Source organism: Labrus bergylta, chromosome 5 (assembly GCF_963930695.1).
Source record: "Labrus bergylta chromosome 5, fLabBer1.1, whole genome shotgun sequence".
Taxonomy (NCBI): Eukaryota; Metazoa; Chordata; class Actinopteri; order Labriformes; family Labridae; genus Labrus; species Labrus bergylta.
In genome coordinates, this window is record NC_089199.1 from 27490511 (window position 1) to 27632281 (window position 141771).

The 141771-nt window shown below is 40.7% G+C and overlaps 2 protein-coding genes across 2 annotated transcripts; both read left to right on the top strand.

Moving 5' to 3' along the window:
• The first annotated feature begins 1579 nt into the window (after positions 1–1579).
• LOC109983150 (serine/threonine-protein kinase pim-2-like) lies at positions 1580–4444 on the top strand. The gene is made up of 6 exons (XM_065955333.1): positions 1580–1672; positions 1768–1815; positions 1995–2216; positions 3918–4089; positions 4240–4361; positions 4430–4444. The coding sequence occupies exons 1-6, from the start codon at positions 1580–1582 to the stop codon at positions 4442–4444; spliced, it is 672 nt and encodes a 223-aa protein (XP_065811405.1).
• A 27658-nt stretch (positions 4445–32102) lies between these two features.
• fbln2 (fibulin 2) lies at positions 32103–105046 on the top strand. The gene is made up of 17 exons (XM_020632746.3): positions 32103–32310; positions 34861–36796; positions 63556–63679; positions 64951–65080; positions 66063–66249; positions 71249–71458; positions 73612–73728; positions 76752–76853; positions 88377–88511; positions 91606–91743; positions 93602–93745; positions 95413–95541; positions 96975–97100; positions 98293–98409; positions 100418–100546; positions 100864–100987; positions 102847–105046. Exons 2-17 carry the CDS (start codon positions 34969–34971, stop codon positions 103205–103207), a joined length of 4101 nt encoding a protein of 1366 aa, XP_020488402.2. The 5' UTR covers positions 32103–32310; positions 34861–34968; the 3' UTR covers positions 103208–105046.
• Positions 105047–141771: the final 36725 nt, after the last annotated feature.

The following is a 141771-nucleotide window of genomic DNA, read 5'->3' on the forward strand; positions in this document are numbered from 1 at the left end:
CTTTCCATACCCTGTCCTATGAGACAATGATCCACTATGTCACCAGATAACGTGAGCATCAAAGGGACAGTATTAACTTTTCCAACTTACAATATATGTCAAGCACTTACTTTTAGACTCAAAACAGCAAATAAGGGGCACACTCCACCATCATGCAAGTTTTCAGGTGCACCGCAACAAGACTAAAGAGAAACAGAAAAGTCAGCACACTACATGTCTGACGTCTGATGTCAACGCTGATGAAGGCCTTGTGCTGAAACACGACCGTTGTTCATCTGATTGATACTTTATCAATATAAGCTCTTGGAAATGTTACTGTGTCGGATGACATTAAAAGAAAAGATCATCAAATTTTAAGATTTTTTTTTTCTAATGAACAGGAATGATGTTATTAAATAGTAATGTGTACATTTCTTAAAGCTCAAGACGATTACTGAGTACTAAAGTCCAAAATAAGCCTCTGTGATTTAGTGGATTAAAATGGGATTACTAATACATATAGATCCTTAAAAACGCATCATCTCCCCTAAACAAGAACAAGATTAAGCATAAATATATGGCATAGCAACCCTTTATAAACATTATAAATTATGTGCATATATATACATACATTCACTCAGCTTTGCTAACCCAGGCCTCCTGTCATGGTAAAGTCCCAAGGACCTTGACCACTTGTTATGTCGCTCTTTGCCAAAGTAAATTTGAATCTTCACTTTGAACAGAGGCTGGAAGTACTTGAAAACTGTACAAACTTTTTACACTCAGAAGTGATGAAAAGTGACATGTAATATGTGTCACACACATTAGATTAACACATGTCTCCATAACACCCCAAAATATTCTCTATGTTATATTTTCTACCTTCTACTTTGGTAGAAAGGTCAAACACTGCTTAATGGATGTAACATAATCACCTTATTTCTTCTGAAGAAATGTAATTACAAATGAACATTTTGAAAGTGAACAAATCCTGTGTGGATGAACTTTCAGAATGCTCATTTGAATAATCTTGATTCTGGAGTTTTAACCATTGTGATTTGTCAAAGTGTGTCCGCTCATTCTGGGAGCAACAGAGTCTTTGAGTTCAGGCTGAAGACACACTCAGTATCAGTACACATCGTATCAGACTCACATCATCGTTTCTGAAAGTTCAACAGCAGGATTGTTTCCTGGATTTTCTCAAGACTTCATGTCTCTGGCCTCTGGAGAAAACCAAAGTGTGAAGAGTCATGTTGTGTTGCTTTTTTTAATACTTATCTTCCATGGTAGGCTATCCTGTACTGTGATTATATTCATATAGATTTTTTAAATGTACTTTAAAAATAGAAGTGTTGCCTAAAATAAAAGTTCAAATACAGAAATACCTCTAAATTTTAACACACAGTTCCTTATTTTTTTTTTATTCATGTGTGGACAGTGATTCAAGAACAATGTATGACAGGTTGTTGTATTTTTCTTATTTTCAGTCCACAACATGGAGAGGAATCTCAATTGTTTTTATTCTTTAAATAATAAGCGTATGAAAAAATAGGAAAAGTACAAAAGTAATAAAGTATTTAGATATAAAAATTTTTTTGCAATGTTTGAGTTCAAATACAAAGAGGTGGCTCCAATCGGCACAGGAGGCTTCGGCTCAGTGTACAGTGGCATCCGTAAATCTGACCGTTTTCCAGTAAGTCATACAAACACATTCTCTAATATTCTCCAGTAACTTCTCACTGATCCTCAGAAAGTATAAACCAAATGACGTCGATCTCTGTCTTGCAGGTTGCCATCAAACACATTGATCAAAAGAACGTAAAGCGTCAGCAAGTGGTGAGTAATTTGATCTCTTAATGAATAGCAACATAAACCCAACTTTTCAATACTTATTACATTCCCTACCACTGTTCATATCAACTCTTATCTCATAGAGGATGGGTCATTTTCTTCCTTACCCTTCTCAAAGATTTTGGGACGGATTACATCTTCCTGTATGTATTTCTTTTCTTCAGATGTGCAATGGAAAGATGTATGACATCATTCTGGAGGTGGCCCTCATGCTTAAAGCTGCAGGTCTCCAAGGAGATGTTGGACGGTCCACTGCAGTGTCCCTTCTCGACTGGTACACTCTGGACAGCGAGTTGATACTGATGATGGAAAAACCTACGCCCTGCAAGGACCTCCTAAAGTATCTTCAAGCAAGCGGAGGATCCCTGGATGAGCATGAGGCCAAGGTATTAGCATATATCTGGGCGAAGGAGTTTGGGTCTGCTAGCTTATTTGGTCCATTTCAAACTACAGCTGGTAAGTTATATCTCACGCTTTAAGTTAGTTTGTCTACATTCACATGCATATTATAAAGCGTGGTCACAACAGGAAGAAGCACAAAGACATGAATTCACAGTAGTGCTGCTAGTTGACACCAGAAGTATTTCCAGGGCTGAATGAGCTAACAGCTAAGGCCACCTAGCATTTTTTCCGGGCAGAATAGCGCTGGCTGTACACTCGGGAGTGTTTTTGAGCTGAGAAGAAAAGTGCTCCACGTCTGTCCTGTCTCTATGACAACAGTCTGTTGACAATGGACGACATTTCCAAAAGACATTTCCGGTGACATCAACAGCGCCTTTCTGAAAGTTAGAATATTTTCAACTTAAGCACTACAACACTACAACACTACAACACTACTAGTGAGTGGCCGCACAAAAAAGGCGAACCAGGTGGCCTCTTTCTGCTGCGAACACTCTCTACGCATTGAAAACAATTGAAAAAAAACTAGCGCTCAGAAAAAACACTAAGTGGACACGGGGCCTAACATGCTAACCAGCAAAGAGCGTGTTAGTACTAGTAAGTCATAAGCATGCTTCTACTTCGGCTTTCTGCCCATCTCATAAGTTTGCATTTTCAAAATGGCTTGAATACACTTCACTATTTCCAGTGCAGAACTTCAACTTGATTCCAAAAAGTTAGCCTACATTACCTTCGCGTCCTTTAGTGATTCAACAAATGAAGGGAACCATTGAAGTTTAAATTTGTGTAAAAATAATTTAGAAGTAATAAATGGTGATTTCCCCAGACTTCATTTGAAAACGTATCTCTTTTAATTTCAGATTATCTTGAGGCAGCTGGTGGATGAAGCCATCGATATGCACTCGAAGAATATCTTTCACCGGGACCTTAAGCCACAAAATGTCCTGGTTCAGTCTCAGTTTGGTGAAACAAGAGTGCGCCTCATAGACTTGGGCTGTGGCAGCTTTTCCACGTCGACATTTTACCGTTTAAGTGGTATGATATCTTGCTTCTGTTCATTTCTCATTTTCAAACTTTTAAAGAGGACATATTATTCCCCTTTTCCAACTTTTCAAACAGTCCCCTGTGGTCTAAATGAAACTTCTGTGCTGTGCTTCAAAATATAACATGAATCCATCACCAGAGGAGGTTTGTGACCCTGTATAAACCAGCTCTCTCAGAACGCTCCGTTTTGGTGTGTGTGTCTCTTTAAATGTAATGACCCCCCCCTGAGTTTTCCCAGTAGACATCACTCCTCTGTAGTGAGAATAAAAATGGTGGACCCTGCGCAAAAGCTTTGCTCTAGGCTGGGGGTGGAGTCCATGGGTGGAGATATCAGGGGAGGGGAAGAATTTTTTTTTTTTACCAGAATCCCAATGTGACATCACAAGGACAGCAAATTTGAAACGGAGCATTTTCCTCTGTGTTGTAAGACTTATGCAGACCACAAACAAAGGACTGGATGGGTTTATTTCACATTTTGTGGGACGGTAATCACTCAGGTTACCCAAATATATGTTCAAAAACACTGTAAAAGTGATTTTTCTAAATATGGCCCCTTTAAATAATGACGTTTAGAATTTAGTTCACGCTTTTAGTGTTAACATATTTTTATTTTGCCTCCCTGTCTTTGTTTTTGTGTGCACTAGGTACCCATATACGCCCCCCCAGAGTGGTTGGACTACAGGAGGTATCAGGCCTGCCCCACCACTGTTTGGCAGCTGGGGGCACTGTTCTACTCTCTACTGCCCGGTCATGGGCGTTTCACCACCAGTGACTTCATCAACAACAAAATTAAAATCAACAAGAAGCTGTCCAGAGGTAAGACTCACATTCTAGAGCACCAGAAACACCTACATGTTTTATCCTACAAAGTTTCCTTAAGGAGAGTAAACAATTTACTCAAGTGTTTTTCATTGGATTTCTGCAACGACCCATTAACACCTTGCTGCTTTCACTCTTGATTTTCAGACTGCAGGATTTTGCTGCACATGTGCCTGACCAGAGACCCAATGGAGCGGGCCACTCTGGAGGTTAAATCCTCCGAGGAGAGTTCCTCCCTCCAGCACCTCAAAGTCATGACAGCATCACAAGTAAACTCTACAATGCAGAGGAGAGAAAACAAAGCTCCATTATGTCCTTCATCATGTCTCCTCTGAAGACACAAGAGGAGTAAGTCATGATGGATCCTGTTCACGTTGTTGTCTTGCTGCTGAGATAAAGTGAAGCTCGCCTCACCTCTGCCTGCTGTGTGACCTGCTGAGCTCCCGGTGTGCCTCGAACATTGGACGTTAAACTCCCAATGAAATCAAACGTGGGAGCTATTTTCTGCCAAATGTATTTAAATGAAACATTATGAATATTTATACATCAAAATATCTGTATTTTGTCCTTCTGTTAAACATTTCACATGTCTGATGACTCATCCTGCATAAGAGGGACTTTGAGTGACGTCAATGTTCGATGATTGGTCGAACACAAGAGCCAATCCAATACCACCAACCCCACTGTAACCATTAGCAAATAACAGTAAAAGTCAGTGAAAGCTCTAAAAATCAATAACAATGGGGGAAGACAAAAGGATCGACAATGCTTTGACACTCAGTTATATTCAGAAACCCAATCACACACAACAAACACACAGCTCCCACCACAGGGTCCTCAATATTTACAGTGCTGTCGCATTAGTAACGTTGCTCTAGCAACTGTCGGCCCGCTTACATCCCTTTAAGATTCATATCAACCAGCATCAAGGCTGTGCAAAATGCAGACAGAAAAGTCCCCATGGTGTGTAGTTCTCAGAGAACTCTCTGTAGTGGATAGTTCCTCCTCAAAAAGACCCCAAAACTGTTTGATGTGAAAACACCATAATCTGTAAACAGTACTAAACACTTTAACACGGTCTATTTTGAAATATACATGTTTTACTGTACTTTTGCGGTGAAATGACTCTAAAACAAACCATCGCTGTGAATATATATATATGTATATATATATCTACGCACATGTATTTATGTAAATACTGTAATTGACATCTTAATTGACCCATCTGTCACATAACTGCATTTGACTTATTATCATGTTACTTCAGCATCTTTTTGCACTATTCACCACTGCACTGTTTCATATTTAGTCATGTAAATATTAGTCTTTTCTTATTATGTTTATCACTGATATTTAATGTTGTACCTGTACATAAGAGAGCACAGTTCACCGAAGTTAAATTCCTTGTGTTTGTAGGCATACCTGGCCAATAAATCTGATTCTGATTCTGATTCTTTTGTCTGGTCCCGCTTTATTTCTCTCTTAAATTTTGAAATAATTTGTTTATTTTTGTGAGTTTTTTTCTTTTGTCTTTCATTGATAGTTAAGCCCCCCTTTGGCATTGTTTTCTACTGTGTTGTTGTGAAACATACTCAAAGAATGTGGTCATAAAGGAAATATTTAAGTCGACAGCTCCTCTTTATCAAAGCTGTTTGCAGGGCTGATTTGGCTCCCCCTGTTGGTGGGGGGAATATATGAGTGAAAGGTAAATACCAGTATTATGGAGCGCTTGTAGCCTAGTGGTTAGTGTGTGCAGCCCATGTGTGGAGGCTGTAGCCCTCCAAGTGGACGGCCCGGGTTCAAATCTGACCTGTGGCTCCTTTCCCGCATATCATTCCCCACTCTCTCTCTCTCTCTCTCTCTCTCTCTCTCTCTCTCTCTCTCTCTCTCTGGTTTCAGACTCTATCCACTGTCCTACTGTATCTCTAAAATATAGGCATAAAAAGCCCCAAAATAAACCAGTATTATAAATCAGATTGGCAGGATTAATTTGGTGGTCTTGTAAACCCCTCTTGGCAGAAATCAGAAATACAACATGATGTACCTCCATTCTCAGCAGTATGTATACAAACCTTATTCGGACCCTGACTGCGAGAGAAAAATTGGATGTTGAGTTAATGCTATTTGTTCTCAGTTTTGGCAGGCTAGTTTTATTGTTTCCCAGCTCTTATATAACATGTCTGACAGCAGATTCAACCTCAAATCTAGACAAATCTCCTTTTCTCAGAGTTCTCCCAGTCCCCTCCATGCTGTTAGTGTTGTGCCTTTCTCTTATCTATATGAAGTGGGAGATGTTTGTGTGGCAGACAGACCTCCTGGGATGACGAGCAAGGATTTCTTTCTCGCATTATTGTCCTACAATTCAGCGAATGCCTCACAGTGGAATTTTATTTACTACCTAATGTATCATAGATTATGCAATTTCTCCTCTGCAATGCGCTCAGAATATTAAGTCGTTTCGCTCACCTTGTCAGGTTCATATTGCGAGAAGGCTGCCTGCGCACACTCCTGGGTATCGTTTAGTACTTTACTCCCACTGGGTTTGAATTTAATCAGAAGGACTTAGCAGCCACCTTCGAAGACATTAAGTGGATAATGTCTTTGTATTAAAGCAGAGGGAGTCTATTGGTGGGTAGTGTAAACACAGACATATATCTCGAGCGCTAAGAGGCTGTTCCTCCCACCTCCAACATGCTGCCACCTGGGCTTACAGCTACAGAGAGACACTGTCTGTGTTCAGGAAGCTCTGCTCCAAGTTACTTTCCGGACTCCTTTACTTCTTTATTAAAACTCAACATGTTATTTGCAGGATTAAGTTGATTTGTTTGATTGGATTTGTTATTGTAAATGTGAAGGACATACTTTGGGTTGTTGATAAGATGACTTAACACACAAAATAGAAAAAAAACAATACAGAAAGAAGAAAAGAATCAGTGTTGTTATGAATTATTAAAGGGAGGCTTAAAGTATAACTCGTAACTTTACTACTTCATAAACTACCATCCTCCTCATAGAGCCATGCGACAACCCTGAGGCTGTAGTGTAGTTTTTACTAACCCTGTGTTACTAACCCTTTTGGAAAAGCCACAGTTCAGTATGGAGTGCTGACTTTTCAGTAGGGTGGTCGTGGTCATTCAGTGGGCATTATTTGGGTCCACCTCAGTAGATTGAACATTTCAGAATGGATACTAACTTCTGGGTTTTTGTGCAGTATGCTTCGGATGCATCCTTTCAGGAAACGAGTTGTATTTTATCACCCACAATGCTGTGCGAAAATTAAATGTAAAACTTCACTTCACGTGTGCCTCCTGATCACAACAAACGAGGATGGATGCGGCGGGTAACAGCAGCCTTTAAAAACATGTCAATAATATGAGACGGGCTAATGACGCCACTTCCACACACAATGAATCAGACAAAGTAGGAACAAATATCAGCTTACTGTGCAGCAACAGCATACAGCACGGATAGTAGGTACTGTCTACTGTCAGATTGTGTAGGCACTTTACAAGTCGGAAGCACCGTGTGTTTCAATGTGGCCTGCAGAATGTGAGTGGAGAAAGGGGTTGTTAGGATAATCGAGCACACCTGGCTCATTGGCTACTATGAAGCTAAGGAAGCTGCAGACCCAGAGCACGCTTTCTCTCATTCACAAGATGTGACTGCTGCCAGCGAGCACACCAGCTCCCTTTCCGATGCTTCTTCTATTTTCTTCATTTTTTTAAATGTTTTATTTAGATACAGGATAGTGGATAGAGTCAGAAATCAGGGACAGAGAAAAAGTGGGGAATGACATGCGGGACCCTGGGCTGCCCGCTTGGAGGACCCTGGCCTCCATTCATGGGGTGCATGCACTAACCACTAGGCTCCTGGCGCGCCCCAAGCTTCTTTTATTTGGACCTAATTTTGACACACAATGTCACACTCATCCATACACACATGACACGACTGAGCTTACATATTTAGATTTTTTTCTGAGATTTTTTTGAGTGAGTAAATGGTAGAAAAAAAACACTTAAAACAGGAACGTTTGCTTGAGCTACAGTGCAAAATTCATAAAAAGTGTTAGCTAAAGACACTTTACAAAGAGCAGGTAAAAGACCTTAGTCATTGCTATATTACAATGAACCAATGTTAATCCATTATGAGCCGCACTAAGCAACGTTTAGCCAAGTTACTGTGGCAAGAAAAAAACTTCCTTGGACAAAACTTGGCTCATGATGAACAGCCGTCTGCTGAAACTGTGCCAGGTTTGAAAAATGGGATAGAGGAAGATGCAGGAAGAAGGATAGGGACAAACAGGGGGAGGGGTCGACAGCCGCAGGCTGTCAACACAACATCCAGAGGAACCTATGAGACAAGAGAGCTTTCTTTGTTACAAATAGGAGCCAATTTGTTACAAGCCAAGACCTTAGTTGTGCCTGCAAAAACTCAGGCAGAGCGTCTAAAACACAGAGATTTAAGTCCACACATTTGTTGCCTGCATCTGTTTTTTTTATGATTCATGATGAGGAGCAGGAAAGTGAATCTGGCAGCGTCGTGTGATGCCTCGATGTTTTGAATGAAATGACTCACACTGTGTTGCTGTTTAGCTTGCTCTGAAGTTTCCCACCTTACAGATGTCCATGAATTATTCATATTTCAGAATTGTTATTCTGAACCCTAACCAGCAGGTGGACCAGTGCAATAGGTAAATGTTATATTTATAGCTTCAAACTTGGTGGGATGGAGAACACTTTCTCATTATGCCCCAAAAAATGTTTGCAGCAAAAGCCATTTGAGGCATTTCATTGTTCCGAAACTCTGAATCCACAGTCAAACAGGCGGGAGGTAAGATTGATATTCCCACAACAAAAACTCTAAGCTCTCCCACTTCTGTTACTGTTTACGACATGTTTTCCACAGTCATCATTAAATATGTTTTTTTCCTTAAAAAGATCCCATTGTCTCTGCAGTGCAATCACAGAACATATTTTTTATCCACTGACAACAATAACATGCAGCGGCTTTAAAGGGAGCCCAAAGAAAATCACTGTTGTCTTTGGCTCTTTGGATGATGTCCACCTGTCATGAACACTCCCCGTAGATGGATGTGCCATATGGCTGTGGATGGATTAAGACGGCGCTAAGCTTTCTTAGTGTGCTGAAAGGAAGTTGAAGTTAACCTGGAAGTCTTTTTAAATAAAGCAGACAATGAAGACATACCTGCAAGAGAAGAGATATGTAAAAACAGTGAAGCACAAGTGCAGGATTTTTTTATTTCAGTAGGTGACTGACAAGAAGCCCACTCACAAATACTTGCAGAGCTGCTTTTACATAAAAATTACATCTCTTATGTCAGTCAAACAACATGACATAAGCTTTAAGAACAGTGGCGTTAAAGAAAGGGGCTCTTTCAGCCCAGTCATCACTCATGCCAGGAGAGCACTTCTGAAGTGCTTCTGCTGGTTCAAAGTTTCATTTGAACATTTTGTTCTCGCTGCAGAGACTTGTCAAAAACCTTCCTGCAACAGCAGATAAAGGAAGACACAACAATAAGTCATAGCATACAAAATATCATAGGAAGCCGTCAGGAAAGTTCATGGTGCTCAGGAGACGAGGAGAAGGGGTTTCTTGGATAAAGTCCAGGAAGTTCTGATATGAATCTTGTTAACAACAGCCATGTCGGCATTACTGGGAAGCGAGGAATTACTGGTATGTCATGTCAGTTTTGCATAATCTGGATTGTAATTCAAAAATATTTGTCAAATTTGAAAATTTCCCCTAATGCTGGCATCAAAGAAAATGTTCGGACCCAGTCTAAAGATAAATGGACTTGAGCTTGTTTAGCACTTTTCTAGTGTTCTCAAAGCATTTATAAACTACAGGCCACACCTACCCAAAAACACCGCTTCATACACTCTAGCAGAGGTTACAGTAAGTGACCATCAGAAGTAACTAATTCCATTCATACACACTCATACGTCACAGACAAAGCAGCGGGGACAATTTGGGGTTATTTATGTTGCTCAAGGACACATCGGACATGTGGCTGCAGAGGCTGGAACCCCTGTCCTTCCGGTTGAGACGCTAGTCACAGCCACCTCAACCATAACCATATTTAACTCTTTTATCCAACCATATTTCATGGGGCAAAATAAGCAGCTTTTCTCTTAGGCTGGGCATACTCTGTACAGTTGCATGAATGTTGTGGAATGTCATCTCACACTGTACGATTGTATTGTTTACAACACACAACCACAGTGCATGACTTATGTGTTCACGCAGCACATGTTAAATTGGTACGGACCATTGACATTTGTCAATAAAGTTTAATTTGTAAACAGATGAAAGTTGAAGTCAGTTCTATGTGTATTTCAGTTGTCTGATACATGGTTCAAAATACCAATGTTGTCAAAAATGCTCTCACTCTCTCACACATGCAGTTAGAAACACCAACAAATTCAAGCTAACTAGCAAATAGTCTGCTAACTAAGCTAACTAGTCAGCAGCTATTTACTGGCAACATTTCTCTTGTTCAAATCTTTTGTGATATGAAGGGAAAGACGTCAAACAGACATGCTTGCAGTTGCCTTGGTGATTGCCTTTTTGCACAGGCACAGTCAGGTTAAAGCGTCCTAAAGTTTGGAAATTAGCTCCTAGATCCTCTGCTTCAACTTTGCAGTGTATGCAGTTGTCCAAAATTTCAAATAAGCCAGAAAATGATCTGCAACGCACAGTGTATGCCCTGCCTTACTTAGCCCACTGTTGAATGTACAGTAGATGTGAACTCACACGATCCCTAACCAAAAGGTGCCTGCGGCTCACACAACCCTCTGTTGTATGTGATCTGAGGATGTAGTCATTGATAAGATGTATTCCACTACACATCTTCTCCATTAAATCGTATGGGCAATGAAAGCCATAGCATTCACGTAAAAATACAGGTGCATTTGTGTGTGTCGTGTACAGGGGCTTCAACTAATAGAGCCAATGACCCCTTGTACTCAGATGATCACCCTGTTAAAATCTTACATCCAAACATTCCTTTATCCCCAACTGTTAATATTGGCGCTGGTGAACATTTCGTGGTCTGCTGTCCAAGGCTACAAAATTAAGTAGAAGGAATGTACAGTAACATAATTCTTTTGCTGTGTGCAACTTAATCCATTTCCAAAGGCTAGGCTTTCCCTTTGTACGAGGTAACTGTTCATGAAGTTATGCGTTCCCACCCTTATTTCCACAAAAATAATTAGTTTCAGGAACATTTTCGAAGGTTAGTTCTTGACAAGAGAAAGCTGCCAGAGTGGAGGCCTCTGGAGCTGAAGGACCACACAGGGCACCAGACTGAGCTTTCATCCTTCAATCTACCATCAGCCACAGAGACGTGGCCCTCTGCCTGGATACAAGTAGAGCAATAATCAATCAAGCTGTTGACTTATCACACCAAGACACTCTCTGTCTTTTCATGGAAATGAATGTTTCTTCTGAGAGAATCCCCTTATTCTGTCTGAGGGAATTCTTGCATTTCTTTCCTTAAAGTAGTTGCATGGGTATATTTCCAAACAGCAGTAAAAGTGTTTAAACAATCTGACCTTCAAACACCGCAGAAATCATGTGAAGTGATGCATGTGATGATTTTATACCAAAGTATAAAAAAAAACAATGTGCTGTCGAGTTAAGCTTTGTTTGGCAAGCGAACTGACTGCTGTTCAGGAAACAGTTTATATTGTTCGCCGAGGAATGTGCCAACATTTTGGATAATTTGTGGACTTTCTGAGAAGTAGAAGAGAAGCTCAATGTTAAATCGATTTATGTTGGCTTAATCGGATAGCCTTGATGCATTGACTAGCGAGCCAATGGACGTAAAACATGGGGAAACATGAAACTTGTATCAAAATGTAAAGCACAAAAGTGTGTTATGCCAATTAATACACACATTCATCTTCTCCCGTTTATATTATTGTTACTCTCTCAACACATGCCTCAGCCAATCATCACTAAACCGTTTACTGCTAGTTCAAAATGCAGCCGCCAGATTATTAACCCGAACCAACCGTCGTTCCCACATCTCCCCCGTTCTTGCCTCCTTTCATTGGCTTCCAGTAAAATTCAGAATCCACTCCAAAATCCTGTTACTTACATACTGTCATGATTTGGTCTATTTCAGTTTTGTTTTTCAGTGTTTAGTGTTTCTTTATGTTCTAGTGTGTTTTGTTCATTCTTGAGTTCTGTGTGTCTTCAGTGTTTCATGTATGTATTTTGTAGTTGTCCTCAGTGTTTCTTGTCTTGTGTTCATTCCTTCCTTTGTGTGTTTCCCTCCAGTGTGATTGCCCTCATTGTCTTCACCTGTGTCGTTAGTCTCACCTGTGTTTGATTAACCCTGTGTCTATTTAGTCTCAGTGTTTCTTCCCTTCTGTGTCACTTCATTGTATGTCGTTTGTCGGTTGTAGTATGTCAGTTTACTCGTGGCTCCTTGTTTTCTCCGGATTGGATTTCTGAAGTGAGTTTTTGTTTGCCTTTTTGTTTAATTAAATATTTTTTGGTAATTCTGGATCGGGGTCCTCCCCTTAGTTTTCTCGATCTGTGACACATACTAAGTATTGCATGACCTCGCCCCCAGCTATGTTTCTGACCTCCTGGTACCATATCCCACGCCGCGTCTACTCGTATCATCTAATATTGACCTACTTTCCATCCCTCGCTCTAATTATAAAACAGAAGGCGATCGTTCCTTCGCTGTTTAAGACCCAACTCTTTGGAATCAAACCTCACACACCTTCAGATCAGCAGAATCTTTCGACACTTTCAAGAAGCATCTGAAAAAAAACTCCTCCCCTTCGTAATATTTCCGTTCTTAATGTGCCTTGAGTACATTTAAAAAATTTAACTTCTGCGGTGGATTTCAAAGAGACCGTATGACAGCGTGCTAGTTCAGCTAACAGGCTGCTAACTAGCTAACAGGCTATTTGCTTCGATTCAAAATTAGCCTAGCTTCCATGGCTTCAGGTAAGCTTCTATCAGGTTTCTATTGCTCTGTAAAGACCTGTACTTACTTGCACTTGACACTAGGAGGCATCATCCATATATTTACGGCTCTATGGACACCAGTCACATACGGAAGTGGAAACAAGTTGTAAGGTAACAATGTCTTGTCCTCAATATGCATGCCTATGAAAAGATTCATGAATTAAGATTTTAGCTTTTTAGATCAATGAAATGGACTTGTTTAACCAACAAATTTAAATTAGAGTTAATATCTCAAATCAAGAAGAGCAATTTATATCAATCTTATAATTTTTTTGCCCTTTTCCCTGTTGCAGATTTTCTTGTATGTAGGTAATGTCAGAACATGGCATCCCTGATCCCAGCTTAGAGTTTACATGTGAAACATTATTGTGAGAGATTGGAGACAAATGTCATGAAACCCAATACCAGACATTTGATTTGTTATTTCAGAGGTCTGAAGATGCTTCTAATTTGGTGTTTACTACCTGTTGGATCTTTAACGTAAGCCATATAGCTCTTTGTTTTGATTTTAGTAGCGAAGCCTGAATAACTAGAGAAAATGAGAGAACTAAATCGAATGAAAGGCAGGTTGTTCATCTACAGGAGACAAGAAGGGAGGGTATCTGGGTCCAAGAGGTTGATTACCTGACCCATTAAAAGTGTTCCTCTGGGGGAACCGGCTGCTCGTGCTGTGTGGACTACAGAGAAGTCATGTTCCAGCCCTCATTTGATCGGCCTGCCGTTGGGACTAGGATGGGAGCCAGGCATTTTCATTCATCCACCTCAGACAAAAGCTGTCTGGGAAGTCTCTGAAACAGCCACGGACGTTTGGAGAAACCGCTGTCCACATCCAAGCTGCCACAGGCAATTAGAAGGAAAGGAAAGGGAAAACAAAAAGTCTTAACAAGGCATGGTTTGGTGAGTCTGTTGAGTTTCTGCGGGCTCCATATACTTTATTACTGTTCGACTGCATGAGGCTGTATGATCCTGCATGACAGAGTGCAGTTATCCTGTTCATAAATAAAGGTTGCAAGGATTTTTCTTAACTCACAAAGAAAGCACATCTGTTTCACAATATTCCTGCATGTAGAAGTAGATGAAGTTGGTTTAAAGTTCATACACAGTGTGGATTTTTATTCAGATTCTTGACCATACCGTCATTGCTTAAAGGTCACATATCAAGTCCTTTTCAACAGGTTTAAATAAGTCTCAGAGCTCCCCAAAACATGACTGTGAAGTTTCTTTCCAAAATCCACTGTGATCCTGTATTTGATCATGTCTATAAACCCCTCTATATTCAGCCCTGCTCTGAACAGGCTGTCTGTAGCTTTAAATGTAAATGAGCTGTGTCTGACCACTCCCCCTCTCTGGAAGGACTTTGGTGACTTGTGCTTTCTCGCACCATGCCTGATTGTTTACGGTGAGAAGGCAGACTCATAAGACAGAACACCTAGCTGCGGGAGTGCCACCCACCTAGGGGAGGGGCTACTGCACTTTGTGATGTCACAAAGGGAAAATCTACAAACGGCCTGTTTGAGCCATAGACTGTAAATAATTGTGGATGAAGCCTAAGTGATGTCACCCATCTGTTACTTCAAGGGGTTTTGTGGTTACATTGATGGCTGTAGCCATGCTGGAAATGCTGTCTCACCCCAACTTTCAGTGAACCTAACGACAAGCTGAGAGCTGGAGCTGAGGCGGGTTTTAAGCCTCTTGACAAACTGTTACATTGCGACCACCCGGCACTCAGGTCAGCTACGTGCCTGATTGTGAATAACGCTAATGCTTTATAAAATTAAAACTGATGAGTTATCAAAAGAATCACTCCCCCTACAATGTGTGCCAGTTGAGACATAAGTGATTCATATCTGTTTTTGTTTTTGAACCAGGCTGTAAACATGTTAATTTATGCTCTAAAAGGAGCTTTTTTTGAATGGGTGTGACTTCTCATGCTTCTGCAGCCGGTCTCAATTGGACACTTGACAAACTGCAGGGGTTTTGCACTTCTGCATTGGCTTCATTTTCAGTACCGGAGGTTGCCATTTGGTTTGAGAACACATTTTTCTGAAAAGTGTAGCAGACAAAAGACGGCCAGGATGGACTTCTCTTCATTATTTGGGGGTTTGTAGACGGACTAGGGACACATCAGTGTTCGAAAAAAAAACACAAAGTGTATTTTTGCATAACATTTGACCTTAAATGTCATATCTGTAACACACTTCGATGAATAATTGTTCCCAAGAAAGCATCCACCATGCAGCCAAAACTCATGAATTCCACTTTTATCTTTGCTTCCATTCAGCCTGTAGCTGAGCGTCTGCTCTAACTCTCCTCTTGCCGCATTTTGATTGATTTACATATTTGCATGCAAGGAGAAAAATCCTGTTTTGAATTTGGGATGTTTTTCTTTTATGGTTAATGTTTTACATGATGGCACATCAAGAAATGAGCCAAACACATCCAGATGGTGCCGCCTGCAGTGTCACTAAACTCCTGTTGCTGCTACCTCAAAACATCTGTGTCAAGATATTTGAAAAGACAAAAGAGAGAGATCTGGTAGAATTCAAGCAATATACGTCAGTACTTAGAAATGAGCTGTAGCAGGGCTCGGGGTTAAATGTTGTTTTATGTTCAGTTGAATAAATGCTAATATCAGGGGATTATTTCAATTTCTAAGGAATTTGAAACAAAAGTGAAAATACATTTGACTGGCTCAAAGTTGAAATGGGCAGACTAAATTTTGATGAATAACATCAAGAAACAAAGTACAGTGACTTTGTCTTTACTTTGAAAATTTAAATATTTATTATACAAACCATAAATAGGATCATATACAAGACAACAACAGCTGATGTGATATTTTGGGACTTTTATTTTTCCTGAAGTATTGAAAAAACACAAAATGAATTGAGTGACCTACCCACTGCATCAAGTATTCATAATATTAACCTTTCAAAAGCATGCATCACAAAGTAATTTACAAAGTAGATCAACACAGGTTAGGCACAAAAGAACAAGATACAGTACAAAAACCAAAGCAAAAACAATATGCATGACAGATTAAGAAGTAAAACTAATAAATGGGTCAACAGTGTCCAGAGGTTTTAAACCCAATGGGAAAGAGTTCCAACACATTGGAGCTCAGACCTCAAATGAACAGTCTCCTTTGGTCTTCAGCCTCGAGGGTGGGACGACCAACAAACTCTGATTAGAGGACCTCCAGAGACTGATTACCTCTCCTTTAACTAGCATGTCAGGTTGATGTGTATTATTTTTCCTGAAGTTGTTTGCAGAGAAGCTGAAGTTCTGCCTTAATTCCAAATCTTTGCCTGTGTCTAGACTGATCCAAAGTAAGGTGGAATAACATTTCTAACATGTTGACCAACAATCGTTTGGCTTCAGAACGCCTCATCAGAAATGAATGGGTGACATCATACAAAGATTGCGTCCAAGGTCAATAAAACAAGTCTTAAAAAGTTTTATTTTGTCTTATCAGTCCACAGTGCATTATCTGTGCATGTCTGAAAAATGCATTATTAGGCTGCATTCCTTATGAGAAGCCTTGAGAATCATTATAACATACCAAACTGAACTTAACTTAAGGTGTAGTTATCTTGAAAGTAGTCAATTATATATTAAGAAAATAGTATGGGGCACTGGTAGCTAAGTCAATTGTATGAGCTCCATGCACAGAGGCTGTCCAATCCTGACCCCACATTTCCTGTCTCTTTATAACATTTCCATCAAGTGGACTGATACTTAGTAGATAGTGAAGAGCATATGAGGCAATGTCTGGAAGCTAGTTCAGGCAGACAGCTCAAGCTGCGATGATTTCACACTTCACTTCGCATCATTCTCCACAATCACCTGACAACACCTCCTTCCAATTAGCCGTAAGATTTACAGTCTCTCCCTCTGCTCTTTCATTGCCTGCTCTGACCTGCACTAGTACTGCACTCTTGCTCAGCCCCATCGCCATCCCAGCATCCACCTGTAGGCTCTGACTGGGGGGGGTTAAGATATCAACCCACCACTCTTAAAATGTTTGTATGTAAAATAAAACTGCAAGGAGGGATGAGGTCTGAGTAGACGCCAAACACAAACCACGTTCTGCTGCTACAATATAAATTCAAACAAATACAAACATGACTGAAATGAAATAATAACAATCACTGCCAATACAGTTCCTGCAAGCTTCTCACTGTGCAGATATCTGATTTCTCTGCTCTGCTTCCTAACTTGTCACTTTATATTGATATCCTGTTAGCCTGGAAACTGAAGTGAGACTAAATGAAAGCTTGATTGGACCGCTGATTCAGGATACTGTTTATAAATAGAAGAAGGTCAGGGGGGCTTTCATTTCTAAGTGTTCTTGACTATGACAGAGGTGCCTAATTTAAAGTCATGATGTTATAATTGAAGAACAACAGTGACATTTCTAAGAAATTGAGTTTCCTTCTATTTCTACCCATATACCCCATATCATCTGTCTTTTTCTACCGCCCATAGAGGAATACAGAAGGGATTTAATATCAGAGCCGGCGTGGTCCTGACTCAGCTGTCTTACTGTCCCTGCAGTGAAACCATAAACCAGCGCATGCCCCCTGCTGTTTCTGCCGTCTTTGAAAAATCTCCCATATTGGCTAGAATAAAGGGACAGTCGGGGACTCTTACCAGGGTTATCAAAGTCAGTGCTGATGCATGAATACATTTAAGAAAGAGATCAAATGTGAAAGCATGTGCTTTTGTCCTGAAAATGAATGTCTCAAACACTTCTATGTCTTTGTAGAGTGCTCCCTTAGGTGTTTCAACTTCCCTTTGTGGCACATTTCCCTGATGCATCAAAACTTCTCATATATCACAGAGAGAGAGCGAGAGAGAGCGAGAGAGAGCGAGAGAGAGAGCGCAGGTTAAATGTCTCTAAAGTTTTAGTTGAAGAAAAAGTTGCAAATGGCCTGTGTGTTGTTATACTGAAGCAGTCTTTCAAGGGGGAGGGGGGGGGGGGGCATTTCTGTAGGGACAATAGCACCAGGAGAAAAACATCTACAGACTTGCTGCATGTCTCAGCTTTCAACTCGAAACCTGAAGAAAAGAAAGCGCTCAGTCTGCAGGGAGAGCAGGAAGTTGTGGGACACTGATTAGCTGCTGAGACAGATGGTGCTAGCTGTGTTTCCAGTGCAATCCTGCAGACTGCCCACAGCTTCAGCTCCCAGGAGCCTCAGAGGGGCTCTGGATCACATGAGATGTACAATGAAAACACACCACGAGGCAATTTCCTCACTTCCATTAAAAAAAAAAAAAAATCAGAAACAGTTCTGGAACCCACCTTTAGGGCCTGTACAACATTAAAAAAAAGACTTCAATAACTCTGATTTTCCACACTTCTGAAGCTAAGGTAACATATTTTCCTGATCAGAGGCCTCACCAGGCCTTAGGGCAGCACTGTACCATCTCAGGGGGGAAGGATTCATTCAACATATGCTTCAACACTGTTAACCAATAAGATTTGTGTAAAGAAAATCTCAGAGCCTTTACTGTTCTGGATCATCCTTTTACAGAGGGAGATATTCTAGATCAGGAACGACCCTGCATGAGGCCAGGTTTCATCGGATGGACGCTTCAGCTTTGGACGCTTCAGCAAAAAATAAATACATTGAAAATGTTTTTTAAAATAAATCACAGAATCAATCAATTAATCATTATTACTTATATAGCGCTAATTCATAACAAGTGTTAACTCGAGATGCTTTTTCCTTTGTGTTCCTCATGTTCCTGTTGTCTAGACTTACTTGCCGCTGAGGTGGAGGTCGGAGCAGGCCGACACAGTCCGATGGTGGTTGATGGGCGTCTGCCGGTGGTTGGGACGACACAGTCTGATGGTGGAGGCTGGGCTTTGTGTGCTGGTTGAGGGACAACAGTTGGACGGTGGAGAATGGGTGTCGGGCGGTGGTTGAGGGACGACACAGTCCGACACAATCTGATGGGCGTCGGTGGTGGTTTGGACGACACAGTCTGATGGTGGAGGTTGGGCGTTGTGTGCTGGTTGAGGGACGACACAGTCTGATGGTGGAGGCTGGGCGTTGTGTGCTGGTTGAGGGACGACACAGTCTGATGGTGGAGGCTGGGCGTTGTGTGCTGGTTGAGGGACGACACAGTCTGATGGTGGAGGCTGGGCGTTGTGTGCTGGTTGAGGGACGACACAGTCTGATGGTGGAGGCTGGGCGTCAGGGACGTCGGGTGGTAGAACACCACACCTCTGAATTAAATGGTCTTGTAAATGAAGGTATTAGACGACAACTGGACCCAAATTGTTTCAAATTGAATTCAAGTCAACTTGAAAAGCACATTTTAAAAACAAAAGGCTGACCAACTTTACAGAGTTAAAAGGTTTAAACATGTATCATGAATTCATTTCAAAATAATACAAACTATTGTGTTAAAACAAGATAAAAATCTTAAGTAGTTCTAAAACTCTCTCATTGTGAAGGGAAAGCCAAAAAGAAGAGAGAAGTCTTCAGCATTGATTAAAAACACTCGAGGGGAGAGTTCAGTGAGCTTCAAGCAAACTACTCTTTATTAGAACAAAATGTTGCCTCAACTGACAAAAGGTTTTGTACCTGACCTTCATCAATACTCTCCAGGCTCCTGGATGAAGATGTGATGAGTCATAAAATAGATTTACAGTGTTTTAGTCTCTGCTTAGATTCTCTCCAAAAGAAACAGTTGTCTCGTGTTTGCACCACTCATCAATGACTGTGTGAAGTGGGTGATTCTCGGATTGGGAAAGTTACAAAAAATTTGACCATTTCCCCTCTGTTATATTTTAATACTAAGGATTAGACTGATGTGCTGAAATAAGTTTTCTTCACTGAAAAAAACGGTAAGAATAAGGGTCTCTCAGTGTGTGTTGCTTAGTGTGAATCTATATTTGTTATTAAAGTTCAAATGTGTTACATCTATAGCTTGTGCAGTACAGTGGAACATTGCAGTTTTTTTCAAGTGGAAACCTCCAGCACTGAAAAATGAAGCCAATTCAGAAGAGCAAAAAAACTGCAGTTCCTTGAGTGTCCACTTCAGGCTGTCTGCAAAAGCAAATAAATCCCAATTGGTTCCCTCGTTTAAATGCTCATTTTGACAGAAATAAACATCCTAACAGCCTCCCGGTGTCTCTAGTTTAGTTCTTTATTGGTAAAAATGGGGGTAATTTATTATCTTTTTAAACAAAGTCTGTAAACTGAATGGGGCAAATGGAAAAACATACAATTGCAGCTGCAAGTTCAAACCTTGCTTGTGTGTTTGAATAACCTCGGTTACCCCTGTGCTGTCATCAGTCCTCTCCCAACAGAACAAGCAGTTTCAATAATACAGGAGTCCCTGGAAAAGCCTCCTCAATAATCTGGTGCTGAAACGCACACACACTACTGTTGAGACTGTGGGTTTCCTTTAGGCCAGCGTTCAGCCTTTAATGAGCCCAGACCTCGTTATTTGTGAATTTTATTGGGTGATTCTTTGTACAAATGTAGACTGCGATTTGTGAGCTTTTACAGCCAATCCATAATGCGTTTAAATCGTCCAAGATTCTCAAGTGTTGCCAAGCCGGCTCTGCCAACTATAGTGACATAATATGAGGGATGAATAAAACTCTCCTCGTAATCTAACCCACAGTTGGCACTTTGCTTCCAATTTAAAGGACGCTCATGGGCCATTTACAGTATACGAGGCCCAGAAGAAATACTGATGTCTTTGTACGTTTGTGAGTCACCCTGGTGCAAACAGTTATTGGTATTCATAATGTGTAATCATCTTAAATTGAATGAGAGAAATCTGTTTGGAATCCAAATCTGTTCAGATAAGTCTATTTAATCATTCTCTTTGGGTTATTGATTAAAACTGAAAGGGTCTAGTTAGTAGTTTGACCGGCTAGTTCAGCCGACTTACTGTTTGTGACATGCAGATCATAGGGAAAGACAAAAAGCATAGGTACATTTTTTTTGGGCCATTTTTTTCCTTTATTGGATAGAACAGCTGAAGAGGGACAAGACATGTTAGGAGGAGAGAATAGGGGATGAAATGCAGGAAGGGTCGAGGTCGGATTTTCACCCACGGCCGCTACAACGACGCCTCTGTACACAGGGCGCACGACATAACCACGAGGCTACACAGCGCCCCAAAAAATTAAACATAGGATTTCAGAAATAGAATGAAATAGATGAATATTAAAGAACATGAGAAACTTATTTGACTTTAAATTCAGTCACATCTGAAACAAAAATTCTAATCACAGTCTGTGTGGCACTTTTATCATTCTCTAATTCATCATTATCTCTGATGCAACTGGACATCAATTAACTTACACAAACTACTATACAAAATAGAGGCTCCTTCTCTTGAACTTTCCTGAGAATCATGACGTTTTAAAGTTTGTATACAATATAAAAGTCCTCCCATAATACCCATAGATAGACCCACAGAATCAGGGATTGCTGGCAGCAAGTTCAGCATATTTTTAATAGAACAAGTTTTATCCAAATGTTAACAAGCACAGGTTTTAGTTCAGTCAGGGACACTCTTGACATAAATTTCACCAATTGATTGGACAATGGGAATCAGATTTTCTTGGTGTTGAAGGCTCTGCTCAGAGGATGCTCCCTGGGTTAGCTGAGCAGCAGCCGGGGTGGTGGTGGAGGCAAAGCTTTGCCAGCAGCAGCAGTGTGAGCAGCATGGGTGTAGCAGAGATCAGTCAGACTGAAGTGGTGTTTAAATGGACCGCCTCGATGTGAGAATGAGCTGTGATTGGTGCATATGTGATCGAACCAATGATTCAATATGATGAATGTCAGCTGATTACAGCTGGGTCGTAGGACTATCGTGTCCTGCATGAACTAATGCAGGGCTTCATTTATAGCCAGCAGTGTCATTTACTGTATCTCCTTTTACAATGCACGTTGATATAGCATTTGTATAAGAAGGAGCATTCTGCAGCTTTAGTGTCAATGCAAATACATCACTTATCCAAAATCAAAAGAGAAAACAGAAAAGAAAGCTGCTGAAAATGAAAAAGTGATCAGCAGACAGCCGTCACAAAGTGCAACAGGAAAATGCTTCACATCCAGTCATCACGACAGACGTTTTCCTGGCCACTAGGGGGAGCACTAAGTGGAGCAACACACATTGACTTGGATGAGGTTCATTTATATCAGACCACAAATGAGACAAGTAAAACGGAAACACGGTATGTTGGTTTATTATTTCTGGAGGCTGGGTTTCACTTACATCACCATTAATGTATAACTTATACAAAAACACAACTTTTTTTATTAATATATTTATTTAGTCGTTTACAGATTTTCTTGAAACTTGATTAAGATTTTATGTTTTCTGATTTTCCTTTATCAGCTGCTCTGCTTCAACTCTCAGGCATTTACGGACTGCTTATGACAGATTACCAGAGTCATGGCTAACTGCTGTTTGCTCATTTGTTTGTGGGGGATCCTTCCTGTATTTAGATGCTGGCTCATCACCAAAATCAGAGTGGGGCAAGTGAGCAATGGAAACAGCCTCAACAGTCGTGTGTACACAGACATAAGGCCGAACACAGCTTTTGAGAATGATGCCACGGTGCCTTTAAATGTTGTAATAATTAGAAATGAATATGTCATATCCCCAATCATGTTTATAGAGGCTTTAACTCAGAGTGTATCATGCCTTTCAGATTTATTGGGCCGGTTATGTATTTGCTAATTCTCAAATCATTTTGTAAATAATGATCAGCCGAGCTACCTCACAGATACACAAAACAATCAGCCAAGTCTTTTTTTATTTCCTCTGCAGCAACAATGTTGCAGAAAAGCAGATGTTCGGCGTTTTATTACCTTATAGCTGAGGACCTCCAAGGATTGCATTATGTCATCATGAAGCTCTTTTGAAGCAAAGACCTCCCCCAACAACCCTTACATGGAATAAATACAATCAGATGGGTTTTTTTTTAGCAGACACCTCATCGCCATTGTTTGCAGTGATGCTTTTATTCAACTTAAAAGACAAAGGCCATGGAAACTTGTTACACTATAAAACTGAACACAGACCATGTTTAGACTTGTCAAATTTACTTAGGCTTGTGGAGCACTTTTCTAGTCTTCTGACGACTCAAAGCGCTTTCACGCTGCAGGTCACACCTACACATTCACACACTGATGGCGGAGGTTACTACTGTATGTACACTGTCCATCAGTAGTTACTAATCTAATCATACACATTAAAGCGTCTTTGAGTATTGAGAAAAGCGCTATTTAGAAAAGCGCTATATAAATCTAATTTAGAATTATTATTATTATTATTCATACGCTGCGCCGAAGCAGAGGGAGCAACTTGGGGTTAAGTGTCTTGCCCGAGTAACTTTGCTAAATGTTGCTCAGTGCTCAAGATGGAACAATGAGTAAGGTCTTGTACCTGCTCTTTTGTAAAGTGTCTTGAGGTAGCATTTGTTATGAATTGGCACAATACAAATAACATAAAGATCGATAGCTGGTGCAACAAGCCACTGATTTGACCTAGTGAGTTTCATTGTAAGACTCTAAAATGTTGCATCATGCATTGTAGGACAGTTTGGGGGAAAGGGACACGCAGAATGCCAAAGAAACTCTTGTGTGTTGCCATCTAGTGCTGTCTTATGTTGGAATGAAGTGAGGGCAACATGACCACTACAATCTAGTGTTATAACATGACTCTGGATGTGAACATCAGCTGCTTAATGTAATTGTTTCTGTCAACAGTTTCAACTGGTTTCCCCCTGCAGACAGAGGTGTCTGTGCTCGAGACTGGCTCGTGCGGATCTGCTGACCAGATGGGAAGAGATCCTTTGCCCTATTTTACACACAATCATTGCTTTCTCCACCGACCTTTAGGGCTACATTTAACAAAAGGCGCACTGTCGACACTCAGCGTGGCTGTTGATTAGGATGGCATTTGCGTAGTACAAAGGCTACTCATTTGAATAGCTGTTGTTATGCTTAAATATTGGGAGGGGGTATGCAAATATATTTTTTTTATCTGTAAAATATAGATTTAAACAATTGGTTGAGGATTTTGTAAACAAAATTTGGGATTTGTTTTTCAAGCAAGATCATATTGGTCATACGTAGCTTGACCAAAATTAATAACTTTTAGCAATCCATCTTTTAATTCAAAGTAAAGGTCAAACTATTATGACATGATGACCTGTTTCACATTGCAGCAAAGCACCTTGCTAAAAGAAGGAACAGATGACTACTCCGGGTGTTTTGGGTTTGTTTTGCATTTTGATTGGCTTTGTCCTTTGGCTTAGCGTTGGCTTCCATCACCACAAAGGAGATGACAACAGACGCAGTGGATGTTCACTTTACTCGGACGGCCATTCATTAGGTTTAAGACAGGAATGCATCTCTCTGTCATCACATGGGGGAGAATCAGCGTTGATACAGCAAGCCTTCAGATGAAGTTCAGACCCACTGGGGTTAAACTGAAGGAACATTTGAGGTAATTTGAAGCTCCATATTTCAGAGTTTTTTAAAGCCTGAAACTTTTCAGCTGTTATGCGTTGCTGTAGAAGGCTGAAGACACGGGGAGCCAATTTGGAGCGATGCATAATTTGGATGCCACCTCCGTATCGAGAAACATCCCCTGGAAACTGAAGCTCCCTGCCGAGCGCCTGCTGATCGCCCATGCATTTTTCATGAAATCAGACGCTGATTAACTGAATGGGTGAAAAATAGTTGCATTCAACAAAACAATCACTCTCTTAACAAGAAACATCTTTTTTTTTTTCAGTTAAAATCTTGGTAGAAATGAAAGTTTCAGTTAAGACAGGGACATAAACTCCATGACTTTATTAGACACACAAAACGACTGTTTTAAACATGACATGATAATTGAAACTACTCAAATAGCCTCTTTGCAATATATAGAAAGATTGGCTAAATATGACCTATATGAAACAAGTCAGTTATTTTTCTGTAAGAAGTGTAAGAAATGCATTGCAGCACTGATTGCAAATACATGACAAATTGCATTAAAAAAAAGTGCCTTGTTAAGTCACATCCAGTAGCAGCTGGTTAGTTGACTTCAGTGCTCCACCTTGAATATAAACATGGAGCATTTCACTCAGGAGGCGATAAGCCACATTTTGCACCAGCAGCAGGTGTTGAATAGCAGACTGGTCCAAACTCAAATCCCAAAGAATTACAATAGTCTGGACATTATGAATGCATGTATAACCCTCTCTAAATTACTTCAGATATCAGTCTTAGCTGACAGACGCTCCATTAAACAATGCAAGAGATCTGCATGTCAATTTTTGACATAGCCTAAGTGACCTCATCCATCTGCAGAGGGGCTTTGGGGTTATATTGATGGCGATCGCCATGCTGGAAATGCTGTCTCTACCTAACTTTCAGCCAACCTAACAACCAACTAAGAGCTGGAGCTAAGGCCCCATATGGTGTGCGGATCGAGACATGAGCTAATCAGACCCTTTTAGTTTTTTGAACCAGGCTGTAAACATGTTCATTTTGCTGTAAAACTGGCTTTTAGAAAGGGGTGTGAATGTGACTTCCCTTGCTTCTGCAGTCAGCCTCAAACAGAAACTCTTTGAACTGCAGGATTTTGCACTTCTTTATCTGCATCATTTGTCAACACCGGAGATTGCCGCCTGGTAAATACCTAAACATCTTTTTTGCTTTTTGGCCATTCTGTTTAAGTCTGTGCAGACACAAAAACTATCGGGGAGATTTAATGTTAACCTTAATTCTGAATGCCACTCTCACTTGTTTATTCCTCAGGAGTCAACAACACACCATTAAAGTCAATCAGTGCAGAGAGAATAAAAGACTTCAGCATCCTGTTGACTGGCGCAGGCAACAATCAGAGCACATGTCTGTCAATGCACCGCTCTCTGCTCCATCTGCTCCGTCCAAACATTCTGCCCTGCCAAACAAAGACATGTCAGCCAGTAACTAAGCAAGCAGGAACACTAAAATAACAAACAGGGCATTATGACAAGTTCTATTTTGCAAAAATACGTTTGGATTGGCTTTCTTTATTATACATGGAAAAGTTTCACTCAGGTTTTGTACAAAAAAAAGGCTCTAGGGCAAAAAATCGATTTAAGCCTTACTCATTCTGACTCATGGAAATCCACCTTTTTAAGTGTTTCGATTCATCTTGGGCCTTAAACCTTGTGTATGTGCAGCCCATTCTCAGATAGAGGTGAAAAGATGTGTGCAGAGGCAAATACAGATGGAACACAGCATGAGTCAGGTCTATATATGGTTCACCTGACCCTTTTAAATATTTGATTTCAGCACATATTATTCCTGTAAAACAGTCTACTGACAGTGCGCTTTGCGTTTGCCTTTAAAAGGGCCCTCGGTTACCTGACCCAGTGTTAAGAGACTCAGGGCAGGGTCGCTCCGTCCCCCACAGCGCCGGGGTAATGGAGATTCCAGAGCTCAACACCACCACCACCCACTTCCCCTTTCTCTGCAGAGTTCATTTTTGTCCTGCAAATCACTCTGTGCAGTGTATCCCACAGATAACCTGCAGACTGAGGCCCACGGGAAGGTCACTCCTCTTCAAGTCTGTGAAACAGAGCACTAGAGGGAGAGTATTTCCTTGTTTTGCAGAGGTATGTTTCAGTGCATTTGGCAAACAGGAATCTGTGAAGCTGTGTATTGATGCTTTGACCGTGTATTCATATCTCCTGTTTATCATAAACTACAGAGGATCTACTTCAAGTATACTTCAGTATCTGCAGGAAATAAGAATGTGCAGCTGAGCTAGTGCCAGAAGTTAATTGCAACATGCTGCACGTATGAGAGCAGTTCACAGACGGGAAGATATTTCCAAAGCTTTTTCATCTCCAGTCCTTCAATGATGGGAAAAAAAATGCTCCCCCAAATATTCTATTTATACTTTCAGTACACATTACCCTCTGAATATTGTTAGTCTGGAAGTAATTTACATTCATTTATGCACCGAAAGTTTTGAGCCAGCGACACACTGACTGAATAAAGAACACTCCAGAAATTAAATATCTCCATTGTGTTTAACTGTACTTTATTTTCCCCTCACATTAAATTTTCCATTCAAGGACAAAACAAAATTCATCACTTAATACTTCAGTGGAGTTTTGACACCACAGAACGCTGCATTTTAAAGAGTCCCATGTTTCTAAAAGCTCATGTTTTACCTTTTGATACACAAGAACAAAAAACAGGATGTGGAGATCATTTGAATGATAAACATTGTAGATGCAGCCAAACAGGATAATGGTGACCTATGTGTGAACTGCTCAGCTAATGGAAGGAGTGTTGTATGTCTTTTAGCTTATGTAATGTGGGGCCTGCAATCCTCGGCGTATTATGCGCTCCATCCTGCCGCTTATGTGTTAATAGCTAGTTAATTCTCTAATCAGAGGAGGCTCACTCTGCATGACATTACAGTGAGGTGTGAATATCAAGAGACTCCCGAGTATGCTTTGACCTAAGTCCCTTTGGAGACCTACTCTGGAATTGTTGGAGCATATGAGATTTGTAAATTATTAACGCAGGAAGAAACACCACATGCAAAATCTGAAAAGAAATTGGAACAACTCTGAGAAGTCCAACCTTAAAAAAACCTTAATTGTCACCTTTACATGTGGCTGACTCTGTTAGTCTTGAGTTAAGCACACATTTATGAAAAATCTCATTTCAGTTTGGTTACTTTTAATGTGTTTAAAGATGTCTTGAGTTGACACAGTTTCTCATAAGCACTGCCATTTGTAGGATAAGCATTAAAGAGAGTTGAGCAATTTTTGTGTGTTCACAAATTAAGTCATGTTTTAAGTGAACCCCAGGAACATGCTTAATTTTTTCAGGAAGCTCAAGAAATAAATAATTAGGTCTTTTTCACAAAAGGATTGCATGACTTTTGCAGCTGCTGAACCTGTGCAAATCAAAATTCACCTTTTTAAGTGCAAGTGTTCCCCAAACTGTGCTGCAGAGCAAGAAGCATCTCGTTGCTCTGTTGCTGTTTTTAGTATCTTTTAATGAGCCATATTGGAGCCATATTGCAGTCATATGGGGGTAAAATTGGAAATCAGGAATTTATGGAAATCAGCATTTTTTCATAAATGATGCGGCGCTAACAGCCATCTGCAGTTTGGGTGAAAAAATGACCGTCTGCTGAGAGTTGGTGCTAACTGCACCGCAGTACTTAAAAGAGATGTCATGTGCCAACTTTCATAATCATAACAGCAATTCCACCTCTGGATGCATTTACAATAAATTATCTTTAAATACAGTCTGAAAAAACTGCTTAGACATTTTTAATGTTCATATAATCAGAGGTTAAATCAGTCCGTGGCAGGCGCTGGCTGGTTCGGCATATATGGGTAGACGTTAGCCAAATGTGTGGACACGGTCTGGTGCCATTATACTAGGCAGGGCAACAGTGGCCTTTACTTGCTCCATCAAGTGAGGAATTTTTTTGTTTTAAGAGTAAAACTCAAATTTTTTGGGACTGGCTTCACAATAAATTGGGAAAAAAAAGTATTCCCTCCCTCCCCAGCTCATCCTCCATCCTCCATCCTCCATCAGCATGAGTGCAGCTCCACATTCAGTCTCACAACACTGAATAACCTTATGGGCCGAGACCCCCCGAAAATTTATGCACACTTTTTGGGATACATATACTTTTTGGTACAATACATTTTTCTGCATCCGCCCCACCCCCACCCCACCCCCCGATGGAATACAGACTAGCTTTCAGCTCAACAGCTCCCGGTGTTTTACTAAGGATCCATTTATTCATTGTTGAATTTGGCAAACAACTTTGCCAAAAACTCTGAAAGGTCATTCTCTTGTTTTACTTTAGTTCCAAACTTTGAATGCCTAAGGCAATAAAAAAAGACTTTTGAGGTCAGACTTCTGAGGTCAATGTTGTTTTTTCTATTGATCATGGCTATGATACAGCTTGTGAACTTGTTCAAAAGAACTTTTTAATGTGCCAGAAATCATTTATTCCAGCTGCTCAAATGATTTCAAGTGATTATCTTCCAGAACATCTATAACATGATCTCACCTTCCTCAAGCTCCAGCTGTTATAGAGAAGGCGTGATATTGATCTAAAAATCAAGCCCAACTTATTCACTTGTTTTTTTCAATTTAAGGTTAAAAATGTTTTTTTTTTAATGTATTAATGTGCTTAGTTTCTTTCTTGGTTCTTATACTGTATGTACAATATGTTTGGCTCAAATCTTTTGAACATTATTAAGTCATTAGTGGCAGCTAACCCCTAAGTGGCACAAGAAACATGATGTCAAATCCATTTGTGAAGCCCCTGCCAAGTCTTTCTTCCATAAATCATCACAAGTGGGACACCAGTGAGTCTTGAGCCAGATGCTCCATGGTGACCCCCACACATGAAGCCTGAGCCCCCCCCCCGTCCCCCCCGTCCCCCCGTACTGTTTCAAAGCCTTGACTGCGTCTGATGGCTCTTCGCGGAGATCACACTGGGATTCTACAAATCTCACCCATGCGTTGTCAAGTCTCTCTTAGTGTTTTACAGCCGAGCTGAGCCTGATCCTGTTATGCACATGCAAAATCCAAGTTTGTTCACTCCACCATGGCAATCCCCCCACCCACTATGATCTTGTTATACTACGCTGTGTATCATCCGTGCGACTTCAGACACAACTGCACTTAACTCCTGGGAGCAGCGCCGTCACGGCCAACTCTATTTTTATATGTAAAAAAAGAAATGGGTACAGTAGATTGAAAATAAAAGCAGTTCCTACAAGCATGTTCTAACACGTCCTTTCACTGACCCAGGGCCCTGAACACTCAGAATGTGAGTCCTCACATTGTTTCTACCTCATCTCTCATGTGTAGCTGAAAGCCGGCCCACTCCCCTGGCAGCAGTTCTTATCTGCAATCAGAGGCGATCTGTTTATCACAGCACCGACCACCACTTCACCCCAGGCTCCTGACAGCTTCTCATTAGGACCTTTATACGGGCTGCTGGGAGGGGTCCAAACTGCTGATCAGGTCACGGCGCTCTAACATGATGAGTGATTACATTCAGGCATCTAGCGAGCCAAATTTTTATTCCAAACAACACTCCAAACACTCTTTGAACTCCAAATTTTACGATGCCCTCCAAAAGGGGGGGGGGAGGGGGCTTTAACTAAAGGAAAGGATGTCTTTAAAAGTGAGAAGTGGTAAAGAAACGGAGCCTTCTGCCATTTGTTGCTGCAGGGTCATGCTCCCTTAAAAAGGAGTGAATGTATGAAAATGACCGAGGATGAATTATTTCTTCACCTTCATGTGAATTCAAAGACATTCTTACTTTAAAGACATGCATCTTTATCCTTCAGGCTACAGGGATCAAACAGGTCATGAAAACAGACAGATTTGGCACATAGCTTATGTCCCCGTGTGAGGCATGGGGTGCAATGTGGACGAGACAGACAGACACACACACACACACACACACACACATACACACCCACACACAGAGACAGACAGACACACACACACACACACACACACACACACACACACACACACACACAGAGAGACAAACAGACAGACAGACACACAGACACACACACACACACACACACAGACACACACACACACAGACACACAGACACACACACACACACACACACACACACACACACACACACACACACACACACAGAGACAAACAGACAGACAGACAGACAGACACACAGACACACAGACACACACACACACACACACACACAGAGACAGACAGACAGACAGACACACACACACACACACACACACACACAGACAAACAGACACACACACACACACACACACACACACAGACAAACAGACAGACACACAGACAAACAGACAGACAAACAGACAGACACACACACACACACAGACAAACAGACAGACACACACACACACACACACACAGACAAACAGACAGACAGACAGACAGACACACACACACACACACAGACAAACAGACAGACAGACAGACAGACAGACAGACACACACACACACAGACAAACAGACACACACACACACACACACACACACACACACAGACAAACAGACAGACAGACAGACAGACAGACAGACAGACAGACAGAAGCCTGGGGAATGATAAAGGTAAGGCTCTCGTTGTTTGAAGGTTACATCCTTCCTCTTTGGAGGTACATGCTAGTTCCTTCAAAACACAGCAGACAACAACAGCCAAAGTTTACCAAGGGGGCTGACAACATGGCTCAACAAGGAAATATAAAAGAGAGCAGCAGCAGAATTACTCAAGTCTTGCAGACCACATCAGTGTGGGCTGATGTTAAAACATGATCACAGCAGCAGACTATTGGTGCTTTAGGGATTTAAAGAAATAAAAAGTGTGGATTTTTGAGCATAAAAAGTATAGCTGTATACTCTCCTCAGGGGTGAAGGAATTTCAAGATGGAAAATGTGCTTAATAACTTTGTTGCTGCAACTTAAGTTCCATATCTTATGTCTGTGCATGATCAATCAATTGATCAATCAATCAATCACTCATCATTTGCATAAAAAGTGTTATCTTGAGACGCTTTACAAAAAAAAGAGCATATGGGATAATTTACAGGATGGATTACTAATTTGTATTTCTCGCGTTCCTGTTCAGACTCAATGATTATTTCTGTTGGTGCTGATGTTGCAGCGGTGTTTTGGAGTGATGCAGAGCAACAAATATGAGAAAATGATGTAATATGAGAAAAAAGGACTGATGTCAACTACAAAGGACTTTATAAAACATGTGTTAAAAAAAAGTTTTAATTAAGATCATGTTTTTTTTTCATCGCTTAGACTCAATCTAACCTGAAATAACAACAATTCTCAAACTTTTTTTTCTCTGAGTCTCAGTAGTCCACCTACCTGTTGTGGGCCGGCTCAGCCAGGAGTCGGGGAAACTTTTTCGTCCCTCCCCCTCCGCCTGCCTGCCTCCCTCCCTGCCTGCCTGCCTGCCTGGTCCCAGCAGATCCTCGACAGTCTAAAAGTTCTCACTTGCGGCGTTTGGAGGACCTGTTGCCAGCTGCTCTCAATAACACGAGATAAATAACCAACCCGGTGTCCATAAACTGCTTCAGTCGTTAAACCGTCCAAAGTTTCCGCAGCTTCTCATCGACTTTCTGTTCGCCTGCTGCACTGTCATCCACTGCTGATGTTGTGGTAAGAATCACCATGTCGCTCATACGGATAACTTTGGCTTTCATTGGCATATTCAACTTTTGTGCAATATTGCAATCAGTGGTTAAGCAGAGGATTCGTTAGTCATTTATCAGGCAGAGGAGGCGACAGGTTGTAACAGTGTTTTTTTTTTACTCAAAACTGACTGAAGAAGTCTCAATTGGTGTTATTTTTTTAATCTAGTCTAATCTTAAATGTTGCACTAAGAATAAAGATTGCATATTGCAATTCGTTGAGCTAAATCCAGGTTGCAATAACAGCATGAAAAGGTCAATGACTTTGGCTGTTTAAGTGAAAAACTCTTGTCAGTGCAGATTTCTTTAACACACAAAAAGTTGTATTATTCTAATAGTGTTAGACTATAGACACACATCTTGATCTGCAATGCAGTGCTGCAAAAAAATCTGAATCATTTTCAAGATATAGTTTTGTTACAGATGTTTCTAATTAAAAATGTGAAGATTGAAAGAATCCCCTCATTGTGGTCATGTTGGCAGAGCAGCATGACATCAGGGAATGTTTAAGGATCAGCTGAGTGTGTGTTTGTGTGTATTTGCATGTGTGTTCAGGGAAACACAGAGAACAAGGAGGAATTCCCCATCCCTCGCTGGACTCTGCATGGGAAACACCTTTAGTAGCCTTTTCTTAGTTTTTCTTTTACAGCCTTGCCAACTTCTAAGACGTGTGGTACAGTGACGGAGCATGTCACTTCCACTGACAGCTCTGCATTAATCATCACTTCTCAGGCCAGAAATGAGCTCAGTTCAGTGACAGTAGGGCTTTGAGTGTGGGCTTGGGCTGTTTTCCCTCCCTATGGGAAACTGTTGTAGGTAAAAACTGTAGCCCTCTTTTCTTTCCTTTGCCATATGCATTGTATTTTGTGGTTCAAACTGTTTGACATTGACTCTGTAAAATATTAAAACCAGCCTTAGGTTTAAAATCATCTGAGAAGCCAGAGGAAAAACAAAACAAAAAAAACCTCATGACAGAGCTAGTCGGCTGTTTTATGACTAAACACAATTATTTAGCATTTCCCTTTTTTGCCATTCCAAAAAAAGTTCAGTTTGAGGACCTAAGATGTGGCGAGTGTGTGAACTATATCCAAACCGTTGAAGTCATCCTCTGGCCCAGGTAGTTGATAACTCAGATCTGAGATGATGAAATGATGGTTAGGTCTTTATTCAGAGCAGATTTACAGACTTCTGACAGCACCATTTGTGACAAATCAGTGTTGAATTCAGCACTTCATAGATACTTCATGAACATCAGGCCAGGAATAGAGCAGGGGCAGTTTGATGTTGGGTGTGTGTGTGCTTACGTTCAAAGGTGACCTACAGAAGTCTTTGCCATGGGAAAATATGCTTTGTGTCTTTGATGATGTAATCGATGTGTCCACAAATATTTTGGCAAAGAGACAAACGTGCATCTTTTAGTGTTGTTCTCAAATCCACAGCAGAACAGTGTGTAGCTGAGGGAATTTGTGTTCAATTTTAGGCATTAATTCGATGAACATCCCGATTGATGATTTATGCAGCTCACTGAAATGAAAACAAACAAAACAAAATCAACCAATGATCTGGCTCCAGGATCCAGCAGTGTTTAAAACTAACCTTTTGTAACGGTGTTTTCACACATGCACAAAACTCCTGAAAAATCAACTTAATATTTCCAGGTGAGCTGCAAGGTTTAAGGCAAAGACTTCATTTTTTTTCTCACTGACCTTACCCACACTATTTTTTTTTGCCAGCCCAGCAACATTTCTGGGTGAAGTCCCACCAGTATGTTCTCTCCCACCCCGTTTGTTTGTAATCTGCCTATCCAAGTACATGTAGCTTTGATATTAAGGAAAGAAAATTAGACGGTCGTTCTCTGTCGCTTTGTCAGCCTTTTTATTTATTTATTTTTTTACTTCATGTCTTGACTCCCCCCGCCCTCATGTCCGACCGGGAAAACTTCACGCTTTGTGTGAAACATGCTAACTAATTAGCCACTCAGGAAGATTTCAGGGGCAGGCTGTACTGAGATTTTCCAGAAAAGTGCATGTGTGAAACAGCTTGTGTCTCAAACAGCAACTCTTATTTAACATCGTTTAGAAGTCAAAAATATAATTCTCACTTTGGTCTCTTCTTAACCGCTTAGGGGAATGTTCTGTCCTTTAATTGAATCAATCTTTAAATAAAACAAACTGCTTAAGTTATTTAAATTCTTAATGTCCAGCAGAAAGTCTTCAGGGTTGATTGCAGATTTTTTACGTCATTTTTTTTCTTCCATGTAGACAATCAGGAAAGTGGGGGGGGGGGAAACGTCTGGTGCAGATTCCAGATTTCACAATGACAGCCTGTTTAGTGATTAAAAATCTGCAGTGCAGCTGGTGTTAATGACGTGCATGTAGTCTTTATGTCAGGACAAATAAGAGGCTGTAAAAAGTGCACTCTCGTGAGCTCGACTGTAAAGCCAGATGTGTTTCTACTTTCATTCTGAGAAGTAAGCCCCCATCTGCCCGCCTGTCTCCCTTTCTCCTATTTCTTGCAGAGTAATGGTCTTTCACGAGAGCAGAATGCGCCAGATTCCTTGAAGACAAACTAAAGGCCTTGGATGATACCTGATCTTTATTGAATCTCGAGACGTACACCTGGGGCCATGGCTTTTATTGTAAGGGCAGAAGGAACTCTAGTAAGGATTACATTTCTCTTTCTTTACCTGAGTGTGGGCTCCTGCCAGCGTGACTGCACAGGCGTGGACTGTCCTCAGCTGGAGAACTGCATCGAGGAAGGGCTGGAGAGTGGCGCCTGTTGCGCTTCGTGCCTACAGAAGGGGTGCACATGTGAGGGGTACCAGTACTACGATTGCGTCAACGCTGGATTCAAGAACGGCAAGGTGCCAGACGGGGACTCTTACTTCGTCGACTACGGCAGCACGGAGTGTTCCTGCCCTGCCGGAGGAGGACGGATCAGCTGCAACTTCATCAGCTGTCCAGACCTGCCACCGAACTGCATCGAGGTTTCAGAGCCCATGGACAGCTGCATGCAGTGCGAACGCGTCGGATGCGTCCAGGGTGGCCAGAAATACGACGCGGGACACTCGTTCCACATTGACGCGTGCCAGGTCTGCCACTGCCCCACCGAAGGGGGGAATCTTATGTGCTACCCTGTGCCGGACTGTGACCCACAAAAGGTCAAAAACACGATGTTGGCTGCATCCAGAGAGGGGGCCACACCGGACAGGCACAACAGTTACTCCCTAAATTTAGAGCCACAAAAGCACATGGATAAAATCTCCACTCCTCATCAGCTTCCTATGAACGCGACTCTTCCTCTTTTTAAAGAGCTGCCTCTGTACAAAGAGGATCCAGAAGATTATGATTACGGTCCTATAGAATCTCCAGAGAACTACCATCAATCTCTGGTCTTCTCCACCCAGCCCCCCTCCTCCAACAAAGTCCCCTCTGTGTCCCGGGGCTCTGACAGACCTGACAGAACGGCGGCTCTTCAGGGCTTTGACAGACAGAACAAGCTGGAGCTGAGAGAGAGATACGGAGTTCACCATCCCGAGGACAGAGGGGAAGTGACAGAAAGTCCCCCGAGAGGAGAGCCGAGTACTGTCAGACCTCATATGCACACGGGCGCTACCACTTCATGGCAGCCATCACAGGGTCTAGACAGCGCGCAGAGTGAAACATTCAGTGATCTTAGTGCACAGACGGATGTGGAGAATCCACTGCACGGACTAAAAAGTTCAGACAGAATCATGTATCGACCACACCCAGATTTAAGAAGTGAAAAGCACCCAGAGGATCTACATAGGAGTTCAGAGAGAGCAGTTCAACAGAGAGTCACTGAGACATATAACCTGAAGACATCTGATGGTGTGACGGCCGATGGTTCAAAGAATCAGACCAATGTAAGTCAAACCAATCAGCAGAGACAATCAGATAGACAGCATTTTTCACTCTACACACTAAAAAGCCCAGAGAGTCTGATCCACCACCAAGCAAGTTCAAATGGTCAGAAAGAATCACTGATGACAGTCACATCAGACATAGAGGAACGGGTGGAGGAAGAACAGATGGAAGAGGAGGAGGAGGAGGAAGAAGTAGTAACATTTCATAGTGTCACTGGGCCTGAAGGAAGAGATGTGGCCTCCGAGCTTGAGCCAACGCAGCGGGGGGGAATCAACGAGGAGCCAGAGAGCAGCGATCCAACCAGCAGCTACCAAAAGACAACACCTGAGCCCAGCACCAGCTCCCCCGGGAGGACAGAGTACCTGACAACTCCCGTGGTCCGATTCATTACCACCACCACCGCCGCCGCCACCCAGAGACCGCAAAGGTTCAAGCTGGACGAGCACGAACCCAGCGGAAAGTCAGGTCAGAGGATGTTTAACCTTCACAGTGAAGACGAGGAAAAGGTGACGGGGGAAGATGAAGAGAGAAAAGATCGCCCAGTGGTGCTCATCGAACCTGATGGGGGTGAGTTAAAACGTAACTACACAGCACAGACAAGTGCACTTAAGAAATAATGCGTCATAGCTTTGGAAGATAGACGATTGTGATTTCTATTTTAGAATGTCAGACCTTACGTTTTAAGAGTTACCAACATGACGTGACTATACATAAGTTGTCACATTGTAAAACTGTATAAAAAGGTTGGAGTAAGGCTGGAAATGTTGGGGGAAAAGCACTAAGTGTGATATTTTTTAAATGTTTTGCTGAGTTGGATTAGAGTTTTACATTTGGGCAGTGAAAACAAGCTATTGCAATCGATTGATGCTTTATGGAAACATAGCTATAAGTTAGCATATAGCTGCCTATTTGCACATCCAGCAGACGTAAGCTGCTTTTGTAGTCGTGCTTTTGGCCTCCATCTGCATGTGAGTTCAGAACCTACCGACCTTCTCGTGTTCTTTGGTCTCTCCCAACATCTTGGGAAAAAATACCTGCTAAATGCTTCACTATGCACACCAGATATCCGCTAACTTTGTGTCTATGCTGTTTGGTGCTGGGCAGGTTGTGTACAGAGTGAGAAATTGTTTTTGGGGTTTAAAATCAGCAGCCTTGTTCCGCTGGATAAGTCGATGACAGTGGTGAGAGTAAACCAAAACAGTAATTTGTGGGCTTAAAAACCCCCACATAATGAATGCTCAAAGCCAAAGGGTAAACATATGAATATTGCTGTGTGGAACTGCAGAGGTATGATGAAATCAAGAGAATGCACCTCTTTCAAATCTTGAATGGACGTTCTTTTAAATGCCATGAAAAGACTCTTGACCAGCGTTGACTTGGTTGTTTAGTGGCAGAAAATAAAAGCCTCAGACTCCATCGCCTCGCTTCACCTCGTCTATTGTCCGAGTGTCTCTCACACCTGTCTGAGTCTAAGATTCAGTGAAAGTGGGCCCTGTTGGTATTGTGTGCCTGTGACATAGACTGGCAGGTTTTTTAATGAGAATTCAGTTTTTCTTGTGTGTGTGAACATGTACCGCAACAAAAGTGAAGTGCATGCTTCTACATGGGTCGTTCAGTTAGAAGTCTTCAGATTCAGCTCAGATTTGTTGCTCTGTTTTGTGTTCGCTGCACTGAGTGAACCAAGCACCATTACCATACGTCCTTTACTATTTAGCAAGTTAGCATTAATGAGCATGGCTAAAGCTAACTGAAGTTCGCAGAAACTCCCAACTACAGTTTCTATGACAGAAGCTGGGAGTGATGATGTTTTACTGTGTTGAAGTAAATGTTCGGTCTCTTTGTTGATCGTTCCGATAGTTTCAGAATCATTGTTGTTTGAACAGTGCAGTGCTAACAACGTAGAAAGCTTTTTTGTGACTATGGCCTAAAGAAATGATAGGCTACTGAACAACAAAGGGAATCCAATATTCACAATTATTTTTGATGGATTTTGAGATGACAATGGTTGAAAAAGCAGAGTTGGTAATTTTCTCCATATACACTTTTTAAGATTTTGGTGGAAGTTGTCTCCAGGACCTGACAGAAATGAATAATTCATGTGCTCTGACAAAGGAACCAAGAAAATCCGTCATCTGTAGCAGTTTAATCATCCCATCACTCCTCAAATTTCTCCAGCGATGAGGTCGGAGAGACAGGACAGTGGATAGAGTTGGAAAATTGTGGCGAGAGAGAGAGGGAGGGAAAGTAGCCACAGGTTGGATTCCAACCCTGGCTGCCTGCTTTGAGGACTACCTGTACATGGGACACGCAAACTGGGGCTTTGCTCAAAAAATCGATATGGCAACATATCGTCATGTGCTCCTTGCAAATACATGTATCCGTGCAGATGTTACAAAATTTCTGCAAAACTGTGTTCACAGGTTCACAACAACACCATAGCTCATAGCTCTGGGATTAAAATGTTTTAATTTATTTAGGATCTTCGAGAATCTGAATTGAGGTGTTTTAAGTTGTAGGATCCTTAAAATGCCTCTGTTGTTACTCTCAACAATAAATAACAGATGTTGTAGTGAATTCTGTGTAGGACATGTTCCTGATCCAAAATCATATCGTATCGTGTCGTATCGTTTTGTATCGTATCGTATCGTATCGTATCGTGTCGTATCGTATCGTATCGTATCGTGTTGTATCGTATCGTATCGTGGGGTTGTAAGGAATACGCAGCCCTGGAGCAAACTAACCACTAGCACAACCACAATAATCGTTAATCTTGATTATCTTGTTTTCATTGTCTTCGGAAGCCAAAATCATGATAATGAAGTTAAAAACTTGATACATTTCCCATCCCTTACTTTGTCTGTCTGTGGAATGCACAGTAGGTTTTGATTTTAAAAAAAATATATTGATTACTGTTGCAGCACTCTTCAATTATCCATTTTATAATTTCTGAAAATGACACAAAGCTGTAAATCTTCCCCCCTTCCACAAATCCTTGTTATATTTCTTGCAGTGAAGTGTACCCCATTTTTATATCCAGCATAAGTTTTTGACTTTACAACATTGTCCTCTTGGAACAAAGCTCCCTTTCTCCGTTGTGTTCTAAATAACAAGCCGAGCCATATGTCATGAGCAAGTGGAAGGAGTGGAGACACTAGCCGGTCCCCAGGCATCCGAACAGGAATATAAATAGTGAGCACAGGGTCTGTCTGGAGCAGGGAGTCAAACACTTGTCCCGTGGTGAAGATCCTCTCACAGCAGTCTCATTCCAGTCTGCACCATCGCTCAGCCAACACAGCGGGCCTCACTGCGTTTTTACTGCACGTTGCCTCAGCTCTCCCACAGGAGACAGACATGGCTTAAGAATCTGGACTGGTTATATATTATCCCGGGCCTCCGACCTTCAGATGCTTTTATTTCCAGGATTTTGTCTTCAAACTGTGTGTGAAACTGTGTTTTCATACAAATTTAATATCCAGGATGTTTGAAGTTTTTGTGCTGTTTATTTACTGTGTCATTCAGAAGGAGCCAACACTCTTTGCACAGAATACACAGATATTCTTTTTTACTACTTGACTTCGACCTAAAAGATAAACACATCTGTTTCTGTACTTTCCTTCACGATAGAAAATGTAAATCTCTCATGAATCAGCTTCACATTGAATCACACAGAGTGTTTTATAAACTGCTGGTAGAGTATAGCAAGTCATATACTTTCTTCCAAACATCAATGTCTACTATTCAAACATTTATTACTTTAACATTTGCAGGTCATTGCACTTCATGTGGGGATAGCGCTGTTATTCGATCTGCTTCTGGGGCATATGAGATTGCTTTAAAAAGGTGTGTGCAGCACAAGGTACCACCAGATCCAGATGTTGGAGCCCTGGAGGAATTATTTAGACTAAGGGCGCACGAGCACTAGGTAATCTGTATCGGGCTGAAGCACGTTTGACCCCAAAGTCCAGTTGGTTTGACTTATAATAATAATAAAACATTTTATTTATAAGCGCCTTTCAAGACACACAAGGACACCGTACAACAATCAACATTTTAAAAACAGCGATGGATAAAAAAAAAAAAACAGCATACAATAAAGAAATGAAATGTAGGACAGTGGAATTGCAGTTTAAAGTGTCAGAGTGAGCGATCTTGAACAGATGGGTTTTGAGTCTGGATTTGAAGATGGGGAGAGAGTCAATATTGCGAATGTCCGGTGGCAGAGAGTTCCAGAGCTGGGGAGCAGAGCAGAGCAGCTGAAAGCTCTGCCCCCCCATGGTGCTGAGGCGGGCAAAGGGCACGGTGAGGTGGATGGAGGTGGATGGAGGAGGAGGATCTGAGGGAGCGGGCTGGAGTGGCGATGTGAAGGAGACGGTTGATGTTTCGTAAGTGGAAGTATGCAGACCGGGTAATGTTATTGATGTGGGATTTGAATGATAGTGAGCTGTCGAGGATGACACCCAGAATCTTAACCTGAGGGGAAGGGGAAACTGAGGAGCTGTCAATAGTGAGGGAGAAACTGCCAACTTTGGATAATATGGATTTAGTGCCGACGAGAAGGATCTCGGTTTTATCACTGTTTAATTTAAGGAAGTTGTGCCTGAAAGACTTGTGTGAGTGCTCCATATACAGGGCACAGCTTCTTGGGCCTGGCATGTTTGAGGTGGGCTTCGGCATGGTTTACGATTGCTCATGCACAGGAATGCAACATGATCATGACGCCTTGCATTTTTGAGAAATCCCGGATCGACGAGGGAAATATCTGACTGAAACAACTCATTAGTGCCACAAAGTCGGTAAAGTTGCACACGTGTTCTCTGTCGTTCTCCATTGTTAGACTAGAGATAATTCACTGAGCCGCTATCAGTCTATTTAACAGCTACCAGAATTGTTAAGGGTGTTTTCTTTTATGTTAACTCACTGCACGAGTTGACGTTGTGAGTCAATGAAGTCACTTTAAATATCAAAATGATAACTGAGTATCGTGTTTGTTTTTATCGTCTCTTGCATGACCCCTTTAGTGATGATCGGATCTCTCGGCTCAAAAAAGTCTATACGAATTTCAACAAGGTTTTTGATCATCGTCCCCTCGCTTATAATACAATCAATTCACAGTCGGACAGAATGCTACAGTGAAAGTTACAGTGAAACCGCCGCTCCCTGGAGACAGAGTGATGGGCTCTACACGGCTGAAAGAGAACGCTGGTAACTGGTCACCATTAAAGAAATCCTCTCAGCGAGCCGAGCAGAGCCTATGCTAGGTATACAGGACATCAAACTGGACAATGTCCTGCCTCCGAAAGAGTGAAAGTAGCTTTGTATGCAAAACAGTGAAGTGAGATTATTTGCACTTATTAAAGCATGCTTAAAAAAACAGCATTAGGATGATAAAATCATCAAGTTCTTCATCCGTTAGGAGGCGGCTCTTAATTGTTGAAACTTTTGATGAGACAATATAATAACTGAGTCACTGTGTGCCCCTTTAGATCTATTCTCAGGCCATTTGCACATCAACTTATGGTAAACATAAGGGAGTGAGGGCAATAAACTGGCTGCTAGATCACAACTGGGTCTCAAAGCTTCTTCTGAAAATTGACACTGTGTCCTCTGTAGCATATGCAGGAAGATAGAGTGAGGAGGCGTTATCTGTCAGGGTAACAGGGTCCTCTAATTCCTGATAAAGTGCTTCCTCCAGATAGAAACACCCTGGACTACAGACAGGTGGCTGCTTACAATCTTATAGGGGAGATAGGGGGACGGCCAGGCAGGCCCTCGCTCCAGGATGCTGATAACACATTTTATCAGTTCTGATGTCATATCTTCAAAGGAGAGCGCCAACAAAGCATGCAGGATTTAGCAACTCTTTAAAGGAGCAATATGTAACTCTAAAACCTAGCGTTTAAAAAGGTTACTACAGTCTAAATTCAGCGCTTTTTTTTTTTTGTTTGTTTTGAGCGGCAACTTCCTGCTTTGAAAATGAAGCTAATGCAGAAGTGCAAAAACCTGCAGTTTCTCAAGTGACCACTTGAGGCTTGCTGCAAAGGCCCCTTACAGTGTGTCACATACACAACCCTTTTTTTTTTTTACAGCAGAAATAAACACGTTTATAGCCTGGTAAAAAAAAAAAAATTGGTCTGAATAGTTCATGTCTTTGTTGTCACCCACTGGACAGTGTCTGAATTTGTTTATAAAGATAAGACTTGTGCACAATAAGGTGCGTGGCCGACCTGACTTATGTGATGGCTCTTTCCTGTTGTAAAATTGAAATGGAAGCTGTATTCTATGTGTTATACTTTCATATATACCCAGACTTGGAAAAAATGGCAGTGTTTTAGGCACAACAGATTATAAACGCATGCTACCCTAATGGCAGACATCATGCCTGTTTTGTATTTTAGGCCTCTGACATCCCTACCATAGTTGTGTGTATCTTACTTCTCACTTGGAGTGTTTCTTACTGCTAGAGTGAAAAACCATTTACAGTAAAAAAACAAAAAAAAACATGATTTAGGATAAAACCAGCTTCCTTTACCTTCGATTGAAAGGCGAAACTAAACCACCACTGCCAAGACCGTTCTCCCTCATCAGGGAGAACAAGAAAATAATCCTAAACTATAGACAGTGGTTGCCAGTCCTCAAACTCAAAAGGCTGGGGCAGACAAGACCTACCCAGCACTAAGAGACACTACAAAGGGGCAAACAGACAGTTTCAAATGGTGCTTCTGTGGATACACAAACCCCTACACAATAAGAGAAAACACTGAAAGAACCTCTAACGATCTCTGATGGAGAGATAATGAGTCAGCACAGAGCACTGGAGCTAAAAAAGTTTATATAACCTTCCAACACCTGGTCGTGATCGAGGCCAATAAACCACATACACCTGACTCTGCACCACTTAGACCTGACTCTGCACTGAGTCCATTTTCGAACCAAGTGAGTGCCCTTACACTGGCGGCTGTTTTCAATACTGCCTGTTGATCCCAGTATGCAGAATGTATTGCATACAGTAGAATGTAGTTTGATCAAGTTGCAACCTCTGGTGTTGAAAAATGAAGCCAATGCAGAAGCGTAAAAATCTTGCAGTTCGCCCCGGGGGTCTGCTAGAGGCTGGCTCCAACAGCCCCAGAAGCCACATACACTCCCCATTCAAAAAGCCAGTTTTTACAGGGGAAATGAACATGTTTACAGCCTGGTACAAAAAAAACAGGGCCTCAGGGTGACGTCACTCGGGCTTCGCCCACTAATATCTACAGTCTATGAGTATGACTGTCAGTCTGTGCTTATTTTTGTAGTATGCCAGGCTCGGCTAAGCTGGTTTCTAGTCCTGGAGTGTGGAAGTAAACAACAGTCCCTGTGACAGAAAATGGCGCTGCAGTGTAGCATCCACTAACAGTCTGAAAAAGCTGAGATGTGATTGATTTTGGTTTTCATGATTTTAAGAATCAAAACAGATAATTGGTGGTATCTTTGTGTGGTTTGGTCTGATTGTGATTATTTCCCCTGTTTGATTTAGGTCATTTAAATCTCTGACCTGGTGCTTTGCATTGTGGGTAACAGTACGATAGGGAGGCTGGTCTGATGCATACTGAGTATTTTTCCCGAGTCAGTACTACATCTGGATGTTTTTGGCATACTGTGGATCTAGAATTTGTTGGCATTCTGCATTGTGTCAGTAAGTTATAGTGGGCAGTTTCGACAGAAGCCATTGTTTCTTCATGAACTACCTTTCGACCATGATGGAAGAGAAAAAAAAAAGCACCAACAAAGTCCATCTAGGAAGTACAGATATTTTTGCGCAGGAGAGAGTCCTGCGTGAAACTACAATTATCGCCTCGTATAAAATACTCAACCCAAACATGATCTTTTCCTTCCTAACTGCACTATTTCAAATGTTCCTAACTCACGGCTTTCCTTGCGAAAACGTTGCTGTTTGATTAGCTTTGGGCATCAAATCTCCTTGGTAAGATGAACACACAAAGACTTATTTATTCAGGTTACAGGACGGATCGTAGCGTAAGCCGACATAATGCTTTAACATGTCTCATGAGTGAAAAAGAAAAAAGCTTTTGCAAGTGAGATTTCCACAATTCTAACAAGACACAACTGTGGAGCAGCTGAACATAGATTGTGAAGTTTTCTTCACTGTGAGCCACAGCCGCCCAATCACTTTTCTGTCACTGCAACAGGCTATAGGGTTCTGCTCCCAGTCATGTCAAAGTACATAACCTCCTCAGTACTGAAACAAAATCCCAGGTTAGGCCACATATACGTCTCAGGAATAGAGAGTTTTGTTGTTTTTTGTTGTTAGAAAACGAGGAATTCTTGTAGCTCTACACTTGAAACTGAATCTAAAGCTACTCACCGATTGTATTTGTTGAAGTGGATGTAATTGTAAAGCAATGCTTCACCTGTCTTCTGCCTACAGTGAGTTTCATAGATGATGCTCAGCCACTCAGACATTTTAAGCGATCTGTCAGGCTGATGGAGTGGCTGGTCTATCAAATGAAGATGATTTATTTTGTCAGATGGATGTTTCACACTCTCCGTCCCTGGACTCAGGTTGAGTCGGTCCTGAAGTGGCTCTTCAAAGGTTACTGTCATGATAAATCAGGCATGATGACAACAGCTGTCTGAAGCTTGGATTGCCATCTGTTACAGGTCTTTGCTTTTGGGCGTTTTGTTTGTGATTCCTCTGAACTTTAACCACATGAAATGAACTTTGACGCAGCGCTTATTTGATTTTCTATATTAAATCCTTCAGATATTTATTTTAACGGAACGTTTATTATTATCTATTCACATTACAAATGTTCTATTTACATAAACTTTTTTGTGACTTTGGCAAAAGAAAACTACACTGAGATATTTCTGGCTAATGAAATAATCACAATTCGCTTGCTATTATGCTCGCTAATGAAACAGTAAATGATGGTTTAAAAAAAAATAATGGCTGCAGGTTTACCTCTGCAAAATGGCAGACAGCGTCAGAAAGCACCATGTCAACAACAGGAATGCTTATGTGCTTATAGTTAATTTCATAGAAGTGATGAGAGAGAAACGTTGGCAGGAAATACATGCAGACCTGCTAGTTGGCTTGTGTTTGTTGGTGATGCTAAGGGTGTGCATATGAGAGTGTCTTTGATTTCTTTTTTTGTATTCCAGCTTTGCATATGGTTCAACTGAAATACACATAGATCTGACTTTCATCTGTGGAAGTTTGACAAATTTGTTAGCTTTGGTTGTGCATCTAAAACATTTCACTCATACAGCGTGAGTACCCTGAGCTTAAAGACAGTACAAGAATTCAAAATAAAAGCCTAACAAACACTGTTTTAAATGCAATATCATTGAATTTCAAACTATTAAAATACCGCGATTATAAAAAATAGAATTGTTTGACAGCCCTCGCAGGTTGTGGTGGTGGTGGGGTCAGATTAAATGGTCAGCTAACATTTAACTGAAACATCCGCTTAAGTTTACCACCATAATAAATTGTAAAATAAAAGCAGAGTGTGGTCACTGCTGAGATATTCTTGACAGTCTTAAAGCTGGGGACTACATTTGTTGAAAATCCTGAAATCTCAGTTCACAGTGGATTAATAAAAATACCACTGGTATTAAGAAAGAAAAACAGTCAACAGTCTCCAGATTTATAATGGTCATCTGCCATAGAGCTATGCATTACAGGTTATTATACATTTATAAACAAGATTCTCAACTTTGGATATAAAAGACTACAATTCTCCATCGAAGAAAACAAGTTTTTTTTATCTTAAGATGTGTCCCAACTGGATCCAGCATGCTTCCCCAACCACAGAGCATGATTCAGATTCAAGGTCCTGGACGGTCCCCCGAGATATATGGCAATCAAAGCGCCAGTCACACTCCCCAGACCTGCCAGAACGGATGGTCATGGAATCTGCTTCTCACAGTCTGCTCGTGGCTGTCATTTCTGCTAAACAACAAAAGGAGTTTTCACATCATCATATCTGAAAAAATCTCTTTCTGCTCCGTGAACAGAGCTCATCTAGCGAACTGTCTCAAACAGGCAGAGTGTTATTCTGCATATGTTCAGTGAAAGCAAGACAAACGTTTCCATCTGTTCACTTATAATCACAGTGCTTCCTCTGGGATATTGAATAAGCAAACACTGAGCTTGTGCGCTTTGAAATAAAACGTGACTTTGATTAGAAATCTGGACTGTATCCAAGCAGCAGAGTGTGTACACAAAGCTCAAAAGACCGGTCTAATGTCTGGATTAGTGACGGAACTGATATCCTTTCTTCAAGGAATTACAGAACAAACAGCTCAAACAGAGGTATGTATAACATAAGATGACATCATTTATGAATGTGAACAGACCACATGTGAGTTTGGCTGAAATGACCCTGACTGGGTTCCCTGGCTGAGTGGATATTTATCTGTTTTACATTTACTTTCTCTTACAGTTGTGTCATGTTGAAGCTCTTGTCTCATACATCAAGGGATTCAGACCCAAGCACTGATTCACTCCAGGGTTTACTTGTATTGCATGTCCCTAACATGTATGGGGTCTTCCTAAAAGAGTTGAACTCGAGCAGGGAACACACGACAGGATAAGTGGACCCAATTCGCTCCCCTTCTAAACCAAGTCTAAGTGTGTGGAGAATGATCCAATCTGCTCGGAAGAACAGAGAACAGATCGGTCCACACCGATTTCAAATCATAACTATTAAAAATGTTTGATATTTACGATCAGATTTTGAAAATTTGAAAGACCCACCATATAACAACAAACAATCATGGATCTAACCATTTAGTTTCTATAATGTGTGGAGATATGGACATAGTGGATGATAGGCTGGATAGGATTTTGCAATCGTTTTTGGACTACTTCAACCAAAACTTCACAAGGAGAATAGTAAAACTATCGTGGATACAGCAGCCTGAACATAGCCTGTACATGTTACAGCATGAGCTAGAGGTGGGTGATAAAGATTTGTTGGGGTCGTTGTGCTTCCTTCTTCAATGAGCTCGCTTCCCAATTGGCTATTGTTTCGTTCATGGGTCAATCCACAGAGTGCGTGCTTGGCTGCCTTTGGGGTTCCCACCACAAAACAGGATATTGGGATTTGAAATCGGGGGTAGCCCCAAGGTCTTTCCAAGCAGATCGGATCACTGTGAAGCCACAAGAATGTCTGCAAGATAATCTTTAGAACCCTCAAAAAATGTGACTTTGCTTAAGATTTTCAAAAGGGGGGAATTGGGGCCAAAATCCACCAGACGATTTTGTACTGTAGTGATACCCCAGTGAAGTGTGGGCCAGGATTTAGAGTATTCTTAAGAATTCAAAAGCCTTCATGTTTGTGGGATTTCTCATTTCCAAAGGTCATTTGAAGACTGGGATTTTGTTTGTGATCTTTTTGCCAACTTTACCTCAAAAAAATCCAGAATTTGTCAATTTGGATAAGATCCCTTTACATGTTAGTAAAAGTTCACTGTTGGGGTAAAGAACAAACAATGGCACAGAGCACAACATGGATGGGCCATTACATTGCACCATCCTTTATTATCCTGAGAAATAATCAGATTTCTGGATATTAATCACATTCCTTTAGGTTTGGGGGATACTGGCTAGAAGGGCTCTATGTGTTGGAATGGTTCAAATTAATTGTTACTTAAAATATTAGGATTTCCTGAAGTTTGAGGTTTGGTTTATTGACTGCTTTCACTGAGTAGAATTGGTTAACAATTAAGTCCAAAATGGCACAAATAGTCAGGAAACGATAACAGTTAAACCAAATTATCCACCACCATAGAGGCTGAACGTGCACCCATGATGTTGCTATACTGTTACTCTGAAAATCCGAAATACAAGGGAAAACTAGAAAGTCGAGCTGCAAAGGGTCCTGCTTTGTTGTCCAATGTTGAACTTGACGTTACCATATTCTCAACTTGTAATAAACCAGTGTTTTCTTCTGAAACTCAATATAACAAGAGTTGGAATTGGGTTGTACCAACAGTTTGATTCACTGCAGCTTCATCAGTGTTTCATTACATTTTTGCTAACAAATCAGTCTTGATAAAAGGCAGAGGGAGCAGATACTATTGTGAAACAAACCAGAGAGTTGTGATGGGTTTTAGAGAGACAGTGATTGTTTTCTGGCTCAGCTTCATGTCATGAAGACCATCTCGTCCTTTCTATGACTCTCCTGTGCCTACACGACCCTGGCACCAGGCTCCCTTTGCCTTCAGTTCTGTTTTTTTTTAATCATAATAACGGTCATCTGTGAAAACTTACATTGCGCTATTTTACATGGCCAAAAAAATAAATAAAACTCAAGCCATTTGCAGTTTGTTCTTGGCTCTTCTGTCTGCACTTGAAGCCAAGGCTGGCTTTATCAACCAAGAACTTCCTTCAACATCAGGGTTGGGCATTCTGGGCAACTTGGCTCGATGATTTATAAAGACGGCCTCAAAATTGCAAATTAATTAGTGCAAAGCAGTCGTCTTCATCAGCATTTTTTTACAAGTGAAAGTCAGTGTTTCTAATGTCTGTCATTTGGTATCGTAAAACTATTAGCATTCAACAAAAGTTGGTTGTTTCCTTTTGAAAACTTTAATAAGATCTTTCTAGAAATAAGCTTCTGCAGCACGGAAGGTTTTATGTTGCTGAGTTGTTTGGAATTTTTGGGCAGTATGAAAAGCAATGGCTGCCATTGCTCTAAAGATAGAGAACAGGACTCAGTCTAAAGACTTTAACCAGATACAATCATCTCCAAAGTGACCCTCAGGCTTTTAATGAGGGGTAAAAAGCAGTTTCCTGCTGCCCATAGCAATTTATTCAGCATGTGTTGTTTGTGCATTCCCCATTTGATCAGCACAAAGAGTGATTTTGTATAACATAAGGTTATCAGGATTGTGAGGACTTGGGAGCGAATGGCAGGACAAAAACTTCAGCGTGAACAATTTGGACAACATTCTGTGGTTAAAGGACGAATGTGCGACTTTTTGATCCAGTAGATGTCGCCCTTGAGCACCAACATGAAACCAAAGCAAACTGCTTTTTGGCGACACCTCCAACTGCTCTCCCCTCGCTTTAGCACAAAGGAGTTATTAAATTTGAGCCCACCATAATTAAGCACTAAACGCAAGCGGCGGACGAAATTGTCCCCGCCTTGAGCTGCATTGTTGTGTTAGCGGGCTAATGGTAGTGCTCTTTAGTTTGCTCGTAGCTTCACATTGCATGTAAATTTACACGAAATGGCCGTGATCTAAAACACTAAAGTGAGTGCCTATAAGCAGTGAGTACAGTAGTTATTCTCTCCAGTCCCTCACTTAAACAGCTTTTATACGCAAGGGGATGAGCCGGTCAGCCGTCCCGGCCGTGTAAAAATTATGTAAGTACGGCTTAGACAACTTCACAGCCAACGCGTCTCACTCATTGTGGACAGTCATGACTCAGAGAGACATTTACAGAGGATATACTTGATGCCTGAAATATTTGTGTTAAATGTCGTAGATTATTCCTTAAAGGATAAGGTCTTAATGATTCAGGTATGACTCTAATGGCTCTGTCAAGAGTTAGCATCATGACTGAAAAACAACAACTGTGATTTTCTTAAATTTGAATTCCAAAATCACTTACAAAGACTTTTTGTAGCAAGTCAGGAAAAGAAAACAGATCCAGAAAAGTGGACTGGGGTTAAACATAACAGGTTTGTACTGAATAATGTACAACATGTTGTGTGGTTTTCCATTGGTATGTGCCTTTCTGTTTTCTAGTGGAAGTAGCTCAATGTTTGGCAGCACTTTGAGTCCAAGACAAATTTACCCGAGGGGACAATATAGTGTATCGTTGTGTATAGTTTCGTAGCAGATCTTATATCGTGTTATACGGTATTGTTTCGTAGCATATCGGATTCTGTGAAGTGATAGTAAGACTGTGTGTTTGTTGGGGGATAAAACGTGAGACCTTTCTCGGCATTTGAAGTTAACCAGCAGTATCTGCATGTGACAGTGATAAATTCCAGGCAATGGTCACTTCTTGCAATGACTTGAAATAAGCTCAGCTGAAACCCACTGTGGCAAACACTTCAAAAACAAACACACCAGTTTCGTCCAGATGGTCGTGTAATCATCTCTCATTATCCAAAATGGCATTTTCTTTTGCACTTTGAGGATTTTTCAGTCTCTCTGTTTGCACTCTTGCTACTTCATTTTACTGATGCATCCTTTCCTAGGTTTTTTGTCTTGTTTACGTCCTTTTTATGTCTTGAGGGTGTTGATATACATCGCCTCAGACCTGAAGTGGGGTCTATTTATGGCTAGATTGACCTTTTGCCTTATCAAGCTATTGATGTCAAAGGTCAAGAGTGAGACCTTTTTTAAATGAAGTCAGACAGGCTCAACAGCAGCCACAAATCATCAAGCTGTCATCAGTGTTGACTTGACCGAGGCAAGGTGTCTCTGGGTAACTGGACGTCAAACAGAGGACAGGGACACAATCAGGTATTTACGATGCCAGCTGAAGCTTCCTCTCAGCAGAGATTTAAGATTTACGATCCTTGGGTGTCCTACGACTGAGCCTTCACACATCCCATGGTTTAACACGAGATCTTCAGGTGCCCTGAGGTTCCCTTTTCCCCCCCTCTGTGTGTCGGGGTGTGAAAGCAGCATTACCTGTGATAGATAGGTGGGCTCTGTTATTGCCTTGGCCCCAGAGGGAGAGTCAGTACAACCCCCTTGAGCATCAGCGGTTCCCGCATCCTTCTGTCCCCGGATAATACTGCTGTTATGAGGGTCTCTTCCACCGTCCCTGCCCCTGATGTCAGCCAGACATACTGTATGACCCCAATCACAAAAACAATACTGCGATCTGTGCAGCTTAGATCTTAGAGCATAGCCTCCAGAGGTGTCTACCCAGAAATATAGACCTCTGAAGATTCCCCAGTGCAGTTTTCTGTACTTGTAGCAACCAGTGCATGTGCATAAAGGGTTTGCCAATGTTTACATGGTGGCCTAGAAAACAAAAAATGTTCCCAACTAGAACGGATTCCATTTGTGACATCCTACTGTCTGAGCAGAACACTGAAGAATACGGACTTCCTTTAGTCACTGCCTCAGGCGATTTTCTTTCCTCGGCTCTGAATGGAATAAAGCTAAACTCTTGGCTGACTGTCTGGATAGAAAATCAGAGACATAATTTTTTTTTCACGTTATTGTTATTCCCAACAATGTAGAGAGAGAGTGTCTCCCTAGATGTCTGCATTCAAAGCAACTGGCAGAGATATCGTGAACAATGGATGATGTTGATTTTCATCTCCTGTTATATTTCTTGAATATATATCAGCTGGATGGCTTATTTTTTACTTTTTTACATATCTTAAGTGGATCTGTGAGAGCTCTCGTCTCTCATCCTGCTATCTCCTGCTTTGTTCTCAGCCCGATGTCTGAGCCATTTCGCTTCTGGGGCTTCTCGGAAGAGGAAGCAGAGCGTCTGAATAACAGTGGATGATGATGATGTAGAACGGGATCCCTCATCTGTCTCTGTCATCAGAGTCTTTCTTTTTATCTGTGAATGTGGAGATAAACCACGGGCCATGTTTGCAGGCTGCTTACTTTGGTTATGACCCAAGTCACGCCGTTTTTTGAGGGGTGGGGCGGGGGGGGGTGACCAGCTGTAAAGTGGAGCATCATGCAGCTAATCATGCAAAACCTGCCTTTGTTTCTGTGTTTGTTCACTCTGTCTCATTCTGTAGTCCAACAAACAAAAAAAACCCTGTTTGTTGTTGAGGAGGAGTGGAGATAATTGGAGGAAACAGAGAACAGCTAATCAAGGCAATGCACCCTCTCTTGTATTAACACAGTTTTGTGAGGAGAACATGAGAAACAGTTGCGAGCTGCGGCTGAATAACCGGCGCTGGTTTTACTGCCAAAGGAGTTAGAACTGTTTGGGAAAGCAATAATGAGACATCTTGTCTTTCCCAAAATAATCAAAGAAATTCAACTGAAACCAACAAAAATACAAATTTTCTGTTTTCACAGCATTGAAATACTAAAAAAACACATCAGCAACTAGTCTTTAAAGGAAACGGTGGAGATGTGCACAGAACTTTCAACTACTGATTTGTGAGTAGTTTTTGGTCAGGTCGAGTCAGTTTAAAGGGACAGTTCAGGTTTTTTTTACAAGTGAGGTCGTAAGAGTTACTGAGCAACAGTAATTGAATGAATTTTACCACTGATCATGGGATTGGGACGGGACAGTCAAAAAGTCAAAGGAAATCATGATAGCAATAGACCAGTTTGTCACAAATGATGAATAAGGTTTTTATTTCTATCAGCTTTGGTGTCTGTCTGCTTTGGTGTCGTCATGCATGGCGTACAGTTTGTTGTATGGTCATGCGCACTGCAAGCCAAAGCATAAATCAAACCACATTGGATTCAGAGAAAGCAGGTATAACTGATGTGGAAATGGCAGAGTTGCAGCGCAGGTTTTTAAACAATGATCCGTCTTTTCAACTTTTAGAGCTCTGGCTGGTAGTGCAACACCGTATGCTGTTTGTAAAACTTGTAACTTCATTGTCAAATGCACCAGTGACTCTGGGACGCGTGGCCTCAAGACACACGCTTACAAAGCCTGTGGGCTGGAAAAGCAGCCAACAGTCACTGGCCTTTTTTAAACATTTGTTGCCAAATGGAGAACGCAAAGTAATTTAGAAAATGGGGCCGGAGTCATTCTGGGATGGGACACAATTTTTTTTTCAAATTCTGGCCTGGGATTTGGATGTGATGAGATTAATTTTGTGGGACTGGGATGGGACAAAAGAGACAAACCACTCTACTGTCAGCCTCTATTGTATGTGTAAATTGTGTGTTTTTTAAGACTGATCCTTCTTTTTTAAACAGTTAAATGTTAATGCTTAATGAGAATCATTGCTCTGGAAAAGTAAAAAAAAAAAAAATACTGTCAGTCACTTAACACCTAACCCACAGCAATGGTTTCAGGTATTAAAAATAATCAATCTGGAAATAATTAATCTTAATCCAAATACTTTGGGTTTTCTCATGTAGCTCATGAAGACGCCTCAGTATGAAGTCTGTCTCACAGGAGACTTAGAGTTACTGTATATGTGTGTGTGGTATTTTGAACATTGAATATTTATACTGCTTTTCCATCAAGCACTTTGCCTCATTGTATTAAAAGAGTGCTAAAATAACTCAAATGTAACATCGCTACAGTATAGGTGAAAATTGTTCTCTGTATTTTATTTATGGAGAACTAACAATTCCACCATGAGAAGGACTGGCATCAGCCCCAAGCAACGACTTTCTTTCTTGAATAGACAGGAACCCTGAGCAGAACCAGCCTCTGGGTGGATGGCAGTCTGCCTGATAGGGGAAGTCAAGGGCATAAAAGAAACCGCGAGTCTCCTATTGCCAGCCTGCTTTGTTGAGATAACCACATCCTGAAACCAGCTTGGCTCTCACTGCTCAGACATGAGATTGATTTCAATCTGAACGTCTTTCATTCCGCTAGAGGGCAAATCATTTCGTTGGGCTGTCCGGATCGGATGGAGAAGTCGTTAGCTTTACCCGATTGGTGATCCAAGTATCCAATTTTTCAAAACAAAACCATTTTTCCTCCACTTTCACCGCATCTTTTTTTTTCTCGACTTCTGTGGAGGTACTTTGTCAAACATCAGACACAATAACCTGTTGCAGAATATAAGAGTATGAGGGCTCTTTCTTTTTCCTCTTCAGTCAGTATATGTGTCCGCTGACGGCTGAAATTTTTCTTTTTCCATTGAAAAAGCATTCAAAAAGGATTTATTTCAGATTTTCAACATTGAAAACGTTCCCCTGTGGGCTGCTCTAACTGGCAGATGTGAGAGGTCGATCTGAAAGACAGTCTGGCATTTTGTTGCTGGTGTTGCTGATCTTTCAAACTTCGCTTCAAGGCCACACGTCCGGTCCTCGGCTCAGATCTCACCCAGACTGCTGCTTTTGGTGGACTCCTAGCTGAATCCTCGTGCTTTATGCCAGCATCTTTGAGAATAATGAAGTCTGACAGTGAGGGGATGCCCAGAATATAAAATAAATTTAACTTACATTTGAAAATCTAAAGGTTACAAAGCATTCTAACATGTTTTTTTAATCATGTTTGCTAGAGCCCGACCGATTAATTAGACCGCCAATAACATTGGCCGATATTAGCTTATCCAGCGACTATCGGTATCTGCCAATTTTATCGCAGATATGTTGCCGATATTACTAGATTTAGTCACCAGTCAAATAGCATTTAACTTTGAGTTTCATTGTATTACACTAGAAGCTCTCTTTCACCAGCAGAGGGTGCTGTGTGGATTACAACAAGCATTATCTCTGTCCAGAGTTTCCAGCTGTGAAGCACATACAAGCACAGTTACTTTAGAGTTGAGTAACCATCTTTCTTTGTTTTATATCCACAAGTGTTTGATAATTGCATCTGAGGGATCAACGCAATAAATTTGTAAATGTATATCTATCTATTTAATAGATCCCAGAAAGATATCGGCTAATATATCAATTAGCCGATTTTTTTTTTTAACCCATTATTGGTATTGGCCCTAGAAATCCCATATCGGTCGGCACTAATGTCTGCATGTTTGTATTTAAAGACATTTTACTTCCAAGCTAAAGATGATGTAGAGCTTATTAACCGTAATGTGGATCCATGAGTTTGAGCTCCCCGCTGTTTCATGTGCCGAGGAAAACATCAGCCGACATTTCTCACCAGGCTGCTGGAAGCTGGGCCCAGGGTGCCGCCGCGGACAGGCTGCTGTTGACGGGCGTCTGGGGCTGATGGATTGCCAGACATGAAAAAGGGCCGAGTGTTGGGAGGGAGGCCGGATGGGCACGCATGGGCAAAACAGGAGATTAGAAATTCTAGGCAGAGAGGAATAACTGTTGAGAAGAACAACAAAATCCACTCCATTGTTTCGATGCAGAGAGTGATTTGGACGTTCTGTATCATTGGCTTTTGCCCGAGAGGAAGGCAGAGTGTGAGAAAAAAGAGAGGGCGGTGCTGTACTGTATCAGCCTTTTTTTTTCTGTTGAAGTGAAACCATGTATTTCAGGGACAGCACTGACTCAGTGTAAGAACACTCTTTGCAAGCCTACAGTCCATTATATTCCCATCTGCTTTCCAGATTAGACCCTGGGGGGCTGAGTGAGAAGCAGGGCAGAGAAGAGACGGATTGATACTTGCATACTTTATTCCTGCAGTCATGTTTGACTCTTGTTGAGATGCTGGAAAATTCTAAATAATCCTTGGACTGACCCTTAAAAAGTATGACTAAAAACCCATCACTTTGTCCTGATGACATTGTAGAGTTTTACAAAAAACTAAACCTGAGAGAACAACACAGTGATTGAACATATTGAAAAGCTATTTTTACAGGAAGTGGCTATTTTGAAACAGACTCAGTAGTGTCGTCTTGTGTAAAAATACACCTTTCTTTAAAGGCTGTCAGTCTGTCTATTTGAAATGTTTCCATTGGGTAAGACTCCTGGATGTCTTCCAACCTTATGACACAAATACCTTAGTTTTAGTAAGTGAAATCCACATCCTGTGAAGGGACAGAAACACATCCTGCATTATTCATGGAGATTAAGTAATGTATCATATACAATGATAATATTTGTTATTTGACAATGGTCAATATAGTTATCTGCAATCAGACATTTCACAAGTGCATAAAGACAAACCCAGACGTGAGAAGAAGGTCTGAAGCTGGAGTTTGTCTGTGTAATAAGTTGCATTTTTGCAGCTGAGAGGTATAGCAAGATGTTTCCTAATTGCTAGATTGACAGTTCGATCCATGGCTCCTGCAGTCCACATGTTTAAGTGTCCTTGGAATTTGTGTGACTGTGATTAGATCAGTAATGATGTGTAGCCAGACACTTTGCACAGCAGCCGCTGCAATCAGTGAATAGATGACATGGAGTGTAAACTATTTTGAATAAAAATTAGAAAATCCCTGTAAGTGTTAGGGGGTGTAAATCTTTCAACATCTCACAATTTATTAAATACCTGTCATGGAAAAAATACTGCTCCATGGAAAGTACAGGCACAGTCATACATTACTAATGCTGGGAGCTAGCTGATGCTAGCAGAACAGCTGACTGGCCTGGACCGACACTCCCCTTGCTGCATCAGTGAACCAAGGAAGATGGAAAGGGTGTATGGACAAAATTGCTAGCAGCAGGTTTGCCGCAATCAAACTGGCTGCTGGGGAAACTTTACTCAGCGTGAAGGAAAGTATGTTTTGAAAAATTGCTTTTGAATTGATTCAGAAATGTAGGAATTAAAAATGTAATTTCCGACGTAAGTCCATTTTTCTCCACACCCCTACAATTTACAGTTTGCAGTCCATATCTGATTGCCTACAGCTTGAGCACAAGCAGAGCACACATTATAAGCACAGCCAGGGACTATTAAAGCATGAGAGCCAGCACAAGATCAGAACCAATAAATTGATAAATTATGCCCTATAGTAGCCTCGACCTGCTTTTGATGTGTTTGCTGCAGGAAGGCCACTTTCCAACCTGCTTAAGATTTAGTGCTTTGATGCAAAATAAACCCATTTTGTTCATTTGAGAATTTTATCTCAGAGATCATTAAATTTTACAAACTTCTCACTCTATTGTCTGTATACTTTGAAGTTACAAATATATGTTAATACTTTTGGAAAACCTCATAACATAGTTTCGAATGAATGTACTGTAGCTGACTTACTTAACTTAACCATTAAGCTTTGATTACATACATTGCTATGTCTGTGGTTTTGTAGCCTGTAATGTACTGTTGAAAGATGCACAGATACAAATCTGGGCCTTGCTGGAGGCAATAATGGCTTCTTTTTTCCACAAGTCAAGCCATAACACGATGTTTGTTGGTAAGCCAAAATGAAACACAAGACAGACACTATATCACTACATGAGACAAGTGTTATTCCACAGACTCCCACAGAGTACAGGGTATACTGTATGTATGACGTAGATGGTGGTTGGATACAGTGCTGAAATCTGTATTTTTCTATATTTGTCACATATCTGACAGGAATTGGAGACATTCCTTCCATTTCCAGAACTCATTTCCTTTATGGCTATACATGTCCAAAATGATTAAAGTCAGAATACATTTTTCTTTAAACCCTCAATATTGAAGAATGTCCTGCCTTAATGCAGCATTATACGCAGTCTATAATTCTGACAGTCTCCTCATATTGCTGTGGAGAAGGAGTTAGTCAGTTCCACTCTGCTGGTTTATTTGTGTATGGAAGCATATTGATTAATGACCGTCACTATGTCTTTCAAGGCGAGGAAAGCTTGTGACTGTTGCAGAGTGGTGGGAGTGGGAGGCAGTTAGCATCCTCACATTGTTCTAAGCCATTACCCACTCTGGCCCGCTTGTATTATTAAATTGTAAAAACGACACTCCCAAAATGCCTCCAGTGCCCCGTCAGTCCATTCATACTGACTGCACAAATAAACACATCGAAAAAAAAAAGCACTCAGAGGCGGGAAAATGAGAGTCAGTCTTTTTTTTTTTTTTTTTTTCCGTTGAAGGTCTGTGAGAGTTCAACAGGAACGAACGCTTTTCTCCTCAAAAGTAGTGGATGCACTGCTTTTTATGTGTTTTGCTGTTTTCAGGGTTTGGAGAAAATTTGATTAAAAGCATATTTATACCAATAATTTTCAACTGTCACTCCTTTCTACTTTTTTTTGGCTAAATGTGGTTTATGTGGTTAGCAGCTTCATTTTTTTTGTACATTTTAAATAAAATCTTTTCCCCCCTGAAAGGTACGTCCCATAGCATAAGAGAACCTCATATTTACACTAATTTGCATACCTGATATTTTTATTATAGATTCAATTATTTGGATCTATTTTACTTTAATTTAGCATAATAAAAAAGAAAACAAAAATGTGAATAATAAAATTAACAATAAACTGAATAAACTACTTTTGATTGTGAAAACTCTCGTGATATCGGACGTGATAAGAGATGTTCCCAGCCGACTTCTATAATAATCGGTTGAATAGAAATGTTGATTCCGTTAATAACTGACTAGTTTAAAGGTAAGAAAACAGTTCAAATTGAGCAAAGTTTATTCAAAATTGTCAGCTGGTAAATGACGACATTTTGTTTGCCGAGTGTGGCTAACGTTAGCATTGCTAGCACAGCTAGCCTTCTGGCCTCCCTGCAATTTATCAGCCTCAAGCCTGTGTTAAACAGGATTAAGCATGGCTTTGGTCAATATATATTTTTATTTCCATGTTCTAGATCAAAACACTACCAAACCGTGCTGCTCCTATGAGATGCTTTTCTTTCACTGTGCTTGTTTACATCTGTGTAGTAGAGCGAGGAGAACTGGACCATTAACCAGAGCTGCAGCTCGTCTATGGCTAAAACTACGGCTAGTTGTTGGCAGCATAACACAACATTTGATTGCCATCGAAGGCCAAAATATTACTGACTAGTTATTCTACAGCTGACTAGAGAGATTGAAGGCATTTAAAAGTTTAGTCTACCAAACACACATAACCCTAGACATGATTCTGCAGTTTGCTTGAACACACCATATTGCTCTTTTGTTTTGGTTTAAATCAGAACTACCTTTCTGTTGAACTTCAGTCACTTAAATCAACTTTTTTCATTTAGCAGAAAACTGATTTTAAAAAAGAGGCTCTAAAAATCCATTATGCACTACATGCCAAAATCAAACTGTAGTGGACAAACTATGCAGCGTTTTAGCAAAAAACAATTGACTACATTAGCAGCTAGAGTGAAAGTTTTTTGTCTCCAGAGTTGGATCTCTGTTTGAGACCAAAAACACAGATGAAAAAAGGGTGAATTGTTGCCTTATAGTCATCAGTCGGATAAAACCTAACTTCAAAAACAGGCTAATCTGTGGCTGATTTAATCATTGTTTTCTGACAATTCTCCATACTAACTTTATGTATTGTCTTTGCAGATCATTCAGTCGGCTCCATTTGTTCAAACATTCATGCTGTATAAATCTTAAGTTCTTTAAATATTTGAAGAATTTCTTGAGAATCTTTTAAAACCTGTACCTGCCTCTGTTCAAAACTAGGTTGATGATGCTAGAAATCCAGTTCTAGCTAATGGAGCTAACAATCAGTGAAGCTGAGGGTGACTGTGGAGTAAAATGAAAAATATTTCAGTGGTAGTAAATCACTACAAGCAACTCCTTTTGCATTACACATGTGCAAAAAGTTACCAGAAATTAAATGTACACTGTAAATATGTTCTTCTTTTCAGAAATAGCACTACTACTGTAGTTTTTCCAAGTCAGATTAAGTTGACGCTTCATCAAATTCATGAATTGGCTGATACATCTGGACAGCCTTATGTCAGCATGGCCTCTCAGAAAATAAATGTATGTTCACCTCATTAGCACCATGAGCATCCACACTACAGACACATTAGTGGCTGCAGCCATTAATCACATGACATGGTTGTTGGTGTCTGGATGTTGTCATAAACTCTCAGGCGGTGCAGATGTGCCTGACGCGTGTCTCTGTGTGCTGTGTTTGCCCAGACAGAGTAATGATGGGCGAGCAGTGTGAGGCCGCGCTAATCAGTCCGGATGAACCCCATGGGAGCTCCTTAAGTGGACGGATGTGTCTTACTTTTGGTCTATCTGCTTTATAACAGGCCAGATTGGAGGAGAGGCAGTGCTGCCATGCTGGACACCATGTGGACTCTGTCAACAACAGCAATTTACAAACCAGTGGTTTTCTGAGCTATAAATATATCTGCTTGTTCCCATTGTTTCTTGGGGGATTAGTAGGAAACTCCTGTGAGTGTTAAGCTTGACCTGAACCTCCGGCTGGACCGCATGTTTGACCAGTGAGAAATTACAGTGCCTGGAGCTGCTGTGAAATCTTGAATCTGACTTAAATACAGTCCCAACGTTCATTTTTCACTGTACATTATCAGACTTAGGGTTCTGGTTGTGTTCCTTTTGTATTTACTCATCTATCCTCAGGGCTACTGTTGAAATGAAATGCAACACACATCCAACCTTACCTTGTTCCTCGATGGGATAGATTTCACACTTTGGGGCGGCAGTACAGTAGCTAAGTCTGGAGGAACTTGGGTTGGGAACCTGAGGGTCGCAAGTTCAAGTCCCTGGTGCGGACCAAAATATGGATGTTGGTCTGGTTGCTGGAGAGGTGCCAGGTCACTTCCCCCTGTGCAGCCAAAGGTGCCCTTGTGCAAGGCACTGAACCCCAAACAAATCTGGCGCTTGCTCCATTAATGCCCACAGGTCCTGATTGAGCATGTATGTATTTCGGGCCTATGTGTATGAGTAGCATGTCTCTAAATAACAGAGTGTAAACCAGAATATCCCCTCAGGGATTAATAAAGTATGTTAAAAAAAACATTGTTACGTCATTTTCAGATATTCAAGTGTTTGAGAAGAAAGCACTTTTAAAGTCCGCTCTGTATGAGGCCATGAGTTTTACTTACTGAAACATCTTTGTTTTGGGAGTAAAATGAGAAGCTGCTTTTACTTCCAAGCGTCTTCTTCTCTTAACTTGACCCTATTTTTTCTGAAGACAGTGCGAAATGAATAATGCAGAGGCAAGCCTTAGCTTTAAATGCTGTTTAGTGATCTTTAAAGGAGCAGAGAGTGAGATGAAGTTGAATGCAGCGAAGTGAAGAAAAGAAGTTTGGAATGGAAGCTCAAAGCGATGCTATTTCAGGCATTCTGGGCTCCAAAGTTCTTATTTGGCTGAATAAAAAACTGTGCAGTATGGGATTAGCATAGCTCTCACTTATTATACACGCAACGAATACAATGGATTTTCGTTTGAGGAAATGGTGCATGCTGGGAACTTCTAAATCTGATCCCATTGCTTTACTCTGTAGCTGTTTGAAATTACAGTTTCAACTGGAGCTCTGCTATGAATCTGCATCTGAACAGAATGAGAGTCATTGACGTTTTTTTGTGTTTTTTTTAAATATGTTTGTTTCTTGTCCTAAAAAGCAAAAAAAAAAGGTTTATGAGTTGAAAACAAAAGGCCTTTGTTAATGGCTTTTTTCTTTAAAGGGCACGGAGAGAAGTTTGGCATGTGTGTGCGTGTGTGTACTCTAAGCTGTGTAAGCTATTAAGTGTGTATGAGCAGCAGGGTGAGACGGCTTTTGGTCTGACGTGGAGGCGATGGGGAGGCTGACGAGCTCCTGGTGCTCTTTTAGTGCCAGGCGGCAGCAGCAGCAGCAGCAGCAGCATCAGCAGCTGCCTCACAGTGTGTTCCCCCACACAGACTGAGCGCCACGCAGAGCAGCTGGGGGGGGGGGGGGGGTTCTATTCAGTCTCTGTGGGACCCCCAGTGTGGCTGAGAAAGACAGTGATCACTGTGACGGCTGCCTCGTCAGCAGCCTCATGACGTAGATGAGGTTTAATCGGAAGCGCAAAAAAAATGGCTCAGATTTTTGGATCATACCGCAACAAAATCCTGTGGTTTAGAAATATGAAAGGCATTCATTCAATCATAGGGATTTAATTGATCCTGGTTTTACACATGTTTCATGGATTTTTTTTCCCTCCAGTTAATGACATTGAAACATTGACAGTTTCCCTCTGCAGAAGTGGAAGGTTTAAAATAAGGAGCCAGAACTGGAATTTAATTTAGCTGTTTCCTTACTGAATGATTTAACTGGTGTGTTAATAATGACGACTGATTGAATTTACAGAAACATCCATAAAGATATCCGAAGTAACCTGTTAGTTTCAAAGTGATGCTTGGTGATCTGATTTGAATAACTTAATGGAACTATGGTTGTTTTCATTTTTCATTTGAAGAAAAACAACTTTCTTTCTTTGTTGCCTTTGTTTCTTCTTTTTTGATCGATAACACTTGTGTTCTTGAACTCAGTAGCAAGCCAATCTCTGAGACATTTTGACAGTTCTGTTGGTCTCTGAAGGATCAGGAGTTTTAATATTGCAGTTATGTTCCAATGATATTTCTTTTTCAGCTGTCTGCAAAATGTAAACATCAGTTCATCCTTGTCATCTGTTCTATTTTCATAGTTTCCAAAGTTTCTGTGATGGAGCTTCTTTGGGTTACACGGTGGCATTAAAGGAGCAATAAGTTACACTGACACCTAGCGTTTAAAATGGGTACTGCAGCCCAAATTAAAACATTGCAGATACCTGTCTACTCATCGCTGTAACACCTGTTGGTTTGACCTGATAACTGGTTTCATATCTGGGAAACTGAGGGGCATCCAAAACAGCTGTGTGGGGGGGATGCCTCTTAAACTGCCTACCTTCCCTGGTCAAAACAAATCCCAACCATTCAGGACCAGAATCTAAACTTAGAAGGAGGACATACTGGCTGCTGCATTGTAGTCCGAGAAGCCAGCAAATCAACATAGCATGTTTCCTTAATGTCTGATGATGTAGTAAGGTTATTTTTATAATTCAATTCTGAAGATAGCTTATATATTGGACCTTTAAGGTTAGTTTTCGACTTAAAAAAGGATGTAATTGTCTCTTTTGGCACTGGTGGTGAGGAAACAAGATGTTTGACTGAAGAATCACCAAGTGTAATGAAATTCAAAGACGACTCTTCTAAACTTTGTGCTTTAAGGCAAATGTGGGTATGCTATAAAAAGATGACAAAGTATAGCTGCCTAACTCAGGCATGTTTTGTTAGTTATTATGAGCATGTTAGCTTGCAGTTAGCTTTCAGCTCCTCTTCTCATGAAACCAACCTTAATTGAAACCAGATGCTTTCTGACTCATTGTTAATCTTAAGCATCAGTAGTTCAAGTTATCCAATGTCTGTGCACAATTTGAATGAGACTTTCCTAAACCCTCCACACCCAAAATCTGTCCTTCCAATTTACTGCTTAATTGGGGCTTTGGCCAAACTATTAGTAGATGTCAGTATCAATATGTCACACTTCTTGTTGGTACCCATATCTGCTATTCTACTTATTTACTTACTTGAACTGTAACTCTCCCCAGACCTGAGTGAAAAAAGTTTCCAATCATTAAACAGGCTACTGTATTCTGGTGACGTGACTTTATTCAGCTGTAGAAATGTTAAAGGCGCCTTTGAGGCCTTCTGCAGTCTACCATATGTTTCAGTCATATGTTTCTGTCAGATTGCTGACAGTGTTCACTGCACTCTTCAGGCTTCTGTCTGCAGTCTAGCTGTGCAGGCTCAAAGGATTTACTGCAGAACCTTTTTTTTATTTTTGTTTTATTCCATCACTCTTGCATGTGATGATGTATGCATACCTGCATGTCTCTGTGCTGCAGGTCCAGGTGTCTCTGCTGAAGACCTGCTGCAGAGCTGCTGTGCTGCAGGCCAGAGATGGGCCTCAGAAAATCACCACTGCAACAACATGCCAATTCTGAACAACGATAAGCAATCCCTGTGCAGGTAAGTGAAAGAAAAAACAAACATCTATCACAGGCTTTATAATAACTTTTGTGGATGGGGCCAAACAAATCACAATTTCAGTTGTAAGGAGAAGCCCTTAGTGTTTTAACTGAACTACAGCTTAAAATTACTTTTGATTAAGTTGCAATCAAATAGTGTCTCTAGTGTTTAAGGTTCAGTAAATTCATACAGTATGTTAGGTTTCTTTAAAGTTTAGGATACATTTTTAAAGAGCACTCGTACCATTTTGGAGACATCTGGATATGGCTTTTCATTTGTTTAGAAAGTTTAAATTCTTCCCACTTCAGTCAAATCAAAGGCTTTAGATCATACTCCCAACACAACATGTGCTCAACATATCCACATGGGACCATTAATGTTTCACTTTTGTTTGCTGCGGAATAACATAAACTTGTTGATTAGGCCATTAAGAAAACTGTCTTAGTTTGGCTCCAGATCTGGAGTTCAATAAACCAGGCTGCCTTGTCTGACTACAAATCCCTCCAGTGATCCACCGTTTTGTGTGCACTATTTCCTCAACCATAGCCCTAATATAAAAAGTGGTCAACGTGAAGTAATGCCGTAATATCGTATTTTTTAAGGCCAACAAAATAGGTTTAAGACTGTGGTCTACTTAAGAGTTAAGTTAATAATAAATCAATTAGGATGTAGGATAAAAATATAATAATGTGTGGCCAACGTAAACTGAATAAAACATGGACGTCATCTCAGTGATGTCACTGTCATGGTTTCTGAAGAGACATTATGGAACATAACAAAGGCAAATAATATTATCTCAACTCAGCTTATGATGAATCTAGAAGCAGAAACAAGGTGGAGCTGAAGCAGGCCATAGCCTCCTGGGAATAAAACTATTTGCTCAACTGTCAGTCAACTCAGCCTGCCTCTAATTGTGTAAATGTCATCCCTCATTTAGTTTTTACCAACAAAGAAAATAGCTGTTCATAATGCCGTTTTAAAAAAAACCAAAAAAAAAACCAGGACTTTTAACACGAGGCTTTATCATCCGGTGTCAAGTGGACACTCAATGAAATGTAATCCACATTGTCTCCATTTGTCATTACTGAAAGTCACCACTTGGTAGCCACTCTACTCTCAAAATATGAAGTCCAAAATGAAGAAATCAAGCTTCAAAAGAGATGTCACCTTGGCTGCATCCAATGTTTATAGACGGTCTAAGGTCTAATCCTGATTTTCATTTATTGTGGTGTATAATAATTTAAGTCTCTTTGCGTGTGTGTGTGTGTCAGTGTTGCAGAGAAGCAGTGCTGCCTCAGCTCTGTGAGAGAGAGCCGCTGTGAAATCGGCGTGATGTCAGCCAGAGGAGGTGACACATGTGAAGTGAATGAGGAGGAGCAGTGCACAGATGACACCTATCAGGTACATTACTCTCTCACCACCATGACGTCTACACTGCAGGGTTGTTTTCATGTCATCCACTGACAATTTTCTTTATTTGAAAGAACTCAGGGAAGGGTGCGTGCTAGGACACAACAAAGAAGAAGACGGTTGAGTCATGACTAGAAGACATGATGTCATGAGTGTATGGTGCTCACATTTTCGAGACAAAGGGTTCTTCATATAAACAAAGTCTGAATTGATTACAGGTTATTACGTCTTCCTCTTTCATGACAAAGTCAGGTAGGGTAACACTTACGTTTACGAATAGTTAAAGACAACAAAAGCAGACTAAGCAAGGTCAGACTGATGGCCGTGGTCAGTGGGAATCCTGAACATGATGAACCTGGAATGTGCCAATGTATTTTTTTATTTGACACAGTTTAAACATTGATTGTACGTTGGCTTGGCACGCCTGAGCACTTAATTTCAGATGTGGATGCCAGCAGAGAGGCTGTTTTAAAGTCCAGGCAGCTTATTTGTGTATGTTGGCAAAGCGAGTTGAGATACATTTGTAAAGAACTGCCAAGGTCTTCCACTTCTGTTTGCATCCAGCAGACATGTGAATACTTCCATATGGAAACGAGAATCATGCCTCAGCTCAGGAGATTATTTCTCAAAGAGGAAACCCGGTGGTTTGGCCCTCGAGCAAGCTGCTCATGTGTTGAGGCAGCTGAGCCAAACCGTTGTGCCAGATCACTGTTTTAGTTGAGAAAAAAAAAAAAAAAGGGGTGAAGGTCTGGTTTTCTTTCTGTGACATGTGTTTCAGGTTGAGGCGGCAGCTGAAATCCTTTGCAGTGTATTCACTTGCCTGTTGAGCTCTTCTGTCTCCTCCTCCTCTGCTGTTTACTAAACAGGCCTCAAAGTGGAGAGCAATAAAGAGAGGAGGTGATGAGAGATGTGAAGGGCACACCGGTGACACACTCGACATTAATAAGCACTGCTGTTGTGTGTGGATTGGCAGGTGTGCTGCAGCTGCTGTGCCCTCGGTTTAAGGCTTCGCGCTGAAGGGCGGGGCTGCGACGCGCACCAGTACCTGGGCTACCCGTGTGGTCACGTATTCCTCACCTGCTGCGAGGAGGGGGAAAGTTCGCTCCAGATCCAGCTGAGGAGAAAGCAGATGCCCAGACCCACTGCTTTGCCTAGAAAAGGTACAGAGCACAGCAAGGTGTCACTGACATGAGAGCTTTCCACATGGGATACACATTCATCATGTACATGGATGGAGGCAGGACTAACAGTTATAAACACTCCTTTAGAGCTAGAGCTGCTTTACTAAAAAAAAAAAAACAGAGCTAAGACTGGAAGTAGTCTAGCACATTTTAAAAAGAAGCCCTGGGAGACCAGTGAAAGAAAGTACACTGATCCATTTTCTAACAGTTTTAATTGTTATTTTTTTCTATGTAAATGACTAGAGAACACATTTTTTCAAGCTGATATTAATACATGAACACTGGAGGGAAAAAAACTCATGTCAAGACTGAGAAAATGTCCATGTTTTTTAAGTAGGTATGCATGTGTGTGTATGTATGCATGCATGTAGTGCATTGATTGCTTGCGATCGATTCTGCACTTTCTCGTCTTATTATTCCTTTACGAGCCTAAATTAGTGTTGAAAATATTTCTATCTTGAAATCATGCAACATGGTGTCCAATGTCAATAAACCAGCTCTGCTGGAACCTGCTCTGCTGGAAAGAAAATCATTAACCATGTTTTTCCTAAAGTCTATCTCAAAATATCTTACTGCGACTGGCATTTATTCAATTTTATACAGATGTAAATAGCTTCTCCATTTTCTTAATGCATTTCACACAAATAAAATACATTTTGAGAATACTTTCACTTCTTAGTGTCAATGCAACAAAAACCAAACTCCTGTGTGACCAGTGTAATTAGTGTGTGGATGGGACAAAACACAAGGGATTAACTGTAATCTAGATGTATTAGTCTACCACTGCATTAAAGGGGGGATACTTTAGCAAAGCTGTCCGACTTAGAGGGTCTTAAAAGGATGATGATTTTGATACTGGTTCCAAAGAACGCCTTTTTATCCTTCAGCAAGTGGTTAACTTTGCACAAAGTATATTGCTGACTCTTCCTCCTTAGCTGCTCCATCGACAAAACATTTTCCATGAACCAGATTGCACAAACTTTGCACACTGTAGTCGTATTATGGAATTGTCCTGGTGTGAGCCATCAATATTTTTGTCCTTATTGAAGTGTGTGTCAGAGGTGGAGTATGGGTTGAGTTTGATCTTCTGAAAAGACAGCTGCTCTCAGTTGATTGGTCAGCAGTCATGTTACCTTTCAGAGTAATGGGAAAAGAAGTATGCAAGCTGGGGATGAATCAGGAACAGATGGAAGCTCAGGCTGTTGTCTCTCTACTCGTGCCAGCAAACTTTCCATCCATCTCCGATCCATCAAGAAACCTAATGCCTGTGACATTTACGTCAATGTGTGATCAAGAAGCTGAGGTTCAGGATATACCTGCTCCAATACCTATTGGTATCTCCTTACCTCTGCAGTGGAGCAGTTTGACTTTTTCTTCTGTTCTCTTCTGTTCTCTGAATATGACCTTATATGTATCCTGTTTGCAGCTGTGCGCTTCGTGAGCAGGGATTTGCATGTTTTTCATCAATGACATCAGAATTGTAATGGTTGAAATAAGACTTAATAAGAAGAAGTATTTGTGAGCGTGTTTGTCTGTCTGTACTCTCCTGTGCAATTAGAACATTTAATCCCTCTTTGAGAAAGCACAAGGTCTTAAATCAAGCTTTTAACCTTTCTGAAAAAGTATTTTATGTGGAATTCAAAGGACTTTTATTCAGTTTTTTAGTTACCATATTGGAACCAGACATGCATCATAATGAGTTGAAGCTCATTATTAGTCAGCCTTCACGGTTTTACTTTAATAAGAACAGTTGTATCATAGTTTGATGGTGAGTTAAAGTCATACTTCTCACCACCTCATGCAGCCTGTTATTTCATTCTCAACATCAGAAGAACTCCTCCGAATCCTAAATTTTAATACGCTCTGTTCTAACCATCAACTGAAGCTCATTTCCTTCGGCTTTAAAGGGATATGTGAATGATGTCATTCTGAAGTGGGAATCAATTAACCTGCTGAAAGCTGTGGACGGCTTAGGAGCAGCGAAAAAAACAGTCTCTCTTCCACACACACACACACACACTCTCTCTCTCTCTCTCTCTCTCTGTTTCTCATTCAGGATGCATGAAGGATGCCTTTACTTTGTGAGTGTTTTATGGATGAAAATAAGGATGAGATGCACTGTAATTATTTCCTTGGGGGATATGTTTTCATTCTTATGACTCACCGCCTTTTAATTAAAACAGGAAAAAATGTAATCGCCTTGCTCCTCTGAATTTAAACCGCAGGTAATGACTGTGAGAAATATTTACTTGAAACCCCGCAACTGGAGCCATTGCTGCTACAAACCAGCAGCATTATAGTGGGAAAAAAAAAGGGATTCCCATGACTGTGAAGCTATAACTACTTTGTGAAAGAACTTTCTTTGTGTTCCTTATTCTGCTTTAAGGTTCTTGCTTATGTTGGACAGACTCTGTAGAGTTTAACCAGCTTAAACCATTCATTTGTCTGACATGTTTAGCAGAATGTCTCCCTGACCAGTTGTCATTTGACCTTTTAGTTTTATTTAAACTAATTTAACAGCATGTTATACGTCGAAAGAGAGTGGTGTCTGTAAGGGGGCATTCACACCTGAGCTGTTTGGTCCATTTGTTTGTTTGGTTTGGGGTGGTGTGAATGTTCAAACGAACTCAGGTGCGGGCCAAAGAACCAAACTCTGGTCCGCTTGAAAACAGGGGTCTTGGTTCGCCCCCAAGTGCACCGGAGTTTGGTTCATCCTAGGTGAGAACGCAGTCTTTTCCAAAGAAGGGAAGTCAACCACAAAGCAGTGCATTGTGTGTTGAAAGTACCCAGATTTTACAGAATAAACAGCAAATGTCAAATAGGTTTGCCAAGCATGGCTAATGTTAGCATTGCTAACAACACCAGCCCTCTTTGCAGGTTAACATCCACACGACTGTGCTCAATGTGGTTACACATTGAGCACAGTCGATAACCAGTTTAACCTGACACAGTCGAAATGTTACTTTATCTCCATTTTATTGATCATAATACCGCCAAAGTGCGCAGAACGACAGGAAGCCATTATTCCACTGCCCTGCTGTTTACTTTGAGGTCGTAGTGCAGCATTAGGCTGGATGGCAGTAACCACTGTCCGGAGCTATGGACCTAACCAGTGGCTGATGGATATGGTACACAACGTTAGACAGGCTTTCAAGTGCAATGTCAAAGCAAACCGAACCAAATGAAAAATGCCACAATATTACATCTTCACCCCAGAATCCCACCGAGTCCAGAGAACTTCATATGCTCTATACATCCATAGAGCCAGCAAACACATCCTTTCTTTTCTTTCACTGTATGAATATTAAGAGAACAAATGTTGACAGTGCTTGCTCTGTTGAAAACTTCTCTCCCATGTGGTGTTTTTCTCAGACAATGATTCCCTCATGGACCACAGTTCAGGGAGTCACCCAAAGTTTTACTTTTTTCAACACATTTTGTTTTGCAGTCTTGAATTAGACTGTGCTGTTAGATTTATAAAAATGCCATGTAAATCACACTAATTGTACTGTCCCTATCCCACTAGATGCATAACTTTCTTTTTTTAACTTGTGTATAGTATAATCAATCATTCAGTTAGTATTTTTGTTCATGCATTCCCCACTCACAGTTAACATGAACAGTGGGAAGTTTACCGTGAGCATTTCACACAAATGTCTCAAACAGCTGGTCTTTAATTGAACACAAAGCAAACAAATGCAGTCATCGTTTGTAACCCATGACCTATAATGACTAATGATTTTCATGGCGTATTTTGTTAGTTGTAGCTAGCTAGCTAACATTACTTGGAAATCTATACAATGGTCCTGGACCTTCTATACAAGTAGGGGGGTCTCCATGGAAAAACGTCTAATCTAGTCCACCCTGTTGAAAAACGTTTGAGGCAGAGGCTGAAATTAGGTTTCTATAGACACCAGTATAAGATTTTTTTAAAAAGGAGGTTTTAAAGCTATATGTCTTGCAACGCTACTCAAAAGGTGTCTCTCAATCAAAACAATACCAAAGATGACATTGAGGCTGGAGGGGAATCATGGGAGTGATTCTCTCTGCTACTCCCCCCCTGACCCCCTGATTAAAAAACGAACTCCGTGTTGACCATAGTCAATACGAACTAGTGAAACCGACCTGAGAAAGAAAATATGTTTACCGACGATGTATCTGAGTAAAATTTACATGACGTTTTTATCACAGCAGCACATACAGTCACAGTACGGCTTTCGGTAGCAAGGTCCCGCTTCCTTATGCAGCGGTCTTCGACGTAACCTTTAAGGTGTTGCCCAATTTTTTCTTGGAGTGGCTTAGCTTTTTTAGTAGTCGGAGGACTACCAGGAGTAATGTTTGGGAACCACTGTCATAACACACCAGAGTTTACATCACACTCACTCACTCATGGTTACCATATAGGCCACCATTCTTAAAAGAAAAGCAAGACCAGTCACAGGTTGATTAAAATAAAGTGGAAGTGGAAAGCAACGCACAAGTTAAATAAATCATCTAGTGTACAGACTTGATGAAGTTGAACAGCTGTTACAGAGACAATGTTTAATGTGCACAAACAGAAGCAATGACCTAAAAACCCTCTTTTAGGTAAGTGGCTCATTTCATTCCCTCTTTGCTTAATACTTTCCCATCTTTACTCATTCTAATTGCTCTCCGGAAACACTTACCATTTCATTTCTGTGCACTTTACTCTCACATTAGTGTCCTGAGTTCATAAGAGTTCCTTTAATGCACTGCATGGGCCCCTGTCCTTTGCACTCGTTACTGTTGGTTTTTCTAATGATGGCAATTTAGGAATTGAAGTTTGGGATAAAAGCCTCACTTTAACACTGAGTGTAAATTAAATGGAGCAGCAGATGTTGTTTTGTGTCTTCAAGTCAGTTTTGTGAGGTAATTGTGAGGGATGAAGTATATAGGCAATCTGGTGCTGTATCTAATTTAAAGAACCCCTCTCATCCTTTCTCTCTTTCCCCTCCAGTCACTGACAGCAAGTTCCCCAAGGAAGCCTTCTCCATCAGTGCCACAGATGAAGCTGCCAACACGGTGGAGGAGCAGGAGGACGTGGATGAGTGTCAGCTCTACGCGGGCCAGCTGTGCCAGCACACATGCACCAACATCTGGGGCTCCTACCGCTGTGAATGTCATCAGGGCTACATCCTGCAGCAGGACGGACACTCCTGTGCACCAGGTACATTCACTCATTTAGCAAGGCTGTCTCTTAAAGGTGACATGTTATACTAATTTTCAACAAGTTAGAATACGTCTCAGAGCACCCCAAAACATGTTTTTGCAGTTTCTTGTTCTAAATCCACTCTGATCCTGTGTTTGATCATGCTTTTAAACGCCTCTATTTCAGCCCTGCTCAGAACAGGCTGTTTCTGTGTCTGTACCTTTAAATATGTAAATGAGCTGTGTCTGACCACGCCCCCTCTCTGGAAGGGCTTGGGGCTTTCTCGCCCCATGCCCTATTGTTTAAGGTGAGAAGGCAGACTCAAGAGGGCAGAACAAACACCTAGCTGTGGGAGTGTCACCCACCTGGAGGGGAGGGGTTACTGCCCTTTGTGATGTCATGAATTGAACATCTCCAAACTGCCTGTTTTCTGAAAAGTGGAGCCAGGGACACATATTAGTGATAGAAAAACATGGTGACTTGACCTTTAAATCATCTGGATTTGGATGTAAATTCCAGAACTTAGTAAGAAATAAATCAAGTGATTATAAAATGTAAAAGTTGAGGCAGCAGGGCCCCCACCTTATATCCTCATTCAACAATAACAGTGGATTCTACATTTTCATTGAGGACACTTGCTACCTACTCTCTAAAATCACGTTTGCCTTGTAAAGCATTGTGCTTCCAATGCCATGTTCTGTGATTTTAACACGTTTTCCCTAAATTATATTTAAGTATCTCATATTTAGAGTCATCATGAGCATTGGTTACATGAAACTGCTCAACGGAGAACAATATAACTTTTTACGCAGGAAGTACATGACTGCAAAACTGATCCCTTTTAGTGACATTGGTTGAGTGGCCCTTGAAGGACTTGTGTGTCCTGTAATCTTTAAATTAGCCTTCTGTTGAAAAGCTAATCTGTTAGCATGTGCACTGAAGGCTGTTGACCGTTTGCTTTGTTTCCTAGCTTTGATTATTGGAATTTTTCAATGGACTCAGTTCAGAAGCAGGGATAAATTACTGAAATGGACAAACACACACACACACTCTACACCAACACACACACATACACACACTCCAGGGTCAACTGCCTGTGTAACATCAAAACCTGGATGTCAACCAATTTCCTTAAGCTCAACGGCAATAAAACTGAGCTCATGGTTGAAGACCCCAAGGCGCCGCTTACGAAGGTTGGAGATTTCCTGTTGGAAGTAGAAAGGTGCTCCAATCCGCCCATCCTCTGAGGTCCACAACCCGGGCGTCATCCTAGACTCTGTCCTGATTCAAGGCTTGTCGTATCCGATTTATTTTCCAAAGAATCCTCAAGTGTGTGGTGTTACTTAATGAGTCATCTAGTGTGTGCTTTTACAGGCTATGATATAAAAAATATACCTCCTTAATGACAATGAAATACACCTTTTTTTTGAGGTTCAATTATTTTATAATCCATACTGATTCCACAACATTTTCAGTCCAAATCAGGCACACTAAATGACTGTTACTGTGAATGCATTTCTCTTCTGACCATCCAGCTATGACTCAGGTTTGGTGTGTTTTCCACTTCAGTGTTTGCAGCCTTCTGCACATGCTTTCAGATGCTTTTCATGCAGCCTCCTTTTTTGACCTTTTAGTAATGTGCTCTTATTTCAATTCAAATGTCTCATTGTGATTCAACGAGAGGGAGATGAGCAGTTAAACTTAAGTATTTTATGTCCATTATAAGCTTTAATTAAGGAATCTTATTTTTTTATTGTGCGTGCGTTTATGGTCATTTTACTACGACCACACTGTGGTTCAAAGCAACAACGGGTTTCATCATTATACATCGTGGCACTCAAGCTAAAGCCATTTAAACAGGCTCATCAAAATTCCCCCACAACCTCAAATGAATGATGATTTATTCAGAGACATTTCTCTGCTCCATAAAAGAGCGTAATGACAAAAACATCTAGCCACGAGTCAAATTATATTGTGTGTTTCGGAAATAGTTACACATGTAGGATATTTAATCTTTGACTCTGGTTGAATATATCGGTAACATGTTACTCAGCCTGCCTCCATTCATTCTGCATCCTCAGTATGAAGTCATTTCCATTTTGCGGGGGTTAACCCTTTGCTTTAAACACACACTCACAATTTCCCCTGGTATTTTTTTCCCCCATGTGCAGTGAGTCCTGATGAGGACAATAGAGTCAGAGAGGAGCCTGCTGTGGTCCCAACACAAAGTACAACAACCAGTACAACCACCACCAGCCCGCCACGTGCCCGCTTCAATCCTTGTGCAGGTAACTTCCAGCAACATTACACTCCAAGGCATGTAAGGCACCAACGTGTGCAGGATTCATGCCTAATGTTTAAATATGGTACGTAAATGTCCAAAAACCTCTATGATCTTAAATCATAAAGAATCTCTCAAGCCTTTCTTTCAAATATGTTATGTTGCGTTGCTACACAGCTGTGTTTAATACTTGATTATTATACTTTTAATCTGATGTAAAACATTCTAGAGAAATATTTCATTAAACCCGGAGCATAAAATCTTTTTTATTTTTCCTAATACTTTATTAATCCCTGAGGGAAATTCTTGAAGGTGGAGATATCTCAGCCTGTCTCAGCCTGTGGATTACTGTTAATGTCTCTCATATGTGTCTGTAAGCCCCTCCCCCCCCCCCCCCCCCCTCGCAGTGTACACGACTTTGAATGGTGAAATGTGAAAATGATCAATGCAAATTGACCTCATTTGAAACAATAGATGACCTATTCAGAAGCAAATGAAGCCACGGGATGTCAGATGATTCACTGACATTGCATTACTTGGATAGCTGAGAGAGATAGTTCTGGAGTTGCTCTATTACCTCAACATGGGAATATGAAATGTGATCGGCAGATTATGAGCTGGAATGTTTTTCTTCTTGCTGTGAGAGCCTTTTCTTGAAGGATCCCTCCTTGGCTAAAGTTCAGTGTTGTAGCTTCATGTGCAGTGGGTGATGAGAGTGTTTTGGGCTTTAGAGAGGGGTTTCATAGAAGGCGGTGAAGTGTAAAGCACTCGTGTCTCCTGCCTACAGCACAGTAGGCCAGATGCATCTGCTCAGAGCATCACTTCTGCTTTTATGAAATAAAGCAGGTAAGCAGACGGAAGCAGAGCTGACAGGATGTGTCTGTGCACAGTTTGACTGCCCTTAGCGGAGGACATCTATTATTTAAAAACCAAAACAAGCAGGGGTGTTTGTCTCAGCAAGAAACTGCTGAAGATTCTCCAAATGTTCAGGGTGAGCTGCATGTGTGTTTATCCTGTCTGGTAATATTTCCGCATGAAGTGACAGTGAGCCAATGTGTGAACGCAGCAGGAGATATTCAGGAAAATTAAGTGCAAGCGAGCGACGGTGACGACATTTACATCCCCTGATCGTGGCAATCTTTGTGCACTTTACGAAGCTGCTTCATCTACTTTTCTCTTTGCTGCCTGTGTGTTCTTTCCCACTCTTTCGTTGTTACTGTGAATTTTATTTTACCTTTATTTAACCAGGCAGGTCATTAAGAGCAGATTTCTTATTTACAACGACGGCCTGGCAAAAGACAGAAGCCTTTTGAGGGAGGGGGGGGCTGAAAGGAAAGGTCAATGTTAGAAGGACAAACAGCAAAGTCAGAAGATAGCAGCGTACAACTTTTCCGAACAGTCACAACACAATAAATAGTTAAAATAATATATCCAAAAATACCAGCCATAAGGAAGGCAAAACACAGTCATCACATGTACAACGTATCCTCCTTACATACACTCACAACAGCAGAGCACAGCACATAGAGCAACCACATAGATGTGTGGCTTACACAGAGAGGTAAACATCTAAAAGACAACATGCATGGGAGAGACAGTAATGAGCCAGCAGATAGAGGTTTGGGAAGTTGCAATTGTCAGTGAGAATGTCCATAATAGAGTCCTTGAAAGCTGATTTAGGGATGAGAGTGTCCAGTTTGAGAGTTTTTTGTAAGTTGATCCAGTCAGTAGCTGCAGCAGCCCTGAATGATGTTTGACCAATTGCTGTATTTGTTTTGGCTATTTTTAGGAGAATGTCACAACAGGGTCTAGACGCTGACTAGACTCTTCTTCTCTGTCGCCCCCCGGTGGTGGAATGAACTTCCAAACTCCATTCGATCTGCAGAGTCCGTCAGCACCTTTCAGGAAAAGCTAAAGACCCAGCTCTTTCATGAATATCGACTAACTTAATGATGATGGTCTCCATATTATTGATGATGATGATGGTTGTGACGATTGTTTTTGTGTGATAACGACGACTTATAAGATGGTTTCTATACTGATTAGAGCTCTCAAGAACTGCCATCAATGTTGTGCTTTGCCTCTGGTCACTTCCTGTCAGCACCTGTGTGTCCAATCAGACTCAAAGCTGATCGTTTGCTCTTACTGACATTGTTCCCTTTTGTCTAGATCCTTGCTTGTGTTGTTCTTACTCTCTGATGTACGTCGCTTTGGATAAAAGCGTCTGCTAAGTGAATTGTAGAATGTGGTGGTGAAGACGTCCAATTAACCGTTGCATTAATATAAAGGCAAACAATGTCATGTAATGTGTCAGATTCTTTCACTAGGTTCACCTTCTTGGATTTCTGTAGTGTCTTTTCTATGCCATGCCTTTCCTCCTTGGACCTCTTCCCCTTCTCCCATCAGACAGGGAAAACTTCACGCATGTGTGAATAAGCAACTCAGGAAGATTTCAGGCTGCCCTGAAATCTTCCAGAAATGTTCAGGAGTGCTTGTGTGAAAACAGCTATACTTTCTTTTTTTTTTCTCTGCTGCATCTTCCTAAACCGAATATCAAGTGCAAACAGTGCATACCCTCGAGATGCAAGAATCTCTCCTCCAGAGACAACAAAGGCCCCTTCTTCAATAGAGTGTCTGATTTGTATAGAATATCCTGATCAATGAACAGAGCGTCCCTCTGACTCTCTACTCCTGCATAGCTGCAGTGTGACACAGTCCCTGTCTGGTCCATGCCTCTTTGTGACAGGACTATCGAGCTCTTAAATAGCCAGAATTGATTTCTCTTGTGCTGAATGTGACGGCTCATGAGGGGCTCCTTCCTGCAGGGGGGTGATGATCAGTGCGAGGGTGTGAAGGTAGAGTCCATAGGAGCCTGGGGGGAGCAAAACAACATGGCGATGAGTTAGCAGGACAGCAGAGACACAGCACAGGGATGAAGAATTTAAGACATTATTAGTGAATGACTGTCCTGCAGGCATAGCTGTGTGAAGTCATGCAGCTCATGTTTTTTTTTGGTTTTGTCTCCAACAGAAAATGGTCCTTGCAGTCAACATTGTACGGCGGTGGCAGGCCGGGCTCGCTGCTCCTGCTTCCCAGGCTTCTCTCTGATGATGGACGGACACACGTGTGAAGGTAAGGGCTGCTCATTCTTCTTGTTGGCAGTAATTGGAGCCTCTCACAATGCTTGTATGTATCCCTTAAGCTGTCTCCCCCCTCGAAAAACATGGTTTGCACAAGGTAACAACCAACCCAACACGAGTAACAATACCGCTCACTGCTGTGTAAATGAACAACAACAAACACATACAGTCATGGCAACAGAACAGATGTGCATCGGAGCAGTATGTCCAGAGATCAGGACACTTTTATAATTGGATGCAGTCACTCATGAAGCAGGAGAAACTGCGGCTCTTGTGTGGCTAAACAATGCATCGACTGATTGGGTTCCAACTTCCTGGTGCCTGGAGCATTAGTCAACCTTAGCCAATTACTCCTGGTGGGGAGCTAAAGCTGCAGGAACAAAAAACACTTTACTTTGTATCTGTGCACTTGGATACCTTTTTCCTTTCAAAAAGCCATGCACGGAAACATGGAAGAACAGCGTCACTGGAGAAACGGACAGGCGGAGGTCAGAAGACACATCTGCTTTTTTTTTTTTTTTTAACTACAAAAAATTGGATGCTTGAAAACATACGCAGAAACACATGGTAACACAATGTGTAAGTCGTATATTCTCAGTATGAACCTTACGTAGTGTCCTTAGAGTGTAAGGGTAGTGATGTTTTATATGTTTTGTTGTTTTATTTGACAGTTTATTACCTCAAAACAATTCTAAACCAATAATGTACCAGGTGTGGGAAAAAAAGAAACAATATACATCATATGGTGATATTATTTTAATATACAGTATTTATTAAAAAAGGTCAATTAATCATGGAAGGGCTCACATCTGTGCTGTGTTAAATCCTCGACTGCTGGATAGCTGTGTTGTAATTGGATTGAAGATATCTGGCCTTTTGTCACCAACATATCGATAACACGAGCATAAAGGAAAAAAGGAAAAAAGACTTATGTAGCATGTAGAGTCATAAAGGGGAGCAATAGATCATGTTTACGGAATCATAAATTATTGAAATATATTGATTGCCTTACAAGCAATTCATTTGTCGCCCTATTCTCTCCGGTTTGTTTATTTCAAGCTGTTTTGTTCCTCCTGAAGACATACTATCTATACCTTTTAAACATTATGCACTAATGTATTTTTTTTAAGAGCTAGGCTTTCTAGTTTTAAGTATATATAACTCAGGCATCAGAAAATATGACATTTTTTTAATTGGAGTTGAAAGGGACCAAAACACACCTGAAGGACTTACATTACCAGAACCACTCTCATAAGCTAACGGGACCCCATGCCTGCTGGATGGATAAATAAACAGATAAATAGGGAAGGGTCTTCTAACATGTTATCTAGGGCTCCGAATCTTTGGGAGTCTCATGATTCAGTTTTCGATTCTTGGGGTCACACTTCGATTTAGAATCTATTTTTGATTCAAAACAATTCTGGATTCATGATTCAAAGTCTATTTTATGAATGAGTACATACTCCAGGATCTACTCCTGTCATCTGTGAGACTGGCTGAATTTCTTGTTGCTCTATTTGGCATTCTACTGATTAGCCCAAAAAAACATTTCTGAAGTTATGAATCTGTTTAAAATCTCAGATTATAAGAATCTCGATTTTTTTTTTTTTTTTACATTTATAGATTTTTTTCCGCACCTCTAATGTTATCCATTACAACTTTATAAGGGGAAACACTTCATTAAAATATTTAGCTAAATCTAATACAGCCTGACAATAAATGTTCCCATAATGAAGGTGTAGTGAACAGTTTTTGTTCCAGCAGTTTTAGAGAGGTGTTGATTTCACTTTATGGTCAGTTTGGGGGATGAAGCTGTTGTTGAATTTGTATAACTGAGAGGAGTGTACCAAGGCTTCCCTTACATCATCTTTTTTTTCAATAAATATTGATTTAAAACTCATATTTCTTATTTACAAGACATCAGAGGAAAATCAGAGAGTTCAACTAAATTCTTTTTAACAAGGAGTTTTATTTATCAGTAGCAGAGTCAGGTGTAAGCCACTTCCATTTGCAGTAAATAGAAGTGTATCTTGTTACCTTTCAGATTCAATAACAGAATTGCATTACTATTACAGACAGTTATAAGTAAACAATGAGAATATAGCTTTGAGTTGTAGACTATGTTCAGAAGGCAAAACGTTGGCCACCGAAAATAATGACCATTCTAATTTCACAAACCACCTAGCTGAACAACACACTTCTACTAAGCTATTTGTTGGAGACCCAGATGAAGCTCATGTTAACTCGACTGACCGAAGGAGGAGTGACTCCATCCAAACAGATGAAGCTTCATTTCAAATCACCACCAGCTCCATGATCTGCAAGCCAGGACTAAACAGACAGATAGCGGGGTATGTTGATGACGACATGCTTTCCACTGGTGAGTCTGTTGCCTTCAGAGAACATGGATGTTTAACAGAAGTGGATACAGCATTGGAGGCGGAGCCCTGTTCATTCCTGCAAGCTGCTCAGTTGCACATGAAGTAAAAAAAAAGTCCGAATTCTGGGTGTAAAAGTTATTTGGCCCATAGAGCATGCAAATTTAGAGGCACAGTCCCGTGGCTCTGATGCACTTTCATTATGTCTTGAAAAATATCTCTTGATAAATATTTACTTGGGATTTTACTTATAATTTAAAAACGGTTATTTAAGTGTTCATATCAGGAAGTTGATGTAGTTGTGGCTGCAATACCAGGTTTGGCCACTAAGTAAAATTGGCTTCAACAGTCAGTGCACTTCCTGGGGGCTTCTCATTATTAGAAAAATACTAACATATTATGAATGGCTACAATGTGAAATTAAATTTGTGAGTTGTTTCCTCTCACACTGCCACAGCAACACTAAATAATGTAAACATTGATGTGAGTATTGGACAGACAAAAAAGGAAAGCTAAAGGTACTTTCCCATGAAATAGTTAACTATCATGCAGTAACTCAGATACTAACTCAGTAACGTTTTGATAGTAACTAGAACTGTAACTAGTTCTTCAGTAACTCGCCCATCAGTGATCAGAAGTGAGAATCAAAAGACGTTTCTGCTGCTGAGAATCAAAACACATCAAATGAGTAAAAAAAAGCTGTATTTATCTTGGACATGGATCCAACATTCAAACTGTCTGCAGAAGAAAATGTAAGTCTTTTTATGCCAAACACAATTTTCCATGGTTGGCCTTACAGTAATATATTTCCTGCAGTAGTTAGTAAATTGATCGGTGAATTTGCAACAGGGTGAAAACTTAGCAGCTGTTTTCCTTTGTGAATAAAGTGATTTATGATCCAACTCTGAAATCCAATACACACCAACTCAAGAAGAGCTTATTGTTCAAACCCCTCCTTGTAGTATAACTAAGAACCTTGTAACCTGTACAAGATGTTATGACAGAAATGCAAACAAGTAGGATGTTAATGAATTTGCTATCATAGTAGTTTTCTTTCATAATATGCTTTTCTAACACATTCTGCTTCATTATAAAAGTCCCACTGTGAGAGAGGGATTCCCTTCAGTTATGGCCGTGAATATACAGTCAAAGTGCAATTTCTCTCTGAGTTTATTTAAACTGTCTGTCAGTCGGCCAATGGAATAAAACCTCTGCATGCACGAGCTCTACACACGAGTTAGTGTTCCCCTCATATCACCTCATTCAGAGAGCAGAGCGAGGACCTTCTCACAAAGTGTTTCCACATGTGAACATGTGGGTGGGCAACTTTAGGCCTGGACTGGAATTAAAGGAAATAGCACTACAAGATGTGAGTGTGAGGGGGGTATTAGAGGGTTTGATGGAGATCTAATTACTGTGTGAAGTAAACCCCCGTCAACAGGTACTCTATAGTTTATCATACCGACTGTGAAAACACTGAATGATTAACACCTTGGGTGTTTGCAGACGAGTAATCTAAAATGTGTTAAACAAATGTAAGCACCTCTGTTTGACTGTGTGAGAATTTGATTCACAGATGTGCAGTATACACATAAAGCTGCTACCATATCGTCTTCAATGAATTTAAGGCTTTCACACACAGCTGTTCCCATGGAGATGTGTTCGTATGTGTGTGTGTGCACGTGTGAATAAGCAGGATCCTCCAGTGTGTCATCAGAAAAGAGCTGTGTGAAGAGATGTTTAAACATATGAACAGTAAGAGTTTGGGTTAGCCAGTAAATCTGGGATCTGTCTTTATGTCTCTCTACATCACCAAGCTGTGAATGGATACACATGCAGACATTTTGCAGTCCAAACACACACAAAAGCACGCCAACAACTCCAAATTCAGATATCAAAAGGGTTTCTAGCTTTAAACTGTTCGGTTTCCAAATTCATCCATGAATAAAACTCACCTTCTTTTGCCTAAACAAGGTGTTTGAGATCAGGGTTGGATTTTTCTTTTTGCAGAGGAGCTGCATGAATAAGTGCATGCAGGTCAGACCTGAGAGCTTTTACACTGATGAGACCTTGCAGCACTAAATATATATTTTTTTACATAATTTTTAATTTATTAGTCCAATGAGGGGAAATTACTTTTGCACTCTGTTATTGAGACATGCTTGCACACATGGGCTGCAATACACACACACACACACAATGTGAAAACAGGATCCTATGGACATGCACTGATGGAGAGAAGTCAGAGTGAGCGTGAATCACATGAAAGAGCGTCCGGGTTTTGTGTCTTGCACAAGGGCACCTCAGTCCATACTTTGGTCCACACCAGGACTTGTACCGGCAACCTTCCAGTTCCCAACACAAGTCCATACACACTGAGCGACAAACACAAATAGTTCCCAAAGCCGACTGCGTGACCATCTCTGTGGTCACATTTTGACATCTTTTTTGGGTTAACATGTGGTATTTCCTGAGAGCGGTATTTGTCTACTCCACCAAACGTTGTGCAAGATATTACTGCTGATTGACCACAGTTTTTTTCTTTTGTACCAGAGACACTGCCCAGCCAAACAAAGAGAAAAAATTGTGGTCTGATCCGGACTAAAGGCCATTTCTTTGTGCTGTATCACACAGAATGCATAATCATTGAAATCTAATCCATCTTCCCTGAGGGGAGTTTGGATTCACTGCAAGGCTATATACTCTGGCTTGTTTAAAGAGCACTGATGTCTTGTGTTTTTGTCTCTTTTACCTTCAATGGTTTTTTGATGATGCTTTAATGAGTACAATAGTGGAATAAAGTATCTTCAAGATATCCTTGTTAACTGGGAAAGAAAATGTCAAAGAAAATACACCAATGAAGTGTTTGGAAATGAATTAAATATTTGGACAAATCCTCATCATAAATTCTGACATTTGGTTCTACTTTGCCTCCAGCTACTTAACATTTGCTTTCCTCAGCATAAGGTGGTGCTGTTTGAGATGTTAATAAGGATTTCACCCAAACAAGTGATCCTTTAGATTCAGCCATGACAAGTGTTGTACGTATTCGTGTTAGTTTTCTAGATCTGTTGGTCAATGTGATTATCTGTTTGTATCCCTAAGTTTCAAGGGGGGGATTAGGTTAACAGGTTTAGGAGGGCATCCAATAAGAATGAGACCTTTTTAATGTATCACTCTTAAAAGGTAGGTGCAGAAAGGAAGGTCTTGCACACAGAGAACAAAAGGAGTACAGACGGGGAGTCTTGATTGATAATATTCTTAATGAATCACAGTGGGGCTGAACAGAGGGGTTCCCAACCTTTCCCATGTCAAGGGCCCCCATTACGTAGACATTACTAGAGCTGCATGTTGTTCATTTTTAATTTTGTATTCCTTCCTGGTCACAGGCTGATAAAGGTTTTGACCTTTTTACTGTTAAGACATGCAGCACCATTGTAGCAAGGGAAGAAACATTTTGCATTGTCCACACGTCCCGGGTGGATATGTCCATGTGTAACATTTTCATCTCCAGAAAAAGAGGAAACAGGAGGACAGTCGAACGGCCCACTGCCCGTGTCATCAGTAACTAGAATGTCCAATGTTTTTTTTACAACATTCAGATCTCATGTCCAAGTGGTAAACCAGTAGTATTAATTACATTAGTTAGCATCCATTAGCTGCAGTGGGGTAATGGGACAAACAGGTTTTGAAGGGCACCCAATAAGAATGATACAGTTGTAATTTATCCCTCTTTGAAGCTGAAGAAAAGCTAAGGGGAGAGTTTAAGAGATGCCTGTCAACTCTCAAGAAGTCTAATCAATTAAATAAATGCATTTGGACCCTGGGTGCACAGCGGTTTAAAACCAGCTCCTCAAAGTGAGCCAGATCATTTGGCTCAGTTCAGCAGTAAGAGCAGCTGCCTCGGCTCCCAAACGGCTCTTAATTTAGCACCACTCCTGGTCATAACTCAGTCAAATTTAGCAATGTTCTGATCTACGGTTAGCAAGTAAGAACATTAATCACCAACATTTTTCTATGTTATATTGCTACAGCTTATAATAATTCAAGAATACCGATGTTTCACTCAATGTTTGGATAAGATAATAAGGCTTGGCTTAGCATTCCCTTCCTAATGTTATCATAGACAGGATACTAATGATGCACTGATCCAATTTTTAAAGTACAGTACAGTATTTATGTAGCGTTGTTACAAAAGTGTTTTGTTGCTTTCAATACATCACTGGGATGATTCTCTTTGCAATGTGGACAAAGTTAACTGCTTCATTTCATCTACATTTTTAGTTCGGTTGAACTCATTCTACCACCGCAGCCTTGGAACCTAAGCTTTGCTGATATTTCAAGTAGCTGCAGAAGTTGGTGGCTTAACGAGAATGAAATACTTCCAAACTGGTTTGCCTAATTGTTTGTGTCCTCCTACCATCTGAGCCAGCTGTGGATCAGCGGAAGAGAAGAGTTGGATGTTTCTCAACTGGAAGGTCGGGGATTCGATCCCGCGCTCCTGCAGCTACATGTCTGATGTCTCTTTGGGCAAGACTCTGAACCCCCAAGTTGCTCCCGCTGCTTCGTCGGTGACGTATGAATGGGATTAGTTACTTCTGATGTTCACTTTAAACAGCAGCCTCTACCATCAGTGTGTGAATGTGTAGGTGTGACCTTCAGAATAAAAGCACTTTGAGCAGTCAGAATAAGAGAAAAGCGCTATACAAGCTCAAGTCCATTTACCATTTACCATTTACTATACCCAAAAAAACTAAAGTTATATATTCAGCACTTACCATGTGCTGTTGCTCACTTTCTTTTTGTCTGGAAATGCTTTGCATGTCTGAAATATTGATTTGACACCAACAACATCATCGCGTTTTCTGAGGACATATGGTATATTTCGAAAAGCCTCAGAAGTTCAAATACTTAATTGTTGGCGCCCTCCATTCAATGTTAGCTCTGCGCCGCAAAAAGCACAGGCCTACCTGCACACTGAGTGATGACAGAGCCGTAACTGAATTGTATCGATCTGCCCCAATGAATCGGCCCATTGTCGCTGATACCCGATCTAACTATCTCTGAATCATTGAGGTGACAGTTCTAATTGGAAAAATACAATTTCTGTTTGACAAATTACTGCAGTAATGTGTAGCAGAATTTTCCCCTTTACATAGCAGATTTTTAGATGATTGCTCATCTTGTGCAGTCATAACTAGATAACTTGAGGTCTCCAGGCAAACTTGTCTCGTGCAAATTGTACTAAAGCCTTAACAAAACATTGCCCTGCATGTATTCTCCTCATTTGTATCATTTTTTTTTTTTTTTTTTTTGGCACATCGTCCTGACTTAATCCCTCGTAATAATGATGTGGAAATCATGCTCACAGCTTGCTATCCTCTCAGTCCCACCTGTCTGTGGCTGTGTAATCCTAAACCTCATGTCTAGAACCACATCTGCGAATAAGCCAAGGCTGACTTCACTATCTCAGCTTGAACTTTCCAAAAAAAAAAAACTCACGGTCTGCTGGCTCTGGTGTGAAAGCACAACAGGGTGTGTGTTTACTTCTGGGCCTAATCGCTTTGCCTCTCAGACATCTCCCCGTGCACAGTCTCCTCTGGCCTCTTGATGGAATTCTTCCAAAGGCTGCCAGTTGCTCTCCCCTCGATGTTCGATGAAGCATTTGTATTTTTCAAAAAATAAGCGTCCTTGTTCCCCACCTTGTATGTATTGGATCACTTCACTCCTCACTGCTGTGTAATCTCGGTGTCCCTGGGGGAAAGGAACCTTGAGGCAATAGGCACTTTTTTCCCCTTTTTATTTTCTTTTTTTGGCTCTCGGAATGACGCACTGGAAAAATGCTGGCCACCAGAGTGGAAGGAGAAGGCGACTTTCTGCAAGACTGGCAATACACAAACATTGGAAACGGTCCCATCCATCCCTCGGCTTGACGGGGAGCTAGACCCAGAGGATGAGGCAGATTCAGCGCTCGGTTTGCTTTGCCCCTGGAAATATCCTCCCTACGATGAAGACAGCAGATGTCTCTCGGTTGGGGGAACAAACGGGGACATTTGCAAAGGCAAGGCCCCAAACGGGACTCTTGTCAGCACAGCGCTGCATGCACAGTAAACTGAAAGTCCTGAAGACTCTGCTGCAGTGTCAGAAGGGGAAAGTGTTCATTTAAGTGAGTAAGGTGAATGTGTTTTTTTTTTCTTGCAGTTCCTAAGAGGCTTCATATAATCGAATAAACTGTGTTCTGTGCTGTGAGAGGCGATGCTTGTGTTGTTTTCTGAGGTGAATAACCTTACAGGGAAAAGAGCTGCAGGATGTTTCTCACACACCAGGTGCACGATGGAAACCTCAGATCAGTGTTTTTTTCTCCTCCTGCTGCTCCTGGTTGGAAGGTGTTGTAAGACACACAGTTCATTCAAATTCCCCGTAGCAAAAGCTTTGAAAGTCGAGAAAAGGGATTCCAGCGAGGGACTGCCAACGGATACAAAGGCAACACAAGAGAATATGTTCCCCTCTTGTTCCTGCCTTTTGTTCTTCAGCCTGGGCTCCTTCTCGCAGATTTGTACAAGACCTTTACGTCTGGTTTCCCTGTGGGATATTTTTGGGGTGATCTTCAAATCTGGGAGACTGCCACGCGGCGTGCATTCACACAGACACTCAGATATACACGTAATATTCCCAGTCCAACGATATCAGAGCAACCAGCTAATCGGCCATGCGCTATGGTGCGTGATAGCGGTATGCAGCAGTTTGATAAAGATGAGCCACAACAGAGCGGCAGTCCACTGTCTCGGCATGAGCACACCAGTGTCATAAATCAACAGCGCCTGTTTACCGGCTGCAGAGCTTTTTTTTTTTTTTTTTGGCTGATAAAGATTTAAAGGTTTGCTCCTGTGAAGTTTATTTCACACAAACAAGCATCACAAGCAAAACACCACTTAGCCTTTGCCAAGAACTGATATTTTAAATTTGACTGGGGCTTTGCAAAGCGGTCACGTCAGAAGTTGATGTAACGGCCTGCAGAACAGCGCTGCATGATGTATTCTGGGAGGGTAATGTGGGCAGTATGAGTTGTGGTAATAATAAATCTGGACTTAGTCTATCTTAAGGTAAATGGCCTGTTTTCTTTTCTGCACACACATATATTCAGGTTACTTTAATCATGGCCTTTGATATGTGCAAGACAGAAAATAATGAAGGGGAGAAAATATATATTGAAATGACCGTATTAATTGCACCTAACTGTCAGTGACTGTATATGCAAGCGTCTGTCGCCTCGCATATCATTTGTTTTTTTTAAGAACATTTGCATAAAATTGTAATCGCCACCGGTAAGTATGGCTAGCTGACAGCAAAGCTGACTAAGAATCAGGCAGGACAGCAGAAAAATGACCTTAGGCTTTGAACACAAAACTTTCCAGAGCATGTAGACTGTATAAGTTACCAAACACTCATAGCTAGCTTAGTTAGCAAATCAAATGTAACATTATAGATCTGCTGGATTTCACCCAAAGACGTAAATTCAAACACTTTAGTTGCTAATGCTGTGGTCCTCATCCTTATAACACTGCATACAGTAAGACATTATAGCAAATTTGTTTGTTTACTACAGGGTTGGGCAACTGGCGGCCCGGGGGCCACATGCATCAACCCTCAATATGGCCCTCAGGTCAATTTTGACATGAAACATGAAGAAAACATGACAAAATCTGCCATGAAACAGTGAAAACCAGAAATATGTTCGTAATAATATTTGATCACTGGTACATGTTGAGATAAATTTGAGACATAATCGACTGTAATCGTTTTTGTATTCTACAATTTGGCCCCCTGGCAGTGAGAATTAAATGAATGTGGCCCTTGCTGTGACCAAAGTTGCCCATCCCTGATTTACTACAAATTAAACATTTTAATCTTTTTTTCTTTTTTTTTACAATAAGACACTTTCATTTGATCCTGTCGGATAGAATAAGTGATAAGTGCATCATTTTCTTTCAAAACAAATAAGCCCCAGCACGAGTGAGTGGGTGTGGCTATGACATAGATGACTTTCTCAGTTTTTTTGTCTTTACTGCCCCCCGCCCCATTCACCAGTATGATGTTTTATACTATTACATTTGTGTTACAGAAGCACCTTTATACATGTTGGACCCTGCTGTTGCTGTTAGCTGTTGCTCATAATCCAGAAATTGTAAAATGTTTGTATTTGTCATGACTCAAGAGGTCTCAACAAAAAGTTATACAACGCCATGTTAAATGTTCAAATGATTATTTAATGGACCACGTTAAACCAAATTCAATAATTACAATAGGGTGTGATAATCAGTAAAGTCAGTGGTGGGTTCTTACAGCATCCTTTACCGGATGAGCAGATAATAGAGGGAAAGGAACTTTCTTCTAACTGTGTCTTCTCTAAAACCAACACAAGCATCTGTTCCGCTGTGGTCTGCTGAGTCACTGCCAATCAGAGACACACCTGCAAGATGTCAACAGTAAAACACCACATGATGACACCAAAGAGGCGTCACGGGAGTTCATGTTTGAAAAGGCTTTGGAAACGAAACGGTCTGTCCTTGGTTTTGTAAACTAGAGTCACCAGTGCGTGTCGTCTCTGTGCCCCTGCAGGCGAGCGATGTCAGAGGCTTTGAAGCAACAAGACAAATTATGGTGTTCTCTTTTCTAACTTTTCCTTTTAAGAAAATGTAAACAATGAATTTGAAAACTACTTTCATATGGTCTGGACTGCACAAATGGGTGACTTTTTTTTTCTTTCAGTTTTGATTTAAGTGTCTCAGCCTGAGACTCTCATGAAAGCTTCCCAGCTAGTGATTATCATGCTGGCAAAAACAAAATATGTAATTTTCTGGTATTCCACTAACTCTTATAAGGACTTGCTTTGTTAGTGTTTTTTTTTCAGGATTATTTTTGCTGACGTCAATCTGCTGCTGAGTCATTGAGCCTCATCATGGGGACAGTGTCAGGACCAGTCAGGGGGGGACAGAATTAAATTCAGGCCATGTCCATCAACAACCTCAGAGAGTCAGCTTCACCTCTACCTCATGGTCATACATCCTCTCTCCGCCTCCACCTCCCCCCCCCCCACACCATTTCTCACACACTCTCCCTTGTTCTTTCTCCTGCAGATGTGGACGAGTGTGTGACTAACACCCACAGTTGTCGTCCCAGCGAGCACTGTGTGAACACAGTGGGATCATTTGTATGCGAGCTGCGGGTCACTTGTCCTGCAGGATACCAGCTGAGGAACAGTGTTTGTGAGGGTGAGTTCATTGTAACTGATGCGTTTCATTAAGCCAATTTACCCAGCAGTCATTTCCAGAGTTGCCAAAGCAGGGATGCTGATTACATCTTCTTCAGCAGGCAGGAAGGATTTTAACTTCTTTTGACTGGCAGGGGAGTCAAATTAGACGGACCGATAGTACAGCAGGGCCAAACCACAAACCTACCACCAGACCTTTGGAGACCAAATAGTCAGACCAAACTCAAACCAGCTTATACCATGCACATGTACATGTATGGTGTATGCATGTGGTGTGAATGTGCACCTTCATGCTAGCCTTTGCATCACGATGGGGAACAATGTTTCATCCTCTGATCAAACTTGTTAACACTAACACTTTGTGAATGTGGATTTTTGTACCTTAGGAAGAATGGAGGAAAGTCTGCCTCGCTTAGCCATCTCTACAATCCTACAATTCACTTAGCAGACACTTTTATCCAAAGCGACGTACATCAGAGAGTAAGAACAACACAAGCAAGGATCTAGAAAAAAGGGAACAATGTCAGTAACAGCAAACGATCAGCTTTGAGTCTGATTGGACACACAGGTGCTGACAGGAAGTGACCAGAGGCAAAGCACAACATTGAGGGCAGTTCTTGAGAGCTCTAATCAGTATAGAAACCATCTTATAAGTCGTCGTTATCAAACAAAAACAATCATCACAACCATCATCGAGACCATCAATGATATCGAAACCATCATCATTAAGTTAGTAGGTATTCATGAAAGAGCTGGGTCTTTAGCTTTTTCTCTTAACAGCTAATCCGTAGCATACCTACGTGTTCTGACAAGGAGTATGGCAAAAGTGGTCTCACAGCCTGTGACTGAGGAACAAACCTTGACCTTCAAAAAGATCATTATTGAACTGATGCATGGTGCAGAGTTTAGGTAGTTAGTGTTACAGTAATAATGAATAGGACAGAAAATGACAACAATTTTTCTTTCAATCAATATCCATCTTTTTCTAAAAGGCTAGTGCAGCAGAAAACCTTTTAGCATTGAGTTGCTGTTATAGCTCAGCTGATATAAGATTCCCAGGGGCAAAGGCCTTGATGTATATTTTTTGGTTCATATACCAGCTCATCCTGCAGGAAAACACTGCACAGCCAAACAATGTTGTTGGGGAGCTGCTCGAACCTGTAGTCAATCTTCATGCGATCAAAACCTGCAGAATTGTTGAGAATGCATATAGTATAGAGTGGTTGTGACTATATATCCTGTCTCTCTTCAGCTGACCTATCAACCAAGGCCAAAAGGCCAATACAGTTTAGAAAATCCAGAGGACTAATGCAACTCTCTTAGCTGTTTGAGGCATACTGCATGAGGCTTAAACCAACAACCGGCTATAAAACTACGACAGGAAATGAAAGAAAAACAACTAGCATGGCTCTTCAATAATGTAACAAAATCAACTTACCAGCACACTAAAAGCTCACAAAGTTGTTTTTAACTTGTTGGATTATCCACAAAAAAAACTTAGAATAAGATAAACAGGACTAATTCTTGGACTCTTTATTTCCTGGAGTCTTTGTTCATGCCTTGCAACAACAACATTTAGCAATGCTGTTATGCATATTTTGTAACCTTTTAATGAATATTTATTTTAAATTAAATTTGCAGTATGCAGGATGTGACTTCTACGGGATCATGTTCACCTGCGAAGTGATCTGCAATACAGGCGAGAAAGTTTTTCCCCTCCATGAAAGTTATAAGTGGCCTGTTCCCGAGGCTTCTGTTTGTGCTGGAGTGTGAAACTCAGTGTTTCCAGGTTCCCCAGTAATTTTAAAGAGCATCCAGCAACACACAGCAGACCTGGCTCGTACTGTGGGACAGCGAGGTAGATTCTCCTGCATGCACAACACAGTCTATTCTGGTCCCACAGTTCGTCACCACATCCCCTGTATGACTCTGTCTAATTGTACCCAAAAATCTAAAATAAGTCGTCCTCAAAGGGCCCTTTGGGATCTTACAAATCCCTAAATATCTGACTCAGTGTAGTGCATCATTAATAGGTATTGAGGGTATTAAAGTGTCCCAGCATTATTGATGTGGAGACAGATGCTTTCAAAGAGGCTCTTTAGCAGGAACAGGATATATTTAGGCGCCTTGTTTTTTTCCCTCAGTCCCAGTTTAGATGAATACAATCAACATTAGGTGACAACAAATCAACAGAGTGATGTGTAGAAATTATATAGATTATTGAAAATTGTTTCCATTCTGAGGTTTAAACCATACTTTACCAGTATTAGGTCCCACGTCATGACCTAAACTCTGCTCAGTCAGCAAGACTTCATTTAGATTTCTGCTGATTTTCTTTGGCCATCAGTCGTGATGTTTGTGCTCCAGTAGACGCCCAGGTTCAATATGTGACAAGAGAATCACCCAGAGAGGAAGCATTGTGCAGGCGGGATAGCGCTTTGTAGCTCTGTGGCTCTGTGACTCGTGTCTCCAGCACTTGGCACCAGGCAGGACTAATCAATGTAGTGAGATAATGAAGGTAATATTTAGTGGACCATCCAACAGGGGAAAAACTAATTAGCTGCTCAGGAGGGGAAGACGGATGGCTGCTGCAGTGCTGGAAATGTATCTCTGTGATGATGACTGTGAGAGAATAAAAACCCAAATGAAGACCTTTGGATTTTTTTTTGCCACGGGACGATTCCTCCAAGCAGTCAATATTGTGTGAACTTCTGAGAAAGTGGCTGTGCGGTGGAAAGGACAAATGTTTTCATTTGAATTCTACTGCTTGGAGATCCAAAAACGTGTCATTTAAGAAGTTCTGCTCAACTTCTGTTAATTGCAAAGTTGGAACAAATGATGTTTTTATAGGAGGGGGATTTTTCCTCAAGTTAAACATTGTCAAGAGTGAAACATTTCCAGGAAGATGCACATGTTTTATTCTGTGCTTGATCCACAGTGCCACCTACTGTACTGTTTACAAATTGACAGCAAAGGCTGAAGCTGAGACAGTCGACAGCAGATTTTAAACTCTTCGATGATTTAGTGGGTTGTTTTGGTTTTTCACTCTGACTCATTGAATCGATGTTTTATCTTTTTCTCTCCCCTCTCTCTAGACATCGATGAATGTGTGCTGCGCACCCACAACTGTAGAATGGGCTTTGTGTGCAAGAACACCATGGGCTCTTTCCTGTGTAATCCCAAGCAGAAGTGCATGAGCGGCTTCACACAGGACTCTCACAGCAACTGCATCGGTAAGACAAAGTCAGTGTGAGTCTTCAGAACAGTTTACCATGCTACCAGCTGCTGGTGAAATCTTAACATCTAAACCCCAACGAGCTAAAGCTCAATGTTAAGCTTTGTAAAGCCAAGGAAACTGCAGATTCAGGCCATTTTTGATGTAGTTTTAGGACCTTTTCATATTCTCTCTTTTAATATACTTCAATATAATGATATATTGATTGTAACTGAGTTTTTATTAAAGCTAACATTTATGATCTAAGCATTAAAGAGTCAACTACCAACACAAACATCTGAAGTTTGCCTCAGGACAGGGATCTTTTTTTAATCCCTGAGGGTAAATTCTGGTTTTGCACTAACTGTTATTAAAAATGATTGTCTCATTTCCCCGTCTTCAATGTTTACATTTGATCATTATACCCTCTGTACTTTGTGCGTCATTATTATTGTATGAAAGGTGCTGTATGAGTAAAGTTGATGAATTGATTCACTCAGCCAAGAGACGGCTATCTTAGCTTAGCTTAGAAACAATCCTCAAAAGGGTAGCGCTGAAGACGAGGTTCTGTTTGGGTTTAGTGGGACCTTTGCCGGGCTTAGTAGAGTAAGCTCTCTCCATATGTTCGCTGGTAAAACAGAGGGTTGAGGTTCTCAGAACTTTTTTTGCACCCAGCCAAAAAGCCGTCTCCGATTTAAAAATGAGGCGACGCCTGTGAGATAGTTCAGGCAGTCGACTTGAGCTGCACTGATTTCACACTTTGACAAACACCTCCTTCCAATTATCTGTTTAAGCTGCAAGTTTCTGGTCTCTCCATCTGCTCTGACCTGCACCAGTTCTGCACTCTCTTGCTCAGCTCCCACCTCCCACCACCCCAGCATCCACCTGTAGGCTCTGACTGGTCGGGGGGGGTTAACATATCATCCCAGCACTCCTCAAATTTCTGCATGTAAATTAAAACTGAGGATTGATGAGGTCGGAGTCTAGACGCCAAACACAAACTATGTTCTGCTGCGATAAATATTTCAAACGATGCAAACGTGAGTTATCTGACTGAACTCCATCTTTTAGTTTTGACACTCCCTTCCTTTGCTCAGAGGAAACAAATAACATCGGCCTGTCGTTCATTTACGTAGGGGAAACATTATCGCCTTCGCGAGGTTTGATATAATGGTGCAGCCATAAAGTTCACCCCCGGGGTGCTCCTGATATAAACACTGTCATGAAGCTCAGACTCCCATAGATGTTTGCATACATTACAGATTTATCACTGACGATGGAAGACTTCTTTTAGCTATCTTTGAACACTTACTTGTGTTTTTTGGAAGTCTTCTTTTTTAAGATTTATTTTTGGGCTTTTTGTGTCTTTAATGGAGAAATTGGAGACATTGGATAGAGTCGGAAATCAGGGAGAGAGAGAGCGGGGAATGACATGCGGAAAAGGAGACATAGGCTGGATTCGTATCAGTTCACATAGTGTGGCTAAAAAAGTAACAAAATACCTCTAATAACATTTATCATGTCTTTTTTTTTTTTTTTAAATCATCATTCACTAACTTTTACAGTCAAAATCCTCTCCCATATCTCAGATTTTCTCCACCACCTACGTCCCCCTTGAATGCGTGCATATGTCTTAAGTATTAATTTAGATTTTGCTTCGACATCACTGCTCCCCATGATATAGTAAGCATGAAAACCAACGAGTCAACAAGTAAAAAACACCACTGCCTTATTGTTCCAGTCATAGGTCGGCCTGTCATTCAAGATTAAACTCCCTCACAATCACTCCCCTGTGGAGCTGTCATTTCCTCAGCTGTCTTGAGGCTTCATTCTCTCTCTCTCTCTCTCTCTCTCTCCCTCTCTCTGTGTTTATGCAGACATAAATGAGTGCAGCAGCCTGAGTGAGCCGTGCAGCTCCGGCTCTCACTGCATCAACACAGTGGGCTCCTACACCTGCCAGCAGAAGACCATAATGTGCAGCCCCGGCTACCACGCCAGCCCAGATGGATCCAAGTGTGTTGGTGAGATTGACGTCTTTAGCAGAAAGCATGGACAGAGCAGGCGGGCATGGAAAGATGTGTATGAAAGTATTGATGTTGTTTTTGGCTAGCACACAAATGTTCCACTCGGTTTTCACAAAAAGCCTTAAGAAAACAAAAATAATGAGCCTCTCTGGTCAGTTAGAACGAGAGCAAAACCCTGAAAAATGATGTGTATGAATGAGAAATTGTGACCTTGTTTTTTTTTTTTTCCATTATGCCACTTTATCTGAATATTCTGAATAACAAGACCTATGGAGCTCTGTGATTGGCTTTTGCTTTGGTCTGAATTGGAAGAGATGCAATCGCAATCAAAATTTGAAAATGTTTTAAAATTTCAAGGTTCAAGTTTGGTTTTATTATCCCTGTGAGAGGGCAATTTGTTTCATCAGTCATCAGTACACACATACAGCCAGCAATCAGCATACAACGTATGAAGGACACTAAGAAGTAAAATGAACAGGAAAAAATAATCCCTCCATTCCCCCTCAAACCCCCACACAGGACTACCTCACTGGACTGTAAAATACATATAACGTGCAATATATTTATCTGTATAGTATTTTTACTCATAGTTTTTCTTTTTATATCTATTTATATCTGCACCTTACTTTTATTTTTCTATGTAAATACTTGCTGCTGTTTTTATCCTGCACTACAACGAGCCAAATGCAACGAAATTCCGTTCTTATCTGCACTGTAAAGTACAAGTTTGAATGACAATAAAGAAAGTCTAAGTCTAAGTCTAAGTCTAAGTCTAAAATGTCCCATATTGAACGTAACAGTGAGAGAAGACTTTCTTTTTAAGGATTAAAATGCACCAAATTTGAAACCCCTTACAGTAGACTCATTGTCTCACTTTGATTGATCAGCCCACAGTTTAATCTGTTTAATGACAAATATTACTCTAAAAAGAACCCAACCCCAAATTTCCTAAAGCCTAAGATGACATTGCCCAGTTGCTTTTTATTCTGGAGTGGTGGTTGTAAAGCCAGAGATATTCATTCAACACTGATAAAGATCAGACAAACGTGAAATAGCTGGATATGAAAACAGTCTGAAATTAATACAAGTGCCTCTTTATGAGCTACAAAGGCAAACAGGAACATCAGGGACTAGCTTGATGGTTTTTTATTGAGTCATTTTAATGCGTCTAACAGCTGCCAGGAGGGACGTGTCGGACAAAGTGAGTTACGGCGCGCCGCAGAAACAGACTTTGGTTACAGATTGCATGGCGGAGATTCACAGTGAGTGATATGTTTGACTGATGAAACATAGCGGGATGAAATTCTTGTTTTGTCCACAAGGGTCCACACAAACCAGAAGGTCCTCACAGGAGCTTTAACCAAATCTGTGATTTATCGAATTTCTACTATTCAAATAATCGCAAACTAATGTCATCACTAGTATTCATGCAGTTTGGTTAGTGCTCAGTAGTCTTCCACTTTTTCCATTTCATGTAGTGTTTTCTGTAAGTGTATGAAAGTGAGAGAGAACGAGAAGACACTCTGTATGAATTTCTCCCTGTATGTGTTTTGGTGCTGTGGGTGTTTGTGAGTGAGGTGTTTGGCTGTATTTCAGCCACACTCAGGCAGGTGTGTAGACTGGGTCAGTGCTGAGGTGCTTTATCTTTCTCTCTGCCGGTCTAGACATTGATGAGTGTCAGATGGGAACGCACCGCTGTGGAGTGGGCCAGATCTGTCACAACCTGCCTGGCAGCTACCGCTGTGACTGTCAGACGGGCTACCAGTATGACGCACTCCGCAAGGCCTGCAATGGTACGTTTCGCTGTGTCAGGTCTGCCAGATGATGATGATGATGACGAGCAGATTTTAAGGTTTAATGTCCAAATACTTTTTGAAGACCAAGCCAACTCCGAAGGTGGAAAAATCAAAGATGCTCTGTTTAAGCCAAAAAGGGAAAGAAATCCAATCAAAAAAGATTCAGAGTCGGTAAACTTATGAGCTGAAAGAAACACAAGGCAGACTTCCATCGTCAAGAGGGTTGTTTCTTTATCTGTAGACTACTTCAAAATGTTTAAATGTTAAAAATGTATAGTGGTTGGTGCACAGAGGCTGTAGTCCTCTAGGTTGGCGGCCCGGGTTCAGGTCTAACCTGCAGCTCCTCTCCCGTATATTTCTCTCTCTCTCTCTCTCTCCCCGATGTCTGACTGTCCACTGTCCTTTCTCTAAATAAAAGTCCAAATATATATATCTTAAACATTGTACAACTCATTGTGCACATGGCAGTTTAAAATAAATGTCTGCATGTATTAAAGGAAATGGACACTGACATGAGGTGGGCAGATTAATTTAGACTGACTGTTCTGAAACATGCTGGCTTTATCTCTCTCTTTTTGTGGCAGATATTTGTACTTAACAAAGACTGACTTACGTTAGCATCATGAGCTCGTCATTACAGGAACAGAGAGGTGACAGGATATGAAAGAGTGCAAAGATCAGCACCTCCATCACTGCATGAGAAAAGATTGACAAATGTTGATATACTTGGAGACTTTTTAAGATACCACACATTTTAAAATGATGCGATCTCCATTATTAAATGATGAATAGTATTAGTCATGTTTTAAAATCAACTGCCAATGAATTGGCAAGCGAAACGTTGCCAAATGTATTTGTGCAATTTGGACAGTGTGCAGGGTTTTGCCTACATTTTTTTGGGGACTCTGAGGCAAGGAACAACCCAATACTGGGAGCGCAGGCCTCTATTTCTGTTGCCATGGTATCCAAACAGGTATCTTTATAGTTGCATTTACCTTGTGTCATGTCTACGTTTAAGATTCTAGGAGAACGAGCCAGAGGTTAAATGGTTGGTCCCAAAATTCAGACGTTATACAGAAAATCTTTTTGTTGGATGCCCAACAATTGATTAAAAAAAAAAAGAATCACATAGGGATAAGAACAGAAAAACGTTTGATAAACCTCTGTCCTAACATGTGCAGCCTTTCACGGTTCATTTCCCACTACCTGTATAAGCAAAGGTTATAGAGTCTGTGTCAGCATGCTCTCTACCAATCGCTCCCAGTGTTATCCCGTTTTCAAATTATCTCGATAAGAATAATTAGCCTACATTGATAAGAAGTCGCTGTCCAAATCAACGGGTGTGTGTCCTGATGAGAACTGGCATTAAGTCCTCCGAGGCCCAGAGGTACCTTCTTGCGGTCTAATGGCTCTTTCTCCTGCACTGACAGATGTAAATGAGTGCTGGCGCTATCCTGGCAGGCTGTGTGCCCAGACCTGTGAAAACACCCCGGGCTCCTACCACTGCTCATGCACAGCCGGCTTCTCCCTGGCATTTGATGGCAAGAACTGTGAAGGTAAGCCTGACTCTTCCTCAAACACATTGTTCAGTTGGACTTATTTTACTTGAAGACTTGAAGACTTGAAGGTAAGCCTCTAGGGACAACATTAAGCATCCAAGTCTTCAGCCTCCATCACTGGGATGCAGATGTGTCTCACATGCATATGGAGTGGGTTACAGGTTTTAGTCGCCATCAGTCTTCAGTGTGTTGTCGTCCCAGTTGTGCTTCAAGGAGCAGAGCAGAACAGGAGCGTGATTTACATTATGTTCAGTTTGTCGCAGCCGTAATTGAGGAGGCTCTGTCAAAAATGTGAGGGTGTCTTTTTCTCTATCCGGGTGCAACCATTTTTCATTCATCAAGGTTGTCATGTATCACGCTTGTCTGCGCAACTTAATGAGATTTTTTTTTAACTGCTTTTTCAGACTAATTTGCTTCAGACATTCGAAGCATATCGTTCTTGGAGAAACAGCTCGATAACACAGAGCATGATAAGAAATCATGAGTCAAAGCTGAAGTCGTGATTCTGCAATGGGTTTTGTTTGTGCTTTTTGTTGAGTTCAGATGGTCACTTTGGGTATTTTCTTATAACTTTGTGAATTTAGAAAAAGATCAGGAAAATACAGATTAACAAGGACAACATCCGTTTCAAATATTTCTTACATTATTTTGACTTTATTTCACACACATGCTCACTCCTAACACTCACTAAAGGGAAGCAGATGTTTTAATTCACCAACATTTTTGCCAAAACCTACAGCAGCCTGCTGTTTTTTATAAAATAATTTGGACAATGAATCTTTTTAATTGTTACATTTTTGGAGTGTAGAAACCAAATGGCTTGGTTTGAGAAAGCAGTGATTTAAAAAACACTTTAAATTGGTGCTTTTCACTGGATTTGTATACAATGAGGAAAGAGCAGAGGGCATTTTTATCCTTTTAAGAAAATGGAAAGCAGGAACAATTCCTTTTTTAAAGTTATTATTGCCTTTTCGCCTTCTTTGGTTAGAACAGCTGAAGAGAGACAGGAAATGTAACGCGGAGAGATTGGGGGACGAGATGCAGCAAAGGTCCAAGGTCAGATTCTAACCCTCAGCTGCTGCGATTACGACTATAGCCTCCATACAAGGGACATGCAACATAACCGCTCGGCCATCTTCGCCCTAAACTGAAACAATTCTTATCATGTGTCCTTCTTCTTTGTACTTAGATGTTAATGAATGTGAGAAGAACCCCTGCAGCCAGGAGTGTGCCAACATCTACGGCTCGTACCAGTGCTACTGTCGCCAAGGTTACTACCTGAAAGAGGATGGACACACCTGTGAAGGTATGTTTTTCACAAAGTTACTAGATTGTTATCTGTGGAATAAGAGGAAACCAAAACCAGACTTTCACTGAGCTCGATATAGATTTCATCCTTGTGTACACCAAGTGAGAAGGACACACTAACTCAAATAAATGTGAACATATTTGAGGCTGCTTCGTGTTTAAAGATGCCATTTATTGCTTTAACTTTATAGGGAAATATTTTATAGGGCAATTATATGTGTGTCAAGTGCACCCTTTAAATCGATTTAAATTCAGTGAAACAGTTCATCCATAAACTCTGCCTCACAAAGTAAAAATGGTAATAAAATATTTAATTGACACAGTCAAAAATGTTTTTATCGACTAAGTGTTTTATTGGGTGGCTGTGTGGAAGAGTCGCTCGTCTCTCAACAGGAAGGTCGAGGGTTGGACTCCCAGTTCCTGCAGACACATGTCGAAGTGTCCTTGGGCAAGACTCTGAACCCCAAAGTGGTTCTGCATGTGAATGTGATTGACACTTTACACAGCAGCCTCTGCCATCAGTGTCTGAATGTGGTGTGAACTACTACTGCCGAGGTAGTAGTTAAAATGAGACTGAACTATACTGCTATACATGTCATGTTTCTCTCTCTCATCTGAAATGGTGGAGAGATGTAGAGTAGAAGACATATTTTAACCTAAAGCAGTCAAGTCAAGGATTTATTTTACATATTTAAAATACATTTAAAATCAACATTGTTAGACTAGCAGTTCAACGCTGCTCGCTGCCTTCAATGCGACATATTGCACAGCCTGACTTCATATTTTCTCTTGACTTAAATAGTGCAAAAGGGAGATTTTGTTAAACAGGAATGTTCTAGAAAATAACTCCATTACAATCCTGTGTTGAAAACAGACAGTTGGTTAAACTGCTCATAATAATATCTGTAAAGGTAGAATATGTGGAAGAGTGTTTTTGCATGATACTGTATGCAATTGACCGCATGGATTAATCTGATCAAAGTTTTTTTGTACTTTTAGTGTGCCATTAAAAGTAAAAAAAAAAGTGTCACTTGAGAGCCTCCATATATAAATGCCAATGTTTAAGACTTTGGCTCCCCCTAGTGGTAGTGTCTAAAAAGATAACCAATCACATACCTTATCTAAGACCAAACCTCCTTTACATCCAGTCAAGTATGTCATTTAAAAAGATGCTTCAATCACATACAAAGGCTACATGAAGGGACCTACAATAAGATTTCAGCAGTCCTTGTACTTTTTACCTTTTTGATACTTCAGGAAAATGTCATCAAAATGTCAATCTCATGCACAGTTATTGGTGGCTGTGGTTCAGTTGGCAGAGTCGGTCGTCTCTTAACCGGAAAGTCTGGGGTTCGATCCCCAGCTCCTGCAGCCACATGATGACACTTAACCTCTGCTTCATTGTCGGCTTGTGAATGTGTATGAATGGGATTAGTTACTTCTGATGGTCTCACTACAGAGCAACCTTTGTCATCAGTGTGTGGATGTGTACGTGTGACCTGCGTAGTAAAAGCATTTTGAGTAAAGTCAGAAGACTAGAAAAAACACTATATAAGCTCAAGTGGATTTATCAGTAATTAATGTACCTACAACAAATGTGCAGAATTTGTACACAAGAGCCCATGTTTCTGGTAGTGATGGCTTAAATGTCTGCAGATGTAAAAAGAAAATATTTTTTTTAAGCCCTTGGAGGAAAGAGAGATTGAAATTATGAATATTTATTACACCAAATGTGTGAAGGACTTTTTAGTTTCATTGATTCAAATATGTTGTAATATATCTGTAAATACTGAGACCAGATTAAAAGCAAAAAGATTCTCAGGTGGTCCAGACAAAAAATAACTTTCTGTTGCGAAGGGCCCCCAAAAAGAAAAAGAAAATCAGTCATTCAGGTGTTCAGAACACACACACACACACTCACAGCTTAACCTGAGCCTGCCTTCACATCCACACAGGTCCCTTATCTGACTAATGATGTATGATGTTTTTTTTGTTTTTTTTATCAGATATTGATGAGTGCTCCCAGAGCATTGGGAACCTCTGTGCCTTCCAGTGTGTGAATGTAGCTGGAAGTTATAAGTGTGCCTGTCCTCCTCATGGATACTCCATGTCCACCAATGGACACACCTGCAGAGGTGAGGCCTTTTTAAACATCCAGTTGTTGTTTTTTTTTTACAGACACGTCCATTTAATGATGTAACAGATGGCTGACGTCACTCAGGCTTCATCCATAAACATTTACAGTTTATGGTCATGACAGAATGATTTTGAAACAGCCCGTGAGAAGAACTTTAAAAAGAAAGACTTTAGTGTAACTGTGTCAAAATATCTCCCTGAAGATAAATGAGTAACATTCAAAATATACAGCCATCGTTAACCAATGGCCTAATGTTTTCACATTGGGCATCCATTTTTGTTTCATGTTTTTTTTTTTTATTAATTTTTTTTACAGATATTGACGAATGCACAGCTGGCACCCACAACTGTTCCCTGACACAGACCTGCTATAACCTACAGGGAGGCTTCAGATGTCTCTCCTTCAACTGCCCTCCCAACTACAAGAGGGTTTCTGACACGTGAGTCATGTTTCATTAAAAAAAGGTTTTCTCCAGTGTTGAAGGTGTGAAGGTGGGACCTCTAAAGTTTTCTGCTCTGCTAAAGTTCTGACTTCACCTCAGTGTTTAATATTTGAGATACTATACCCCTAAACCATAGATTTATAACAGTGGGATTTCTCAGAAGGCTTTCCCCCTCTGCTTATACTCTTTTAATGGCCAGACTGTACATCCATGTCCACGCAGTGAAGCGTGCCGCACAGAGGGAACCTTGTTAGCGCTGATCCTGCTGTAGATGCTCGCTAGTAATTGAACAGGAATCCTGTAGAGCCCTAGAATGAAGTCAGATGGATTTGATCAGCTGGTACTTCCTGGGTTTGTCTCTGCAGCTCTCTGCGCTCCAGTGAACAGAAACAGCACACACACACACACACACTGTTCACACACACACACACACTGTTCACACAGCCCAGGGGAGACATGTTATCAGTGTTATCAAGAGACACCTTGTTAACTTAAGTGTGACATGGCCTGGCTTGTTATGGAGAGGCATCCTTCATTCAAGACAAGACTTGGCGGCCGCAAACCAAGGCTGAGATTAAAAGTGTCCTCCCTGGTCTGCCTTAAGTGCCACCCTGTGTGAGTCATGGAGCAGGTACCAAAAACACTCTTGTTTTGGCGAGAGCCGTGCGAGGTTTATGGAGCAATACATCAAACTTTACTCCACAAATCTGGTGTGAGATGGATAACCAGTGAGAGAGCATCAGAATCATAACACAGACTAGGAAAGCCCTCCAAGTGGAACTGGAAGACAAATGCTAAAATGTTGTTTTAATTGTAATGTGCTATATCTTGCGGGGGGGTGGGGGGGGGGGTTTGTACATACATATCAACATTTAAAGTACAATTCAATAAGGAAGAAAAAGTAGAACATACATTTACGAAGAACCCAGTGTTAGGTAACGTCGGCTGAAGTGAGAGAGAGTGGTGTGTGTGGATATTAGAAGTGAAATAAAACAGAAATTTAATGAATTGTGTAAATTATTCCTTGCCGTGGATTAATCAGTGAAGCGTAGGGGACTACACTACAAACAGGAGTCTTTGAAAACACATGTTTTATGTTGTAAGAACTTAAATGAATTATGTCCAACTGTTCAAAAGGCTTAGGAATACTTCTAAACACTGTTTATTTATAGCTTTTTTTTGTGTCACATCCCACCGTTTTACAGTGTGTCTGAGTATGTAAATGGTAAAAGGACTTGAGCTTATAGGCTATAGCCCTTTTTTTTAGGCTTCTGACTACTCAAAGCTTTTTACACTGCAGGTCACACCTACACATTCACACACTGATGCCAGATTCCTGAGGTTGCTACGTAGTAAGTGGGAGCAACTTGCCCAAAGACACATCTGACATGTAGCTGCAGGACCTGGAGATCGAATCCCTGACCTTGTGGTTGAGAGACGATTGAATGTTACTGGCAGCTGAAGCGTGGAGGATTTTGACGACAGGAAGTTACCTTAAAGTTGCTCCAACTAGGATTCTGACCCTGGACTGACAACCACACAGTTGGGATGGGAGAGTAGTGAGAGAGCTGTCAGGCATCAGGTAATGCCCATCTCTAGTACCTGGAGTCTAGGGTGTTGGCATGGTTCCCCGTAGCATACAAGGAGCTAAACTTAGCTAGAAAACTATCTTGCTTCTGCATTTCCTGACTGCAAACTGACCCCTGTTGGTGTCTTGGTTTGTCTAGCTGTGCTGTGTCTGTTTCTGTAAACAAAAACAGCTAGAAGCAGGACTCACAGCCAACATGCTAACAAACTCTATACACAAATATTACCTTTCTAATCTGTCCTCCCTTCTCTCTCTCACTTGTCCTCAGTCGCTGTGAGCGGACCAGTTGTCCCGCTAACTCCTTGGACTGTCAGAACTCCCCGGTCCGCATCACGTACTACCAGCTCAGCTTCCAGACAAACATCATCATCCCCGCCCAGATCTTCCGAATCGGACCATCCCCAGCCTACACCGGCGATCGCATCACCATCAGCATCATTAAGGGCAACGAGGAGAGCTACTTCAGCACCAGGAAGCTGAACAGCTTCACAGGCGCCGTCTACCTGCAGAGACAAGTCCGCAAGCCCAAAGACTTCCTGATCGATGTGGAGATGAAGCTGCTGAGGCAAGGCTCGTTCACCTCGTTCCTCACCAGGATTTACGTCTTTATCACATCGAGCACCATATAACACCGAAGAGAATGGACTGGAACTTTCAAATGGTGCTACTTTTAATGTGCAGACTCTTCTTCGTCCAAGACTCCAAAGCATTTTTCAAGAATCTTGAAAATGTCGCCAAAGAGCTCATCGCCGCTTCTGTTGTCTTTGTCCATCGCAATCATTTTTTTTCCTGAGATAACGTGTATTTGTATTTACCAAAGTATATTCATTTGACTCTTCAGTACACAGTATAGCATCACGTTGTTTAGTTCAAACAGACAGGAGCAAGGTGCTGCACAGTCACAGGCCTGCTCCCTTTTATTTAAACCCTCACAAGAGTTTCTCAGAAAAGCCCGAATACTTCAACTTCCTGTAGAAATTAGGTTGTCGTTGATGTAGGCACAAAACTGACTAAATGTACTCAAAGTCTTGGCGTCAAAACAAACCTAAAGGCATCAATTTGTTTAGCAATTTAAATGTGGTGAAAAAAAGACAAAAGGAAGTCTTTACATATTTAGTTTCTTTCCATTTTTTAATTTTTTTTTGCTATTACAAGTTAGTTGATGGAAAACGGTAAATGGACTTGAGCTTGTATCACGCTTTTCTAGTCTTCTGTCTACTCAAAGTGCTTTTACACCGCAGGTCACACCTACACATTCACACACTGATGGTAGAGGTTGCTCTGTAGTGAGACCATCAGAAGTAACTAATCACATTCATACACATTCATTCGGGTTCAAGTTTTGCCCAAGGATCCATCGCACATGTTGCTGCAGGAGCTGGGGATCGAACCCTTGACCTTACAGTTGAGAGATGACGACTCTACCAACTGAGCCAGAGATTTAGAGATTTAAACTATAAATAATCTAAGAATTAATCTAATTTGATTGGCTGGTTTAAATCCCCGTCAGACAGGATCCTCTCTGTATGGAGCCTGCATGTTCTCGTGAGGATGTGAGGGTTCTCTCCGGGTACTCCAGCTTCCTCCCACAGTCCAAAGACATGCTCGTTAGGTTAATCAGTGATTCTAAATTGCCCGTACCGTAGGTGTGAGTGTGAGTGTGGCTGGTTGTTTGTCTCTATAGTTATCCCTGTGATAGACTGGTGACCAGTCCAGATTGTTTCCCGCCTCTCGCCCAATGACAGCTGGGATCGGCTCCAGCCCCGCAGTAACCCCGAACAGTAAAAGCAGTATTGATAATGGATGGATGGATTTTAATAGGTTACATAAAAGATATCTTTTTGACTCTTATTATGAAAAAATAAATTTAAAAGTGTATTTTTTGTAACTCGTTTTGTAATAGTTTTGAAGTTAAAAAGAAGAAAGAAAAAATGTGGTCGTTTGTTTTACGCTCCAGGTTACTTACACAACATTGAATTTAAAAAAAGTCATTTGTTTTACTTGATTACATTTGTCAGTTTTGGGCCTCCATAATCACCACCCAAACTGTCAGTGCGTTAAGATAACAGTAGCAGAACATTTGTTCAGTATTTGGTGTATATTATTTTTTTAAGATGTCAAATGGAGGAAAGAAAGTGTTTAAATTCAGTGCAAAGCATCCTTAAAAAAAACATCAATGTCTCATGCATGGCCAAATGCAGCACTGAAAATATGAATGTTGCCTTCCTGTTGATCATATAATGTGTTGTATTCTTTCATTTATTACTGAACATATCTCTCTGTGTAACTGTGCTGTAATCATCTCAGGGTAAAAATTCATGTAGTGTTTGTGGTAGACGTGACAAATCCTTGTGTAGTTTGCAGGAATGAGTCGGCCTGATGTTGTAACTCCAGACCGGCCTCACGCAGACTCTACACTGACATTTGATCTATAAACCAATCAATAAATAAAGATCAAACTACTGTCACCTGCTTTGTTTAAGTGCAGATCAGAGAGTGGAGCGTCAGGGTCAGTTTGCTGAGGATGCATTTCGATCACTGCGGGGCTGCTGGTGCAGGAGGATGATTTTCATCGAGAGCGAATAGTGAGGAAACATCGCCATCTACTGGTGAAACTGTCAGCTGACAAATTCCATTTTATCCAGAACTCAACTCATAAAGACAAGGCAAGTGATAATCTGTTACACTAAGGCAAGAATAAGAATCAGTAAAGGGTAACAACACACAGATCATTATGGGCACAGAAGAATCTAAGTTTAGACCTTTTTTTTTTTTTTTTTTTTTTTAAATAAACTTTTTCCGAGTAGATGTGAGAAGTCCTAATCTAATCTGTTATTATCACTTATTCCACTGAACCACAAGGAACATTTAGCGTGTGTGTTACACCCTCCTACATTCCCACCCGGAAAGTGTGTGTACTTTTCTACCTCCGCCTATTAATACAGCCCAACTGATAAACTTTCAAATGGAAAAGTAGGGAGTGTGAATCTCTCAGGTCGCTGTGTAAACAGACAGCAGTCTGAGTGATATGAGGTAATAAAAACATGTCACATATTTTAGGCTGAATATACTGAGTGACAAATGAATGGATAAAAATCAGAGTATCTTATGACTACATTCATTTCTTTTGCATGATCAGATGATCCATTAACAAGACACTTTAAATAGATAAACTGATTATTACATTGGAGCAGACTGTCCCAGCATGTCGCTACAAAATCTACCAAAGCCTGGTTGAGTTGAGATCTGGACACTGTAAAGGTCATGAAATATGATTCACACAATAATCAACAACAAACACAATTATTCATCCCCTCTCGGCTCTTTCTTTGTTATCCACCAAGTTTTACAGAAAAAGCATTTGGCTCCTTGGCATTTTTAGAATTTATATAATCCTGCTGCACCTATATATACTGAGTTAATCCATCAGAGCTTAAAGGGATAGTTTGGTATTGTTGAAGTGGGGTTGTATTGTCGGTGGTATGTGTCTTAGCCACAGGAGATGCGGGTCAGTGTGGATGTTTGCTCCACATAACTGAGCTCAAAACCAACGTTGTGTAAATGCTCGCCATGTTGAATGAAATCACAGCACTTCACTTTTCTGCTAGAAAGCCACTACTTAGCACTACTTCAGCTCGCCACAGATGTGTTCCTCCACTTGAAGCGCAGGTTTTCAAAACTATGAGTCAAGTCATAGATCTTAAATAATCGTGGAAGAAGCCTGAGTGGTGTCACCCATTGGTGTCTAAAGGCTGTTTTTGAAGCCCGTCGATGGCGGTCGCCAAGCTGGAAATATTGGAGCTGAGGCAGGTGTTAAGCCTCCTGACAAACAGCAACATCACAGGTCAGACGCTGGCATAATTGGAACAACTTACTTTCTGTGAACAAAACCCCAAACACATACATTTTAAATAACATTAAGTTGATCAAAAAAAAAGTCAAGATTGTAGTTTTTGATCTTCTGTGTTTTGTGTGATTTGATTCTGTATGTGGGAGGTGGATCAGTGGGTCCAGCAGGGACACTGGTCTACACTGGGGAGGTGGATCAGTGGGTCCAGCAGGGACACTGGTTTACACTGGGGGGCCCTCTCCCGGCTCTGCTGAGGCCCAAACACATCCGGCTGTTGCTATGCCATCCCACACATGTTAGGGTGTGACCTCTGATTATCTGACTCAATTTCAAAGTGTTATCAAGACGACTAAATACACGTGAAGTAGTCCCACTACTGTAGCATGAGAAAAACCAGACCTTAAGTAACGTTATTCTGCTAACACCTGAATTCAACTTGAATTTTTAGATCTGAATTTGACAAATCGAATTTGAGAACCTGAATCTTTTTAATGTTGAAATTGACACCTGAATTCTTGGATCTGAATTTTAAATAGTAGACTTAAGGACAAATAAATTCAGATACATTGTTTTCACAGTAAAATATTTCAATGCTATAAATTCAGTGGTGTTTAAAGTTAAATATTTAACATTCAGTGGCATACAAATAATTATGTCTCTTATTTGCTTCCATAGAAAGCTAATCGCTTTTTACTGTATTTTAGTTTCAATTCAATGCTTTTTTAAAATTGCTTTCATGTAATTTTATAGTATTTTGAAACAATGGGTTTTAAAAGAAGACCAAAAACAGCTTGAAATATGTCATTTAAAAGAATCTATGTTTTACATTTTACTATGTATTTTTTGGGCTTTTTTTCCTTTATTGGATAGGACAGCTGAAGAGAGACAGGAATACAAATAATATTGATGATTGATTGAATGACAATGCTCCAGGTTCCTAATAAACTGGGGCAATGTTTCAAAGAATGATGAATGGATGAATAAATGAATGAATGAAAGCTTTATTGCCCCTGGAGGAATTTCCCTTTTACCGACAGTATAAAAACACAATATAAGTGATAAATCATGTAGTAAACACAGAACAGCACATTAAAAACAAAAACCTTTAGAAAAAATAAATGAAAATACATCATTAAAGCATCACATAATTAAATGCAGAGATTTCAAGTAGCAACTAGATATAAAACAAAGCTGGCTTTATATGGAATTATGAATATGGAATTTTCTGGATAAGACCCTCAGTCTTTTAGTCTGATCTATTGGATAATTAAATGTATAGAATATGCCAAACATTTCCTTTTTTTCACCCGTATTTAAAACAGCCTCACTTAGAATCTTCTGGCTGATGTCTTGGTTTGCTTATGTCACAAAGTGGTACATTATTAAATAGGTTTAAATACATCATCAACTATCACAGTATAAGCTTCCATTGTCAGATTTACAAATTGTACACAAAACATAAAAAGGATTGCTGTGATAAACAGTGAATGTCGGCTAATGATGCCTTCAGCTAAATCAGCCAGTTTTTATTCACATGTAAAAAACTGGGGAAAAAAACAATGATAAAAATGGGTACGCACATTTAATTTCAAAATGTTCTCAATAATTCCTGAGTTCCCCATCAAATCCAGTATGTTATCTTTACAGAGCTCGCGGCCACAACTCGAGCGTTTAATTAGCTGGATCTGACTGGAAGGTTTCACTGCAGCATCTCATGCGGCTCATAAAAGTATACGAGGCAGATAAATGTTGGTTGTGAGGATCTGGCGGCTCTGAAGAATGAGATTTCAAAATAAAAGGCGGACTCTTTGACTCCTATTACGCAACCACCATCACAGGCTCTGATAAAAGAACATCAGATCATACAGTAGGCAACGAAATGAAAGTGATCAGTGACCCTGACAATGAGCATCGAGACAGACTGGCTTTGATCTGGAGTGGAAATATGAGGGGAAAATGTATTCTTGAAGATGGTGAAGTGGGTCAAAGCTCAAACAATGTGCAGCAGAGAAATCTTCAAATAGATGTGTCGTGGGTTTACCTACCAGTTAAACCCCCTTACAGATGCTTCACTGATACAATGGATGCTTACCAATACTTAACACTCACAACACAGGCTGTTTCTGTGGATGTGTTAGGATGTTAGTTAGATGCAGTAGGTAGTTGTTAAAGACTTAATGGAGCATTATGATATCCTGTTTGTTCACAGTCTGGTGCTTCCATGAACCACGACGAGCTTCTGTTGTTGCTGGTTTGGTCAGTTCCTCAGCTGTTGGGCCGTTAAAATGTCAATGTCTCATGACCAAACAGAACAATCGAGGATTTGCTTGTTAATAAAGACATTTCCAACAGGTTCTCACCCCAAACTTCAGATTAATTTAGCAGCTTGGCCAGTTGAACTTTGCTTCAAAATATGACAAAAGTAAAAACCTCCTTGGTGACAAATTAAAGTTGAAACTTAAAAAGAGAGAGAGTCAGTAGCCCTTTTTCGTTGCAGCTAAACACAACTTTCAAACTGTGCCCCTTTTCCTTTGCTCATAGCCACCCGAAGTGATGCCCACTGCAGGACTAATTATTGTAGATTTACTGCCTGTACCTACATTGCAAGCTACAGCACGCTAGCACAAACTAACCGCCAGTGTTTGGCACCTGCCTGTCCAACAGAAAGCAGGCCAACTCTGCGTCCATAAGGTGAAGCCAACACAAGGTTTCGCCTCACTATGATGATACTGTATATATCTATATACCTTCATTGCTGCTAACGTCTGCATCTGTCATATCCGCCGGTTTTGAATCCGGTCCAATCGCTGAATCTGCTCCTAAACTCACCTGCGCGCTGTCATTGGCTAACTGAAACATCCCAGCTCTCCCGCCCAGGAACAGCTGATGTCAACCAAATCATGAAAAACCAGGTAGAGGACAGAGTCTCTGCAGACACAGTCACCACCACACATGTATGAAGGCCCATAAGTGATGCTTGAGCAGCATTACTGTTGTTTAAGTCTATATTTTATTTTTTAGGAAAACTACTGACTCTGCCCTTTAAGAAATAATGATTTATAAATACTACCAAAAAAAAGGTAACAGGCACAGTGGAACAGATTGCATCCCTATTTTACCCCCCTTACAAACTCTTTGCATGATTGTGGGATTGTCGATCTGTTTCTTTTTCTTTTTATTCACGTTTCTTTTTTGCTTGCTGAATCCAGCGCTTAAACAAGTATGATGATATGATAGCATATTAACACATACATCATTGTCTATTTTAAAGTGTTTTAGTCTGTGTGTCATATAAAGAGGGCTGTATTCCATTAAGGAGTCTCAGTATACCAAATACTAGAGCCCTGAAACTATCTTAGGTATTTAGGATGCACGTATTTGTTTGTCTTTCTTGCTTTACATGTGTTCCTTTGGTTATACTTCAAAATGCATGCAGAGGAAAAAAAGCATGCACAAAGTTCTACCAGTGGTTTTCAGCAGCAGTGGTTTCATTAATCACATTACATGTTAAATCACTTTAATTGTACCCTCAGAGAAACCAAATCCATTTGGATGTGTTCTTCATCCACATGTCATACCAGCCTAAGGCTTATTCATGCTCTATACCTGTCCTTAAGGTAACTTTAGAGTGCTGCTGGTTGACAATAGAGGGCAGCAGACTGATCCGATCACAGCCACAGCACGTTGTCGAAAGAATGTAAACTTGCACAATACACTTGCGTAACTTGTCTGCTCATCAAACGCATGTCTACATTTTCCATTCCAGCACATGTGAGCACAAAACTCACTCCCCTCATTCTCCCCTGCAGGGGCTTCCTCGCTAACACGCCTCTGATTCCATTGAGCTGCTGTGTTCGATCATATTCCTATTGTAGTAACGTGTCAGTCCAAGTTATTAGAGGATGGATATCATGCAGACTCTGTGTGAAATCATGAGTCAGCTTTTCCATGGACAGATGTGATGTGTTCCTTCCAAAACAGTTAACTCCCTCTGCAGCACCGGGACTTTAGTTATATGATATCTTTAATTGAATGTTACACTTTTTAAATTCTACTCTATTCTACTCACAGACGTGTCAAAGTACTCTTTTGACCTCTTTTTTAAACATTTGTAAGGCCTGACAGTGGAATCAACAAGCTTCTGTATTTTGTTTTAAATACTCAGTATTGTCGGCAAGCGTATGATTAGTCATGATTATCTGAGTCTGCCCGGGAAATGGCTCCTTGATGGGACACGCAGCGTCTTCGTTGTGATTAACTCCATGTCAAAACTGAAATCTTGATAAATTGCTTCAAAGTATTTGTCTTGAACGGCCTGGTTCAAAGAATGCCCCCTCATTTTTTATCAATACTGCTCCCACTGCTCTTTTTAATGACATAGTATATGTGGAAAGGTACACATTGAAACATGTATGTTGGAGTGTTACTTCAAAAATAACATAAAGGATAATGTTTGCATTTCAAGTCCAACGAGTAAACACCAATGTACAACATGTGGAATTTGTTCAACATAAAACAAAGCGCTATTGTAAGTTCAGTCAGGAAGATTGAGATGTTTTGCATTCATGGTTGTTGATTATTTCTCGTTCATCCCTTTCATTGAATGCTATAACTCACAATTCATGCCTTCATCATCTGGGGCTGTAATTGGTAAATTAGCAGTCTCATCAGCTGATCTCACCAGTCCAATACGATGGTGTCTCGCCCTCATCGTTAGCCCATCATCTTTCTGCTTTCTTTTTAATATTTCAAACTAATTTAAAAAAAAAATCTTATTCAGTGAAGGTCTATCATTCTCCTTGTGGGGAGTGGTTTGGTGGTTGTTACATTCCTCAAGATGGCTAGGGGATGAGGGGAGTAACAATAAATTAAAACCCAGGGAAAAGAAATAGGAACTAAATATTAGCAAACTTTAAAATGATTTACTTAACAAGCTAAATCAAAATGTGCAACACAAAACAAGCTTCTTCTAAAAAACACAAAACAAAAAAGAGAAGCCAGTTCAAAACTAACACTCAAGATATGAACAATAAGGACTTAATCGGAACAACATTCCTTCCACAGAAGGATCACACGCAGTCCAACGACCCACTGGCAACTGTCAAACTCGGCTCTCCTGCTCTTTATAGTTTGCCCCTGATTAGTAATTAGTCACAGGTGTGGCTGGGCACTCGAGGCTGAGGAGCAACACCTGGGGAGCACACACAGGAGAGAGAGAACACACAAAACTATGGCACGTAACAGTGGTAAATGGTAAATGGTAAATGGACTTGAGCTTGTATAGCGCTTTTCTAGTATTCTGTATACTCAAAGCCCTTTAACAATGCAGGTCACACCTACACATTCACACACTGATGGCAGAGGCTGCTCTGTAGTGAGACCATCAGAAGTAATTAATCCCATTAGTACAGATTCATACACCGCCAACGAAGCAGCAGAAGCAACTTGGGGTTAAGTATCTTGCCCAAGGACACATCGGACATGTAGCTACAGGAGCTGGGGATTGAACCCTAGACCTTTTGGGTAGAGAGACGGCCGATTCTACCTCTGACCCAAAACTCTAGCGCCCTCTATCGACCAGCTGCCACTGATTAGGTGTGTAGAAAATAGTGAGGCCTGGGGGCGGCTGTGGCTCAGTTGGTAGAGTCTGTCGTGTCTCAACCGGAAGGTCTAGGGTTCATCGTATGAATGTATATTAATGGGATTTGTTACATCTGATGGTCACTTTACATAGCAGCCTCTGCCATCAGGGGGGGTGGTGTAAAAGCACATTGAGTAGTCAGAAGACTAAAGCGCTATATAAGCTCCAGTCCATTTATGATTGAACCCCATTAAGACCCTGTTTTGATTATGCCTCAATTTGACCCTTGAAATCAGCAGAATATGAAAAAAAGATTATTGTTTATAATTAGCAACACTTTCTAATCCTGCAGTCCTTCAAATGATGGTCATTTTGTGCTAAGTGACAAGAAAATATTTCTCTGTGCAAAATTTTAAAGAGTTGTGTTCCATAAACATTTCACATTGAAGAAAGCTGAACATGTAAAACCCTGCCGGTTAACTGATTTGGTTTCACGTGACCTAAGAGGAATGAGTTCCAATTCATTATGTTCATGGATATATGACCGGAGGAAAAGAGAGACTTTCCCTAAAATACCAACCACTGACTTTGCCTCAGGCGCTGACAGTAAAAAGAGGGAAAGGACTTGAAAGCTCACTTCATCATTCGTTAACATTCCTGTTTCCGGCCTTCAGGGAATCTGGCTGACAGGTAGCTTATCATTGTTTGAGCCAGTTTCATGTGTTTTACACGTAGAGAACTGCTCAAATTAATTGCCTATCTAAGAACGTTCTGTGTTTATATAGTGTCTAAACAGGGAACAAATAAAACTGTCAAATAGGTACATTGTTTTTAATCATTTATGGCCCAGTTTGAGAAAAGTAACTTTATTCTAGCAAAGGGGTTTTGGTTCATGCTCTTTTTACTTGATTGATTGAAATTGATTGTCAACAATACATAAAAGGTCAATGGAATTTCTACTGGAAACTTGTAACATTTCCAAACCAGATACCAAGAATGCAACAGACCTACTGTGGTCCAATGGGGGAACCAGCAGATGGCAGGATTTGTTTTTTTTCATGGGCTGCTAACTGAATTCAGTTCAGAAAAACAGGCAGGTACATTGTAATTCTTGTCTGCTCTTAGCTTATTGTTTGTAAAGTATTTCTTAATCATTTAATATTCATCATGACGTGTGCTGCTGCCCTCTTGGCCAGATCCCTCTTGTGAAAGAGTTCTTGATCTCAATGGGTTAATAACCTGGTTAAATAAATAAAATAGGAAAATAAACCAATCATCAGAATACGGGGACTCTATACCAGAGTAGCGGTATGGTTCAAGAAATCTTATGTGTTCTCAAAACAGACCCCTGAGGCACACCATACTAACAAGAAATGTAAGAGACGCACTTGCTCAAAAATACTTAATTGATGTGACAGGCTAATTGAAAATAAAATTCTCAAGCTTCTTCACATACGCCATCCAAGGATTTCAACTTCAATCAAGGGACATTATGATCAATCGTATGCAGTTACTACAAGGACTAAGCACATTCCATTATCAGCAACAACTACTGCTAGATCTGGTGTATAAGACGCACTTTTAATATCTTTTTTTTTCTTCATCTAAAAAGTAAGCTGTGTCCTCTGTACCGGAGCGACCAATAAACCAGTACAAAACACTGAGACATGCACTGTCATGACTGCAAGTTCAGCCGCCACCATCCCCCACTGCACGCAAACCTATCAATTCCATTCATTCTGTATCGGGAGCGGCTGCGTGCTAGTGAAGCAGACCAGGCTGGCAGCTCTACTTTTTAAAGATCTTTTATTAGGTCATAATTGTGCATTGAAATAACATGGTGGTATACTGTTGTGTAAAAAAAAAAAAACTTTGTGGAGTGCTGGTTTGATTGAAAAGACTCCTCAATTAAAGGCAAGCGCAAATGTAGGCAAATTGGTCACAGGCTTTGGGTCCCTACTTCACAACTATGGACCAACACAGCTGCACAGAACCCAAAGATATTCCTTTGGTCAAAAGCTACATCATGAAGTCAAAGAGATCAGATATTATTAGAGCTATTATGTTCACATGTTGCATTCATATAATAAGACAGACCGAAGCCTGCTATGCAAGAATCAAACCTGTACTGTACCCATAAAGTTCAGTGCAGTGCATCAAACAAATTGTCTGGCTCAAGTCTCAACTGAGTCTTCTTCTGTCTTTCATGTGAGGTAATGAAGTTCAGAGCTGAGTGCTTTGTTTGAAGTCGTCCAGCAGTGTGTTCGTTGAGGCTGGGTGGGTCCTCGTCTGAGTCAGGTCAGCTTTACAGAGGGCTGGTTTGACAGCACGGCCCTTTGTACTTAACAAGAGATGCTCGCACAGGTACGCCATGCTCCTTTGATCCTCGGGTCAGCTGAATCACTCACAGGTCACTCCAGAGCTGTGATTATGATGCTCAAAGCTGCACTCGGGAAGATATGTTTCACTCTGTTAGAACCAAGCATCTGTGTCCACAGAAAAGGTGTCCCTTTGATTTTCCGTTTCTCAATATCACTATATTTAAATGTAATCTCTTTTACCTCGTGACTTGGGCTGAACAAACTCTCAGATAAAAAAAAATAGGGGCAAATGAAAAAGGTAAAAGCAAGCAAATTCAGAAAATGTCTTTAAAAAACCTCCCACTACATGCATGAACAACAGAGGATTTAAAAAAAACGCTGCAAAAACCGCAACACAACAAATTTCCACATAAAAATCCAAATTCCACTTTTTCAATTTGGAATGATAACAGAATATCTCATCAAAAAAACTTCAAACAAGCCAATACAGGTAAATCCTGCCAACACAAGTTTATGGACTTGTAAAATCTTTGATTATAAGTTCTGAATCAGTGGTTCTTAAACTTTTCCCTTGGAGCCCACCCTACTTTTATCTTAAAAAAAAGCTGAGACCCCTCCAGGAGCCACAAGAAACACAAGTGATACCTTACTGTCAGAACTTAACATCAATTTTACCTGATTTTATTAAAATCAGAATTACAAGAGTGAATGACTAATTCTCCTCAAAGTACTGGGCTACATAGTCAGACAGAAAAAGTACAAAAAAGAGCAGAGGGATCTTTAGCACCCTCTCTAGCGGGGCCTAGACGTGGGATGTAAGTACTGCCCATTTAACAATACACAGTGTAAAAGCATGAGCCGGCATAAAAAGCAACTTCCTGAAATTCATAGCTGTTAGCAACCCATAGCAATACAGCCTTACATGTTTTTTTTGTCCATATAGAAAACCGATGCTTTTTGATTTCACAAACAGACAATTAAAAATGGGCTCATCTCCTTGACCTTTACAGCTGGCCCGATTTTTTTTTTTTTGTAAGTCAGCAAGAAACTACAGGTAGCTTTTTAATTACTCACTGCATGCCATGATAAGTTCAGTTCAGCTATTATCAGCTCTGTCTCAGCCCTGAGGCGCGCTGGTAATTCCCTCTGCTCTTCTTCCAAAAGCTCTTAGTTTACAGGACGTACACTTGATGAGTTCGCCGGGATGATAACAGCAGAGATTTTCTTTCTCTGAACACCTGCGTCAATCTTTCCAGGGTTTATAAACTGTATGATAATTACTTCTGAAGAGTTCATTCTGTCAATTTTTCCTTCCCCTCTCACAATTTTCCTAGTTTGTTTTAATTTCCATTGATAGAGAAATTCTTTGCAGATGTGTCATCTTCTAAAGAACACAAAAACAAGATGAATGTTATTAACAGTCGGTGTCATGACCCGGTTTTTTCCCAACAGCTATGATAAATAAAACTTACTTTGACCGCGCTCTTATCATGTGAAATTATCAACCAGTGTTCATCTGTGACAGCATGAGTATGCGTCATACCTGACGCTTCATGAGTGGTCCATGAAATGGAAATGATAACATTAACATGCTGCTCACAGAGCCTCCTGTTCAAGTAAATCAGTGCAGAGTGGGCATCGTTCCTGTCCTCTAACAGGCTACAGATAAGTGAGATTTTAAAAGGCAAGTCAGGAAGAAGAGGGAAAGGTGTGACTTGTCCCTCCTGGAAGGCGGTTTGTTAATTTTATGACAGAAGAGTTGTCACGAAAACCACCAAAGAATTGATGGTTTATATTTATATTTTCTGATTGCTTCTTTCTACTGAACTAGATTTGGTGCAGCAAATGATGCATTCTAATCTTATCAGTTTATACCATTTTGCAACACACAAAAAAAAAATGGTTCAAAAGGAACACAATCAGACCAGGTTCATGCATCAACAATAGATTGCACAACCAACGCCTGACTCCCAGCCTCCACCATCGGACTGTGTCGTCCCCGCAACCCCGCAACCCCCACACCTCAGCAGCGAGGAAGTGTGGACAACTGGAACGCGAGGAATACAGATGAGAAGTCCTTCATGCATCTTATCCCGTATGCTCTTTTTGAAGTGTCTCGAGATAACACATGTTATGAATTGGCACTGTGCAAATAATGATTGATTGATTGATTGCCAAATATTTGTGGATTAACTTGCACAGAAATGTTGCTCAAGTCATGCATGACATTCTGATGGTCAGTGCACTCACTGCTCCTAGAATCCAGCGCTCTGCAAAACTGGATGTTGCACTCAAACAGCCTTCTGAATTTACGAGTCCAGTAGTGCCAACGTGCTCTCTGACAGTTATATTTAACTCTACATAAAAGCAACAATAAATGCTACCATTAGCATTTATATATGCAGCATGATTATGATTTTAGCAACTTGCAGCATTTATAGCAACATGCTGTTGCCAGTGGTGATTAAGAAGTCCTACAAAAGCATGAGTCAGTTCATAACAAATGTTATCTTAAGACACTTTGGACACAGATGAGAGAAAAGAGCAGGTCTAGACAACATTTTTCAAAAAGCAGTGGCAAAGAAAAACTGCCTTTTAACAGGCAGGCACCTCGAGCAGAACCAGACTCGTGCTGAGCAGTCATCTGCTGCTGCATACTTTGTTTCCATTATTGAGTTAGAGTGTAAGCTATCCTCTCAGAAGAAGATCCTTGAAGTGATTCAAACAGCTGTGGGGGGAAATAATTGAATCATGGTTTCTAATAACACAATATTATGTTGGAAACAGCTATTCATCTCGATGTATGGGTGATAAACTTTATTTAAAGCCCTTTGCTTTTTTTTACAAGGAAATTAGTTAACAGCCGTCATAAATCACAGGGAGAGGGATTTTGTGCCAGCAGCACTACAGGGAATTCCCACTTTCCAAAACCTCAGGCTGCTGGTCATGCAGTGTTTGTCTGATCCTGCACATTTCAGAAGGCGTGACGACCGACGATTGTAAGAAGTTAAGTAGATAATCAGTGTAGATAATACAAAGATACCAAAGACAGTCCAAAGACATGTCATGTGTGTGAAAGAGAGGTTGCCAGAAATACTTGAGGTGTAGATATACATTAAAACCAGAGGATTCTGGTGATTCATATTTAAATGTCACCTGGATCTTGTCTTGGTATCTTGTGCTGTTATAGGCTGTTGTCTTTATATTTCTATACAACCATTGCACTTACAGATATCTTTATCACCTGTTAAATCACTTTCCCTTTAGTAATCCCTTAATCCTTCTTAAATATTTATACACGGACTGATACAAGGCTGTTTTTTTTCCCTTTCTGTTTTAACCGTGTAATTAAAGTCTGAAGAGGCTTGTATGCTGAGCAGAGCTTTATCTACAACTGGCCGTGCCCGCTGTGTTCAATTCCAGGTTATTCAGCTATGTGTAAAGATGGGGGATATAATATTTATCAGCTAAACATATACAGTATCTGATCAATTAACATGTGTTCAAATATGAACCTCTTAAAGCCAATCATTGAACACATGATGTTGACACTTGAAACAAATGTAAACAAGTGCAAACTCTGTGTCATCCTTGAGGTCTAAGATTGTAAGCAGATTTTTAGAAATATTTAAAGGAAGAATGTGCAACTTTTTTTTATCCAGTAGATGTCGCCCTTGAGCGTCAACGTGAAACCAAAACAAACTGCTGTTTGCCGACACCTCCACCACACTGAATCCTCCGCTCTCCTACAGAGACACACCGCCAACCTCGCTCCCCTCGCGTTTGCACAAAGGAGTTATTAAATGATTCTGCACGTAAGCAAACAAATTGGGAGGCCTTAAGCATTGGTCCATAGCAACACTACAATGCTGCAACAAACTCTTCGACGCAAACCTCTGAGGATTTGAACATGACCAGTTGCATGAAGCTACTTTGATGAACTTTGCTTTCGTGTTAATTTTGGCGCCCCCTATGGACAAAGTATGTACCATTTATTTCTTTGCTAATTCTTTACTGCATGTATCAGTAGTGTTTCTTTAAAAAAAAACATTTTAGGGCTTTTTATGTCGTAACAGACGGGGCAAAGGAAAGAAAAGGACATTTGGGGGAGAGAGAGAGAGATTGAAGTGCAGGAAAGGATCCACAGGTCAGACCTGAACCTGGGCCGCCCTCTTGGGGGACTATAGCCTCCACACATGAAGCCAGCCAGCGCACCTGTACGTAGTGTTTTCGGATGTGAAGTGCCACCCTGCTGTCTTTAAATAGTCAAATTACTAATTGAGAATATTTGACGTGGAGATAGTAAAACAAAGGATTGTTTCTGCTGCTGCTGTAAATCTTTTCATTTGACACTCAACCATGCTAAAAGATACTTAAAGGAACTATATAGAAATGATCAATGTTTTTCCTGATATTCTGGTTTGCTATCGTAGCTCATAAAGAAGCACGAGTTGAGTATTATTTCAGTCCATTTTTGTAACCTAATGGAAAAAAAAACTTATCACAGGAGCTTTAAGAATACCCCTTTCTATTCAATATTTCCCGACGGACAACTTTATTTGATCAAGTCAGATTAAAGAACTGGACCTTTAATTTAAAAAAAGGTAAACATTTCTGGTTCTAGGTGTGTTCCTGGGGGTAAAAACAGAGCTTTTCACAGCAGGAAACAACATCCAGATAGTACAGGCTAACTGAGAAAGAACTTTGAACTAGTCCAGACCTTCCACATGGAAGATGTTTGTGTGTTGTCTGAGAGCTCTAGTTTGCTCTGGGGTCAGCGGAGAGGTGACACCTGACCGGCCAACAAAGCACACCTCTGCTTCCGATCCATCAGCCGTCTTTCGACACACGACTTTGTGTTTCCCGTTAATTCCCCCCTTTGAAAAACGGCCAGACTCTTTTTTTTTTTTTTTTTTTCCCATCTGAAGTGTGAGATATTTTACCAAGCTCTGTGTTTGATAAACAAAAACATGGTTCAAAGATCTGTTTCATGCATTCAAGCTATGCCCATCACAGGTGATAATATATTTAGAGGTCATGTGCACATAAGGGTTGTGAGAAGTTATTTTCACAGCTGATTTTTTTTTTAATTTTAATTGCTTATTAGAGTGCAATTCAGTTTTTGTATTTACACCTTTTTTTTCCCAGACAGATTTCTCAAACCTACAAAAAGAACAATGCATCATTGTGAATAGCAGGTTCATTCACTGGAGTTGTTTTTACAGATCCCTGCACTAGATTTCTGGGAAGCTCCAGCAGCAGTATTTCTTACCTCTGGCTGTGACGAGCCCCACGGCTGAGGACCTGGTGGGGTGTGGCAGACCTAAAAGAGGAAATGTTGACCAACTTGCCTTGCGCACTCCTGCAGTATTTACTGTGTAAACCAGCGGGCTGGCAGAGGAGCGTGTTCTTATTTATCTTGGCTCTTGGCTTATCAGTGGAGATCTGGAGCTGTTATGAGAAATATTTTTGTGGGTGGCCTCTCCTGTGTGCTGTGGTTTGGCTGCGAGGCTCGGAGGGAATTAACTGTAGTCTTTTGTGAGTCTTTATCCTGCGTGTTGTCATTGTGCGCACTCGATCAATAATCCCACCACTCATCTCAGCTTTTCTCTGCTGTGGGAGTGTAGAGCTACCAGTAGAAGCACACAAAACAAGGCTGCAAATCAATGTATTCAAATCAAAAATGTTAACTATAGCTAAAAACCATTTCAGTGAACGCCTGAAGAAAAAAAGCGTTCTTATATCTGTATACTAAATTAAACCTTTTGGCCGTTTAGTTATCATTATCATAACCGACTAAGAGACATTTTTGTCACCTTTTCAGAACTCTTTACAAAATGGTTTTCTCATACTTTACAATCCTGGGAGCATGATGTCAGGTGAGTGAATGTCTCGGTGAGATGGCTCAAAAACTAAAGAGTAAAGCATGTGACTGACTAGCAGCAGCCAGACAAATAATTTTACAGTCTTCGCAACACAAATATGATATTAATTTGAAAAGGTACAAAATAAAAAATGAATAATAAAATGAAATATTTTTGTTTTGAGAAGTTTTGTTAAAAAAGTCCATACCAGAGCATAACAAATGAAAAACAAATGAAAACAACACAAATTCTTGCATGGCTGGTCTGAACCAAAAATATATTCTTAGTGTCTAGTGTTTCCTGCCTGCATAACCTACGTATTAGCTGTTAGCTTTAATTCAATTCAAAAAACTTTATTTGTCCCCGGTGGTCAATTCAAAGGCCACAAAAGCAAGCATTTAGCACTGCCTCCTGTCAAGACGATGGTGTGACAGCATCTTAATAATAACTCATTTGACAAAAAAAAAAATCATCCTGGTGGAGATCACAAGAGGCATGCAAAAGCTCCTGCAAGAGCTGGAAAGACAAATCAATTGTAAATGGATTATTTCTTGGCTAACAGCCTCATAAGAATGAACTGAAAATGTTCAATCTGAAACAATGTGCAACACACAACAGTCCAGTCCAATATGATAGAAAAAGTATTGTACAGTAGTAAACTGAATGTTTCGATGGATTATTCTAGCACATTCTGTTAAAAACTCTGTTTTTTAATGTCTGCAATTTCAGATTCAAATATATTCAATCGTAGAGAACGCGTGTTCTCTTGTAATAAAGTATTTTAAAAGGTCTCCTTGAAGGTTCTTGCATGGTAAGTCATTCAGCTATGTAATGGGCGCACATTTCCGTCCTATCAAGCCAAATTAATTTGGGGGCTTGAGAAAGCAGAGAGCATCGAGCCTTCCTCAGCCGAGTGCACTTTAACCTGAACTTTCATCGCCTGACGTAGGTTGGTCTGGCTACAACAAAGGATAATGGTTCTGATGACGGATCCCAGGGCTGTCTCACTGTGTGGCATGCAGTCTGCTTCTGTGCTACTGCTGTGACACGCTCTCTCACACACACACACACACACACACACACACACACACTGGGACACTGCTGTGGGCCTCAATCAAAGGTACTTGTTGGGCTCTGCCAACATCAGCTCAGTTTCAAGGTGATTTATTTTGTTTCAGGTGAAAAGACTTCCACCAGACTTCACTGCATACGAGTGAATCATGCTTACAGGGTTTTAACTTTTTTTTAAAAGGCACGCAATGGCACGCAGGGTTACTCACAGTCCCAGAATACCTTTCTTGGCCATTAAATCATGATATGGCCATTTCAATTTTGTTAGTCATCTTTTTGTAAATTGGTTTCGTGTTAAGACCCTCAGGGTCACCGCAAGGCTTATCTTTACAGAGAAAAAACAGTTAAGGGATAGGTTTCAAGAAATGTAAAACATGCTGTCATAGAACGGGATTCATTGCATGTTAAAGGTTTTCAGTGCTTGAGGGTATTGTCAGAAGCTCCTGGGAAAAATGCATTTTAATGTCTAAAATGCATCTGGATTTACATGAATGATTGTGCCCTTTGATCAGTGTAATTTCCACACATAACTTAGAGCATTAAGTTATAAAATGTATTTTTTTTATTTATGGTCATGCAGATATGAAGATGTGTTAGAGGTCACCTGAGATCTAGAGACAGACTCTCCAACATGATTAGAAACATAATAAAATCATGAGATGATCATTTTAATTTAGCTGGAAAACATTTTTTTCTCTCAGGTACAAATTTGAGGAATCATTAAAAAGAATATTAATCCAGTTGTTTCCCTTCTTTTGTTACTTGTCCCAGCTTTTATTTTTAGCATTGTCAAACAGTCCTGCACTGATATGTACAGATAGAGCCATTTTTCCTCTTAGCCTAAAACTAATAATGTAATTATGTTATAGTATTCCTGCCAGTTGTACAATTTTTTATGAATATCCACTTTGTACATAATCCTGTCTGTGATTCTATCTTTATCTCCCTCCTAGCTGTGCATTCCTCTGCTCTGTTTCAGTGAGTTGTTGTTGCCTTGAGAAACAAATCAGCTCAGGAATGCATGTTGTCTCTTGCAAATGAATTTTGGGTCAATACATTACTCAAAGTCAAGTAATAGACAGTGCTTTAAAATAATTTAAGGTTTGTTCCCTGAATTTAGAGAAACGATGAATGCTGAAGAATAGTTATTTTGGGAGTAGTGGTGGCTGGTCAATAGAGGGCGCTATAGGGCGCACATGCACATTTTGCTCCTTACAAGAGATAGGAGCATCAAGGAGTGCAGGACAAAAAAAATGAACCCATTACACACCACCAGCTAAATGTAGAGAGAGGGATTGTGACATAAACAGTGTGTCATGCTCTCTCATTGGATCAGAGCATAGACGGTTTATAAAAGGTGGATCAGAGCAGCAGACCAGATTAGCATGAGTCAGCAGTTTTTTAAGTTTCTCTCCACAGAGTTTAGGAAATAAATGCCAGTAAGAACAAGTGCATGTGGTGTGCTTTGTTAAGTATGCTAAGTAAAATAGATTGCTTCCTTAGTTAAATTATTGAGATGCTAATTCTGTTAGCCAGTTAAAAGCCTTTTCCAAATGTGTAAGCAAGAAGTTATAGCTAACTAAGATATATATGCCGGTCCATCCTTGACATCATGCCCAGACTGGAGAACAATGCACCAGCCGTCACTGCTTGGGTGAATTATTTTTATTGCAAAAGCCATTTTCTCTTTTTAAGGTTGAATCTTCATTGAGTTTCAGCTCGCTGAGCTCCAACTCTCTGTAGAGCCGCTCTGATTTACACATCAATGACTCCCAGACACAAGCGCCGCAGATAAAACCCTGAAATGAACAGGCACTGTAGGCTAAATGTAGCCTGACCCTCGGGGTGAGTGGTAGACCACCCCTCAAAGGGCCAGACGCTTTCTGCTCCTCAGATTGAAAATGGATCCCATCCACAGCTAATGAACATCCTTTCACTGGAAGACAAATTGAGAGACAAAATGTGTGTCATGCCATCATAACGTGTTCTCCCACAGAGCGGTGCCGAGTGCTGCCTGTGGATGTGGGGAATGCGAATCTGTTCTGTTGTGCTGCAGTCAGGGCAGACAAAGAGCCGGGCCAGGGCCGTCAGCGACTGTGGGACACACTAAGCATCTGGTGACAGATCCGTCGGGATGCATGACCACTTTACACTGGGCTGCCTGTGTGTGGGAGTCCTGGATAGATACATGGAGTGTTTTTACTGCCGACTTAGTGCACACCTCAGGAATTCCAGCGCAGTCCTGTCCTCACTAGTAAAACCTGCTTGTGTGCCCTATTCCAAACAGCCATGTGTTTAATTGTCTGTGGTAGGGGGCCTGCAGAGTTGAAGTGTGTAGAAGTTTTCCCCACCTGTCACATGAACACATCACTAGCAGGAATAAATCAGGACAAAATGCAACACCCTGCTGCTCTCATTCTGAGGTTGTTTATGAGAATCTGGAAGCTTAGCAGACAGTTTGATGATTCAGTGTTGATGATTCATTGTTGATGATTCAGCAGAATTATGGAACTGAAAAGCTGCTTTTATAAGTCAGAGTTTGTAGATAGGTTAGATTTCTAGAAACCTCACTGTTGCTCATTCAAGTCTTACGGGATGATTTGTGGGGTCATCTGAACTTGGACGATGTTTATCAATAGAAATATGAAAGAAGACTCACACTTTTGTGAGCACCAGCTAAACATGTGTGAATATCTTTCTGTAAATTTGTCCGTCAGATTATGTTAAGATGTTGTCAGATATATATCATTATACATCCCGGCTGGGGCTCAGCATTAGAGTCAGTCAAGGTTGGGGGTTTCGTTCCCCAAATTCAAAATGTAATTCACAAACACCGATGCTTTTGCAGGAAGTGTTTTTGAACGAAGAACACCCAGGAAATGTGTTTCCTAAAAAAATCTTCTGAAGCAGTAATTATAAAGTAAAATATTAAAAAAAAGTACAGAACCCTGAGTGTTTAAGATAAAAACTGAAATGAACGCGTGAGGCTCGTAGGCGAGACACTCTTACACACAACAGTGTAACACTGGGCAACATGTCTTGTGACAGTAGGCTGAGAATGTAAACAAGGAGGCAACAGGTAATAGTAAACTGTCCACATGAGCAAGGACGGAAGCCGGGTCAGAAGCTGGCAGAGTCGAAACCGGGTAATCAATCCAAGGCAAAGCGTTTCAAAGTATTGCATCAGGGCTGAGGGAGAGAAGTTTTTATACTGGCTTGATTACTGACGAGGAGCAGCTGTGTGCACAGGTGAGCAGAGCCTGATGATGTGGGCGTGGCTGGAAGGCAGAGTGGAGCAGAGGCAGGGTGAGTGGAAAAGTACTGATTATTACTGAATATTATTAAATCTCTCCGAGGACAATATTAGTGAATGGAGAGTCACAAAAAGAGAGAGTCAAGGCAGTGAAGTGTGTCTTAAAGACACAGGTCTAATATCCCAGGATGTATAAGCCTGATAAGAGTGGCAAAATGATTATCTTCATTACACTGAGTGGGTTGCAGCAGTGCACATAGCGTGCCATCTGCCCAAAAAGAAGAATGTACTGAGAGTGAGCAGGTGTGCAGAGGAGCAGAGCTGTGACAGGCGCTAACAGCTACGCGCAGTCGGAGTGCAGCAAAAAAAAAAAAAAAAAAAAACCTCTGCTGAGACGAGGTGGTAACTGCACCGCAGACTTTTAAGAGATGTCACATGCAAACTTTTGAATGATCAGGAAAACAATTCCACCTTTAAATGACTTTAAAAGAAGTTTCATTCTGAAGCCTTTTTTTTTTGTTTGTCTGCTCAAGTGTAAAAAGTTCTCAGTAGCGGCGATCCCATATAGTGGAATCTTGGAGGCATGCACAGGCCGTAATGCTACCTCGGTAAACATATACGTCTAGATGTTTCTCTGATGACGAGGAAGCATTCCATTCCCGAATCAAAGAAACATCAGGTAACAGGGGTTCATGGGCCTCAAAGTTGGCAGAAGCTGCCTTAATCCTGTCTTGTTTTCTTACTGCTGCCTGTAACCTGATGTGTTGTTCCTTTGGCTATAAATATCTGAAAGCGTGCCAAGCAGAAAAACCGTTATGTGCAAAGTATTTCCGAGCTCTTTGTGCTCATATCACGTTCCGGTACAGAGAAGGCAAAAACAAAGTGCTATGAGGCACAGAGTGTTGTAAACTTTTAGTGTCTATGATGCACTTTACTGTGTGGGAAATGCTCGCAGTTAAGTTGAAATATAAACAGACAAGAAGTTCAAAATGAAGCAATAACATGCAGATGGGGTTTGTTCGACAGCACAAAGTCATTTACATAATTTCATGCAAATCCTCCTCGCTTTATAAGCCAAATATACAGTGTGTCCTTTTGCCTGTAGCGTGCTGATCAGCTGTTAAGGTCAACTTACATTTAGCAGAAGGTCAGTAATTATAGGATGTGGCTCAGTTAGTAGAGTCGGCCGTCTCTCAACCGGACGGTCAGGGGTTCGATGCCCAGCTCCTGCAGCAACATGTCCAATGTGTCCTTGGGCAAGACACTTAACCCCGAGTTGCTCCCGCTGCTTCATCACCGGCGTATGAATGTGTATGAATTGGATTAGTTACTTCTGATGGTCACTTTTTACAGCAGCCTCTACCATCAATGTGTGAATGTGTAGGTGTGACCTGCGGGGTAAAAGCGCATTGAGTAGTCTGAAAACTAGAAAAGCGATATACAAGCTCAAGTCCATTTACCATTTTTGATACAAGTTCAGTTTTTCATTATAGCATACTTTCACACTGATGTTTTTTAACCTTCGTTTTACTTAAAATCAGTGTTATTTCCTCACCCTGTCTGCATAACCGTACAGGCACTCCGACTGGTTTCTCCTTAAAGGGGAGACAGGACAGTGGAGGGTGTTGGAAATTGGGGAAAGAGTGGGAAATGGCATGCAGGAAAGGAGCTACTTGTCAGATTTGAACCATGGGATTCTGAACCTTGAGGAGTCTGCACATGGGGCGTGCAAACCACCCAACCACCGGCGCCCCATTCATTAATATTTGAAAAAGGAATAAAGCGCTTTTGCCATGCTTCACTTCATGCTCTTTAAACAGAGATAAAAACATCATAATCAAAGTACTTATCAAATTGGTTCTCTAGTCTAAACCCTCCGTGTAGACAGTGATAGTGTCAAAAGACTTCTGTTGACAATCTCTGATATGAGAGATCAGATCAAAAGAAAATAGGAAGCTAGAAATGAGACTTGAATTTATCCTTAAGTGCAAAACGATGTTATTCTAGGGAGGAAGATGTTCTGACAACCAGATACATGATCGTCTCAAGATAGGGAAATGAACAAATCCTACTTTTTTTTATATTAGCAGCTCCATGTAAAAACATATTAGGGCTATGTGTGGTGGAAGTATCACAGCCTCGGGGCATGAACCTGGAATTCACCGTTTGTTTAGTGGATAAGAGAGCGCTGCCGGTGCTGCCGGCTACAACAGGAGGTGGTGCAGAGTTCAGGTGCAGGTAAAACTTCCCTGACAGAATGATCTGAAGCTGTCTGACTGCTGGGAAATACAAGGGGAGGGGGGGGGGGGGGAGCTGATTAACAAGCACTGCAATCGGAAATATAAAGAGAACTTTGTTTAAAACAGGCCACCTTCAAATCAGCCGCTCACATTGTATATCTGCGTGTTCAAATGAACTTGGCACAGTAGACATCCACCTAACCTGAGCTTCTGAGTACTTTGCTTACTGTCTGAGTAAGATAAAATGTCTCAGAAAGCAGTGATGTGTGTTTTTTTCATGACAAAATAACAAAATAAATCTACAAATAAGTAATCCATCACAGATTGTTTTTTCAAACATGCCAAAGGCTTGAAATTCCTCAACTAATGACCCCTCATTAGGGACACAAAAGGAAGAGACACACACAAAAAAATGCATTATAAATATATTTCTTTCCTTTCCACTAAAGCAGTAGACGACCTGTGTGTATTCCTCTAAATTAAAGCAAAGTGTGTTTAACAAATTAACAAACCTTCCCCTCTCTGAGCCCGAGGCTGTTGACATGAAGATATCAGCCTGATCTGCAGGACTGCTGCTTATCCATCTTCCAGAAGATTGGGATCTGACTTCAAAGAGGAGCTCAGTGCTTCCTATCATTACTGGTGAGTTATAAACCTGTAATTAAGTCCAAATGATGTCTATTAATAACCTGCATGGGAGAGGTTGAGAACTTAATGACTTAATATGGAGGTAGGATGCGTAAGGGGACGTCTATGAAGACGTGGTAATTTTAGGAGACAGCCTGCATGCTCTCACGGTGACAATGAACAGCATGGACCAGGTGTTGAACTTCCTGAATAGAGATATTCAGCATTCTTGTGAAAGGGCCGTCACTCCCCCTGTTATTACCCACAAATGCTTGCTCAAGGTAACCCCAAGCTTAGACTGAGGCATATAGACGTATACTTTTCAACTGCAATAAACATGCTTATGTCATATCCTCAAAACAAGAAGACAAAAAAAAAAAAGTTTGCCTTCAAATTGCCTCATGTTCTCTTGATTGCTGTTTTGTGATATCATTAAAGTTTTAATATCACTTACACTTAGTTTTGCGCCTGCTGTGTGTCTAATATACCTGACCTTAGACCGGGGTAAGACCTGGATGGAGGGCAGGTCAGTTCCCATGATCCTCTCTGCACACCTGGCTGTGTGTTGCAGTCTGATCCTGTCCTACTTGTGGGAGATGCAAACCAAACAGTGATGGACGTATTTAGAAGTAAACTTAGACAGACTGTGATGTAGATAAATGACAACAGCTAACAATTAGCTGAAGGCTCTTGAAGATTTTGAATAAATGTCTTAACGCTTTAGGTGTTTTTGTTATAATATTTTATGGCCAGTGATCCAGTTCTGTTACAAAAGAATGTCAACATTTCCCAAATCCACTCTTTGGTTACCATCGCTCTTTCTGACCAGCCACAATCCACGGTACAGAATTTCCTGTTATGGGAAGATTGTTTGACTAATATTGCTTAAAATTCACTAAAGGATTAAATATTCAATTTATGACAATGCAGTGTTCGCTGCAGGGACTGGAGTAGCAGTGAAATAGTACTAAACTCTTATCTATTCCCAAATGCATTTACCATCTATCAGATGATGATAGACGATAATTGCAGATGAGTTCTGAGATTGGTGAAAAAAACTATTTGTCAAAGACTTAATGACGTGTTTAAAAACTCAACAGGTGTAAAAAAAAAAAAAAAATACTCATTAAAACCCCAACCATGCTGAGTGTAATCACAATGACTTTTATTAATCAACTTGTGTGTGTGTGTATACAGTACGGTAAATTTAATGTCCTAGCTTAGATATCAGTGATAACATTGGCTGGTTTTGTGGGCTATCATTTTGTGTGTTCTTAATTTCACATTTTGATGTATAGCCTTCGAGAGATGAAAATTATTTTAAGTCAATCACATCAACTCAGCAAGCTGACGGTTTGATAATCAAGTATCCAAGGGCCTAATTTGTTGTAGCCCTGCTGTGATCCAAAGCCAATGATTGCTAGGTTCTATCATTAGCAACCATACAATCACTAGATCTGTTGTTGATGAATGCTGTAGCTACCTTGCCTCATTGGTCTGTGGTGATCTTCTTATAGTTTTTGTTAAGGACTTTAAAATAAGAGATGTTTATTATATTTATTAGTTTGTCTGCAGTGGCTGAGAAAGGACGCTGGTACAAAGTTGAAGGTTGCACATAGAGTGGTTGATTCATGGTTAAAAGGAAGACTAACACAATTTTGTTGAAGTCAAATATAAGGCAAAAAGATTGTAGTTAAGTTTTAGATTCAATCCAGAATATCAGTCTTTCAAAAGGTAAAGAAACCATTAACCACTATATGTTGTCTATCACACACTTCCCATAGCTGATAAAGAGTTTGAAGGTGTTGGCCCTCTCATGACAACATGACACAGCAAGCCCCAGATGGCTGCCCCACCTGTCACAAGAGATAAATGATTTCCTGTGAGAACACCAGGCCATCATCCTACAAAGTTTTATCCAGGCTTTGTGGGACTGAGGCTTTGTGGGTACCTCTGGGACCTCATCGTGCAACTAGATGGCTTGTCAGTCACTTTTCAACCAGTGGTTCTCAACTGATCTAGGCTCAGGACCCACCACCAACTCCTTCAGGAAAAATTGCAACCCAAATGTTTGAACAATTTCAACCAATCAGATCTCAGTTGGCACTTAAAGTGACAACACAAAGAAACAGAACATAACAAACACAACTTTTTAACATAATTTCTTTTTTTCGAGGCACCCATTCTGGACCTACTGAAACAACTCCATGACCCTCTTTTGGGTCCCCATCCACCAGTTGAGAATCACTGCTCTAGAGGTCCAAAATAACGTAAAGAACCAGAGTTGCCTGCACTCCAAGCCCAGGTCTTTTGTTGAAAGTGATATAATTAGTCTTGTCAAAATGTAATGTTGATCAGTGTTACTCGTACTACAAATGAAAACAGAATTGATAGTCAGGAGTTGTAAAGATATATTGGCCACCAGAGAGAGATTGATTGAAGTCCACTCTTAATAACATGTTCCTGTAATAAAAATCTAAAAGTCATAGAAACTTTTTTCATATATCACCTCCCTTGATGGCCGTGTCACTTAAACAACTGCTGTTCTGTGTATATTCTGTTTTATATCACTCATGCTGTACATCGGTAGAAAGCTCTGATTCCGACCATGGGAACCGTTTCAACACAGCAGCCACAATCTACGCATCTGTCAGACCACCGATAAATAAACATGATGAATCGGTTTTCTTAGCATCTAAAGGTCAACTCTACTCTTCTGGTCTTGGATCGGCAAACATCCCCCATTAATCCAAATACATTACTCCCATGAAGATCAACGTATTGATTCAAACTCTCCCTCCACTGTTCAACTGTTTACTCTGCACTAGTTCATGACCTTTCGACCGACACGTCATTTGACCAATCGGGACCATTCCATTGACCGTCCCTATGGCTTCTGTAGCCAATGAGAGTGTGTGAAGAAACTGGACTTCCTTTGTCTCCCTTCTGAGACTGCACTACACATGATGTAGATAACAACAGGGTCGGCGGTCTCGTCTCTTTGGAGAGTAACAGAAAATGAGGTCAGCTGACTGGAGTCTGCGAAAGTCAATTCAAGTAACAAAAATAGTTAACATCCATGTAAACAATTAAATTAAAATATTAAAGTAGATAATTAACAGTAAACAGATAAAACAGACGTGTGCATATCTAACCACCAACACACCTGTTCCAGTTTTTGAGCTGTTTGTGGTAAACCTCTGCTTGATGTCATGTCACGCCAGCTATCCTTATTAATTATGACTCATCTGTTTCCCTTCAGTTGTACTTTTGTTTTATTACCTGTCCTTCAACAGGCCTCTTAATGTCTGATGATAGAGATCAGCTTTACCCCGTCGTTCTCTCTACCGTCTGTGTGAGCTGTTTCATATGACTGGGTACCATCGGACTCTATCGTGTTGTCTTTGTTATCACTTATCTCTCAGCCACTGTGCTACCAGAGGCTTCAGGAAAAAAGTGGCAGTTCTTTCATCGCCGCCCCCCTGGCAGGAAACTGAAGGAGGGCCTCTGCTTCACATCTATCTCAGTTCTGCTGAGATGTTCTATCCCTCCTCCACAGCCAGGCCCTTTGGCAAATGGGGACAGCTCAGTAATTTCCCTGCTGTCTGAGTCATCAGAGTACTTGAAGACATAATAAGCTTCATTTCTTTCAGAACAAGGGCAAGCCTTGGTTAAGACTGTAACACTCACCACAAACATCTCACTTTTAAACTTAGGCCGACTTAATGGTTCTCTTTGAAACTACAGGTGTAGAGGCACATCTTATTGTTGTAGATTTGATGAGTGGAAACATTTGATTCAGTGCAGCCCTTTTCTTTGGAAGTGTGTTCACCTGCAAGGCTCCTTCTCTCAGCACATTCAATTTAACAACAATTTATTTTGCCCTTAAGTTTTTATATGCAGGTGATGATGGAAGAGACAAAACATTTGCCCTGTAATTCAGATCATTTATGTCATTAAGGCCACCAGGTGCAATATGATCTGTAACCTCCCTCTCTCATAACTGTCCTCTAGCAGCTGCAGGATCTGCTCCACCCCCAAATGTTGCCCTTTTTATATCATGCATGTATAAACCTTGGATCCAGTCTTAGTCATAGGGCATCTACCTCTATCCTTTTTATCCAAAAAAATTATTTGTTGTTCTACTCGAAACTCCCCTTATGAGAAGAATCTGTCTGACAATCTGTTACCATATGGAAGTAAATCTGTGCTATCAGATTTTTAAAAGTAAAAACATTGAATTATCAGCACTGAATATTTATGCTTTGAAATTATGTATCTGAATGTTTTACATCTGAATACAACTCAGTAACTCATTTTAACTTCTTTTTTTTTTCAATTTTCACAATTTCAGAATCCAAAATTAAAATTTAAAACATTTATGTAAAGTAGTATCAGTAATATTCAGCTAAAATATTTTCAAGTTACTCAAATTCGATTGGCCAAATTCAGCTGCAAAATATGATGCTTTTGATTCAGATTATACATCTTGGAACTTGAGGAAAAGCAATCGGATCTACATCGAGTCAATCCAACATCCAGCCAATCGAGTTACTCTCCATTGGTCACGTAATCCCAGATACGATATGTCAAGATATGTTTCTGCCTTTTAATGAGGCAGTTTTTTCTTACCACTGTAACTTTTGCTGCTTTGCTAAAGTGCTCAAGATGGATAGGCCGGATCTTTGTAATACAGCAATAAGTAAGGTCTTTTTACCTGCTTTTTGTAAAGTGTCTCGAGATAACCTCGGTTAGTCGGTCATCTCACGACTGGAAGGTTGGGGGTTCGATCCCCAGCTCCTCCAGCCACATGTCTGATGTGTCCTTTGGCAAGACACTTAACCCCGAATTGCTCCCGCTGCTTCGTCGGTATGAGTGTGTATGAATGGGATTAGTTACTTCTAATGGTCACTTTGCAAATCAGTGTGTGAATGTGTAGGTGTGACCTGCGGTGTAAAAGTGCTTTTAGTAGTCAGAAGACTAGAAAAGCACTATACAAGCTCAAGTCCATTTACCTTTAACATCTCGCGTGATTAAACTCTGTGAGGGTTCTATAGTCAGTAGGTTGTAGAATAGCATCGGGCTGAAGTATCTATTGATATCCTTATTTAAAGGTTGTCAGCTATGTTTTTTATTAAATGTATTTTTTAGTTTTAAAGGAGGAATATGTAACTCTGACATCTCATGTTTAAAATGGGTACTGCAGTCCAAATTCAAAACATTGAAAAAAGTTGTTTGATTAATATTCTGTTTTACTTACTACACTTTTCCAGTCTGTGTAACTTTGTGGTCTGCCATGATTATTCTCACTTGTGCTCAATTAGTTTCACCTACTTATCTGTGCCTGACTAACCTCACCTCACTAATGTTTGAAGTTTTGTCTTTTCCTCTTTGAGCGCCAGTTTGCTTCCACTACTTTTGACTTCTGAGTTTCTTTACCATTTTAAAGTCAATGACATTTGGTTGCCTGTCTCATCGTAATGCTAGGTTTTAACTGTAATCAAAGTTACTGAATCTCAGGTTCCCATGGAATCATAAAGATGTTGACTATGAAAAGTCAGAGTATTACTGTAAAAGTAGCACAGATTTTTCTCCCCTGTGCTTTTGGGTGTATCATTGATGGTAACCATGGTTCTGTGCACAGGTCCCATGAGCTAGATACCATGTTGGCAAATGCTCTTAAGCCTTATTTTGACATTTATGGCCACAGACCAAGCCTCCTTTTTGGACACATTTGTAGAGAAGATGTTTTGAACTGTTTGTGGGATTTATCGCCTGCTGTGCCCTGAACATCCCTGGTGCCTCTCTTAAACGAATGTGGACCCTTGAGGGCCTGGAAAACATTTTGGTTTCAAAGCAGAAAACTGGTTGGACAACCTCTGGGCAGTTACAAAAAAATCTAATTATCTTTTTTTTGTCCCCCAAGGTATTCTTGCTGATTTCCAGCATGTTGCCAAGAATCGTTGAGCAACTCCAAATCGTGAGCTGAATTTCAGGGGAAAATGGTAGAGGACCATTTACTTTGTATTTCGGCTTATATTTTAATATGAATATATTGCTATTTACCCGATAATGAAATGGTCTCATACAGTATGCGGTCTCTATCCCTCCTTGCCTCTCACAACCAGCTCACAGATCTCCTTGATCAAGAGATCTGATTGGTCAATAGGTGGAATTTCATACAGGTTGAGCTTTAACCCTGAACATAAACTGCTCTGGAGTAAGGTTAGGTGTTCAGCATCCTTTTGATTTTAAATAGTTCATGTATTGTATTGGCAGCAAGTTCTACTTGTAGTGCATTTGTTTCAGCTTTTTGCAGCAAGTGGTTCATTTGAAGCAAGTTTCCATTGTTGCATTTGATTTTTGATTTTTTTTAATTTGCATTGTTTCTGAATTTACACCGTGTCTCTCCTTATACAAAGTTTCTCGTAACATTTTTTATCGTGTAAAATGAAAACAGTGGGAACAACAAAACATACCAAACATGGCATTAGTGGAAGAGAAGTTGTTCTGTTTGATGTGCTTCGAGACATTTACATGTGAATTAAATGAAATAATTTATAGGTCTATGCTTTCTCGTCCAAATTCACACAACTCAATCTCTTATGGACGTCTCTGCCAGTTGTTCATCCGAAATTACTGCTTAACTCAGAGTAGGTTGTCGATTTAATTATAAACTTTTAACTTAATTTAAAAAAAATTACCTCGCTTTTTTGAATAACCTGTAAAATGTAAAAAAAAGCTGACTTTCTTTTGCAGAAGTGAGAAGTGTGTGTGTGTGTGTGTGTGTGTGTGTGTGTGTGTGTGTGTGTGTGTGTGTGTGTGTGTGTGTGTGTGTGTGTGTGTGTGTGTGTGTGTGTGTGTGTGTGTGTGTGTGTGTGTGTGTGTGTCTAAGGTGTGGACAGGTAATGTGTGAGTGATGACACATGATACACACAGCTGTTAGTTGGTGGTTTCACACTTCAGCTTTGAGGTGATATCTGCTCTCAGATATGTCGTCTGCAGCTCTTCAAAGGGCTGCAGCTCATGAAACGCCTTCACAACTTCTTATTAAACACAAGATATTATCCTCTCCAACAACAAACACACATCAAACTAAACTGAACGCAGGGGTTGGAAGCCGTCCTCGGTGCGATCACACCTTCGGCTTTAATGCCACCTGCTCTGGCAGCGTTGATTATCGATGGCGTGACTGAGCAGTGATCGCTTTACTGGATGTGGTGCATGTTTAATAACTCCACAACTGATGATAAATCACATTTTATCCGCCATTTGAAGCCTCATAAATCATGAACTATTACCTAATTTATTTAATCGGAAGAGTAATGACACAGCATGTTGAATCAGCTGGAAGAAAAAAACAGTTAGAATTTGATGAGAACTTAAACTCTGTAATATCCACTCATCTGGCTTTAGTCAATGTAGTAAAACAAGATGTAGACCGTCAAATAAATCAGCATGTAACAAGAACTTCAAACTGGCATTTAAAACTCGTTTTTTTTCTGTTCACTTCATCTGTGAGTCTGTTCTACACAGCATGTTGTGAAGTCAGCATTGTGAATAATAATGGATTTTAGCCCTCAGACACAGTGAGCCTGCAGATGGCGCCCCAGGCTCTGAGCGCTCTGACAATCAAACCAGGTTTCAAAGAGACTGAATGCACAAACATATGCTTGGAATGTCATGCCTTCAAAAATCTGTATCCAATCAGTGTTAATCATAAACAGTATGATGATGATTTTTTTCCCGCTCTGTCTTTAAATGCAACCTGAAATTTGTATTAAAACCATCAAAGTGGCTTTAAATTCAAAAAAAACTTTTTAAGGGCCCCTATATGTAGAAATAATGCATCACATTGTGTGTACATTAGTGATTAAAAAAGAGACAAATCGTGACCATGTGGAGATGTGAACTCCTGTCCTGTAGCATGTTAAAGCAACTGTGTCTGCTTGTTTTCAAATAGAAGCATCCTGTGTCTTGCAGTGGATTAAGCCAAAGTCAACAGAGAGCTGAGCTTTCAACAAACTGTGCTTTAGGGACAGTAAACTGGTTGTAATCTGGGGCCAACAACCAGAGCGTAGGGGTCTATTGAAAAATAAACACTTGAATGCAGCATGGCGTTCATTAAGAAGGAAAACATGTCCGAATAATAAATAAGACAAGCGGTGACTAAAAAAAGGGTCGCTATAAATAGAAAACAATCAGAGAGTATAGGTTAGTCATGCCAAATGTATTTATTTCAATATTATAGTTCTATTTTTTAATTCAATCCTGCATTCTCATCACATCACGACATTATGTTAGTAAATGCATTCATATTGAAAATGGCAAATGGAATTGAGCTTGGATACATTTTACCTACCCATTCACACACTGATGGCAGAGGTTGGTATGTCAAGTGACCATCAGTATTAACTAACCCCATTCAAACACATTCACACACCGTCGCAAAGCAGGAGCAACTTGGGGTGAAGAGTCTTCCCCAACCTTCTGGTTGAGAGATGACCGATTGAGCCAAAGCAGCCATGCACTGTTAGAGTAATACCATATTTATGGTAAAGCCAACCTAAGGCTGGCTAAACACAAGAAAAGTTTTTGGCCTGATTAGACTAGTGTCTGCATTTGGAGGACTTGAATGTCAAATATCGGTTAAAACTGACCATAGGTCTCTGGTCTCCCACGTTTTTTCAAATCAGTTAACATGTGATAATCGTCTAGTCTAGTGTGTAGCTGGCGTAACTGACAAAGTGCCTTTTATTCATTTGTTCAAACACCCACATAGTAAATCATGCAGACGTAGTGATGACAGAGTTGTGATGCAATGGCTTCAGCTTGCCCAGGCAGCATGGAGTTCAGTGTGCATACAGTACGTGGAAAGTGGAAATCAGGATAAAAAGCAACAGGCTTATATTAAGTGGTTGTCAGTTACAGTATAGTACCGTAAAATAAATGTATCAACTGCTCAAAGAAGAAGAGTGTGACATCATAACATAAGCTGACCTTTGTCTGCTAAGTCAGATGAATTATGTACCAAATCTGATGAAGATCAGAACGCAAAGACATAAAAGAATAGCTGATGTTATTATCAGTATTTTTGAATGTTTTTAACAGGTGTCTAATAGAATCCAGGGAATATCATTTAGGGTTTAAGCTTAGGAGTTCAAGAGTAATGAGCTAAAACTTTCATTTCATCTAAAACCACAGGGAAGTCTCATTGTCCTGATCTTTGTCTTACTCTAACACAGTTTGACCAGTCCAAATTCAAAACATTGTAGAGAGCTGTCTCCCCTCGCCCCCTCCTCCATTGAGTCAATGCTCACTCAGGTTGCCACGTCACCAACACGAAGCTTCAGTGTTTAGCCAGCTCTGCATCAATCCTTGAAACCTTTCTGCCTTCTAACCTCTCTTCCAAAAGCATCTGAAATATTGATCCTAGTTTGACCACGTTTCTGCTCGTGGAGCTGATTAGAAAAATGTAGAGGAGGTCGGGTAGAATCAGTTTTATCTGAACCAGTTCGCTTGCTCGCTTTCATCGCTGCAACACCTCCTGGTTTGCGGCCAAGACATTACGGTGTCCACCTACCTTCTCTTGTTAAAACAATAGAGACCATTTAGGACCAGAATTGAAGGAGGACATACTGGCTGCTGCATTGTTGTCAGAGAAGCCAGCACTTAGTGTCTGATATAGTAAGGTCATTTCATAATTCAATCAGTAGATGTCCTTTAAAGCTACTATTATTATTGCACCCACATTATACATATAAACCTACACATTTCCAGTCAAGTGTTCACTCTACTTGATAAGGTGTTTAAAAAAAACAACAACAATGGGTCGGACTACCAACAATTTGACTTTTCACAGATGCACTTTTGTTTTTTGCTCAAAGCTGGGGCTAGTCTGCACCGTGGCATTAGGAGGAGATTGTGCTGAATGACTAACCCTGTCTGTGAGTGGGTCACCATGGCTGGCTAGCTGCCATTGGGAAGTGAAAGGGATAGCAAAGCTCCTCAATTGGCTTCCAAAGCTGAGCTTAGTGAGGCCTCTTTTTCTTCCTTGGTGTGACCAGTCGCTGAGGCAAGATCCCCAAGAAGCCTGTCACTTTGACCTAATCCGTTTTCTGCCCAGCTGTGGGGGAAAGTCACCTCCTAGTTGTATCACATTTGAATGCAAAGAAGGCCGGAAGGGTGCTTGTGTGTCAGATCCGAGGGCCTGAGAGCTCTGCTGAAAGGGGAGCCCCTGTAGTCAGGGAGAAAAATGTGACAGGCAGCTCTATCATTGACTCAACAGGCGAACAATTTGAAAAATATTGTCTCTTTCAAGGCTCACTCTTCTGTTTTGGGGGCCTAACCCAACACACAAGGCTGTTGAGCAGCTCCAAACCATGAGATTGATCATGATAGACACAGTAGGGGGCTTCCTGAGAGATTGAACTGGAACTGAGAAGCAGTCGACAGGCGTGTACATTCATTTCAAACCTGTGACAGGAAATTGGCTCAGCAGAAAATAAAAAGACAATGTAGACTTAATTAAAACTGTGTTTCTTAAGATTAGATTAAAGTAGCTTGATTTGACCTTTTCATTTTGACCTGTTTTTTTTTTATATTGTGTCATTGTGTGGGTGCAGTTTTAACTCGGGGCATGTGGTTATTCCACTGACATCAACGCAAACAAGCCTTACAACAGCGTAGTCTGAGATAATTATAAAGGAAAGCATGAGTTTGTTATTCAGATGATGACCATGTGCCCATTGATCTGCCAAAGACCGAACGGTCATGACACAATGATGAGGTCATTAATTAAACCAGAGTTAGTTTTAGTCCAGATGTGGAGATTCATTTGTAATGTGTGACACAATAGGCAAATATAAGTGGATATACAGTGTGTGTTCCCCCTGATGCTGATGTTATCACCCTACTGGTTTCTACTCAAACTACTTTCCATAATGCATCGAATGCTGTGATATTTCAAATCAGGAATTTCCCACAAACATATTAAAGACATGAGATATAATATGAGATCTTTTACACTTAAATGAAACAGAAATCAAGTATGTCCTCTGAAAATAACTTTGTGAGTCATGACTGACTACAATGGGTGTAACACCCACGAGTCCCACTGTCTGTGATGTTTTCCAAGCTTTCCTAGCTGTAGCTACACTTTGTTTACATCGCCAGGACAGCCGGCCGGCTCCTTCCCTCATGTATAAAAGTTGTTTAATTGAGGGACTAGAGAAAAGAAGAATAACATACTGTACTCACTGTTTAACTGTGTTTCTAGATCACGCTCATTTCGGGTAAATTTACATGCAGTGTGAAGATTCCAGCATAATAAAGATCACGAGCATTAGCATGCTAACACAACAATGCAGCGCAAGTTGTTTTGGTCTCATGCTGGTGCTCAAATTCGCATATTAAGCCTTTAACATCAATTTTCAACTTGCATATTGTAATTACACTATAGCAAATTTTTCAACTTGCATATTGTAATCACACTATAGCAAATATGATTGTAGAATTGAGCTGTGCATAACAGTCACCAACCCAAAAAATTAAATAAAGTATACGCAAGCTCAAATGAAGTTGCCCCTTTACTGCACTATGTAACTTTGGAAGTGGGTGTGGTTTTTAGATGTGCAAACAGCTTTACAGCACTGATTCACAGACCAGCTTTTCAGCTACAAAGCAGCCACTTATCTCGTCTTGGTGCTGTTTGATACAATGACCGAGGCTAAGAGATGGAAGAGGACGGTTACAGATGAAGCTAAGTAGAGGGTGACAAACTACTGTAGAGTAAGCACTGGACAGGCTTTACCACGTTGTTTACCTGTTACAATGTGAGTGATTGTATGTTTCATACTTTTTTCACATTGATACAAAATCAGCTTCACAAAGGAACGGAGAATAAACCTTTTTAAACCTCTGCCCTGTATGGTGGGTATAGACTACCACCTGCTAGTGCTCCTGTTGCTCATCATTAACATAATGTAATGTTTATTTTTACATTACTTGTGAGTTAGATTGTCACTGTTTAAAGCGTCTATTCGTCATAATGCGAAGTGTCGTTGAAAGATGTAACGTAGTGATAGGCTGGAGACAAATCTTGCGAAACATGTTCAAGTAGTTCCTGATACAAGCTCAAGACAAGCACTTGTTTTTAGTCTGAACAGAACAAAATGTTACCTTGATGCTTCGCCTTGCTCTTGAGAGATTGAATACAACTACTGCTACTACTTTTAATTGGTGGCTGTGATGCACTCACTCACACAATCATTGCTGCAAAATAGGACTTGAAAATTCCCATTAATACATTTGAGGACCTTGTAGTAAAGGACATTTCCTGCCTTTTATTAAGAACTGTTGAATGCCGCAACCAGTTAGGGGAGAAACCATTGAGGGGATAATTGCTTAAACATTGTACTGTGCTGTATGTATTTTAACACATTCAAATAAACACCCTAGCTTCTGTAAATCGCTACCTCAATGTTGGAAGCGATAGTTTCAAAATGCAATGTATAATGTTGTAAAAAGTCACATATGAGCCCAGCTCGTTGTGTCTGATGTCTTAAAAAATTCACCGAAATCAAACGGGAAAAAAAGGGAAATATCAACAAATGCTGATTGTTGCAAACCGCACGCTGTGTTGGTGCTTTCCTCCAGCTACTACACTGTTGTGACAGTCTGCACTGGGTGAGATGATGAATGGCTTTAATAAGTCTGTAGCTCACGGTTACACCACAGGCAGATGAGACAAAACAAACCTGTGTGTTTCCATGTGTTAAGGAGCATGTAGAAAACACACATGTACAGACTAGCTTTACGGCTCTCTGGCACTCTGCCTGTAGACTGTCGATGGATCTCAAGTCTGGCTCTTACAGAAGTTTTTACTCAAGCTAATGATAAGTCATAGCAACCGTGGGCAAATAAGCACAACAGGAGTACGTATACAGATAAAGGATTATTATTAACTAGCAATGCAAAAGCTTTTTTTTCTGTTAAAAAAAAACAATCAAAATTTTTGAAATTTCACCAATTAAGGCCCCCCTTTGGCATGATTTGATTATAATAAAGAACATATGTGCATGCCACAAGATAGTAAGGCATGGTCATGAGATAATGTGTGGCTTACTTTTATTTTAAAATCGCCTTTGTCTATGACACTGACCATAAGAATTGGTCACTACACACCGGCCCTTATCTTTTATTTCATCCAAAAGATGTATCCACTACTCCATTCCTTTTCTGTACAACAAACCCACCAACTTTCAGTCCTTTGATTTGGAGAACTGGTCCCCAGATCTGTCCAGACCATGGACTGTAAATAAACATGGACCTCTGAAGCCATGTTGCTGTATTTTCTTGGTATTTTCCAACTTGTTTCGCTGACTTATAGGCACTTTACTTACATTACATTACATTACATTACATTTCCACATTGTTGTTGGTTCAAACTGATTACAGGACAGGTGAGAAAAGAAGGCTTTGTTGTGTCTGACATGATACACCTTGTAAGAAGAAGAAAAGCTATTTAACGGCATTGTTCTGGGTTTTAAATATCAATAAAGTTGACTCTGGCATGCACAAAAATGTGATCCTTAGAATATTGGGGGAAAAAAAACAATTATTTCTGAAAAATATTATCAGTCAGGTAGGATCTTGGAAATAATTCCAGGGTCAGGTAGGTTATAATACTCCAAAATGATTGGTGATTGTACAATAACACAAGTTCATGATTGGATTTTGTCATATTTTTCTGTATTTTTTTCTCTCTATGTGACCCATGAAAGCTTTCTACTGGTCACTGTTGTATTCCCTGCTGTAACCAGAGAATCATTGGACCTCAGGAACTGCAGTTTATGGCGGTTGTGATCGCACAAGTATCGTCTGACGGAGCCTCTGCCACATCTTACCTGAAAGAAGTACTGTAGCCGTGTCAATGGCTGCTGGTAATAATGGTATAGCTTTCCCCTCTGGGAGGAAAAGTGAATGTAATCTTGCCACACCATCGCTCTGCTTTTAAGCCTCGCGCACACTGCTGACATATCACACAAATGCTTCTTTTATTACCTGGCAGTGATTGTTTGCTGAATGGGGAATGGCCTCCAGGAACCTGCTAAGCATTCCAGAGCAGGGCTACATAACTCCAGGGGGAGGATCGGCCATTGTGTCTCTGCTGGGTCGGACTATCAGATGACCCAAAAATTAAGGACGAGTTAGTTAATAGCTGGTTTTGATCTGATTCTTAAGTTGGGTGCACAGTGGGAGTACAGTCTTACAGTTACAGTTTGTTTACAGATATATTTTATGAACCCGCACATTGAACTTGTAACCTACTAAAGCTATTTTTGTGTGTTTACCGGGCAGTGTGAAGGCGAACGTCTCATTAGCA

Bases quoted from the DNA above. Each gene is read 5' to 3' on its own strand.
- LOC109983150 (XM_065955333.1), top strand. From the start codon at position 1,580: ATGTTTGAGTTCAAATACAAAGAGGTGGCTCCAATCGGCACAGGAGGC. The intron at 1,816-1,994 runs GTGAGTAATTTG...TCTTTTCTTCAG, and splicing joins ACGTAAAGCGTCAGCAAGTG to ATGTGCAATGGAAAGATGTA. The intron at 2,217-3,917 runs GTATTAGCATAT...TGTGTGCACTAG, and splicing joins TGGATGAGCATGAGGCCAAG to GTACCCATATACGCCCCCCC.
- fbln2 (XM_020632746.3), top strand. From the start codon at position 34,969: ATGGCTTTTATTGTAAGGGCAGAAGGAACTCTAGTAAGGATTACATTT. The intron at 65,081-66,062 runs GTACATTACTCT...GTGGATTGGCAG, and splicing joins GCACAGATGACACCTATCAG to GTGTGCTGCAGCTGCTGTGC. The intron at 91,744-93,601 runs GTAAGACAAAGT...GTGTTTATGCAG, and splicing joins CTCTCACAGCAACTGCATCG to ACATAAATGAGTGCAGCAGC.